General features: G+C 37.6%; 1 long non-coding RNA gene across 1 annotated transcript; it reads right to left on the reverse strand.

Annotated features, from left to right (window-relative positions):
* Positions 1-21994: 21994 nt before the first annotated feature.
* On the reverse strand, positions 21995-94956 carry LOC111094926. Its single transcript, XR_005385963.1, has 3 exons — positions 94867-94956; positions 23027-23120; positions 21995-22735 (listed from the first exon to the last, which is right to left on the reverse strand). It is a non-coding gene; the product is annotated as an uncharacterized LOC111094926 (long non-coding RNA).
* Between the last annotated feature and the right edge of the window lie 49223 nt (positions 94957-144179).

Consider the following 144179-nt stretch of genomic DNA (forward strand, 5'->3'; position numbering starts at 1 on the left):
CCCAGATGGAAATTTGTGGAATTTCTGTTTTTTTATGCCAAAACAGATATTTCAGACAAGAGGGAGAAAGTGGCAGCTTTTGTATCATTTGGCTACTTGAGTAATCCATGGAACAAAAAGTTTTGAGAAGAGCTAATAGAATTAATTATCTGTTTGACATGCTGAAGAGCAACATGAATCTGAGAAACTCAGTGGGTGCAATGCTGGGAAACAGTACTTCTCTTTCATTTCTCTACCCGCCTCCAAACAGTACCAAACCCGTGTCTCCTTAGTTTTCTTGCTTTACCTTAACCTGTTGTCCCCTCCCCATTTATGTGAGCCACATCCCACTTTCTCAAGGACTTACTTCACCAATACTCAGAGAAGCAAAATAAAACTCATAGTTATAGATTAATTAGGCTTCTGATCTATAAAGCACAGTGTTGAGACTTTCACTTTTGTCTTTTCACTGAGTGCACCACAACCCTGTAAGTTACAACCCTGTGAGTATCTTCTACTTGATAGAGAAAAATGGAAGCTAAGAGAGGGTATATTCTTTTCTAAGACTCACAAAACTAGTAGACTCTAGAACCTGAACTTAAACTCATTTCTTCTACTATTGTGCCTTCTGCCTTTATTGAGGTGAAATAAAATTATTGCTTCACCTAATGAGGTCCTAACATGGCCAGGACACAAAATGGCTTAATCTACTTACCAATACAAGTCTGTTTAGTTCTGCAAACATATTTTTTAAATATTTAATTTATTTTTTCATGAGAGATACAGAGAGAGAGAGAGGCAGAGACACAGGCCAAGGGAGAAGTAGGCTCCCTGCAAGGAGCCTGATGTGGAACTCGATCCCAAGTCCCAGGATCATGCTCTAGGCCAAAGGCAGACGCTCAACCATTGAGCCACCCAGGTGTCCCTCTGCAAATATTTATGATGCACCTACTGAGTAGCAGCCCTTTCTGAACTATTGCATAAGTGTAGCCATTTAAGAGCGTGGATTCTGGAGCCAACCATCCTGGATTTGAATCCTGGCTCCATTAATTACTTGCTCTGTGACCACAATGATGACAACCTCAGGGCATGAAGATAAATTAGACTGGGCCTTGTTCTTCAGGTCTCTCAGATGAGAATTAGAGCTTTAGCCTAGTATGTAGTAAGTCTTCAATAAGGGTTAGTTAGTATTATTTTGATTTTACTCATTCAACAAGTATTTATTGATTCTTACTGTGGCAAGTTCTGTTTATGTGGCTACTGGAGACTGTGGTTTCTCATGAATCTCAAAGGAAGAAGGAAGAAGTCAGAGAACTCGAAAAGTCTTTATTTCCAAGTTTTTATTTAAATTCTGGTTAGTTAATATACAATGTAATATTAGTTTCACATATATAATTTAGAGGTTCATCACTTACATACCACATCCAGTGCTCAACACAAGTGACCTCCTTGATCCTCATCACCCATTTAACCCATGCTTCCACCGACATCCCCTCCAGTAATTCTCAGTGTGTTCCAAATGGTTAAGAGTCTATTTTCTGGTTTGCTTCTCTCTTTTCGCCCTCCTATGATCATCATTTTTGTTTCTTAAATTCCACATATGAGTTAAATAATATGGTATTTATCTTTCTCTGGCTGACTTATTTAGCTTAGCATAATACACTCTAGCTCCATCCACATCCTTACAAATGGTAAGATTTCATATTTAAGGCTAAGTAATATTCTATTGTATATATACTATATATTATTAATCCATTCAACAGTTGATGGACATTTGGGTTCTTTTCATAATTTGGCTATTGTTGGTAACGCTGCTGCAAACATTACAGGGTATGTATCCATTCGAATCAGTAGTTTTCTTTGCTTCCAGCAAATACCTAGTAGTGAAATTTCTGGATCATAGAGTAGTTCTATTTTTAATTATTTGAAGAACCTCCATACTTTTTTCCATGGCAGCTGAACCAATTTACACTCCCACCAACAGTGTAGGAGGATTGTCCTTTCTCTGCACTCTGACCAACGCCTATTGTTTCCTGTATTGTTAATTTTAGCCATTTGAACAAGAATGCGGTGATATCTCTCTGCAGGTTTGGTTTGTATTTCCCTGATGACGAGTGATGTTGAACATCTTTTCATGTATCTGTTAGCAATCTATATATCTTCTTTGGAAAAATATTTATTCATATCTTCTGCTCCTTTTTAAACTGGATTATATGGATTTTTTGGGTGTTGAATTTGTTAAATTCTTTATAGATTTTGGATACTAACCCTTTATCAGGGATTGTATCTTTGAGAATGTCTTCTCCCATTCTGTAGGTTGCCTTTTAGTTTTGTTCATTCTTTCCTTCACTGTGCAGAAGCTTTGATGAAGTTCCAATAGTTCATTTTTGCTTTTGTTTTCCTTGTCTCTAAAGACATGTCTAGTAAAAACTTGCTATGGCCAATGTCAAAGAGGTTGCTGCCTGTGTTCTCTAGGATTTTGATGATTTCCTGTCTCACATTTAGGTCTTTCATCCATTTTGAATTTATTTTTGTGTATGGCATACAAAAGTGTTTCTTATATCAGTTTTATTCTTCTTCATGTTGCTGTCCAGTGTTCCTAACACCATTTGTTGAAGAGACTGTTTTTTTTCCCCCCACTGGATTTTCTTTCCTGTTTTGGGGAAGATTAGTTGAACATATACTTATGGGTATACTTCTGGGTTTTCTATTCTGCTTCATTGATCTCTATGTATGTTTTTGGGCCAGTACCATACTCTAGTGATCACTATAGTTTTATTATATAATTTGACATTTACAGTTGTGATGTCTCCATCTTTGTTTTTCTTTTTTAAGGTTGCATTGGCTATTCAGGGTCTTTTGTAATTCCATACAAATTTAAAGATGATTTGTTCTAGCTCTGTGAAAAATGCTGCTGTCCTTTTGATAGGGATATGTGTAGATTGCTTTGGGTCGTATACACATTTTAGCAATATTCTTCCAATCCATGAACATGGAACGCCTTTTGATTTCTTTGTGTCCTTGTCAATTTCTTTCATCAGTATTTTATAGTTTTCAGAGTAAAGATCTCTGAAACCTGCCTACCTACCTCTTTAGTTAGGTGTATTCCTAGGTTATCTCATTGATTTTGGTGCAATTGTACATAGGAATGATTCCCTGATTTCTCTTTCTTCTGCTTCATTATAAATGTGTAGAAATGCAACAGATTTCTGTACATTTATTTTGTATAATGTAACATTACTGAATTCCTGTGTCAGTTCTAGCAGTTTTATGGTGAACTTTTTTGGGTTTTCTACATAGAAAAGAGTGAAATTGACTTCTTCCTTGTCTGTTTAGATGCATTTTATTATTTTGCTGTTCTCTGCTTGCTGTGGATAGGACTTCCAGTGCTATGTTAAATAGCAGTGGTGACAATGGACATCTGTGCCTTGCTCCTGACTATAAAAGAAAAGTACTCAGCATTTCCTCATGGAAAATACAGCTATAGGTTTTTGCTATAAGTCCTTTATTATATTTGCTCTGAAGCTACTTTTTTGAGGGTTTTTATCATGAATGGATGTTGTGGTTTGTGAAATGCTTTTTCGGCATCTATTGAGAGGATCATATGGTTCTTTATCTTCATTCAACTTTTTTTTTAATTATGGTTATCATATATTGTAAAACTGGTTTCAGGTGTAGAATTTAGTGACTCACCACTTACATACAACACATGGTGCTCATCATAACAAATGCCCTCTTTAATACCCATCACTTGTTTAGCTCAACCCCACCTCCCTCCCTCCATCGATCCTGTTTGTTCTCTACAGTTGAGTCTCTTATGGTTTCCTTCCATCTCTCTTTATCCCCCTGCCCTAGGCTTATCTGTTTTGTTTCTTAAATTCCACATATGTGTGAAATCATATGATATTTGTCTTGCTCTGACTGACTTATGTCACTTAGCATACTACATTCCACCTCCATCCATGGAGGATCATATTATTCTTCTCCTTTCTTTTATGAATATGGTTCTTCCCCTTTCTTTCATAATGATTGATTTGTGAATATTGATCACATTTCAGTCCATGAATAAATCCCACTTGAGCGTGGTGAATGATGCTTTTAATGTACTGTTGGATTTGATTTGGTAGTATTCTGTTGAGAATTTTTACATCCATGTCATCAGGGATATTGGCTTTACTCTTCTATAATGGTTCTTCTGATTTTGGGAACAGGGTAATGCTGGAATCATAGAACGAGTTTGGAGATTTCTTTCCATTTCTATTTTTTTAATAGTTTGAGAAAAATAGATATTAGCTCTTCTTCAAATATTTGTAGAACCCCCTTTGAAGCCATGTGGTCCTGGACTATTGTTTATTGGGAGATTTTTTATTACTAATTCAATTTCCTTGCTAGATATCAGTCTGTTCATGTTTCCTATTTCTTCCTACATCAGTTCCGTAGTTTATATGTTTCTAGGATCTTATCCATTTATCCTAGATTGTCCAATTTGTTGGACCATATGATTTTTGATAATATTCTCTTATATTTCTGTGGTAGTGTTTTTTTGTTTTTTTTTTATGGAAGTTCCATTTGACAACATATAGTATAACACCCAGTGCTTATCCCAATCAAGTGCCCTACTCAGTGCCCGTTACCCAGTTACCCCATACCCCCATGCACCTCCCCTTCCACTACACTTTGTTTGTTTCCAAGAATTAGGAGTCTCTCATGGTTTGTCATCTTCTCTAATTTTTCCCACTCATTTTCCCTCCTTTCCCCTATAAGTTTTTTTACTATTTCTTATATTCACTGTATAAGTGAAACTAGATAATGATTGTACTTTTCTGATTGACTTACTTCACTCAGCATAATACCCTCCAGTCCCATACCAGTCGAAGGAAATGGGGGGTATTCATCCTTTCCAATGGCTGAGTAATATTCCATTGTATATATACACCACATCTTTTTTTATGAATTCATCTGTTGAAGGACATCGAGGCTCCTTCCACAGTTTGGCTACTGTGGACATTGCTGCCATGAATATTGGGGTGCAGGTGTCCCAGCTTTTCATTGCACTGTATCTTTGGGGTAAACACCCAGTAGTGCAATTACTGGGTCATAGGGTAGCTCTATTTTTAATTCTTTGAGGAGCCTCCACACAGTTTTCCAGAGTGGATGTACCAGTTCACATTCCCACCCACAGTGCAAGAGGGTTCCCCTTTCTCCACATTCTCTCCAACATTTGTGGTTTCCTGCCTTGTTAATTTTCCCCATTCTCACTGGTGTGAGGTGGCATCTCATTGTGGTTTTGATTTGTATTTCCCTGATGGCAAGTGATGCAGAGCATTTTCTCATGTGCTTGTTGGCCATGTGTATGTCTTCTTGGGTGAAATTTCTGCTCATGACTTCTGCCCATTTCATGATTGGATTGTTTGTGTCTTTGCTGTTGAGTTTAATAAGTTCTTTATAGATCTTGAATACTAGCCCTTTATCTCATAGGTTATTTGCAAATATCTTCTCCCATTCTGTAGGTTATCTTTTAGTTTTGTGGACTCTTTGTTTTGCTGTGCAGAAGCTTTTTATCTTGATGAAGTCCCAATAATCCATTTTTGCTTTTGTTTCCCTTGCCTTCATAGGTGTATCTTGCAAGAAGTTGCCGTGGCCAAGTTCAAAAAGGGTGTTGCCTGTGTTCTCCTCTAGATCTGGGGTCTTTTCTGATTCCACAGAAATCTTTTTTTTTTTATCATTAAACTTTTGTTTTAATGGGTCTCAAAATTCTGTGACAGATTTTTGGTCAAGTTGTTTCCATTAAAAAGTACTGATTTTAAAAACTAATAACTTAAAACTGCCACACACGCACAAAAAAAAAAAAAAAGCAAATGGTCCACAAAACATTCTCCTTTCCTTCTGAAGGTTTTACGATACATTGTTATCATTAACCAGTCTTTTACTATTAAACTTAAATGGCCAATTGACACAAACAGTTCTGAGACCGTTCTTCCGCCACTGATTAAGACTGGGGTGGCAGGTATTGGGGATAATATTCATTTACCCTTCTGAGGTTTCTGGGCAGACTTGGTGACTTTGCCAGCTCCAGCTGCCTTCTTGTCCACTGCTTTGATGACACCCACAGCAACTGTCTGATTCCACAGAAATCTTAAGATGATTTGTTCCAACTGTGTGAAGAAAGTCCATGGTATTTTGATAGGGATTGCATTGAACATATAAATATCCCTGGGTAGCATAGACCTTTTCACAATATTAATTCTTCCAATCCATGAGCATGGAATTATTTTCTGTTTCTTTGTGTCTGTGTCAATTACTTTCAAAAGTGTTCTGTAGCTTTTAGGGTATAGATCCTTTACCTCCTTGATTAGGTTTATTCCTAATTACCTTATGCTTTTGTGTGCAATTGTAAATGGGATTGACTCCTTAATTTCTCTCTCTTCAGTCTCATTGTTAGTGTATAGAAATGCCACTGATTTCTGGGCATTGATTTTGTATCCTGCCACATTGCCAAATTGGTGTATGAGTTCTAGCAATCTTGGGGTGGAGTCTTTTGGGTTTTCTATGTACAGTATCATGTCATCTGTGAAGAGGAAGAATTGGACTTCTTCTTTGCCAATTTGAATGCCTTTTATTTCTTTTTGTTGCCGATTGCTGAGACTAGGACTTCTAGTATTATGTTGAATAACAGTGGTGATAGTGGACATCCCTATCATGTTCCTGAGGTTAGGGGAAAGGCTCTCTGTTTTTCCCCATTGAGAATGATATTTGCTGTGGGCTTTTCATAGATGGCTTTTAAGATACTGAGGAATGTTCCCTCTATCCCTACACTCTGAAGAGTTTTGATCATGAATGGGTGCTGCATTTTGTCAAATGCTTTCTCTGCATCTATGGAGAGGATCATATGGTTCTTGATTTTTCTCTTCTTGATGTGATCTATCATGTTGATTGTTTTACAAGTGTTGAACCAGCCTTGCATCCCAGGGATAAATCCTACTGGTCATGGTGAATAATCTTCTTAATGTATGTTGGATCCTATTGGCTAGTATCTTGTTGAGAATATTTGCATCCATGTTCATCAGGGATATTGGTCTATAATTATCCTTTTTGTTGGGATCTTTGTCTGGTTTTGGAGTCAAGATGATGCCTCATAAAATGAGTTTGGAGGTATTCCATCCCTTTCTATCCTGCAGAACATCTTTAGTAGAATAGGTATTAATTCTTCTTTAAACGTTTGATAGAATTCACCTGAGAAGCTGTCTTACCCTGGATTTGTTGTCTTGAGAGATTTTTGAGGACTATTTCAGTTTTCTTGCTGGTTATTTACCTCTTCAGGTTTTCTATTTCTTTCTGTAACAGTTTTGATAATTTATGGTTTTCCAGAAATTCATCCATTTCTTCTAGATTGCCTAATTTATTGGTGTATAGCTGCTCATAATAAGTTTCTTTTCCTTGGTATTGGTTGTGATCTCTCCTCTTTCAGTCATGATTTTATTAATTGGAGTCTTTTTTCTTTTTAATATGGCTGGCTAGTGGTTTACCTATCTTATTCATTCTTTAAAAGAACCAACTTCTGATTTGGATGTGTTCTATGGTTCTTTTGGTCTCTATTTCATTGAGTTCTGCTCGAATCTTTATTATCTCCCTTCTGCCTGGTGTAGGTTTTACTTGCTGTTCTTCCTCCAATTTCTTTAGATGCGTGGTTATCACAATTGTGTATTTGTGTTTTTTACAATTTTTAAATATATTTTAATGAAGTTTGATTTGCCTATATAGTGTATAACACCCAGTGCTTTTCCCATCCAGCGCCCCCCTCAGTGCCCATCATCCAGTCACACCATCCCTCCACCCACCTCCACTTCTCCTACCCCTTGTTCATTTACCAGATTTAGGAGTCTCTCATGTTTGTTACCCTCTCTAATTTTTCCTACTCATTTTCCCCCACTTCCCCTATAAGTTCTTTCACTACTTCTTATATTCTTCATATGAGGGAGGCTCTTACAATACAATTGCAATGTATTTCCCTCTTAAGACTGCTTTTACTGTATCCCAAAGATTTTGAATTGTATCTTCACTTTCATTAATTTCCATGATACTTTTTAATTCTTCTCCAATTTCCTGGTTGACCCATTCATCTTTTATTAGGATGCTCTATAACCTCCATGTGTTTGAATTTCTTCCAAATTTCTTCTTGTGATTGAGTTCTAGTTTCAAATTATTGTGGTCTGAAAATATGCATGGGACAATCCAAATATTTTAGTATCAGTTGAAACCTGATTTGTGACCCACTATCTGGTCTATTTTGGAGAAAGTTCCATGTGTACATGAGAAGAATGTGTATCCAGCTGCATTCTGATGGAAAGTTCTGCATATATCCGTGGAATCCATCTGGTCCAGTGTATCATTTAAGGGCCTTGGTTTTTTTTAGATGATGTTGAGCTTGGAAGATCTGTTATATGCAGAAAGTGCCACGTTGAAGTCTCCTACTATTAGTGTATTATTATCTAAGTATGTCTTTACTTTGGTTATTAATTGATTGATATATTTGACAGCTCCCACATTAGGGGCATAAATATTCATGACTGTTAGGTCTTATTGTTAGATAGACGCTTTAATTATGATATAGTGTCCTTCTTCATCTCTTATTACAGTCTTTGGGATAAACTTCAATTTATCTGATATGAGGATTGCCACACCTGCTTTCTTTTGATGACCATTTTTATGTTAAATGGTTCTCCAAACTTTCATTTTCAGGCTGGAGGAGTCCTTAGATCTAAAATGAGTCTCTTGTAGACAGCATATAGATGGGTCTTGCTCTTTTATCCAGTCTGAATCCCAACATCTTTTGATGGGATCATTTAGCCCATTCATGTTCAGAATTACTATTGAAAGATATGAATTTAGTGTCATCATGATACCTATTCACTCCCTGTTTTGGTGGATTATTTCGTGTTGCCTTGTCTTTCTTTTACAGAGTCCTCTGTAATATTCCTTGCAGAGCTGTTTGGGTGGTCACCTATTCTTTCGGTTTCTGGCTTCTTGGTAACTCTTTATCTCTCCTATTCTGAATGACAGCCTTGCTGGATAAAGTATTCTTGGCTGCATGTTCTTCCCATTTAGGACCATGAATATATAATGACAGTCCTTTCTGGCCTGCCAGGTCTCTGTTGAGAAGGCTGCTGTTAATCTGATATTTCTTCCCGTATAAGTTAAGAATCTCTTGTTTCTCACTGTTTTAGGGATTTTCCTTTATCTTTGTAGTTTGCAAGTGTCACTATTAAATGTCAAGGTGTTGAACAGTTTTTATTGATTTTTGGGTAGGACATCTCTATCCATTATCTTAATGCCTGTTTTTTCCCCATATTAGGGAAGTTCTAAGCTATGATTTGTTCAAATATACTTTCAAGCCTTCTGTCTCTTTCAACCTCTTCTGGAACCCCAATTATATGTAGATTCTTTCTTCTCAGGGTATCATTTATTTCCCTAAGCCTTTCCTCAAGGTCCCTTAAATGTTTTATCTTCTTCTCAGCTTCCTTCCTTACCATGACCTTGTCTTGTATGTCACTTGCTCCTTTTTCCACCTCATTAACCCTAGCAGTTAGGATCTCCAGTTTGATTACATCTCATTTAATTTATTTTTAATTTTAGCCTGATTACATTTCAATTCTGCGCTAACAAGGCCTCTAGAGTCCTTTATGTCTTTTTCCAGAGGCCCCAGTTGCTTTATTATTGTGCTTCTGAATTGACTTTCTGACATTGAATTGTAATCCATATTTTGTAACTCTGTGGCAGAGAGTACTGTTTCTGCTTCTTTCTTTTGTGGTGAATTCTTCCTTCCATCCATTTTGTTCAGTGTAAAGTGGCTACATGAGCGAGTTGAGTCAAAAATATCAACCAGGACCCAAGCAAAATCCATCCTAGATGATTCTGATGAGGTCAGAGACTAGAAAATGAAAAAGATCAGAACAAATAAATTTAAAAAAAGAACCACTAAGGTAAAAAACAAATTTTAAAGCAAAGTGTTAAAATATAAATGGACAAAAACCCCGAAGAAGAAGAAAAAAAAGAAAAAAGAAAGAGGAAAGAGAGAGAAAAAAAAGAGGGGCCTAGGAGATGGTGTTGGTGAAGAAGTTGTAGTGGAGAGAGAATGTTGTTTACCTGAGCAGTCCTAGTGGATGATCCTCTTGTTTCTGAGTCTAATTTGTCCTGTATGTTAGGAGATGCTCAATCCCAAATTTATATAAACTAGCAATACTTATAGAAAGCCTCAACATTGGGCAGCCCCAATGGCTGAATGGTTTAGCGCTGCCTTCAGCCAAGGGTGTGATCCTGGAGATCCAGGATCGAGTCCCACATCAGGTTCCCTGCATGGAGCCTTCTTCTCCCTCTGCCTGTGTTTCTGCCTCTCTCTCTCTCTCTCTCTCTCTCTCTCTCTCTCTCTCTGTCTCTCCGTATGTCTGTCATGAATAAATAAATAAAATCTTTTAAAAAAAAGAAAGCCTCAACATTGACCACCAAAACATATACAAGATAAAAGAGTCAGGCAGAGTGGGAAGGAAAAGAATATAGTCTCACAGAATGAACCAGCATGGTATTCCACTTGTTTCTGGGTGTATGCTGGTCATGTTTTAGAAGGTATTACCTTCTGCCATTGAAGAACAAAACAAGGTAGAGGAAACCAAGAACACAAAACAAAAACCCATATCTCGTATATCTCACAAATTTAAATTGAATACGTTGTCAGAAATCCAGAAGTGAAAAATATATTTAAGACATGTAATTGTAAAAATATGAAAGTCAAAAAGGAAAAAACTTAAAAATGAAGAGCTGGTAAAATACTGTAATTAAGGCAGGAAAAGAAAATATATTGGAAAATTTTAGTCTGATATAAAAATGAGATGTAATGGATAAAGGAAAAAAAATTTAAGAGGGACCCACTAGTTCTATATACTATTTTCCCTCGATTTTCCCTTGGTCCTGGAGCTTTCCAGATCTACTTGGTCAAGTACTTGCTCTTCCTTTGTTCTTCCAGCTGGTCTACTGGCAGAGGGGTCTGCTGTGCTGATTCTCAGGTGTATCTGTGCCAGAGTGGAGATGCCTTGCCCCCTGCAGGGTCCCTGGCTCAGCTTGAGCTATTTATCCTGTGAGGTCTTTGTTTCCTGGTGGCCCCTCCCTTCCAAGGCACAAAGTTAAACAGGGAGGAAAAACATCAATGGCAGCAGCCAGATTTTCAGCTCTGGAGTCAGCTCTCCACTAGTAACTAATGCAGTCTCCCAGGCCACACTGGCTTAGATGGTCTTGGGGCCGGCACATGTGCACTAATCTGCACAGCTTGTGGGGCTTCCAGTAACAGTTGAGTTCTTGTTGTCTTGTGCTGTCCTCACAGGAGAGTCTGTCCCAGGGGGAACGCAAGATTGCTGGCTTTGTGTGCTTGGGCACCCTGCCATCCAAGGCTCTGTGCTGCTGGAACCATTCTCCCGGGGGCTGAGGCTCCCATAGGTAATGGACACAGCCACCTCTGTCCTGAGCTGGCCCACCTAACCTACTGGCTTCTCCCAGATGTCATGAGGGCTGCACATTCCAACCCTTTAACAAGATCTGTCCACGGTTTGTGGTGTGCTTTACCCTGGGTGCACCTCCTCTAATAGTGACTGGGAATCTGGAGGCTTCACTGCCCCTCCTGAGATGTTGTCAGATTTCCCTGCTAAGCACTTTTCCATCTGGGAAAAATCTGGTGCAGATTTTTAAAGTTCCTGCTTCTCCAGGGCTGGGCTTTCCTCTCCTGAAGGCTCTCACTGCTCCGCTTTAGCCAGGCTCCATGCGGTGACCCTCCCCACTTTATTCTTTTTATGTATTTTTTTCCCACCCTCCTACCTTGCTAGAAGCAAAAACTCTTCTCTCTGTAGCATTCCAGCTGTTGTCTCTTTAAATCTCATGTTGAATTTGTAGGTGTTTAGGATGTTTTGAAAGTTATCTAGGTAAGTTGGTGGGACCAGGTGAGTTGAGGACCCCTACTCTTCTGCCATCTTGCCCCTTCTCCTGTTATCTCTTTTGGTTGGAACATTTAGCCCATTTAAATTCAGAGTGATTACTGGAACATGAATTTAGTGCCTTTGTGTTATTTGTAAGGTTAGTGTTTCTGGTAATGTTCTCTGTTCTCTTCTCCTCTTTGTTGCTTTTCCTCTTGTTTTTTCCTCCCTACTCAAAGAATGTCATTCAATATTTCTTGCAGGGATGGTTTATTGGTAAAAAACTCCTTTAGTTTTTGTCTGTCTAGGAAGCTCTTTATCTCTCTTTCCATTCTGAATGACAGCCTTGCTGGATAAAGTATTCTTGGCTGCATATTTTTCCCATTGAGCATGATGACTATACCTTGCCACTCTCTTCTGGCCTGCCAGGTTTCTGGGGATGGATCTACTACTGGGAACCTAATATGTCTTCCCTTGTATGTTAAGGAGAATTTTTCCCTTGCTGCTTTCAGAAATCTTTCCTTGTCTGTGTATTTTGTGAATTTATTTATACATGCCTTGGTGATGGATGGTTTTTATTTAATTTAATGAGAGTTCTCTATGTTTCTTGAATTTTTATGTCTGTGTCCTTCTCAGATTAGGAAAGTTCTCAGCTATCATTTGTTCAAATAAACCATCTGGCCCTTTTTCTCTCACTTAATCTTCTGGGGCTCTTATGATATGAATGGTATTATGCTTTAAGGAGTCACTGAGTTCAATATATCTACACTCATAATCCAATACCTTTCTTTCCCTATTTTTTCCACATTTATTATTTGCTATTATTTTATCTTCTATATTACTAATTTGTTCCTCTGTTTCATCCATCTTCATTGCCATTGCATCCATTTATTTTTTCATTTCAGTTATAGCAATTTTTATTGCAGCCTGACTAGTTTTTAGCTCTTTTATCTCTACTGTCTTCTATGCTTTATTCAAGCCCAGTTAGTTTCCTTATTATTATTGTTTTAAATTCTGGTTCAGATATATTACTTGTATTTATATTGATTAAATCCCTGGCCATGACTTCTTCCTGTTCTTTTTTTGGAGTAAATTCCTCCATCTTGTCATTTTGTCTGGGTTACTGTATTTTTTATATCATTATTAGGAAAACCTGTTGTATTTTTGTTTCTGAGAGTAATGACTTTATTAAGGAGAGGTCCAAAGAAAGAAAAGAAAAAAGAAGCTTATTTTTCAGGTGTGTTTTGGTTTGCTTGTTAAAAAAAGATAGATCCAGGGATGCCTGGTTGTCTCAGCAGTTGAGCACCTGCCTTCGGCTCAGGATGTGATCCAGGATTCCCAGGATGGAGTCCTACACTGGGATCCCAGCATGGAACCTGTTTCTCCTCCCTCTGCCTGTGTCTCTGCCTCTCTGTGTCTTTCACGAATAAATAAATAAATAATCTTTTAAAAATCCAAAAAAAGGAAGTTATATCCCATTTCTCATAGAGCTGAAGCTTTGAAGCACTCTATGATCAGTAGACTTGGTGTTTGCATGGGGTTTGTGCTGGTCTCCTGGGGGTTGGACATGCTGCTCTGATTCTGATTCTGAATTCACATTAGTGGAGATGCACCTGCAGTGTGCAGGGGGACGGGCTTGGTAAACAGCTTGTATCTCCACTGTATGGCGCTATTTTGCTCACTGGAGTCAGTCAGTATCCTGCTCTCTGGTACCTGGAGATTGGAGTTCATGACTGTCCGTCTTCAGGAAGCCCTCATAGAAGAGCAAATAATCACCTCTCTTGTGTCTTTGGCTTCCACCAGATCCCTGCCTTCAAGTTGCCTGCATCCGAGCTGTCTGCCTGCCAAGCAACACAGTACTCCTGTGTTTCATCTCAGAGACACAACAGCATTTCAAAACTTCGTATGTTAGAGATCCACGTGGCTGGACCCATGCTGATCCTCTGAGGGACTATTTCACTGCACTGTGGCCAGTGCCAGTTTGTCCCAGAAATCAGTTGTGTGACTTTGCAGTGGTTTGGAGCTTATGGCAAACTCAGCAAAAAGCTGGGAGCAAGGCTTGCTGTCCTCAGCCAGTGTCTTTATTTTCGTGCTAGGGAACATGGCAGCACATTGGCACCACTAGTTCTTTTGTCCTGGGAGAGGCCATGCCACCACTCCCAAATGAACTACAAACAGGGGAACTGTTTCTCCCTGTGAAACCTAGGGGATCTGCAAACCATAGATGAGTGTAAATTTAGATAGGTTGAGAAGGGAAGTCTCCCAGAGAAAGTGAGATTTGAGTACACAACAGAAGTAGGTGAGAGTAGTCCAATTGAATATATGAAGAGGGAATGGCAAATGTGAAGATCATAGTGTATCTGAGTAGTTCAAAAAACAACAAAGAAGTCAGAGCAGCTGGAGTGAGCAAAGTGAATGGTAGTGGGAGATAAGACCAGAAAGGTAGTAGAGGAGATCATAAGTGGCCTTGTAGATCATTGCAATTAATTCTCAATGTTGTTATTGCTGCTGCTCTTTAAACCACCTCTGGCTTCCACCACCCAATTCTGGTGCCTTTTTAAGCTGCCTTAGTTCTCTTTTTAAGGGTCCTGATTCAGTCATTTCCCTCCTGGGCCAATTAGGGCTACGTTTGCTGCTCTGTTCTCCTAAACTGTTCTTGAACTTTCTCTCCATTCTGATTCTCCCAGGAAATGCTACAAAGCAAGACCCCTTGCATCACAGAAGCTCCAACATCTAGCCCAGTGTTAAAATGTATGACTGAGATGAGGTGTTTAGCTAAAGTTTGTTGAAGGAAGTGATTTTGCTACCTCAAAGCTGTAAGGTTACAGTGCCCTAAAAATGATATGTGATGCTTTACAGTGCAGGTCATTGTGCTTCCCTGACAAGAAGAGTCACAAATTCAGAAATTATTCCAATAGAAAGAAAAGAAATTATTCCAACAGGAAGAACATTCAGCCCAATTATCTTTTAAGCTACTATCTACTATATTTCTGTTAGGTGCCAAGCATGATGCTAAGTAATCTGAGTTAGCCTTTACTACAACTACTTGTACAGATAAGAAAACTGAGACCCAAACAGTGGGAAAGGATTTGTGAAACATCACACAGTGAATCAGTGGCAAGGTACTGGGTATTGATGCTTTGGTCCCAGAGCAGTGGGAATGGACTTCACTCTCTTGCCAGCTCAGTATCAACTCCCATGCCCAATAGCACACTTCACTTAAGATGGTCTCAGATGTAAAGTATGGAGCCTGGAACCATTATCTAAAATCAACTAAAGCTTACTGATTCAAAAAACAGAAGACAGTCTGATTTAGAGACAGATATTCTTGGAACTAAATCCTAGCTCTTTCACTTATAGTCATGTGAACTTGAGGAATCTCTCCTACTCTCCATTTTTCTCTCTGTGAAACAGGATTATAATATCTATCTTGGGTAGAAGCAGTAGGTTGTGAGAATTAAATGAGATAAAGTATATGATTTAACAACATGTCTGGCACATCGTTTAAATATTCAACGAATGACAGTTTTCTTAACTATCAGCCTTTGATTGTCCCAACTTCACTCCTGTTGAGGCTGATGGCCCTTGATAATTTCATGTTTCATTCTCTACTCATGTTTAGTCTTTCCAGCTTGCCCATAAGTAGCAAACATGTCTTGATGACACCAGCCCAACTCCAGGTTATCATCAAGTCTTCATGGTGTCAAGTCTTCATGTTATTCTCCCATTCCAGGAACCTTTGATAGTTAGGTACACATATATGTACACACATACACAGAGATCTGGACATGAATAAGTCTGAGACAAATGAGTGGCTTGCAAGGGATAGGTTTAGAAAGATTTTAGACACCCCCCCAAAGGCTTATAATTATATGCATTATCTTTTCAAAGCCACCCCAAATACACATACCATATATAAAATCAATACACTTGCCCAAAAAAATGCCTCCCCTAATTCCTCTTTATATGAAGATACTGGGACCATCACCATTCAGGGAAGAATGGGCAAGGCTTAAAGCTTACTATCTCTTTTCCCCCTCTTTCAACTACAACTGGCACCCTGACACTATCCACTGACTAACATTGTCCCTGACTGGCAGTTTCTAAGTAAACTCAGAGATTTAGTTTCAGAGGAGCTCATACAGGAAGCTATTGGCCTGTTCTGCAATAACCAGGGCAAAAGGAGCAGCTCTGGATGTGAGCAGAGTATATAAGGAAGATTTAGGCCATGGTCTCACCAGGACCAATGTTTCTAGGGATTAAGTCAGGAAAAAAGGAGTTACCATGGATCCTATATATGTATATCCCATGTTTGGGTGTCAGTTATGAAAGGGATGGGGCACTGATGGGCATGAAATTTTGGGAAAGCAATTCATCTGGACTTGAGAGCTGAAGATTGGATTTGTAATGGTGGTACAAAGCTTTCAAGCTTTCAAGTATAGACAGACTGATCCTAGGAGAAAAGCATATTTCTGAGCTTCCTCTCAGAAGGAAGCTCATATTTTTGACACTTGGTGTACCTTCTTGCCTTAGACTACACTCCCATTCTTGGAATTTATCACATAGCTAATTGGTCAGACATTAACTGGAAAGTTATATCAAATTCTGGGCCTCACATTTTCATGGGGAAACAACAAATCAGAAACTTGTTCAGAGAAGAGTGAACAGACTAAAGAGGTAGATCCCAAGACTCTTGAGTGACAATTGAAGAAAATAGGGATGTTTTGCTGAAACAAGAAAATAATCATGAGGATATGGTGTCTGGAAGGTTTCTGAAGGGCTTCTCATGAAGTAAAGAGAATATCTAGAGTCTGGGGAGTCCAGGGGATAGAACAAAGACCTACGGATGGAATCCACAGGGAGAAAAAATTCAATTCAATGCAAATAATAATCTCTCATGATACTCCATGGAAAAAATAAATCATGTTCATGGGTAAAGATTTCTCCTTCACTGTAAGGTTTGTTTTTTTTTGTTTTTTTTTTTTGTAAGTTTTTGAGTAAGGGATAGTAGCATGCATTTTCAGGCATCCAGCAACCCAGAGATTCTGTTAGATTTCTGTAAGCACAAGGCTATTAAGAGATGGATCCAGGGCTCAGAATCCATGAATCTTGATGTCTATTTTTGTACTTTTGATCTCAGATCCTGCCTCTTGACCATGGTGGGAATACAGCCCTGCCTCAAGCTTTGGGAAATGTAGTAATAGTGACTAAGGATGGTTTTGTTTTCATTTACCCAAATCTCATTCTCCTAACTGAGAAACATCTGCTACTGCCATCTCCATGTTGTCACTGCTGCAGGGCTCCTAGAAATATTCAAAGGAAGGGGTCCTGGGAGGATGAATTTTCAGGATTTCTTTTGGGCCCTGTGTCTGCCTTCTCTTCAGCCTGCCTGATTTCCTTTCAACAGTAGCCACTACAGAATGTGTGTGTGTGTGTTTGGGGTTGCTTTGGTGGTGAAAGGCAGTAATTTCCCTGGTGTGAGCAGGCCTGGAGGCAAGCTGAGAACTGACATTGTTTCTCAGAGAAGACTTCCCTCATGTGCACCCACTGCTTAAGGAGCTTCAGTTTCCACTCATTTTATTCAACATTTAATTTTCTTGATCTTGACAGGAAAGAAAAATAGGAGGAGAAGGATAAAAAGAAAAGAAAAGAACAACATAGAAAGGGCTCAATGGGAGGGGTGGTGGGGCACTAAAACCACTGCTATGTAACCAGCCAACAGTGATACTGCATGTTTATGGGCTTTGGTTGCCATGGAGATGGTTATGTAACTCCAACTGGTGGTGAAATTTCATACTGCTTGTGGTGGCGAGCGATATTTCAGTCACTTAGGACTACTTTTAAAGCGAACAAATAAAGTAGCTGAGGGGCCCTTTGTCTTGCAAGCTACAGCCTGCACCAAGTTTCAGTCTCACACACCAGTCATTTTCCAGTTTTTTGTGTGTAGCAAAATGTTCCCAATTATTATCTGAGTAGAGCTGGGCACTTAGTCCTCTCCTTGGCCCAAAATGGCTAGGCATGAGGCTCAAAGCAAAAAATTAAAAAAAAAAGAAAAATAAAAGGCCCTCTTTTGGTGTGGAAAGTCTGTGTGGAAAATTTCAGCTTAGGAAGCTTGTTTAATTTTGTTTTGTTTTGTTTGAAAAGTTGAGTTTAAAAGAAGGCATGAGTTTACTAGTACGGAGTCCAAAAGCTAAGTATGTTCTCTCTCAATTTCTCTCTCAAATTCTCTCTCTCTCTCTCTCTCTCTCTCTCTCTCACACACATACACACACACACACATACACATACACACACACATATACAGACACTGTACACATGCACACATATATGCATATACTTAAACTCACATGCATGGTCATATATAATCTTATCCTTCCTTCCAAACATTTACATTCATGTTCATTCTCATCTAGATTCACACTCACATATGCTCTACTGAAAATGTACACGTTAGATTGCATATACAGTTTATTTACACAAAAATACATATTTGCTTAAACATACACATCCACTCATATATATATGACTTTGGCTTGTTCATGCATAATTCACTGATATTTTGTGTATTTCATCCCCACATACACATGAAATTTTACATAATTACATAGTAGGCTGAACCATATGTAATTGTTAATGTTAAAGCATAATGAAAATATAAAAGAAGGAATTTCATATTGCCTTACCTATACATTTACATATACATATATATATGCTATCATTCACATTCATTCTCTGATAAACTCAAAGAATTTCATAAGCTCAAAAATGTTCATATTTCCTCACTCACAATGTCTTTCATGTGTTTCCAATCAGACATATTAGCTATCACACAAATACCCATACACATTGATTTTTCAACTATTCTCTCACACATATCCCCTCACACATTTCTTATCCCTTCCTCTACTTTCTCACACCCAATCACACACATTCAGTTACACACGCTGACATGATGATAGTCTCTCACTCATGCACACTGTATCACTTACTCATCCATACGTACTCACTGTGGAGGTGGACCTAGACCCAGCATTTTACAACATGTGAACTGTTGGTTTTCTAAACATGATCTCCCTGGGTCCTCAGAAACCACCCTCAGAAAGGAAGTACAAAAGGGACTGTTATCCCTATTAGATTAACTAAAGAACATAGACAAAAGTGGCCCAAGTTCACACAACAAGTAATAAGAAGAGACTTGCACCCAGATTTTTTTTAAGATTTTATTTATTTTTATTTATTTTGTATTTTTTTATAATAATAAATTTATTTTTTATTGGTGTTCAAAGAGAGAGCAAGTGAGAGAGAGAATGAGCAGGGGTGGGAGCTGTAGGGGCAGAGGGAAAAGGACAATCAGACTCCCAGCTGAGCAGGGAGCCCAATGTGGGGCTCCATATCAGAACCCCAGGATCATTACTTGAAGGCAGACACTTAACCAACTGAGCCACCCAGGCACCCTGAACTCAAATGTTTTGATGTCAAATCTGGTGCTATTCCCCTGTGGCATCTATCTGCCATGGCTGGGGTGGATACATTTTGAATGAAAGCTCTCTGCATGAGGTATTAAAACCATAAAATTTCTGCCTCTGTAGATTCATCTAGAATGTAGAAGCTAAGCTTTAGATATTTCTTGCCCCTTTCCTATCTCAACTAGCAATGGGTTAATGGTCATTCCATTTAGCCAGATCAGCATTTTTCTCTCATTTGGTACTGCTTCTGCCTCCTTAGTCCTCAAATCATTTCTTACTCTGCCTTGATGGTCCAGCCAGTAAGCAATGTCAGTCTCCAATTTATGAAACTCCTCTTTCATTATTTATAGTGACAATAGCTTGTCTGTGTTGTGCACAAAGGAGCAAAAGACCCAATACCTGCCCTAAAGCTGAAGCAATTCAGCCATGCTTCTTATACTCCAGCTAAATTGATGGGGAAAGGGGACTTCAGAATCAATTGAGTTTTCAGAACAAAGATTCCTAAAAGGATTCTGAATCAGCGAAGTTCTAGAGTCAAAGATGCCAGGGAATTTCTAATATTAGAAGCTTCTAAGACTAGAAGGTTCTAGATTGGATGCTGGAGCTAGAAGTCTTTGGAGTCCAAGAATTTGGATCTGAGAAGATGTCAGAATAGATAATAGATCCAGAATAGATTTTATGGCAGAGAAAGTGGTTTGGAGAGCTGGACTCATCAGCCAAATTGTGCGAGCTAACTTCCTTTTTCCTCTCCAGATCCACTCTACTCTTCAACATGCTTCCTGTCCCAGGAGGCTGACTTATACCTTAAAAAGCTCCAGTGCTGGGACGCCTGGGTGGCTCACGGATTGAGCATCTGCCTTTGGTTCAGGGCATGATCCTGGGGTCCTGGGATCGAGTCCCACATCAGGCTCCCTGATGGGACCCTGCTTCTCCTTCTGCCTATGTCTCTGCCTCTCTCTGCCTCTCTCTGCATCTCTCATGAATAACTAAATAAATTCTAAAAAAAAAAAAATTAAAAAAAGCTCCAGTGTCCTCTGGCTTCCAGTTAGGTTTGGTCATGGGGAAATCCTGGCAGAAGATTGGAAGGAGGGATAAGAGTAGAGTCAGGGTCTTTGTTCTCCCAGCTCCCTCACTGCAGTGTCCCTTTAAGTTACCTGCCCTTCTTAACTTAAGGTCTGAGCTCCTCTTCTGACAGTCCTTTCCTTAAGAAATTTGCCCTCCTAATTTCAGTAGCTCCCTCCATTAACCCCTTCAAGCTTAAGAGGGATGACAAGCCCCATTGTGAGCACAGTACTAGGCCCTCTGGTTTCCCTATATCCCACTCACACCTTTGTACCCTCTATTAAACCCTCCCTCTAGTCTCCTAATTTTTATGTGCTTACTATTTCCTTTTTGGACCAAAGTGCAAGGGAGATCTGTAGAAAACAGTTCTGTTACAGTCTTTCTGTGCTTCAGACCCAAGTTAGAAGAGAAACCTAGTTTGATTTTCCTAGGATGGCCAGGGTACCCTGAAAAACCTTGCCCTTGTTACCCTGGGGACCCCCTCACAGTGCACCCTTGGGCAGTACTCAAGATGCTTGTCTAAGTGCCTTTCTAAGCAATGAGCTCATTTCAAGGGTGCAGAGCCCCAGACATTGTACAAGTCCTTTCTATTATTTTAACATGTTTCTTACTTCATGTCTTCTATGAACAGAGCCTAAGGCATGAATCCCAAACTGGAAGGAGATACATTTTTTTCTCTACTGGCCCTGGGAAGGGCCCAGAAAAAAGCATTGATGACACTTTACAGAGCTGCTTGAGGGAAGCAAGATGCTAAGGGATTCAAACATGGGACATGGAGTAGAAACAAAGGAGACTTTTGTACTCCAACAGCCAACATTTCCATCAGAGCTGCTTGAACCTACCCATGTAGGTTGGTTTTGCCTTTGGTCTCAGAAAGGCAAAAAAAAAAGCCCAGAGAAGGCACGAGATTTATTTGACAAATTTGACACTGCAAGTCAAGACTGGAATCAGATGCAGACTCAGGAACCCTCAGGTTCCTATCACTGGCAATATCATTTCCAAGTTGAATTTATACCTTCTAACTCCTCTTTCTCTCATTCTTATCCTTAGAGGCAGGGGTTGTGGTCAGGAAAGCCATTTTTTTAGCCTCATTCACTACCTAAAAACACATACATGTTCCTGGATTTTTTTTTTCTGTGAAATATTGGGAAGAGTTGTCTTAGCTATACCTGGGCCTTTTTCTTCTTCACTATTCCCAGGTACCCCATTTTCCTTACTACCATAAACTGTAAGAACCTCCATTTAGATGGGGACCTCAAGACTAGAGCAGAAGTTTTCATGTTGTATTCCCCCAAGGTTCTTCAGGAGCTACCATGTGGGTATGAAGGTTAGTATAAGCAGGTAGGATTCCAAGACAGAATTCTCCTCTTTTAGCCACTGTTGTCCCTGCCACCCATGCCATCCCTGTCCACAAGAGCAACTCTCCTGCTTTCCTGTTTTACATATCAGGCTTTGGTTCAATATTGCATTTGAAAAAAGAAAGTAATTTCTGCTTAAAATAATTAGAAAATTACTGATTTATTTAAACTCCTTTATCACATAGATGGAAAAAAATAAATAAATATCACATAGATGGTAAATAGTCTCACAGAGAAAAAAATAATTTGTTCATGATCAGACAGTAAATCTGTCAGTAGCACACTCAACTCAATTATCATTTAGCATCAATCTCACAGCCTTCTCTGCCAGCAGCCCCAAGGTGAATAGGGGCAGGAGGAAACACAATAGTCCTAGAGGATATAGCTATAAAAGGGGAGTTACTAAAAAATACTAATTAAAAAATTAAAAATTAAAAGGGAACTACTATCTGGGTGCTCTTGGTACCTGTAGAGAGGAGATCTCTCCCCCTGCACACAGGTGGTTTTTTGGTATACCTAGGACTAGATTGTGCAAAACTACTATCTCTGGCTGAGCAACCTATCCCTCTGCATCCAAGTTCCTTAGTCCACTAAAAATGTTTCCACCCAATCAAATAGTGAAACATAAACTTCAATCATCCTAGCTGATTACAGAGTCACAGGTAGAGAAGGAGTGATGATTGTCTTCCAGGCCAGAGGAGTTTGGCTGCTACAGTAGCAAAGTGGTGACAGTAGCTGTGTTTGGGACAAAGTACATTTGAGAAATTCTTACATATCATGCTCTTTTGCCAAAGAATTACAGTGTTGGTCTCTTCATAGGCCTAAGTCATTGAACACAAATGTGAAGGGGAAAAGTTGCAGCAGTGGGTAGTTGCAGCCTTTAGGATGGCTCTGACTTCTGCTTCTCTGGACAGGCCTTAAAGAGAAAAAAAAATGAGAGTTTTGAGTTGGTGTTTTCTCCAGTCAAGCCAAGTCTAATTTTACTAGACATCTGATATAGCAGTTAGAAGCAAAGACTCTTTAAATTAGACTTTTTTGGTTCAAACTCTGGCTCTATCTCTAGCTGGGAAAATTATTGAACCTTCTTACACCTCAGTTGTTCTGGGTAGTTGTCTGGATTAAATGAGATGGTGCATGTAAAACACTTGGCTCAATGTCTGTGGCTATAGTAAGCTAACTTTGTGTAAGAATTAGCTATCATAATTACCATTTTCCAGCTCTTGAAACCAACCTAGAGTCTTGCAGGCCAGGATCCAGACAGGTTATGACTCTTCAGAAAGTAGATGCCACAGAAATCATTTCTGGTAGGAAGTAAAAGACAAAAATAAGGAAATTACTTATCCTATCCCTGTCCCATGGTAGATATCTTATTCTTACATCAAAGTTATATCATTGAACTCTCAAAATAGCTTTGCAAGCTATTTATTATATCTCCCTTTTTTTCATATGTGTAAACTGTGGCTGAAAGAAGTTTAATGATTTGCAAATGTTTTCACGGAATCAGGAGTCAAACTCATCTGTGCACTGAGTACATGCATGTTATTTCCCCTTATAGCCAGGCAGAGCTGATGGGGAACTCAGCAGAATTGTCATTGAAAATTTGAAGGCAATGAATTAGAAGTAGTGCCATTTTGACTGTGCCTTAAACAAACTGGAAAAACCTTAAAACAGAAGGTAGACGTTAGGAATCCCTTGCATCCTGATTTAGCATCTCAACTGTTCTGGCCTGCTCCCAATGGAATCTGATGACCATGTTCATTTTCTTTTTCTTTGTCTTTTGCATGTTCAGGATGGAATACTCTGGGTAAGTCTTTTATTTATGACCTCTCTGAAGAGTGCTTGTATGCAGTGGGCTCAGGACAGTCTCAAGTGCCAGAGGCAATTCTTCCGAAGCTTCACTGGGCAATTGAACAACACACAAAAAAAAAAAAACCCAAAACAGTGACCAAGGTAGAGTCATAAAAATGTTGGTGAATATGATCTGAAACCATCAGAACTAGGGTAGTGGCAGAATAAAATTCACAGCTCCTCTATCCCTTGCCCATTCTAACCTGAAGCACTACTTCTAGGGCATAGGAAAACCCAGGGCTAGCTATAAAGCTTTGCCTGTAACTTAAATATGTATTCTGCTTCTAAGAGTGAAGACAGGCTCAAGACAAGTAGAAACACTACTCCTTGTGTGACAGTGTCATCTTATGGTCTAGGAGGTGAAATTGTGAACTTAACTGGTACAAGCAATTGTGCAATTGGAAAGCAGTAGTATGGGCTGGGAAAGGGCAGATAGAGACATCGATAATGAAGAAGTTGTCATACAAGCAGGAAAACTTTGGCCAACTCACCAAGGAGTTAAATTAAACTTACAATATGCACCAACACATACACTTAAAACACCGCAAATTGCTACACATTGAGACAGTAAGAAAGAATAACAATTAGGCAAGCAAGGAAAGAATTTCAGCTGGCTGATAAAACGATTGGAACAAACTTCCTTTATCAAACATGACAATAGAAGACTGGGGAAATGTCTAGGTGTGAGTAGAGGGTATTTATGATCTTTAGAAGGGCAAAAGGTCAAGATAAGTAAAGGATTGCACTGGGCTCAAGCTTTATCTCCTTCACCAACTCCTAAGTCCCAAGGGCCTTAGAATGCCTAGCTTGCTGATGGCTTTCAGCAAAAGATATTTATTATTATGCTCATAGGATGAGACAGGCAGGAGTCATGAATATTGGCAGGAAAACAAGGCTAAAGGATTTGTTTGACTAACTCATATAACTTGAAAGGTTTATTGCTGAACTGATTATGTAATGTAGCATTGAAAGAGCAGTATCATTTAAGTAAAGATTTGAAGCCCTTAGGCAGGTTTGGAAAGAAAATTGGGGAAGGACTGAACACATTAATAGGCCATTTAAGAATTGTCTGCTTTTTATATCTAGTTTCAGACTATAAAGCTGGAAGGCAGTGGGACAATGTGAAGGGCACTAATTAGGAGTCACAAGACCTGGGGTCAGGCAATAACTCACACCAGGCAATTCCTTTTCTTTCTCTGTATACATATGTTCTATAACACTAAATGGAGAAGGAGGACCTGAAGTTAGACATGCGAATCACTAAGGACCCTTTCAGATCTGATACCTTAGGCTTCAGAATAACCCTACTTACCACACCCAGGTATTTGACTCCCCCTACAACCTCGAGAGTTTGCCAAAGGACCTAACTGGATTGATCATACAGGTGGGCATTCCTCCTTCAGTCTCTTCTCTCTTGGCCATATCCAGTTTCTTTTGGCCCAGCCCAGGAGTTTTCCACTCTGTCAGTCTGTTGCACTCACACAGGAAACTTTAAAAATGCCGAGGCTCAGGCCCCACCTCAAGAGATTTTAAATTAAAAGCTTCCCTGCTGATTTCCATATACAGCTAGGGTAAAGAATCCCTGGCTTAGACAAACTTTCTGGTGGATTTCATGTAAATAGTCCTAACTTCTTCAATCTTGATTTCTTCTCTTGTTATTATTTTCACATTTGTTCAGTGGCCCTTTGATCACTCACAAACCGAACATTTCTAATGCATTTCTTTATTCGTGGGCTTATTTAACACTGCTTTTTTTTTCTTGAAAATATGTCTCTTAATCACTCCAACCAGGTTCAGATTCATCTTTAGGGCTCTTATTCCTAGGCACTTAGATAATTGACGTTAAATTTGTTTGTATTTATTGATTCATAGCTTACAGAGAATAGATAATAAAATATTTAATTAATGCATGTCATATAAATTCAGATTTTATGCTATTTGGTTTAACTTATGTTCATCTTCAATTATCTACATTCATTCAATTATTAATTAATTCTTCCATATTTACACAGCTTTACAGAAATATAATTTATATAGCTTACTATTTACCCATTTAAAGTGTATAATTCAATTGTATTGGGTATATTCACAGAAATGTGTAACCATCACAACAGTTAATTTTAGAACATTTGCATCATCTCAAAAAAAAAAATCCTGGTATCCTTTGCCTGTTGCTCACTTAGCCCCTATGCCCCCAACCCAAACCCTAACCCTATTCTCTATAGATTAGAGAATCTATAGATTGCCCTATTCTGGAGTTTCATAAGAATGAAATCATACAGTATAAAACCTGTGACTTATTTCTTCTACTTAGCATGTTTTCAGGATATATTCAATCTATAGAGTGTATTATCACTCCTTTCTTTTTATTGTTGATTAATATTCTATTACATAGATACACCACATTTCTTTATCCATTCACCTGTTGATGCACATTTGGGTTGTTTCCTGTACGCTGTTTTGAATAGTGCTACTATTCACAAGTTTCTGTCTGGAACATATATTTCCATTTTTCTTGACTGTATCACTCTAAAAGTGAAATTACTGAGTCATAATGATGTGAAATGTTGGGGCTTGGGGCTGAACAGTCAAAAAATAATTCTTGAAATCTCTTCAGTGCCAAAAAAGATGGTTTTATTAAAGCACAGGGACAGGACCCAAGGACAGAAAGAATAGCAATGGGTTTGTGAGGAGTGACTGGTTATATACTTTCAAGTTGAGAGACTGTTAGGGATAGTGTAAGTCTCTAAGGAATTTGAAGCAAGGTTTCCAGGACCTTGAGGGGCTAGCTGCTGTTAGGTGAAAGTCATTTATGACTGTTTAGTAAAACTTTAGTCATGAGACCCTTCAGATGTATATCAATGTGATATATGTTTGCAGGATGATTGCTAACATATATCTTGGGGGTAGAGATAAAAGAAATTTCCAAAGAAGGACACCTGGGTAGCTCAGCAGTTGAGTGCCTTAAGCTTGGGATGTGACCTCAGTCCAGGGATAGAGTCCCACATAGGGTTCCCTGCGAGGAGCCTGCTTCTTTCTTCCCTGCCTACTTCTTGTTGTGCCCAAGATTGCAAATCCGAGAAACCACCAAGGAGCCGACACAGATGCAAACACAGGAGGGTTTATTTACAAGCTCTAGCTTGGGTCCAAGTATACCCGACACAGCGGAACAGGGACTTGGACCCCAAGGTGGGTTTCAGCTTAGTTTTAAGGGCTGGTCTAGGGGACCTCCAGGAGGGAGGGAGGAATTTCTCAAGTTCTGTTTATATTCTGATATGGGGCTTTCAAGGGCATTGAGCTCTGTTCTTATTCTAATAGGGGGCTTTCTAGGATGTTAAGCTGTAAGCTGTTTTCTTCCTGTAACTGAAGTAAGATAAAGTTCAGCTCTTATTCACAGGGACCTGGGATGGCTGTACTTGTGCTAACGCTGAACTTAAAGTAGAATGGCCTTAATTTTCTCGGCCTCCACACTTCTCTGCCTCTCTCTCTCTCTCTCTCTCTCTCTGTCTACCATGAATAAATAAATAAAGTCTAAAAAAAAGAAATTTCCTAAGAGATTTTTACATGTTAAAGAAGACTTACAGGACCCTGGAGGTCAGGCTAATGTCAAGGTTGCCTTTTGCCTTAAGCAAAGTATTAACATTGAGGCAATTGAGTTACTGGAAGAAGGTCATTGCCTGTCTCAAGTACTTGTCAATGGATATCAGTTATAAGGAAGTTTAATTTTTTTCTATATTTCTTTTACTTTTGCTCTCCACATCAACATGGTATCAGTATGTTTAATCATTTGAGGAACCTCCAGACAGTTTTCCAAAACAAAAATGTAGGAGATTTCTAATTTCTCCATATCCTTGAAAATACTTCTTTTTTTTTTTTTTTTTTTTTTTTTTAAATTTTTTTTTTTAATTTTTATTTATTTATGATAGTCACAGAGAGAGAGAGAGAGGCAGAGACACAGGCAGAGGGAGAAGCAGACTCCATGCACCGGGAGCCTGACGTGGGATTCGATCCCGGGTCTCCAGGATCGCGCCCTGGGCCAAAGGCAGGCGCTAAACCACTGCGCCACCCAGGGATCCCCCTTGAAAATACTTCTTATTCTCTGGGTTTTGATTACTCTATCCATCATAGTGGGTGTGAAGTGGTATCATATTATGGTTTTGATTTTATTTCCAGATAACTAATGATGTTGTTTTCATGTGTTTATTGTTAATTTATATATATTTTTTGAAGAAATGTCTACTGAAGTCTTTTGTTTATTTTTAAATTGGATGATTTATCTTTTTATGTAGTGTAAGCCCCTATTAGCTTTTTAAATTTTAATGTAAATGCTTAACATTAAGCTTTTGATTGTCAAGGTATCCAATTCAAAGACGTGAATTTTAAATAAACATTGCCAGGTACACAATTAGATAAAGAACTAGGCAACCCAACCATGAAGTTCCCTTGTTTTGTTTTGTTTTGTTTTGTTTTTCAGAAATTTCTGATTGACCTTGATAACTGATTATTTAACTCACTACCTGTTTTTCTCTTCCCCTTCTTTAGTTCCCACTGTTTTTTAAAGATTTTATTTATTTATTCATGAGACACACACACACACACTGAGGCAGAGACAGGCAGAAGGAGAAGCAGGTTCCCTGCAGGGACCCCAATGTGAGACTCTCTCCCAGGACTCTGGGATCATTACCTGAGATGAAGGCAGATGCTCAAACACTGAATCACCCAGTGCCTCCCCATTGTTATGTTTTAAATTCACCAGTAGTGACTCCTTGAAACCCTAGGCATCTCATTTTAAACCCTAATAAAGGCAGAACCCAAGGTCCACTCTCTCCCTCTCTCTCTCTCTCTATGACCTTGCTGCATGGCCCCAGATTTGTGGACCCTGTGTAACTTCCAGGACTTGTGAGTAATAAATTTTGTTTTGTTTGGGATCCCTGGGTGGCGCAGCGGTTTGGCGCCTGCCTTTGGCCCGGGGCGCGATCCTGGAGACCCGGGATCGAATCCCACGTCGGGCTCCCGGTGCATGGAGCCTGCTTCTCCCTCTGCCTGTGTCTCTGCCTCTCTCTCTCTCTGTGACTATCATGAATAAATAAATAAAATCTTTAAAAAAAAAAAAAAAAAAAAAAAAAATTTTGTTTTGTTTTATTTCTTCCAAAGTTCCCTGATAGTTGTTACTGAGATGTGTCTTGCAATCATAAAAAGAACCACAAGCATTAGTCCAGCTACAACAATAGCTCTGGTCAAAAAAAATGTCTATAGGGTCTAGCCACAAATACTACCAGTCCAGGTGAGTGCCTCCAGGCATTCCTAGACAATAGCATAATTACTAATAGGCTAAAACAAACAAAAATACTTATATATTCAAGATACAAGTCCCTTACCAGAAAAAGGTTGGAATTCTCAACAAGATACTAGCCAATAGGATCCAACAAAACATTCAGAAGATTATTCAATAAGGTCAAGTGGGATTTATCCCCGGGATGCAAGGGTGGTTCAATACTCATAAAACAATCAACGTGACTGATCACATCAACAAGAGAAAAAACAAGAACCATATGATCCTCTCAATAGATGCAGGGAAAGCATTTGACAAAATACAGCATCCATTCCTGATCAAAACTCTTCAGAGTGTAGGGATAGAGGGAACATTCCTCAGCATCTTAAAAACCATCTATGAAAAGTTTACAGCAAATATCATTCTCAATGGGGAAACACTGAGAGCTTTAATCCTAAGATCAGGAACAAAACAGGGGTGTCTACTCTCACCACTGCTATTCAACATAGTACTAGAAGTCCTAGGCTCAGCAATCAGACAAAAAATAAATAAATAAATAAAAGGCATTCAAATAGGCAAAGAAGTCAAACTCTCCCTCTTCACAGATGACATGATACTGTACATAGAAAACCCAAAAGACTCCACCCCAAGATTGCTAGAACTCCTACAGCATTTTGGCAATGTGGCAGGATACAAAATCAATGCCCAGAAATCAGTGGCATTTCTCTTCACTAACAATGAGACTGAAGAAAGAGAAATGAGGGAATCAATCTTATTTACAATTGCACCCAAAAGCATAAGATCATAGGAATAAACCTAACCAAAGAGGTAAAGGATCTATACCCTAAAAACTACAGGACACTTCTGAAAGAAATTGAGGAAGACAGAAAGAGATGGAAAATTATTCCATGCTCATGGATTGGCAGAATTAATATTGTGAAAATGTCAATGTTACCCAGGGCAATTTACATGTTCAGTGCAGTCCCTATCCAAATACCATGGACTTTCTTCAAAGAGTTGGAACAAAGAATCTTAAGATTTGTGTGGATTCAGAAAAGACCCCAAATAGCCAGAGGAATATTGAAAAAGAAAACCAGCGCCGGGGGCATCACAATGCCAGATTTCAGGTTGTACTACAAAGCTGTGACCATCAAGACAGTGAGGAACTGGCACAAAAATAGACACATTGATCATTGGAACAATATAGAGAACCCAGAAATTTGCTCTCAACTCTATGGTCAACTAATATTTGACAAAGCAGGGAAGACTATCCACTGGAAAAAGGACTGTCTCTTCAATAAATGGTGCTGGGAAAATTGGACAGCCACATGCAGAAGAATGAAACTAGACCATTATCTTACACCAGACACAAAGATAAACTCAAACTGGATGAAAGATGTAAATGTGTGACAAGAATCCATCAAAATCCTAGAGGAAAATACAGGCAATAGCCTTTTTGAACTTGGCCACAGTAACTTCTTGCAAGATATATTTATGAAGGCAAAGGAAACAAAGGAAAAATGAACTATTGGGACTTAAGATAAAAAGCTTCTGCACAGCAAAAGATACAGTCAAAAAAACTAAAAGACATCCTACAGAGTGGGAAAAGATAATTGCAAGTCACATATCAGATAAACGGCTAGTATCCAAGATCTACAAAGAACTTATTAAACTCAACACCAAAGAAACAAACAATCCAATCACAAAATGGGCAAAAGACATGAACAGAAATTTCACCCAAGAAGACATAGACATGGCCAACAAGCACATGAGAAAATGCTCCGCATCACTTGCCATCATGGAAATACAAATCAAAACCACAATGAGATATCATCTCACATCAGTGAGAATGATGACATTTAACAAGTCAGGAAACAACAAATGTTGGAGAGGATGTGGAGAAAGGGGAACCCTCTTACACTGCTGATGGGAATGTGAATTGTTACAGCCACTCTGGAAAACTGTGTGGAGGTTCTCCAAAGAGTTAAAAATAGAGCTACCCTATGACCCAGCAATTGCACTGCTGGGTATTTACCCCAAAGATACAGATGTGGTGAAATGGCAGGACACCTGCCCCCCAATGTTTATAGCAGCAATGTCCACAATAGCCAACCTGTGGAAGGAACCTCCATATCCATCGAATGATGAATGGATAAAGAAGATGTAGTATGTATATACAATGGAATATTACTCAGCCATTAGAAACAAAGAATACCCACCATTTGCTTCAATGTGGATAGAACTGGGGAGTACTATGCTGAGTGAAGTAAGTCAATGGGAGAAGGACAAACATTATATAATTTAATTCATTTGGGGAATATAAATAATAGTGAAAGGGATTATAGGGGAAAGGAGAGTAAATAAATGGGAAATATCAGAGAGGGTGACAGAACATGACAGACTCCTAACTCTGGGAAAGGAGCAAGAGGTAGTGAAAGGGGAGGTGAGCTGGGGGTTGGGGTGACTAGGTGACGGGCACTGAGGAGGGCACTTGACGGGATGAGCCCTGTGTGTTATACTATATTTATACAAATCAAACTGCAATAAAAAAACTGTCAGAAAAAAATAAAATAAATTTTATTGAGGTTCATTTATAGCTTAGCATATGTTCTTTTTTGTAGAATGATACATTTTGTACTTAAGAAAATTTTATTTTATTGTTGAGTTTTTGAATGGAGTATTCTAGTGATGTGCTAGGTCTAGTTTCTTTATAGTGCTTTTCAGGTATTTTATTTTCTTGTTGACTTTCTGTCTAGTTGCTTTATGAAAAGTGGGATATCAAATTGTTTATTATTGTTAGATTTTCTGTTCTTCCTTCATTTCTATCAATTTTAAATACATTTTGCATTCTCTTTTTAAGTGCCTGTATTTATAATTTTTATATCTTCTTGATTGATGTTCTTATCATTATAAAACTTCTTTATTTCTAGTAATATTTTCTTTTTTTAAAGAATTTATTTATTCATGAGAAACTTGGAGGGAGAGGCAGAGACACATAGGAAGAGGGAGAAGCAGTCTCCATGCAGAAAGCCTGATGTGGGACTTGATCCCAGGGCATTGGGTTCACACCCTGAGCCAAAGGCAGATGCTCAATCGCTGAACCTCCCAGGAGTCCCTTTAGTAACATTTGCCTGTTTAAATTTTTTTTGAAAAGATTTTATTTACTTATGAGAGAGAGAGAGAGAGAGAGAGAGGTTGAGACACAGGCAGAGGGAGAAGCAGGCTATACGTAGGGAGCCCGAAGTGGGACTTGATCCTGGATCTCCAGGATCATGCCCTGGGCTGAAGGCAGCTCTAAACCGCTGAGCCACCTGGGCTTCTCTCTCTTTTAAGCTCAATTCTTCTGTTTTTAGTATAGACTCTCCATCTTTCCTGTGGTTTCTATTTCCATGACATATACTTTTCCTTTTATTTTCAAGTTGTGTCTTTTAATCTAAAGTGTGTCTCATGTATATAATTTAGTGGAACTCTTTTATTCCTGTCTAGAAATGTTTTGTCTTTCATTTTAATTGTTAATACATTCATATTTATTGATAATACATTTGGAATTATGTGTGGCATTTTGTTTTGTTTCCTATATGGCTCATGTCTTTGTTACTTTATTTTTTATAATTTTTTAAAATTTTTATTTATTTATGATAGTCACAGAGAGAGAGAGAGAGAGGCAGAGACACAGGCAGAGGGAGAAGCAGGCTCCATACACCGGGAGCCCGATGTGGGATTCGATCCCGGGTCTCCAGGATCGTGCCCTGGGCCAAAGACAGACGCTAAACCGCTGCGCCACCCAGGGATCCCATCTTTGTTACTTTAGTCTTGCTTGCTCCATTGTTTTTCCAATTAAAAATTAAAATGAAAAGCTATCATTTTAATTTCATTAGTATTATTTAATTATATTTTCAAGGTTATTTTAGTGATTGCCATAGGATTTATCTTTACACCTTAATTTATCAGAATCAGCTTCAGGTTTATACTTGTGTAATTCTAGTGATATGTAGAAATGTAATTCCTGTGTAGCTATAGCCCTTTCTACCCCATTTTATGATATTATTGTAATACATCTTATATCCATTAATGATACAAACCCAACAGTATGTTGTAATATTATCTTATCATCTATTGTTATTTTCTTAGACTGTTATAGCTTTTCTCCCATCTACTTCCTTTGTGCTATTATTGGCAAATATGTTAATATATTTTGTTACATTTTTAGTATAAGTCCAAGAATGCAATTTATACATATTTTACGCAATTAATTTTTAAATCAGTTTAAAAAAAGGACAAAATAATATACATTTATAATTTATCTTATAATTATGTAATTACCTTTATTAATGCTCTCTGTTTAGGTGGACTCAAATTACCATCTATGGTCACTTGCTTTCACCCTTAGGAACTTCCTTTAGTATTTCATGTAAGGCAAGTCCAAGCAATAAATTATCTCAGCTTTTTTTATCTGCGAGAGTATTTTTTCTTTATTTCTGAACAATAGTTTAGCTGAATAAAGTATTTTTGGTTTATTTCTTTGAGCACTTCTCAAAGAATATGTTATCCCACTGCCTTTGGCCTTCACTGTTTCTGATGAAAAGTCAACTGTTAATCTTACTGGAGTTCCTTTAAGTGATGTGCCATTATTCTCTTGCTGATTTCAAGATTTTCTTTTTATATTTGGCTTTCAGCATTTTACTATGTTATATCTGTTTGCGAGTCTCTTTGTATTTATACTACTTGGAGTTTACTATGTTTTCTGAATATATAGGTTTGCTTTTCAATAAATTTGGGGAGATTATTGCTATTATTTTTTTAGATAGTTTTTCTTCTTTTTATCTTTTATCTCTTTCCAGTACTCCCATTACACATATTTTGATGCCCCTAATGGTGTCCTACATTTTTTTGAAGTTTTGTTCTGATTTCTTCATTTATTTTCATTTGTTCTTTGGCTAACTTTTGATCTTTTGATCTAGCTTCATGTGTGCCAATTATTTTTCTGACAGTTCAATGCTACTATAGAAGGATAATTTGTTTTTTTTCTTTTTAATTTCAGTTATTTTACTTTTCACTCCAGAATTTTAACTGGGTTCCTATTAAAAATTTCTGTCTGCTTATTGATATTTTCTATTTGATGTAACATTACCATTATACCTTCCTTAACTTCTTTAATCATGTTTTCTTTAGTTCTGTAAACATGTGTAAAGACTATTTCAAAATATTCTCTTATTAAATCCAACTTTGGATTATTCTCTCAGGTGATTTCTTTTGCCTTATTTTTTACTGATGTGTAGATTATATAGACATAGGCATTGTCTTCAATCCTAATAATTTTTATTTAATAACCAGACATTTTAGATAATATATTCTAGCAACTTTGGGTTCTTCTCATCCTTCTGGGATTTGTTATTATTATTTGCTTGCTTTAATTAAGTAACTAGCTAGGTTATTTTGGTGAGGTATGTTCCTTACTATAGTGTTAAGTCTACGATGTTCCTCAAGACAGCTTTGGGCATGCTCATACTCATCTTGGGAGGACAGTGGTACCAGTAGGATTTTCTTCCACTCTTACTTTGACCACCTTCAGTTGTTATGCTCCACCAATTGTCGGCTGATTCCTCTACAGTTTCCAACAATGTCTTGAACGATAAATGCCTCTACAAACTAATTTCTTCAAATTATAACTCCTTTGATAAAATAGGTATTCTGAGATCAGTATTTGATATTTGTTCTGATCCCAGGAGGATGTCTTCCACCAATTTACCAACTATAAGGCAACTGGCCTATGTTACTGTTTGTAACTTCATTAAGCTCATGAATCCACCTAAGTGCCTTTCACTATAGCCTCCACAGTTCTTGAGTATGCTCTAGATTTAAAGTTTTCCATGTTCTATTGCAAATGAAGTTTATACTTTTGGGGAGAGATTAGGAACTACATGCTTTATAGTCTGTTTCTCCCTCCAGGGATAATATCTGAGCCAGGACTCTGGAGCTAAGGATGGATATGATAAGCTTATCTATAAGTGACACCCTTGCTCTAGAAGCTGATCATTTAGTGGAGGTTGAGATGCATAATGGTCAGCAGCCTGGAGTGATCTGGGCTTGTCTGCCTTTGAGGGAAGCATTACCTCATGAGCTGGAAGGATGGCTGTCAATACTCTAATATTTTCAGTGTGTCACACCTAGTGGAGAGCCAGCATTCCAAAAGTGGAAGCCAGGTGGACAATGTTAGCCTCCACCTCTCAAAAACACTTGTGTAGGCCTTAGCCACTCAAACAGGCAGCTGGATACAGGATACAAATACTGAAGTCATATTTTCCTGGGGACAAAGTCCTTTGGTTCAGAGCTGGGAAGACAGGGATCATTGTTTTGGCTGCAGCAGTCTGGGGTGAATTCATTACCTCACTGAACTGGGAGAAATGAGGAAGTAAGAAGTCATGGTTCAAACAAAATAGACTATCACTTTTCTTTCCATATTTTCATAGATTATCTTAAATAGATGTTCCTCATTTGATGTTTGACTTTGAGATTATTTCCAGAGGACTCAATTTTTTCTTTACTGTTTTCACCAGTTTCACTAGAGAGCAAGGAAATAGAGTTACTCATGCAGTTATGCCAGAAAAATACTTTCCATTCTTTTATTCTTACATCAGAGAATTATTGATGACTGATGTGTGCCAGATCCTGTGATGGTTGATGAGTAATATTATGGTTTGAATGTTTGTACCCCCATTTTATATGTGACTTGTTTGGACATAGAAACATTGGAAGATAATTAATGTCAGGTGATATAAGGGGACCCTCATGAAGAGATTCACTGATTAATTAATCGAAAATGTTGCTATCTTCATGGACTTTTGTTTGAAGGAGACAAACACTAATCAAATAACAACACAAAAAATATGTAAAATAGAAATGTGATTGACAAGAATGACAGTACAGTGACATGCAGCATATAAAACTTTATTTGACAAAACTTAAAAAAGGTCAGGAAGAAAATATTGAGTCCCAAAAGAAGAATAGGAAATTAATTGTTGAAGAAGTATCCCAGGATTAAGCAACAGCATTTCTTTCTCTATGACTACTTAATGGGGAAAACATTACAAAGTTTTTAACAGGGAGGTTAAAACAATACAAATGACCACATTTGTATTGTAAAAACATTCCTCTAGCAGAAACATGGAAAACGCTTTGCTGTGTGCCAAAAGCAAAAGCAAGAAGACAAGTAAAGAGATGACAATAGCCTAAATTAGAGTGCTGGTGGAGATGGGAAGTTGAGGATATAGTGGTAAGAGATAAGAGAAGTGGAGAAATTAGCTATATACATAGGAAGCAATTGTGAGAGGACCACTTCACGGATTGAAAGAAGTGAGGGCAGCCCCGGTGGCTCAGCGGTTTAGGGCCACCTTCAGCCCAGGGTGTGATCCTGGAGACCCAGGATTGAGTCTCATGTCAGGCTCCCTGTGTGGAGCCTGCTTCTCCCTCTGCCTCTCTCTCTCTCTCTCTCTCTGTGTGTGTGTGTGTGTGTGTGTCTCACGAATAAATAAATAAAATCTTAAAAAAAAGAGGGAATCCCTGTGTGGCTCAGCAGTTTGGTGCCTGCCTTTGCCCCCTGGCATGATCCTGGAGACCCGGGATCAAATCCCGCGTCAGGTTCCCTGCATGGAGCCTGCTTCTCCCTCTGCCTGTGTCTCTGCCTCTCTCTCTCTCTCTCTCTCTCTCTCTGTGTCTCTCATGAATAAATAAATAAAATATTTAAAAAAATAAAAAATAAAAAAAATAAAGAAAGGAGAAGTGAGATGGAATAAGGGAGATAATGATGAAATGCCCAAGGTTTAAACATGATTCAGAGAGATGGCGAACACTGACAGAGAATCATATTTGAAGGAATATGCCATAAGATTTGTTTTTGAGAGGGATCCCTGGGTGGCTCAGTGGTTTAGCACCTGCCTTCAGCCCAGGGCATGATCCTGGAGTCCTGGGATGGAGTCCCACTTCAGGCCACCTGCATGGACCCTGCTTCTCTCACTGCCTGTGTCTCTTCCTCTCTCTCTCTTTCTCTCTCTCTCATGAATAAATAAAAAAATCTTTAAAAAAAGATTTGTTTTTGATCCTTTTAGTATCATTCGAAAGCATTTATTCCTTCAGATTGGGTTGCAGGAAGACTGTAAGCAGAACTTTTAAATAATATGGTTAATTATAATTTATTCATTTCTGTTCATTCAAAGCTTATTCATAGACTATATATTTGGTAGCCCTGTACTCAGTAAAGTTTTCCATGTATACCAATAAACCCCATGTTACAGGAAAGAAGAACATTATTTTCAAAATCAATTATATAAAAAAAAAAAAAAAATCAATTATATCCTATCTAGACAATACTAATTGTCCCAGAGAATCTAAGATATGTGTTTCCACAGTTATGGAAAACTGAAGCTCTGTCCCAGAAGGAAAAGACCTAAATTATGGTGCCAAATTTTAAAACCTTGAGCTATTTTCTTCTTTGCAAGGACTTTCTGAAAAAAAATCTTTTAATGGTCCATTGACCGTGGGTTGTTTAGAGCTCTATCAAGAAGTCCATGAGCACTAGGATGCCTTGTGGCTCAGTGGTTTGGCACCTGCCTTCAGCCTAGGGCATGATCCTGGAGTCAATGGATCGAGTCCTGAGTCAGGCTCCCTGCATGGAGACTGTTTCTCCCACCGACTTTGTCTCTGCCTCTCTCTTTCTCTGTCTCTCATGAATAAATAAATAGAATCTTAAAAAAAAGAAGTCCATGAGCACTATGATGGCTTCAGAGGAAAAAAAATAAATGAAATAATTTGTTCATATCACTTTTGAATATTTAAATTTTATTTTTATTAAGTTTTACATTTTAATTCTAGTATTGTTAATATAAAGTGTTATATTAGTTTCAGGTGTATAATACAGTAATTCAGCAATTGTATACATTACTCACTGGTCTTCATGATAAATATATTATTTAATCTCCATCACATATTTCAACTAACTGCCCTCCTACTTCCCCTCTGGTAACCTTCAGTTTGTTCTCTGTAAATAAGAGTCTATTCCTTGGTTTGTCTTTCTCTTTTATTTTCTTTGTTTTATTCCTTAAATTCCACATATGAATGAAATCATATGGTATTTGTCTTTCTCTGACTGACTTATTTCACTTAGTTTTATACTATCTCACTCCAACCATGTTATTGCAAATAGCAATATTCCATTCTTTTTAAGTCTAAATAATATTCCATTGAATATATATACCACATCTTCTTTATACATTTATCTATCAATGGACACATAACCTACTTCCATGATTTGGCTATGGCAAACCATGCTGCCATAAACATATGGGTATATGTAACCTTTGTGCTTCTTTAAGATTTTATTTATTTATTAATGAGAGACACAGAAAGAGAGAAACAGAGACACAGGCAGAGGGAGAAGCAGGCTCCATGCAGGGAGCCCCATGTGGGACTCGATCCTGGGTCGCCAAGATCACGCCCTGGACTGAAGGTGGCGCTAAACCGCTGAGCCACCCGGGCTGCCCACATCCCTTTGAATTAGTGTTTTTTGTTTTTTGTTTTGTTTTGTTTTTTTGTAAATACCTAGTATTGTGATTACTGAATCAGAATAGTTCTATTTTTAACTTTTTGAGGAATTTCCATACTGATTTCCAGAGTGGCTGCACCAGTTTGCATTTCCACCAACAGTGCACATAGATCCTGTGTCTCCATATTCTTGCCAACACTTGTAGTTTCCTGTGTTGCTAATTTTAGTCATTCTGACAGATGTGAGGTAATATATCATTGTAGTTTGGATTTGCATTTCTCTGATGATGAATTATGTTGAGAATATTTTCATGTTTCTGTTGAACATCTGAGACTCTTCTTTGGAGAAATGTTGTTTATGTCTTCTGCCCATTTTTAAATTGAACTATTTGTTTTTTGGATGTTTAGTTTTATCTTTTCTTTACATTTTTGTATAATAAACATTTATTGGATATGTCATTTGCAAATATCTTCTCCCATTCAGTATGTTGCTTTTCAGTTTTGGTGATTGCTTCCTTCACCGTGCAGAAGTTTTTATTTTGATGTAATGAAAATAGCTTGTTTTTGATTTTGTTTCCCTTGCCACAGGATACATATACAGAAAGATGTTGCTATCACTGACATCAGAGAAATTACTGCCTGTGCTCTTTTCTCAGATCTTTATGGTTTTGAGTCTCATATATAGGACTTTAATCCATTTTGAATTTATTTTTGTGTATGGTGTAAAAAAAGTGGTCCAGTTTCATTCTTTTGAATGTTGTACAGTTTTCCCAATACCATTCCCAATATTTGTTATCTGACTCCTCTGGCTAGGACTTTCCACTATTGTGTTGAATAAAGTGATAAGAATGGACCTCCTAGTAAAAAAAAAAAAAAAAAAAAAAAGAATGGACCTCCTTTTCTTGTTCCTGACCTTAGGGGAAAAACTCTCAGTTTTTTACCATTGAGTATGATGTTAACTGTGGTGTTTATATATGGCTTTTATTATGCTGAGGTATATTACCTCTAAAACTCCTTTGTTGAGGTTTTTTATCGAGACTATTTGTTGTAAGTTTTCAAATGCTTTTTTCTGCATTTATTGAAATAATCATATTTGTTTATCCTATCTTTTATTGAGGTGATGTATCAAATTGATCTGCAAGTGTTGAACCACCCTTGCAATCCAATAAATAAATCACATTTCATCATGTTGAAAACTTTTTAAATGTATTATTGGATTTGGTTTGCTAATATTTGATGGAAAATTTTTGCATCTGTTATCAGAGATATGGATTTGTATTGTAATTGTTCTTTAATAATTTTTTTGTAGTATCCTTACCTGGTGTTGATATTGGTATAATGTTGGTCTCATAAAATGAATTTGGAAGCTATACTTTCTCTGCCATTTTTGGAACTATTTGAAAATAGGCATTAATTCTTCATTAAATGATCGGTAGAATTCACCTGTGAAGCCATCTGGTCCTGGACCTTGTTTTGTTTGTTTGTTTTTGATCACTGACTCAAATTCCTTACTTGTAAATTGTCTCTTCGACTTTTCTTTATTTTTCTTTAAATATTTTATTTATTTATTCATGAGAAACACAGAGAGAGAAAGAGGTAGGGACATAGGCAGAGAAAGAATCAGGCTCCACGCAGGGAGCTGATGTGGGACTCAATCCTGGGACTCCAGGATCATGACCTGGGCCGAAGGCAGGGACTAAACCACTGAGCCACCTAGGGATCCCTGAATTTTTTTTATTTCTTTCTGACTTTTGGGAGGTTATCTTTCTAGGAATGTTTCAATTTTTCTCGGTCATCCAATTTGTTGGAATATAATTTTCATAATATTCTCTTACAATTATTTCTATTTCTATGGTGTTATCTCCTCTCACTGTGATTTTATTTATTTGATTTTTTAAAATCCTTTTCTCTTGCTAAATAAGGCTAGAAGTTGACCAATTTTATTGATTATTTTCAGTGAACCAGTCACTGGTTTCATTGATCAGTTCTGTGGTTTTTTAGTTTCTATATCACATATTTTGGCTCTAATCTTCATTATTTCCTTTTTCTACTGATTTTGGGTTTTGTTTGCTGTTCTTTTCTAGCTCTTTTAGGTTATTCAAAAGTTTTCTTGGTTCTTGAGGTAGGCCTTTATTCTATAAACTTTTAAAACTGCTGTTGCTGGATCCAAAAGATTTTGTACAATTGTGTTTTTATTTTCATTTGTTTCCGTGTAATTTTTTATTTCTTCTTTGATTTCATGGTTGAGCCATTTATTGTTTAGTATGGTGTTATTTAACTTCCATGAATTTGTGCTCTTTCAGAGTTTTCTTGTGTATGTTTGATTTCCAGTTTCATAGCATTGTGTTAAGAAAATGTGCATAGTATGGCTTTGCTCATTTTGAATTTCTGAGATTTTTTGTGGCTTAATATGTGATTGATTCTAGAGAATTTTTCCATGTGCACCTGTAATGAATGATATTCTGCTGTATTAGTGTGGGATGTTCTGAATATATCTGTTAAATTCATCTGGTCTATCCTGAACACCTATGAATTCAACATGAGATGTAAAGACAGCTGGAGTACTACAGAGAGAAGTTTTCTCTCCTAACAAGACAGGACGGTGGGATAAAAATAAAAATTAAATAAATAAATAAATAAATAAATAAATAAATAAATAAATGGTGGAGGGGAACCATGACAAGCCTGGGAAAGCAGAGCAATGAAAGTCTTCTGCAAGAGGACTTGATTAAGTCCCAAGATATATATATATATATATATATATATATATATATATATATATATATATATATATAATGATTTTGGGTTTTGTTTGCTGTTATATATATATATCTTGCAAGAAGTTACTGTGGCCATGTTCAAAAAGGGTGTTCTCCTCTAGGATGAAGCCCAACACTGGACAAGTTGGAACTTTAAAAATCTGCGCCTGAGTTTTCCCTGACTGAAAAGTGCTTAGCAGGGAAACACGGCAGAATTGCAGGACGCAGGATGGGCAGTGAAACCTCAAGATTCCCAGAGACAATAAGAGTAGGGCTGCCCAGGAGAAAGCTCACCACAAACCGCAGTCTGATCTCTGTAAAGGGCTGGAGCCCCACAGCCCTCTGGGGCATTTGGAAGAAGCCAGCCAGTTGTGTGGGCTGGCTCCAGAGCTCCTTTTACCCTAGAGCCTCGTGATGGATGGAGATAGCTGTCCTCCATTCCCTTCTGGAGAGGTGGTCCCAAGGAGAGCTGGCCCAGCAGCAAAGGATCCTCTATCCAAAGGCACAAAAGTGGGCAAAGCCAACTATCCTCCATTCCCCCTGGGACAGCTGGAAGCTTGGAGGCCGCAGGAAATCGAGAACTCTCCTACCACTGGTTGCCCTGCAAGCTGTGCAGATAGTGCACCTGCACCTGCCCCCAGGAGCATTAAGGCCATTGTTGACTGGGAAATTGCCGTTCGGTACTCGCAGGGAGCTCTTGGCTCTGGAACTGGAAATCTGACTGCTGCCATTTTTTTTTCTTTTTCCATTTCTTTTTGCCTTTTACCTGAGAGAGGCACAGTCTCTAGGGAACAAAGGCCTCACAGGATAAACAGTTCATACTGAGCCCAGCACCTGGCAAAGGGTGGAGCATCTCCCCCCAGGCACAGACACCTGAGAATCAGCACAGCAGAGCCCTCCCATAGAAGAACTGCTGGAAGAACAAGGGAAAAGCAAGTTAACTGAACAACCAGGACTGTAAAGGTCCAGGACTGAGAGAAAATAGTATACAAAATTAGGGTTTTTTTTTTTTTCATTATGATTCATTTTTATTTCAGGTTAAAAATTTCCAGTATTTTTTCCCTTTTTCCACCTTAACTACAATATTTTACCAACTTTCGTTTTTAAGCTTTTTCCTTTTTGACTTTCATATTTCTACAATTACATGTCTTAGATAGATTTTTCACTTTTGGATTCCTTTCAACATATTCAATTTAATTATGGTAGATATATGAGATATGGATTTTTGTTTTTTGTTGTTTTGTTTGTTTCTTTTTTTCTCTCATTTTGTTTTATAATGGTGGAAGTTACTACCTACTAACACATGAACCAAAATACACTCAGAACCAGGTGGAACACTGTGTTGATTCATTCTGTGATACTATATTCTCTCTTCCTTCCCATTATTTCCCCCCCCCCATTAGATCGTGTTTATGTTTTTGTGGTTGATGTTGGATCTTTATATAAGATTTGCTGGTTCATACAAATTTGGAGTTGAACATCTTCTAACATACAGAACAAAATACTCTCCAAAGCCAGAGGATCACCCTCTAGTTCCCCTTGGGAGACTATATCCTCTCTCCACACCTTTTTTACTTCCGCTTTGTTTTTTTGTTTTTATTTTTTACGATTTTGTTTTAAAATTAGTTTTTCACTTTAGTGTCCATTTGCTTTATTTTATTCTGTCCTTTTTCTTTTATTTTCTGGTCTCTGACCATTTTGGAATAAACTAGTGTGTATTTTACCTGGGGTCTGATTGATATTTTTTACTCAGCTTGCTCATAAAGCCACTCTGCACTGGAAAAAATAACTAGAAGGAATAATTCACCACACAGGAAAGAACCAGAAGCAATACCAATTGCCACAGAGTTACTGAACATGAATTTAACTACCATGCCAGAAATTCAATTTAGAAGTACAATTATAAAGTTACTGATGGCTCTGGAGAAAAGCATAAAGGACTCTAGGACTCTGTTACTGAAGAATTGAGATCTAATCAGAGTGAAATTAAAAATAGATTAAATGAGATGCATTCCAAACTGGTTGCCTTAACTGCTAGAGTTAATGAGATGAAAGAGTGAGTGACATAGCATACAAGGTGACGGAAAGGAAGGAAACTGAGGAAAAAATAGAAAAACAATTAAGAACCGACAAGGAAAGGCTTAGGGAAATAAGTGATAGCTTAAGAAGGAAGAATATGAGTCTAATCAGGATTCTAGAAGAGGCTGAGAGAGATGAACACAAGGTATATTTGAACAAATCATAGCCCAGAACTTTCCTAATCAGATCCAAGAGATAGAGAGGACCTCCCCAAATCAATAAAAACCATTCAACACCTCGACATTTAATAGTGATACTTGCAAATTTCAAAGATAAAAAGAAAATTCTTAAAGCAGCTCAAGACAAGAGATTCTTAGCTTAAGTGGGGAGAAATATCAGATTAACAGCAGACATGGTACTGTATACAGAAAACCCAAAAGACTCTACCCCAAGATGGTTAGAACTTATAAAGCAATTCTGCAATTTGGCAGGATTCAAAATCAATTCACCGAAATCAGAGCATTTCTGTACACTAACAATGAAACTGAAAAAAGAGAAATTAAGGAGTCCATCCCATTTACAATTGCACCCCAAACCATAAGATGAATAGGAATAAACCTAACCAAAGAGGTAAAATACCTGCAAACTACAGAATAGGGATATCCCTGGGTGGCTCAGTGGTTTAGCACCTGCCTTCTGCCCAGAGCATGATCCTGGAGTCCTGGGATCGAGTCCCATATCAGGCTCCCTGCATGGAGCCTGCTTCTCCCTCTGCCTGTATCTCTGCCTCTCTCTCTCCCCCGCCCCTCTGTGTGTGTGTCTCATGAATAAATAAATAAAATAAATTAAAAAGTAAGTAAAAAAATAAAAAAAGCTACAGAACACTTAAGAAATTGAGGAAGACAAAGCGATGGAAAAACATTCTATGCTCAAATATTGGAAGAATAAATATTTGAAAAAGTCTATGCTACCCAGGGCAATGTACATGTTCAATGAAACCCCTATCAAAATACCATGGACTTTCTTCAAATAGTTGGAACAAATCATCTTAAGATTTGTGTGGAATCAGAAAAAAGCCAGAGGAATATTGAAAAAGAAAACCAATGCCGGGGGCATCACAATGCTGGATTTCAAGCTGTATTACTAAAACTGTGATCATCAAGACAATATGGTCCTGGCACAAAAACAGACACATAGATCAATGGAACAGAATAGAGAACCCAGAAATGGGCACTCAACCATATGGTCAACTAATATTTGACAAAGCGGGAAAGAATATCCCCTGGAAAAAGGACAGTCTCTTCAATAAATGGTGTTGGGAAAATTGGACATCCACATGCAGAAGAATGAAACTAGACCATTCTCTTACACCATACACAATGATAAACTCAAAATGGATGAAAGATCTCAATATGAGACAAGATTCCATCAGAATCCTAGAGGAGAACACAGGCAACACCCTTTTTGAACGTGGCCACAGCAACTTCTTGCAAGATACATCCACGAAGGGAAAAGAAACAAAAGCAAAAATGAATTACTGGGACTTCCTCAAGATAAAAAACTTCTGCACAGCAAAAGAAACAATCAACAAAACTAAAAGACAACACACAGAATGGGAGGAGATATTTGCGAATTACCTAGCAGATAAAGGGCTAGTATCCAAGATCTCTAAAGAACTTATTAGGGATCCCTGGGTGGCGCAGCGGTTTGGCGCCTGCCTTTGGCCCAGGGCGCGATCCTGGAAACCCGGGATCGAATCCCACGTCGGGCTCCCGGTGCATGGAGCCTGCTTCTCCCTCTGCCTGTGTCTCTGCCTCTCTCTCTCTCTCTGTGACTATCACAAATAAATAAAAATTAAAAAAATTTTAAGAAAAAAAAAGAACTTATTAAACTCAACAGCAAAGAAACAAACAATCCAATCATGAAATGGGCAAAAGACATGAACAGAAATCTCACAGAGGAAGACATAGACATGGCTAATACGCACATGAGAAAATGCTCCACATCACTTGCCATCAGGGGAATACAAATCAAAACCACAATGAGATACCACCTCACACCAGTGAGAATGGGGAAAATTAACAAGGCAGGAAACCACAAATGTTGGAGAGGATGCGGAGAAAAGGGAACCCTCTTACACTGTTGGTGGGAATGTGAAATGGTGCAGCCACTCTGGAAAACTGTGTGGAGGTTCCTCAAAGAGTTAAAAATAGACTTGCCCTACGACCCAGCAATTGCACTGTTGGGGATTTACCCCAAAGATTCAGATGCAATGAAACGCCGGGACACCTGCACCATGATGTTTCTAGCAGCAATGTCCACAATAGCCAAACTGTGGAAGGAGCCTCGGTGTCCATCAAAAGATGAATGGATAAAGAAGATGTGGTTTATGTATACAATGGAATATTACTCAGCCATTAGAAATGACAAATACCCACCATTTGCTTCAACGTGGATGGAACTGGAGGGTATTATGCTGAGTGACGTAAGTCAATCAGAGAAGGACAAACATTATATGTTCTCATTCATTTGGGGAATATAAATAATAGTGAAAGGGAATATAAGGGAAGGGAGAAGAAATGTGTGGGAAATATCAGAAAGGGAGACAGAACATGAGAGACTCCTAACTCTGGGAAACGAACTAGGGGTGGTGGAAGGGGAAGAGGGTGGGGGGTGGGGGTGAATGGGTGACGGGCACTGAGGGGGGCACTTGATGGGATGAGCCCTGGGTGTTATTCTGTATGTTGGTAAATTGAACACCAATAAAAAATAAATTTATTTAAAAAAAGACAGGAAATACAAATGTTGACAAGGATGTGGAGAAAGGGGAACCATCTTGTACTGTTGGTGGGAAAGCAAACTGGTACAGCCACTCTGGAAAACTGTATTAATCCAATTTTAGTTTATTTTTATATAAGGTGCAAGAAAGGTGTCCAGTTTCATTTTTTTTTTGCATGTTGCTGTCCTGTTTTCCCAACACTATTTGTTTTTTCCCCATTGCATATTCTTTCTTGCTTTGTTGAAGACTAATTGGCCTTAGAGTTGTGGGTTTATTTCTGGGTTTTCTATTATATTATACTGATCTGTGTTTCTAATTTTATGCCTGTGCCATAATGTTTTTTTTTATGTGCCATAATGTTTTCATCACTACAACTTTGGAATACTACTTGCAGTCTGGAATTGTGATGCCTCCAGCTTTGCTTTTATTTTTTAATTTTTCTATGGCTGTCTGGATTCTTTTCTAATTCCATACAAATTTTAGGATTTTTTTCTAGCTCTGTAAAGAAAGGTGTCAGTGTCTTGACTCAAGATTTCATGAAATTTGTAGAATGCTTTGAGTTAAATTATTTTAACAATAATTTTTCTTCTGATTCAAGAGCATTTAATGTCTTTCAATTGGTCTATATCATCTTCAATTACTTTCATCAATGCTTTATATTTTTCAGAGTATAGGTCTTTCACCTCTTTGGTTAGATTTATTCCCAGGTATTTAATTGTCTTTGCTGCAATTGTGAGTGGGAGTGATTAATTAATTTCTATTTTTGCTGCTTCATTACTGGAATATGGAAATGCAACAGATTTGGTAAATTGATTTTTAATCCTGTGACTTTACTGATTTCATGTGTCAGTTCTAACAGTTTATTGCTAGAGTGCTTCAGATTTTATATATAAAGTATCATGCCCTTTGCAAATGGTGAAACTTTTACTTCTTCCTTGGTGATTTTCATGCCTTTGATTTCTTTTGTTGTCTGATTGCTATGACTAGGACGTCTTGTACTGCATTAAATAGCAGTGGTGAGAGTGACCAGTTTTTCTCAATTGAGGATGATATTAGCTGTGGGTTTTTTATATATGGTCTTACTATGTTGATGTCTGTTCCCTCTAAAGCTACATTGTTGAGGGGTTTTAACATTAATGGATATTGTACTTTGTAGTTTGCCTTCTCTGCATCTATTGAAATGATCATATGGTACTTATCCTTTCTTTTCTTAATATGTGGTATCAAGTTTATTGATTTGTGAATATTGAACCACTCCTGAAATCCAGGAATAATTTACAGTTGATTGTGTTGAATCATTTTTTTTAAGTTAATGACATAAAGCTCTATCTAGCCAGTACAATGAAAAACAAAAAGAAGGAATCAATCAACAAATTGGATAACCTGGAAGAAATGGATAAATTCCTAGAAACATGTAAAATATTCAAAGTGAAACGGGATGAAATAGAAAACTTTAGCAGACCAATAACTAGCAAGGAAATTGAATCAGTAATCCACAATCTCCCAACAAACAAATGTTCAAGATTAAAAGTCTTCACAGGTGAATTCTACTGAGTATTTAAAGAAGAATTAATACTTATTCATCTCAAACTACTCCATAAAATAAAAAAGAAAGAAAAATCTCCAAATTCATTATGAGACTACCTAGAGTGATACCAAAACCAGATAAAGACTTCACTAAGACTTTAGTCTTAGACTTTGCTTCTCTAGCCTTTGAAGATGTCATTAAAAAGAGTATGATGTGCTGAACACTGGGTGTTATATGTAAGTGATGAATCACTAAATTCCACACTTGAAATTAATTTTACACATATTTTAACTAACTAGAATTTAAATGAAAAACTGAAATAGAAAAAAAACCCAAACTATAAAAAAAGTACAAATTAGGCCAGTATCCTTGATGAACATGGATGTAAGAATTCTCAATTAAATTGTATGTCATTAATTTCAGAGGTAGAGTTAAGTGATTCATCAGTTACATATAACACCAAGTGCTCATTACATTATGTGCCCTCCTTAATGCCCATCATGCAGTTACCCCATTCCACATTCCCTCCCCTCCAGCAACCCTCAGTTTGTTTCCTATAGTTAAAAATCTCTCATGGTTTTTCTTCCTCTCTGAATTCTTCCCATTCAGTTTTCCCTCCCTTTCTCTATGATCCTCTGCACTGTTTCTTATATTCCACATATAAGTGAAACCATATGATAATTGCCTTTCTCTGATTGGCTTATTTCATTCAGCCTAATACTCTCCAGTTCCATCTACAGTGATGTAAATGTAAGTATTCATCCTTTCTTATGGCTGAGTAATATTCCATTGCATATATACACACACCACATCTTCTTTATCCATTAATTTGTTGATGGATTTCTTGGCTCTGTTGACAGTTTGGCTATTGTGGACATTATTGTTATAAACATTGGGGATCAGGTGCCCATTTGGATCACTACATTTGTATCTTTGGGGTAAATATCTAGTAGTGCAATTGCTGGATCATAGGGTAGCTCTACTTTTAAGTTCTTGAGGAACCTCCACACTTTTTTCCAGAGTGGCTGGCTATACCAGCTTACATTCCTACCAACAGTGTACAAGGGTTCCCCTTTCTCCACATCCTCTCCAACATTTGTTGTTTCCTGTCTTGTTAATTTTAGCCATTCTGACTGGCATGAGGTGGTATCTCATTGTGGTTTTGATTTGTATTTCCCTGATGCCAAGTGATGTGGAACATTTTTTCATTGTGTCTGTTGGCCATTTGGATGTCTTCTTTGAAGAAATGTCTGTTCATGTCTTGTGCCTATTTCTTGACTGGATTATTGATTTTGGGGTATTAAGTTTGATAATTTCTTTGTATGTCTTGGACACTAGCCCTCTATCTGATATATCATTTGCAAATATCTTCTTCCATCCTGTTGGTTTTCTTTTGGTTTTGTCGACTATTTCCTTTGTTGTGCAAAAGCTTTTTATCTTGATGAAGTCCCAAGATTTCATTTTTGCTTTTGCTTCTCTTGTCTTTGAAGATGTGTCTAGCAAGAAGTTACTGCAGTTGAGGTCAAAGACCTTGCTGACTATATACCCCTTTAGGATATTGATGGATTCTTGTCTCATATTCATCCATGTTGAGTTTATTTTTTTATGGAGTAAGAAAGTGATGCAGTTTCATTCTTCTGCATGTAGCTGTCCAATTTTCCCAACACCATTTGTTGAAGAGACTGTCTTTTTCCTTACAATCAATTTTTCTGTATTCAAAATATAATTTGCTGCTATTTTGTTTAGGATCACATTGAATCTGTAGTTAAACCTGGAAAAAATGATATATTGAAAATATTGAGTATTCCTGGCCATGAACAAGGAATATTGCTTCATTTTTTTAGTTCTTCTTTAATTTTGCTCATAGGTTTTGTCATTTTTTTCTCATACATACCTTGTACATGTTTTGTTGAATTTACACCTTTTTCATTTTGGGGGGTGCTAATGCACATGATATTGTTCTTTAATTTCAAATTCCACTTGTTGATGGCTGATATAAAGTAAAGCGAATGACTTCTGTATATTAATTTTGTATCCTAAAATCTTGCTATAACCAAAGAGATTTTTTGTTGTTTCAGATTTTCTACATAAGTGATCATTCAATCTACAAAATAAATAGTTTTTCTTTCTTCCTAATCTGTATGCTTATTTCCTTTTCTTATTATGTTACCTAGTCCTTTCAGTATGATGTTTAAAAGGAGTGTTGACAGGGGTAGCCTTGCCTTATTCTTGATCTTAATGGGAATGTCTAGTATCTTACATTAACTATGATGTTAGCTATAAGTTTTCTCTAGATATTCTTTATCAAGTTGAGAATATTTGCTTCCTCCAGGTATACTAATAGTGGGTTTTTAATCATGCTATTATTGACTGAATCTATTGATGTGATCATGTGATTTTTATTTTTTAGCCTTTTGTAAGTTACATTAATTGATTTTCAAAACTGGAACTATCCTTGCATACCAGATATTCTACATGGTCATGGGATATAATTATTTTTACATAATTTTGCATATAATTTGTTAATTTTTTGAGAATTTTTACATTTATGTTTATGAGAGTTATTGGTCTATAATTTTTTCTTGTATGTCTTACATTACCTTACTGGCTTTTGTATTAGGGTAATGCTGGCTTTATCAAATGAATTAGGAAGTGCTCTCTGTTTCTATCCTGAGAGAGATTATAGAGTGTTGGTGCCATTTCTTCCTTAACGAATTTACCAGGGAATACATCTAGGTTTGTTGCTTTCTGTTTGGAAATATATTAATTATTGATTCAATTTCTTTAAGAGATAAAAGCCTATTTAGATTTTTGGTTTCTTCTTTTGTGGGTTTTGAGAAATTATGTCTTTCAATGAATTGGCCCATTACTTCTAAGGTATCAGATTTGTGGGCATATATTTGTTCATGATATTCCTTTATTATCTATTAAGTGTTGATAACATATGTATTGATGTTTCTTCTTTCATTCTGATATTAGTAATATGTGTCCTGTGTCTTTTTAAAAAAATTAGCCTGGATAGCAGCTTTTCAATTCTATATAAATTTTCAAAGAACAAGCTTCTGATTTAGTTGATTTTCTCTATTGATTTTTTTGTTCAACTTCATTGATTTATGCAAATTTTTATTATTTATTTTCTTTTTACTTTACATTTAATTTCCTCTTCTTTTTATAATTTACTTAATTAATATAGCTACCTTTGTATCTTCTAGATTAGTTTTAACAGGTATTTTTTCTTCATTTATTTACTTTTTATCTATTTGTGCCTTTATATTTCATATGGCTTTCTTATACACAAAATGTAGTTGAGCCATTTTTACAGACTCTGAAAATCTCTCTTTTCTTTGCATTGCAATTATTTTTGTTATAGACCACATGAATACATTTTCAGCTTATAGATTTAAACAAAATGTTGTACATTTTGTCCCCAATGAGTGCTCCTTCATTTATACATTTCATTTTTTGTTGATTTCATTATTTCTTAATTTGATATTTACCTCTGAAATTTTACTTCAAGCTGGATGAAATAGTGGTATTTTATAGAAATAGGAAAGGTTATATTGTTTATTTACTTTATGGCTTTAGGGTACAGAATCAACATTTTTTAAGTTTTTATTTTAATTTAAGATAGCTAATACATAGAGTCATATTAGTTTCATGTATACAATACAATGATTGAACAATTCCATATATCACCTGGTGCTCATCATGATAAGTCACTTCTTAATCCCCATCACTTATTAAACCTATTGCCTACACACCTCTTTTCTGGTAACTATCAGTTTGTTCTCCATGATTCAGTCTTTTTCTTGTAATCTATCTCTCTCTCTTCTCTTTCATATTACTTGTCTTGTTTCTTAATTTCTACATGTGAGTAAAATCAGGTGGTATTTGTCTTTCTCTAACTGACATGTTTCACTTAACATTATACTCTCTAGCATCATCTATTTCACTGTAATGGCAAGATTCCGTTTCTTGTGGCTGTATTATATTCCATTGTATATATAGACCATATCTTCTTCTTTCTTTCTTTCTTTATTTATTTATCTATTTATTTATTTATTTATTTATGGCTTGATCCCAGGACCCTGGGATCATGACCTGAGCTAAGGGCATATGTGTATCTGACTGAGCCACCCAGGTGTCCCTAAAAGATATCTTCTTTACCCATTTATCAGTTGATGAATATCTGAGCTGCCTCCATATCTTGGCTATTATAAATAATGCTGCTATAAATATTGGGGTGCATGTATCCTTTTTAATTAGTCTCTTTGTATTCTTTGGGTAAATACACAGTTGTGCAATTGCTGGATCATAAGGTAGTTCTATTTTTAACTTTTTAAAAAACTTCCATCCTCTTTCCCACAGTGGCTGCACCACTTTGCTTTCCCAACAGTGCATGAGTATTTCTTTTTTTCCACATCCTGGTCAACAACTCTTATTTCTTGTGTTGTTGATTTTAGTCATTCTAACAGGTGAGAGGTGATATCTCATTGTAGCTTTGATTTGCATTTCCCTGATGGAAAGTGAAGATAAACATATTTTTGTGTATCTCTTGACGCTTTGTATGTCTTTGGAGAAATGCGTGCTCAAGCCCTCTGCTCATTATTTAGTGGATTATCTATTTTTCAAGTGTTAAGTTTCATAAGTTCTTTATATATTTTGAGTACTCTTTATCTGGCATGCCATTTGCAAAAATATTTTCCCATTCAATAGATTGCTTTTTAGTTTTTCTTATTGTTTCTTTCAATATACAGAAGCTTTTTATTTTGAAGAATTCCCAATAGTTTGTTTTTGCTTTTATTTCCCTTGACACAAGATACATACCTAGAAGGATGTTGCTAATGGCCAACATCAGGGAAATTACTGCCTGTGTTCTCTTCTAGGACTTCCAAGATTTCAGATCTCACATTTAGGTCTTAAATCCATTTTTTAAATATTTTATTTATTTATTCATGAGAAACACAGAGAGAGGGAGAAACATTGGCAGAGGGAGAAGCAGGATCCTCTCAGGGAGCCCTATGTGGGACTTGATCCCTGGACCTCAAGATCATGCCCTGAGCTGAAAGTAGACACTAAACCACTGAACCACACAGGGGTCCCTTTAATCCATTTCGAATTCATTTTTCTGCATGGTGTAACAAAGCGGTTCAGTTTGTTTCTTTTGCATGTTGTCCAGTTTGTCCTTTTGTGGTAGATTGTCTTTTTCCATTGGATATTCTTTCCTGCTTTGTTGAAAATTAATTGACTGTAGAGTTGTGGGTTTATTTTTGGATTTTCTATTATTTTCTATTGACCTATATGTCTATTTGTGAACCAGTACAATACAGTTTTGATTGCTACAGCCTTGTAATAACTTGAAGTCCAGAACCATGATTGATCATCCAACAAAGCTTCCAACTCTGCTTTTCTTTTTCAAGGTTGTTTTATTCAGGGTCTTTTATGGTTCCATACAAATTTTAGGATAGTTTGTTGTAGTTCTGTGAAAAATGCTGTTAGTATTTTGATTAGTATTGCATTAAACATAGTGTATACATTTTAACAATATACCTTCTTTCAATTCATAAACATGGAATATCTTTCCATTTGTTTGTGTTCTGTTCAGGTTCTTTCATCAGTGTTTTATAGTTTTCAGAGTACAGGTCTTTGATTTCTTTGGTTAGGTTTATTCCTAGGTATCTCATTACTTTTTGTGAATTTGTAAATGGGATAGTTTTCCTAATCTATATTTAAGCTGCTTCATTATTAGTGTATAGAAATGCGACAGATTTCTTTGCATTTGGGTAGTTTATATATTTCTAGGAATTTATCCATTTTTTTGTTGGCATATAATTTTTCATAGTATTCTCACAATTGTTTCCATTTAAGTGGTGGTGTTCGGATTTTTCCTCTCTCATTTGTGATTTTATTTATGGTCCTTCCTGTTGTCTTTTTGATAAGTCTGGCTAGATGTTTATCAATTGTATCGATTTTTTCAAAGAACCAGCTCCTGGTTTTGTTGATCTGTTGTTTGTTTCTTTGTTTTGGGGGTTTGTTTATTTGCTTTAGTTTCTATATCATTTATTTCTGCTCTAGTCTGTATTATTCCTTACTTCTACTGGTTTTAGATTATGTTTATTATTCTTATTCTGACTTCTTTGGGTGTAAGGTGAAGTTGTTTATTTGAGATTTTTCTTGCTTCTTGAGGTAAAACTGTAGACTGTATTGCTATATATTTCCCTCTTAGAACAGCTCTTGCTGCATCCCAAAGGTTTCAGATCACTGTATTTTCATTTTATTTATTTTCATGTACTTTTCCATTTATTTTTGTTTTATTTCCTGGTTTACTCATTCATTGTTTAGTAACATGTTATTTAACTTCTATGTATTATAGTCTTTACAGAATTTTTCATGTGGTTCACTTCTAGTTTCATGGTCTTATGTTCAGAAAAGTTGCATAGTATGTCTCAATCTTCTTGAATTTGTTGAATTTTGTTTTGTGAGCTTATACGTGACCTCTTTTGGAGAATAATCCATGTGTACTTGAAAAGAATGTATATTCTGCTCTTTTAGGAAGGAATATTCTGAATATATCTGTTAAATCCATATGTTCCATTGTGTCATTCAAAGCTATTTTTTCTTTTTCATTTTCTATTTAGATGGTATACTCATTGATATAAGTGGAGTATTAAAGTCCTCTACTATTATTATCATTTTCAATTAGTTCCTTTATGTTTGTTATTGTTTTGTAAACTTGAGTGCTCATCTGTTGATTACATATTTATCATTGTTATATCTTCTTGTTGAATTTTTTCTTTCATTATGGTACAGTGTCCTTTTTCTTTTGTCTTCATTTTAAAGTCTAGTTTGTCTGATGCAAGTATTGCTACTCTGGTTTTTTTTTAACAAATATGCATATCTAAATGCTTCTCCATCCCCTCACTTTCAATGTCCAGGTTTCTTTCAGTCTGAAATGAGTCTCTTGTAGGCAGCATATAGATGGATCTCTTTTTTTAATCCATTCTGTAACTTATTTTAAAATTTCTTGCAAAGCAGGTCTACTTGCAGAAAGTTCCCTCAATTTTTGTTTTTCTGATTTTTTTTAAATTTTTATTTATTTATGATAGTCACACACAGAGAGAGGGAGAGAGGTAGAGACATAGGCAGAGGGAGAAGCAGGCTCCCCCTGAAGGGAGCCTGCTGTGGGACTCGATCCCAGGACCTCAGGATCACAAACTGAGCCAAAGGCAGATGGTCAACCACTGAGCCACCCAGACATTCTTTTGATTTTTTTTATTGATAACTGGGCATAATGTGCCATGTATATAGACATTTCAGTAATGTGATGGTAATCTGTGAGAGGAGAGGAAGCATTCTATGATTCAATCTCAGTATTTTAGTAAGCATGTGGCTCTGGATTATGAACTCCATGAATTTTTCTGTTTCTTTTCTACCTCTCTTAGGTGGGGCAGGATGGCTAGAGTGGGATAGCATTTTTCCCCCTTCTTGAGTGTGAAAGAGTTGAGCTGGGTGAAGTTGGCTATTTCCCTCACCCTGGTCATTTAGGTTCTGATATTACTCCCAACATGGTTAGGCTTGGGTTAACCAGGGTTTTTCCTGAGGCTTATTAAGAGCAAAGTGCTGTGTTATATTTCAAAATTATCTCTTTTCCCCTTCCTTTGCTGGACTCACAAGAAAATTATTTTTCTAGCTTTATTGAGGTTTAACTGACATATAGCATTGTGTATATTTAAGGTGTACAATGTAATGATTTGATACATGTATAGATTGTGAAATGTTTACCACAATAAGTTTTGTTAACACATTTTTACTTCACATAATTACAATTTGTTGTTGCTATGATAAGATTAAAGATCTATTTTCATAGTAACTTTCAAGTATAAAATATTGTTAACTGTAGTCACCATACTATATACATTATATCTCTGGAGCTTATTTATTTTAAAATAAAAGTTGTATGCTTTGACATACTAACATCTTCCCATTTTTCCTCATACCTCAGCTTCTGGCAACCACAGTTTTACTCCCTATTTCTGAGTTAGATGTTTTTAGATTCCACATATAAGTGAAAGCATACATTATTTGTCCTCCTCTTTGTGACTTATTTCACTTAGCATTATATATATTCACATTTTAATTAACATATAGCACACATTATGTGTGATAATAGACTCTATATTCACATTTTATTTATCCATTCATCCACCATCAATGGACATTTGCTTGTTTCCATCTTGGCTATGGTGAATAATGCTGCAATGAACACAGGAGTGCAGATAGGTCTTAGAACTGGTGATTTCATGTTTGGATTTATATCCAGAATTGAGATTGTTGTGTTATATGAGATCACTAATTTACATTTTTTGAGAAGCTACCATACTGTTTTCCATAGTTCCTGTACCAATTTACATTTCGACCAAAGTCCACAAGGATTTTTTTTTTGCTCCATGTTTTCACCAGCACTTGTAATCTCTTGTCTTTTTTTATAATAGCCATTCAAACAGGTATAAGATAATATATTATTGTGATTTTGACTTCCATTCCCCTGATTAGTGATATTGAGCATATCTTCATATACTTGCTGGCCATTTGTATGTCTTCTTTGGATAAACATTTATTTGAGTCTTCTGCTCATTTTTTAATCAGGTTGCTTGTGTTTCTGTTATTGAGTTGTATGTGTTATATATTTTGGATATTAATCCCTTATCAGATATATGATTTAAATTTTTCTGTCTCATTCTACAGGATGACTTTTCATTTTGTTGATTGTTTCTTTTTTTAAAGATAGATAGATTTATTTATTTATTTATTTATTTATTTATTTATTTATTATAGACAGAGAGAGAGAGAGAGAGAGAGAGAGGCAGAGACACAGGATGAGGGAGAAGCAGGCTCCATGCTGGGAGCCCAATCCCGGGACTCCAGGATCAACCCTGGGCCAAAGGCAGGCGCTAAACCATTGAGCCACCCAGGGATCCCCTGTTGATTGTTTCTTTTGTTATGTGGAAGCTTTTTAGTTTGATGCAGTCCCACTTGCTTATTTTTACTTTTGTTGCTTAAGCCTTTGGTACAACTAAAAAAATATTGCCAAGACCAATGTCAAGGAGCTTTTCCCTATGTTTTCTTCTAGAAGTTTTAAGTTTTATGTTTAAATCCTTAATCCATTTTAATATCATTTCTGAGAGTAGTGTAAGTTATGAATTAGATTTTTTTAATGTTCCCATTGTTTTCCAAGCACCATGTATTGAAGAGATTATCCTTTCTCCTTTAAATGTTCTTGGCTCTCTTCTCAAATGTCATTTGACCATGTGGGTGGGGGTTTATTTCTGGGATTTCAATTCTTGTTCTATTCAGGGATTTTTCTGCAAATTTAGTGAGAACACAGTTGAGCTTTTGGAAGTAAATTTCACAAAATTGTGTTCCCCCTCCTATGACTGGCCCTTTCTGGAGTTTTTAACTCTAAGAGTTACTCACACTAAGCCTCAAGCAATTCATCAATCCCAGTTCAAGTTTTCTTATATTGGCAATGTTTGCTATGAGTTTTGCTTGTAAGACATTGCTTTCATAAACCATTACTCAGTATTTCCTTGTTTGTCTCTCCAACCTTGGTGGTAGTAGTTTGCCCTTTGTCCTCCTGTCCCTTACTAATCACAAAAAAGTTTTTGATTTTTCAGTCTGTTTAGCTTTTTACTTGTTAGGATGGAGTGGCTAATTTCAAGTTCCTTACATGCATAAATGAGCCAATACTTATTGTAATATGTATAAAATAAATAGTCTGACTATGTGTAAGGTAGTGCTTTGGGAACTGGAGAGAAAACTCTAAATAAGACAAGTGCTTTCCTTCTCTGCTGGTCTTCTATACTAGTGTAGGAAACAGATATTATAACAAATAAGCAAGAAATCCCAAAAACTATGTTTCCTTGCTTTTTGGCAAGGAATAAAATACTTGGCAGAGCAGAGACTTGAAGAGAGGATTGTAATACTCTTGTTCCAGAACTCACCCCTAACAGAGTTCTGCCAATGCTTGAGGGACCTAAGACTTCCTTTGATCCCCAAAGGAGTGTATAAAATTTCAGCTGGGGGATCCCTGGGTGGCACAGTGGTTTGGTGCCTGCCTGTGGCCCAGGGCGCTATCCTGGAGACCTGGGATCGAATCCCACGTCGGGCTCCCGGTGCATGGAGCCTGCTTCTCCCTCTGCCTATGTCTCTGCCTCTCTCTCTCTCTCTCTCTGTGTGTGTGTGTGTGACTATCATAAATAAATAAAAATTAAAAAAAATAATTTCAGCTGGGTTGCAAATGGATGGTTGAAAGGCAGAATCCTGAAACAATCACAGAAACTCTCTTGGAGCCTAGGGGCTAGAGAAATCCATACTTAAAAAAAAAGAGCATAGAGGTTTCTCATAAAAGACTTCAGGTCTTCCAAGATGGAAGCTCCATAGAAAAAAAATGTTACTATTGTTATCACTAATAAGAATTAAAATAAATTAATAAGGGATAGACACCTTAGGTCAACTCTGGTAATTGTGAAATATCTCCACCTATTTTTCCAAATGTTTTGGGTTTAATGTTAGCCATGCTTTATTTTGCCCTGAGTCTTTTTCACTGTAGTTGAGTTGGTGGGAGGGGGCACAAATATGTATTTTAAGGAAAATGCAGATAAATTGAACAAAATCCACGTGGTGTTCAATTTATCTGCATTTAAATAATTTAAGATGTTCTTTTAGAATGCGCTGGATCCTGTCAGCCTAAATAAATAAATTTTCTTAAAGAAATTTTCTGAGTTTCTTTTCCCTTGGCTTATAAATAGGAAATTCTCTTCAATTGGAAGCCAGTAATGGGGTTGGGTATGGTGGAGTGGGAAAAGTTACCATATTCTGAAGTTTTATCCTGAAGCAAAAGAGGATCTCTTTTTACTATTACCTTTCAAAGAGTCTAGTTGTTTTTGCTGTGGCCTTATTTTATTTTATTTTATTTTTCAATACACCTGAATCTAGAATATGTTCAATATGAGCCCTTCAAGGCAAGGATATGATACCTAGATGGCAGGGGGATAGAAATCATATCATAACTAATGTAAAAAATAACTCTACTCCCTCCAGACGGTTGCAAGAGTAAGATAAGAAGTTTCTGCTCCTTCAGGATCAAGAAAATCAGTTCCCACATTAGCTTACAGTCCCCTGTCACATCTTAGATCTTTTATATTTATCTGTAGCTATTATATGTGACATAATAGAGCAATGATACTGTGCTTTGGAGCCTGGCAGGTCCTGAGTTCAAATCCCAGCCTCATCTTCTGTGCCACATGGCTTTTGTTCATAGACAAGATAGTGAATGCCCCAGACTCATTTCCTTACCTGCCACCTGAATTCCTGTCAGGAAGTATTGGAGACATGATTTCAAAGGATTCAACTTTTTTGGTCTTCTTCAGCAGTTTCACTTCCCTTTAAAGCTCAAATGGCCTTTATATCAATTACCAGGAAGTCACATCTCTTACCATATTTTCCTCCCCAGTTTATCTCTGATATTTGCTTAGGAATGAACACATGTTGTAATGGTATGTCCTTGTTATTTTGCTTCTGTTTATCTAAAACATTCTGAGATGTAATCTAAACTGGATGTTCTAACAGCAAGGTTAATGAGGCTGTAGAGAGAATAAGTGATGTAGAAGACAAGCTGATGAGAAGGAAGGAAGTTGAAGAAGATAGAAAAACAACTAATAGACTATGAGTAGGGGCTTCAAGAGATATGTGATGCCATAAAAAAAGAAAAAAAATCTGAATTATTGGAACTGAGGATGCAGAGAGAGAGAGGGGACCAGAGGGTATATTTGAACAAATCATAGCTGAGAGCTTCCCAAATCTGTGGAAGGAAACAGGCATTCATATTCAAGAGGTAGAGAGGAACCCTTCAAAAATAAAAAAGTAGATCAACACCCCAACATATAATAGTGAAGCTTGCAACTTCATAGATAAAAAAAAAAATCCCAAAAGCAGCTAGAGAAAAGAGATTCCAAATATACAAAGGGAGAAATATTATACTGACAACAGACCTATCCACAGAGACCTGACAGGCCAGAAAAGGTTGGCCTAGTATATTCAGAGTACTAAATGAGAAAAAACATGCAACCAAGCATACTTTATCCAGCACAGCTGTCACTCAAAATGGAAGGAAAGATAAAGTGCTTTCAAGACCAACAGAAACTGAAAGAATATGTGACCACCAAGACAGCACTATAAGAAATATTAAGGAGGGTCCTGTAAATGAAGAGGGAACCAAAGAGTAACATAAACCACAAAGATACAGAAATAATCCACAGAAACAGGGACTGTATAGGTTATACAATGGCACTAAATTCATATCTTTCAGTAGTTCTTCTGAAAGTGAATGGGCTAAATGCTCCAATCAAAGGCACAAGGTAAAAGAAAAGACACAAGGTATCAGATTGGATAAAAAAAAGAAACAACAACAACAACAACAACAACAACAAAAAAAAAGAAACAAAGCCCATCCATATGCTGTCAAAAAGAGTCTCATTTTAGACCTAAAGACACCTTCAGACTGAAAATGAGGGGGCGGAGTACTATATTCCACGCAAATTGATCTCAAAAGTAAGCTGGGGTAGCAATCCTCATGTCATATAAATTAGATTTTAAATCAAAGACTATAATAAGAGATGAAGAAGGACACTATATCATATATTATGGGTCTATCCAACAAGAAGATCCAGCAATTATATTTATGCATTAAGGAGGGTCCTGTAAGTGAAGAGGGAACCAAAGAGTAACATAAACCACATGTTCAACTATGTTCAAAAAAGGTAATCTCCAATTATATCAACCAATTAATAACCAAAATAAAGAAAGATATTATAATACATTAATACTAAGGGAACTCAACACTCCATTAACAGATTACCTAAGCAGATTAACAAAGAAACAAGGGCTTAGAACAGCACACTGGAGCTACACTTTACAGATATATACAGAAAATTCCATCCTAATGCAACTGAATACACATTCTTCTCAAGTGCACATGGAACTTTTTTCCAGAATAGACCACATCCTGGGTCACAAATCAGGTCTCAAATGATACAAAAAGATTGAGATTATACCATGCATAGTTTCATAGCACAATGCTTTGAAACTTGAACTCAATCAAAGAGGAAACTTGGAAGGAACTCAAACACTTGGAGGTTAAAAAGCATCCTACTAAAGAATAAATGTGTCAACCAGGAAATTGGAGAAGAATTAAAAAGATTCATGCAAAGGGGTGCCTGACAAACAGGAAGTGAAACTCTCACTCTTTACAGATGACATGATACAGTATATGGAGAATCCAAAAAATTTTACCCTCAAATTGCTAGAATTCATACAGCAATTCAGGAATGTCGCAGGATACAAAATCAATGCACAGAAATAACTTGCATTACTTTACATTAACAATGAGACTAAAGAAAGAGAAATTAGGGAATCAATCCCATTTACAATTGCACCCATAACTAGGAATAAACTTAACCAAAGAGGTAAATGATCTGTACTCTAAAAACTACAGAACACTTATGAGAGAAATTGGGGAAGACACAAGGAAATGGAAAAACATTTCATGCTCATAGATTGGAAGAAAAAACATTGTTAAAATATCTATGCTCCCTAGAGCAATCTACTCATTCAATGCAAATTTTATCAATATACAGTGGACATTTTTCACAGAGTTGGAATGCCAAGATTTGTATGAAACCGGAAAAGATGCCAAAGAGCCAAAGGAATGTTGAAAAAAAAGCTGGGGACATCACAATGCCTGAATTCAAGCTGTATTACAAAGCTGTTATCATAAAGACAGTATTATATTGGTACAAAAGCAGACATACAGATCAATAGAACAGAATAAAGAACCCAAAAATGGACCCTCAAGTCTATGTTCAACTAATCAAAGCTAGAAATAATATTCAATGGAAAAAGGGTAATCTCTTCAATAAATGGTATTGGGAAAATTGGACAGCCAAATGTGGAATAATGAAATTGGACACAAAAGGATAAACTAAAAGTGCTTGAAGGATCTAAATGTGAGACAGGAATCCATCAAAATCCTAGAGAAGAACACAGGCAGTAACCTCTTTGACCTTAGCCACAACAACTTCCTGCAAGACACATCTATAGAGGCAAGGGAAACAAAAACAAAAATGAACTATTGGGACTTCATCAAAATAAAAAGCTTCTGCACAGCAAAGGAAACAGTCAACAAAACAGGCAAACTGTGGAATGGGAGAAGATACTTGCAAATGACATATCAAATAAAGGTTAGTATGCAAGCTCTATAAAGAACTTATCAAACTCAACACCCAAAAAACAAAAAATCCAATCAAGAAATTGGCAGAAGACATGAATAGATATTTCTCTAAAGAAGAACTACAAATGGCCAACAGGCACATGAGAAAATGTTCCACATCTCTTGGTACCAGGGAAATACAAATCAAAACCAAAATCATATACCACTTTACACCAGTTGGAATGGCTAAAATTAACAAGGCAGGAAAGAACAAATGTTGGCGAGGATATGGAGAAATTTCATTGATATTTATAATGTCCTTTAATTACCTTGAGTATTTTTTTTCTTTTTCTAAACCCTTTAGGTATAAAGTTAAATAATTTATTTGAGATTTTTCTTGTTTCTTGAAGTAAATCTGTATTATTATAAATGTCCCTCTTAGAACTGCTTTCACTGCATCAGAGACTGTTTTTATATAACTGTCTGCAGACCATTGTGTATTTTCATTTGTCTCAGGATATTTTTGGATTTCCTGTTTGATTTTTTTGTTGACCATTGGCTGTTTAGTAGCAATTTATTTAGCTTCTACGTGTTTCTTCCAGTTTCTTTTTTTCTTGTGATTCATTGCTGGTTTCATACCATGCAGTCTGAAAAGATATATGATACTTTATTAATATTTTTAAATTTATTGAGACATTTGGTCCACATTTTATGGTATAAAATATGATCTATTCTGGAGAGTGTTTCACGTGCAGTGGCAAAGAATGTGTATTCTGTTGTTTTTGAATGGAATGTTGTGAATATATCTGTTAAGTCCTCTGGTCTTCATTCAAAGACACTGTTTTCTTATTGATTTACTACCTGTATAATTTACCAATTGATTTAAATAGAGTGTTAAACTTTCCTACCATTATTTTATTATTGTAAAGTTCTCCCTTTAAATCTTTTAAAGTTTTCTCTATGTATTTAGTTCTTCATATGTTGGGTACATAAATATTTATAATTGTTTTTACCCCTTATTCAATTGATCCCTTCATTATTATGTAATGCTCTATTTCTCTCTTGCTACCATTTTGTTTATTTTTTCTTAGTATTGCTATCTTGGACATTTTTTAATCTGTTTAATTTGCATGGAGTATCTTTTTTCCATCCTTTCACTTTCAACTGCACATGTCTTTAGGTTAAAAGTGAGTCTCTTGTAGGAAGTATATACATGGATCTTTTTTAATGCATTCTGCCATCCTATGGTTTTTTATTGGAGCATTTAGACCATTACATTCAATAAAATTATTGATAGGTATGTACTTATTGCCATTTTATTAATTGTTTTCTAGTTGTTTCTGTAGTTTTTTTATGTTATTTTCTTATCCTGTTATTTTCTTGTGATTAATAACTTTCTATAGTGTTATGCTTTGCTTTCTTTCTCATTTTTTGTTTATCTGCCATAGATTTTGAATTTGTGGTTACCATGAGCATATATATGACATATATAACATACTGAGCATATAGCAACAAATATTAAGTTAATGGTCACTTAAGTTCAAACACATAGTAAAATAATTTTTTTCCTCCTCCATATTATATATATATATTGCCATATTTTACATTTTTATTCATTATTTTCTTCCTCCTAATTACAGCCTTTTCTATTTCAGTAAAATATGTCTCTTACACATTTCTTATAAGTATGTTTTAGTGTTGATGAGTTAACAAAGTTAAACTTTGTTCATCTGGGAGACTCTATGTCTCCTACAATTCTGAATGATAACCCTGCCTCTGGCTAGAGTGTTTTAGTTTTAGTATCATTTTTTTCCTTTCTGCTCTTTGAATATGTTATATCACTTCTCTCTGGCCTGCCGAGTTTCTGCTCAAAAGTCAGCTGACAGCCATTTGACATTTCCTTTGTGTGTTCATTTTTTGTTTCTTGATATTTTAATTTTTTGTTTATTTTTAACTTTTTTTGAGAAAGAGAGTGGAGGAGGAGAGGGAGAGGGAAAGAGAGAATCTTAAGCAGGCTCCCTCTCAGCACAGAGTCCAACTGAGGTTCCTTCTCATGACCTAAGCAGAATCAAGAGTTGGATGCTTAACTGATTGAAACACTATTTTTAGTTTCTATTTTTAACCATTGATATTTTAATTACTATATGTTATCATATGGACATCCTTGGGTTCATCTTTTTTAGAGTATTCTGTTCTTCCCGAACCTAGATGTCTGTTCCCTTTCTCAGATTATGGAAGTAAGCTGTTTGTATCCTTTCCTTCTCTCTTCCTCTTCTAGGACCCCTGTATATAAATGTTTATTTGTTTGATGTTGTCCAAAAGATTCCTTAATTTATCATTTTTAATTTTTCCCTTTTGTTATTTAGCTTGGGTGTTTTCCATTAGTTTCTCTTTCAGATTACTGATCTGTTCTTCTGCATCCTCTAATATGCTACTGATTCACTCTAGTGTATTTTTCGTTTCAGTTATTGCATTCTTCAACTCTGATTGGTACTTTTAAAAATATTTTCCATCTTTTTGTTGATGTTCTCTCTAAGTGCTTCCACTCTCTTCTTCAGTCTGGTGAGCATCTTTATGATTAATGCTTTAAACATTTCATCCTAGGCATATTTATTATCTTTATTTCACTTAGTTCTTTTTCTGAGGTCTTGTCTGTTTCTTTCATTTGGAGCATATTTCTTTCATTTCCAACTTTGCTTGACTTTCTGTGTTTGTTTCTGATTTCAGTGGAACTACTGCCCCTATACTTGAAGAAATGGTCTTGTGCACAGTGATCCCATGTGTATACTGACTGACTAGTGATTTTGGCTAGCTGGCTATTTCTGTGGCTAGTGTAAACTGGGTTTCAGCACTCTGTGCTGAGTCTTTCCTGGTAAGATAGCTGGAGCTGAAGTGAGAATGGGCCAGGGAAGTCTGAGGGATCTCTATGTAGAGGTGCCTTTTGAGAATATCCAAAGGTGACAAGAGTATAAGCCAGGGTTCCCTCAGTCTCTCCATGTGCAGGACATTCTGGGAGGACAGATGAAACTGAAATAAGTCTAGGCTGGGGTGTCTTGATGTTCTCAGTTCAGAGCATGACCAGGCAGGGTGGCTAAAGCTGAGGCTGGCACAGACTGGGGTGTTCTGGCATGTTCTTTGCAGTGAATGCCATGGCAGGGCAGCTGGAATCGAAGTAGGCATGAGCCAGGTAATCCCAGAGTATTCTGTTTTGGGGATATCTTAGCTAGCCATCTGGAACTTAGGTTGTGTGGGCCTGGAGTCTTCTAAATTTCTTTACACATGTGTCACCTTAGCACAATGGTTGGAGCTTTAGTGAGCATAAACCAGGGGTCTCCCAGTGTGTACCATGATAAGGCCACAATGGTAGGATGCCTGGGGCTTATTTAGGCTAGGGGCCCAAGGCTCACTGAGGTGATAGGTCTGCTAGGGAAAAAAGATTCTGCTTGCATCCATGTTATCAAGGTGGAGAAGGAACATAAACCATGGTGCTGTCTGTCTTCTATGACCCAGAGCTAGTTTTAATAGCTCCCTTGCCATTTGGCTAGACATAAGGCTAGTTCCTATATATATTTTTAAATATTTTATTTATTTATTCATGAGAGGTGAAGAGAGAGACAGAGACACAGGCAGAGAGAGAAGCAGGCTCCATGCAGGGAGCCCCAAAAGGGACTCGATACCGGGTCTCCAGGATCGCTCACGGGGCTAAAGACAGGCGCCAAACCACTTAGGCACCCAGGTATCCTGAACAAGTTGTTTTGTAAACAAATTAAAATATTTACCTTTTCTCCCTACCTGTGACCATCCAGAGTTCTGAAACTCCCAGCGAGTAACCTTTCTTTAATGGAAATTGGAGATCATATGCGGAAATTGCATGGGAATCTGTTCTCATTGTATTCAGACACCAATGGAAAGATTGGTGGAATTACCAAGGCCTTGAAAAGAATAGCATCTATTTTTCTTTTTCTTCCTCACATGCTCCCCTCGGCCACTTACTGCATTACATTTTTCAATGTAATCTCTACTTTATTTATTTTTGAATATTTTTTATTGGAGTTCAATTTGCTAACATATAACACCCAGTGCTCATCCATCAAGTGCCCTGCTCAGTGCCCATCACCCAATCAACCCATCCCACCACCCACCTCCTCCTTCCACTACCCGTTGTTCCTTTCACAGAGTTAATAGTCTCTCATGTTCTGGCACCCTCTCTGATATTTCCCACTCATTTTCCCTCTTTTCCCCTATAATCGCTTTCACTATTTCTTACATTCCCCATATGACTGGAACCATATAATGTGTGTCCTCCTCTGACCGACTTACTTCACTCAGCATAATACCCTTCAGTTCTATTCACAGTGAAGCAAATGGTGGGTATGTGTCCTTTCTAATGGCTAATATAGATAGATAGATAGATAGATAGATAGATAGATAGATAGATAGATAGATGATAGATAGATAGACACACAAATTATGCATATGTGTGTGTGTCTTCTTTGGTGAAATTTCTGTTCATGTATTTCTCCCATTTCATGATCACATTGTTTGTTTCTTTGCTGTTGAGTTTAATATGTTCTTTACATATCTTGGATACTAGGCCTTTATCTGATAGGTCATTTGCAAAAAAACTTTTCCATTCTGTCTTTTAGTTTTGTTGACTGTTCCTTTGCTATGAAGAAGCTTTGTATCTTAATTAAGTCCCAATAGTTCATTTTGTATTCAGTTTCTCTTGCCTTCATAGATGTATCTTGCAAGAAGTTGCTGTGGCCAAGTTCAAAAAGAGTGTTCAAAAAGAATGTATTCTCCTCTAGGATTTTGATAGATTCTTGTCTCACATTTAGATCTTTCATCCATTTTGAGTTTATCTTTGTGTATAGTGTAAGAGAATGGTCTAGTTTCATTCTTCCGCATGTGGCTGTCCAATTTTCTCAGCACCATTTGTTGAAAAGACTCACCTTTTCCCAGTGGATAGTCTTTCCTGTTTTGTTGAATATTAGTTGACCACAGAGTTAGGGTCCATTTCTGGGTTCTCTATTATGATCCATTGATCTATGTGTCTGTCTTTGTGCCAGTACCACACTGACTTGATGATCACAGCTTTGTAGTACAACTTGAAATATGGCATTGTGATGCCCCCATCTCTGGTTTTCTTTTTCAATACTCCCCTGGCTATTAGGGGTCTTTTCTGATGCCACACAAATCTTAAGATTCTTTGTTCCAACTCTATGAAGAAAGTCCATGTTATTTTGATAGGAATTGCATTGAATGTGTAAATTGTCCTGGGTAGCATAGACATTTTCACAATATTAATACTTCCAATCCATGAACATGAAAAATTTTCTCATTTCTTTGTGTCTTCCTAAATTTTTTTCAGAAGTGTTCTGTAGGTTTTGGGGTATAGATCTTTTACCTCTTTGGTTAGGTTTATTCCTAGGTATCTTATGCTTTTGGATGCCATTGTAAATAGGATTGACTCCTTCACTTCTCTTTCTTCAGTCTCATTGTTAGTGTAGAGAAATGCCACTGATTTCTGGGTATTGATTTTGTATCTTTCCACATTGCCAAATTGCTGTATCAGTTCCAGCAATCTTGAGGTGGAGTCTTTTGGGTTTTCCATGTACACTATCATGTCATCTGCAAAAAGGGAGAGTTTGACTTCTTCTTTGCCAATTTGAATAATTTTATTTCTTTTTGTTGTCTGATTGCTGGGCTAGGACTTCTAGTACTACGTTGAATAGCAGTGGTGAAAGTAGACATCCCTATTCTGTTCCTGATCTTATGCGAAAGGCTCTCAGTGTTTCCCCATTGAGTATGATATTTGTTGTGGGCTTTTCGTAGATGTCTTTTAAGATGCTGAGGAATGTTCCCTCTATCCCTACACTCTGAAGAGTTTTGATCAGGAATGGATGCTGTATTTTGTCAAATGCTTTCTCTACATCTATTGAGAGTATCATATGGTTCTTGTTTTTTCTCTTGTTGATATGATCTATCATGTTGATTATTTTATGAGTGTTGAGCCAACCTTGTATCCCAAGGATAAATCCCACCTGGTCATAGTGAATAATCTTAATGTACTGTTGGATCCTATTGGCTAGTATCTTGTTGAGAATTTTTGCATCTGTTTTCACCTGTGATATTGGTCTATAATTCTCCTTTTTGGTGGGGTCTTTGTCTGGTTTTGGAATTAAGGTGATGCTGGCCTCATAAAACAAGTGTGGAGGTATTCTGTCCCTTTCTGTTCTTCAGAACAGCTTTAGTAGAATAGGTATTTTTTCTCCTTAAACTTTTGACAGAATTCCTCTGGGAAGCCATCTGGCCCTGGACTTTTGTGTCTTGGGAGGTTTTTGATGACTGCTTCAATATTCTCCCAGTTATTGGCCTGTTAAGGTTTCCTATTTCTTCCTGTTCCAGGTTTGGTAATTTGTGGTTTTCCAGAAATTCGTCCATTTCTTCTAGAATGCATAACTTATTGGCGTATAGCTGCTCATAATACATTTTTAAAATCATTTGTAGGGCAGCCCGGGTGGCTCAGTAGTTTAACACTTGCCTTCAGTCCAGGGCCTGATCCTGGAGACCTGGGATCAAGTCCCACATCAGGCTCCCTGCATGGAGCCTGCTTCTCCCTCTGCCTGTGTCTCTTACTCTTTCTCTCTGTGTCTCTCATTAATAAATAAATAAAATATTTTAAAAAATAAAATCATTTGTATTTCCTTGGTATTGTTTGTGATCTCTCCTTTTTCATTCATGATTTTATTAATTTGATTCATTTCTCTTTTTAATAAGGCTGGCTAATGGTTTATCTATCAATTAATTTTTTCACTGAACCAACTCCTAGTTTTTTTTTATCTGTTCTGTGGTTCTTCTGGTCTCTGTTTTTGAGTTCTGCTCGAATCTTTATTAACTCTCTTCTCCTGCTTGGTGTAGGTTTTATTTGCTGTTTTCTCTGAAGTCCTTTTAGGTGTGATGCTAGCTTGTGTATTTGATTTTTTTCCAATTTTTTGAAGGATGCTTGCCTTGAAATATATTTGCCCCTTAGGACTGCTTTTGCTGTATCCCAAAGATTTTGAATGGTTGTATCTTCATTCTCATTAGTTTCCATGAGTCTTTTTAGTTCTTCCCTAATTTCCTGGTTGACCCTTTCATCATTTCACAGGATGCTCTTTAACCTCCATGTGCTTGAATTTCTTCCAAATTTCTCCTTCTGATTGAGTTCAAGTTTCAAAGCACTATGGTCTGAAAATATGCAGGGGACAATCCCAGTCTTTTGGTATCAGTTGAGACCTGACTTGTGACCCAGTATGTGGTCTATCCTGGAGAAAGTTCCATGTGCACTTGAGAAGAATGTGTATTCAGTTGCGTTTGGATGCAAAGTTCTGTAAATATCTGTGAAATCCATCTGGTCCAGTGTATTATTTAACACTATTGTTTCTTTGGAGATGTTGTGCTTAGAAGATCTGTCAATTACAGAAAGCACTGTGTTCAAGTCTCCCAGTATATGTGTATTATTATTATCTAAATATGTCTTAACTTTGGTTATTAATTGATTGATATACTTGGCAGCTCCCACATTAGGGGCATAAATATTCATGATTGTTTTGTCCTCTTGTTGGATAGATCCTTTAAATATGATATAATGTCCCCCTTCATCTCTTATGACAGTCTTTGGGATAAACTTTAATTTATCTGATATGAGGATAGCTACCCCTGCTTTCTTTTGAGGACTATTTTAATGATAAATGGTTCTCCAACCTTTTATTTTCAGGTTGAATGTGTCCTTAGGTCTCAAATGAGTCTCTTTTAGACAGCAAATAGATGGGTCTTGCTGTTTTATCCAGTTGGAAACCCTTTGTCTTTTGATAGGAGCATTTAGCCCATTCACGTTCAGAGTAAATATTGAAAGATATGAAGTCAGTGTCATCGTAATACATATTCAGTACCTGTTTTTGTGGATTGTTTCTATGGGCTTCCTCTTCTTTTACAGAGTCCCCCTTAATATTTCTTACAGAGGTAGTTTGTGGTCACATTGTCTTTCAGTTTCTGCTCATCTTCGAAGTTCTTTATCTCTCCTTCTATTCTGAATGAGAGCCTTGCTGGATAAAGTATTCTTGGCTGCATGTTCTTCTCAATTAGGACCCTGAATATATCCTGCCAGCCCTTTCTGGCCTGCCAGGTCTCTGTGGAGAGGTCTGTGGATAATCTAATATTTCTCTCCATATAATTTAGGAATCTCTTGTCTCTCGATGCTTTAAGCATTTTCTTTTTTCTCTTCAGAATTTGCAAGTTTCACAATAAAATATCGAGGTGTTGAATGTTTTTTCTTGATTTAGGGCGGGGACCTATCTATCTCCTGGATCTGAATGCCTGTTTCCCTCCCCAAATCAGGAAGTTTTCAGCTTTGATTTGTGGAAATATGCTTCCTGGTCCTCTGTCCCTCTCAGTGTTTTCTGGAACCCCAATTATATGTAGATTTTTCTTTCTCAGCCTATCGTTTATTTACCTTAATCTTTCTCATGGTCTCTTAATTGTTTTACTCTTTTTTTTTTCTCAGCATCCTTCTTTGCCATCAACTTGTCTTCTATGTCACTCATTCTTTCATCCTTCTCATTTACCCACGTCATTAGGACCTCCAGTTTGGATTGCATCTCTTTTAACTGATTTTTAATTTCGGCCTGATTAGATCTAAATTCTGCAGTCATGAAGTCTCTAGAATCCCTTATGTTTTTTTTTTTCAGAGTTACTAGTAGCTTTATTTTTGTGCTTCTGAGTTGGCTTTCTGACATTTAATTGTAATGCATATTCTGTAACTCTGTTGCAGAGAGTACTGTTTCTGATTCTTTCTTTTCTGGTGAGTTTTTCCTTCTCGTCATTTTGTTTAGGGCAAAGTGGCTGTATGAGTGGGCTGAGTTAAGAATATCAACTACAACCTAAGTAAATTTAACCCAAATGATTCTGACGAGTTCAAAGACCAGAGGTTGAAAACAAAGTCAGAATGAAATAAAACAAAACAAAGTGGAAAACAAACAAAAAAATAGTAAAAAATAAAAAGCCATGAATCCCAAAGAAGAAAAGAAATGAGAAAAAAAGGAAGAAAAAATCAAAAATGAAGAGGAAAAAATAAAAAGGAGAAGAGGGAAAAGGCAGGCACTGGGAGATGGTGGTGGTGATGAAGTTGTAGTGGATGGAGAATGTAGTATACCTGAGGGGCCCCAGAGGGTGATCCTCTTGATTCTGAGTATATTAAGTTCTGTATGTTAGATGATGCTCAGTCCCAAATTTATATAAATCAGAAATACTTGTAAAAAGCCCCACCATTGACCACCAAATCATAAGTGAGATAAAAGAGGGGGGCAGAATGGGAATGAATAGAGAATATAATCTCACAGAATGAACCAGCGCAGTATACCACATGGCTCTCAGTGCATGCTGGTCATGTTTTAGAAGGTTTTTACTTCCACCATTGTAGAACAAAATGAGGCAGAGAAAACAAAAAACACAATACCAAAAAAATATTTTGTATATCTCCGAAAATTGAGTATGTTGAAGGGAATCCAGAAGTGGAAAATATATTTAAGACCTGTAATTGTAGAAATATGAAAGTCAAAAAGGAAGAAACTTAAAAATGAAGAGGTGGTAAAATATTGTAGTTAAGGTGGGAAAAGAGAAAAAATATTGCAAATTTTTATTCTGATATAAAAACAAGTTGTACTGGAAAAAAGGAGGGGGTAAAGGAGGGGTATCTTCTAGTTGTATGTACTGTAAATCCCTTAGACTTCTCCTGGAGCTTTCCAGCGCTGCTCGGTAAAGAACTTGGTCTTCCCCTGTTCTTCCAGCTGGTCTTCTTTGGGAGGAGTATTCTGTGCTGATTCTCAGGTGTGTGTACCTGGGGGAGATGCCCCACCCCCTGTCATGTGCTGGGCTCAGTGGGAGCCATTTACTCCATGAGGCCTCTGTTCCCTGGTGACCCTGACTCTCCCAGGCACAAGGTGAAACAAGGAGGAAAAACAACACAGGTGGCAGCCAGATTTCTAGCCCTGGAGTCAGTTCCCTACTAGTAACTAACACGGTCTCCCAGTCCACACTGGCCTAGATCATCTCAGGTTGGCACAGGTGAGCTGATCTGCACAGCTTGGGGGTACCTAGCAGAAGGAGATTCCTTGTTGTCCTGTGCCCTCCCCACCTCCACCTGTCCCAGGGAGGATTACAGGATCATGGGCTATGTCTGCTCAGTGTCCTGGCATCTAGGTCCATTGCACTACTGGAAATTGTGCTCCCAGGTCTGTGGCTCCCGAAGGCAGCAGGGTGCAGAACCTTCCATCTGGAGTCACCTGCCTGCCTGACTGGCTTCTCCCAGATGCTCTGCAGGGTGCTTGCTCCAGCCCTTTATAGAGATGGTCCCACAGTTTGTGTGCACTTTCCCCCAGGTGCACTTCCTCTAGGTGCACTTCCCCAGGTGCACTTCCCCCAGGTGCACTCCAGGAAACTGGAGGCTTCACTGGCCCTCCTGCGATTCTGCCGGATTCATCTGCTAAGTGCTTTTCTGTCTGGGAAGAATCCAGTGTGGATTTTTTAAAGTTCCTGCTTCTCGAAAGCTGGGTTTTCCTGTCCTGGAGACTTTAGCAGCTGGCCTTAGCCTGGCTTCTCGTGATGCCCCTCCCCAACTTGATTCTTTTTTATTTTATTTTATTTTCTGCCTTCCTACCTTGTTAGAAGCAAAAACCCTTCTCTCTGTAGTGTTCTGGCTGTTCTCTCTTTAAGTTTCAGGTTGAATTCATAGATGTTCAGGATTGTTTGAAGGTTATCTAGGTAAGTTGGTGGGGCCAGGTAAGTTGATGACCCCTACTCCTCTGCCATCTTGTCCCACCTCCACTGTAATCGCTACTTTTCTAGTTCCTCTATATTTTAACTAATTTTTTTTCTGTACCCCAGGACAGATGAATCTGTTCAAAACCAGTACTGCCCCTTATTGCTAAAGTTCACAGTGTTGGTGGTGGGCATTCCATTCATTATCTACATCTCCTTGTGGTCTCGTTTGTTGCACAGAAGTTGCTTAGTCAGCCCTCAGTTCTTCTTCAGGAGGATTTGCTCTATAAATAGATGTGGATTCAATGTGTCCATGGAGGATGTGAGCTTAGAGTTCTTACATTGCTATCTTGGAATACAAATCTCTTCTTTTTTTTCTATATTTCCATAAGCCATTTAATATTCTTTTCTAGAATTTTTATTTTCATCAAATTTCCCAGTTACAAGTTTCCAGGATCTGATGTTTACTGTTTTATTTTTTTAAAGAAATCAGTACATTTGCTAATCAGTAGTCTTCAAAGATTAACAGAAATGTTCTTGGACTGGGCTACTTTGAAAAATAGTGGCCAAATTCCAATTCTGGGCCCTTTGAAGCCTTAAGGCATCTAACTTGAGACAAGGTGCACTCTAAGTATGCCTTTTCCCTACTTAAACTCTTTCCAGAATTAATAAGCTATTGATGGAAGTAGACTTCAAGAGAAAACTGAGCCTAGAGAGACCATGGCTTTGGTAATGGTTTTGTAACATTTGTCAATGAGTTCAGAAAATACTATATTCTGAAAATATTTTACATGTATTATTACAATTTAGTGCTTGAATAGTCATTTATTCATTCAACAAAACAAATTTAATAACTATTACAAATACGGAAATGCATCAGATATGGGACCTGCTCTTAAGAAGCTCACAGTCCAGAGAGATGATAATAACTGAAAAGGACCTTTGATACTAAGTGGCAGGACTGAGAACAACTTTATTTGCTAAAAATACTCATATTTTCATAGCCATATTGTCCTGTAATTTACCTTATGTGGCATCTAGAAAATAACTATATCATCAATGGAGACAGCATGATAGAAAGATATTAGCCTTATCAGGAAATATAGACCCCATTCTTAGCTCTGTCACTGCCTGTCCAGTGTGACCTCAGGCCAGTACCATTGTCTTTCTCAGCCTCTATCTCCCCATTTGTAATATGATCAGGTGGGAGAATATTAAATAATCATAATTAGTTCTTTCCCAAATTATACATGCCAACCCAGAATGTATCATAAAGCTTCAAGTAGATTCTCTTAGTACTGCTTGTACTGAGCATATTTAACAAAACTGAAGTATATAGTAATCACTTCTTCTCTTGATCAAGCAAGAAATAGAGCCTTATCTATTAGATTTTCATAAATTCTGGATCAGCTAAAGTGAGGCAATCCGTGAGAGCACAGAGCATGTTAATGAAAGACAGTCTTAGGCTGGAGATACAAACAGTTCTTTGTAAAAACAGAATTGCAGAATAACTGGAATAAAGAAAAATTCTATACATCTAGGTTTCCTCAAGCTAAAAGAAATCTGTCTTTCAACAGTACGAATAAGGTCAACAAAAGAAAAGGGTGGGTAAAACAGGAAAAGAACTCACATACTATGTTCCAGACTCCCTGGTAAGCTTTGACAGGAGGAAATTTTTTTTTTTTAATTTTTTTTTTAATTTTTATTTATTTATGATAGTCACAGAGAGAGAGAGAGAGGCAGAGACATAGGCAGAGGGAGAAGCAGGCTCCATGCACCGGGAGCCTGATGTGGGATTCGATCCTGGGTCTCCAGGATCGCGCCCTGGGCCAAAGGCAGGCGCCAAACCGCTGCGCCACCCAGGGATCCCTGACAGGAGGAAATTAAGGCAACTACGCCTCCAAAGAGTTAATTAATTATTCATCAAGAATATACTTTTCCGGATCCCTGGGTGGCGCAGCAGTTTAGTGCCTGCCTTTGGCCCGGGGTGAGATCCTGGAGGCCCGGGATCGAGTCCCACGTCGGGCTCCCGGTGCATGGAGCCTGCTTCTCCCTCTGCCTGTGTCTCTGCCTCTCCCTCTCTCTCTCTCTCTGTGTGACTATCATAAATAAATAAAAATTTAAAAAAAAGAATATACTTTTCCCCCAAATCCACCTATGTATTCAATGTAATCCCTATCAAAATTCCAATGGAGTTTTTCACAGACATAGAAAAGAATCCTAAAATTTGTACGGAACCACAAAAGGCTAAAGAGCCAAAGCAATCCTGAGAAAGAAGAACACAGCCAGAGGCAAAACACTTCCTGGTTTATGCTACAGAGATATAGTAATTAAAACAGTATGGTACCATAGTAAAAATAGACACATAGACCAACTTAATAGAATAGAGATCCCAGAAATAAATCCCCACATATACGGTCAATATTTGGAAATGAGGCTAATAAATTGAAAGAAGAAAAGATAGTCTTTTCAACAAATGGCATTGGGAAAACTGGATAACTACATGCAGAAAGACATCCCATGGATGGCAAAAGAGTAGGGGTCCTTGATTCATCTGGTCCACCAAACATACCTAGATAATTTTCAAAACATCCTGAACACCTACGAATTCAACCTGAGATGTAAAGAGAGAATAGCTGGAATGCTACAGAGAGAAAAGTATTCACTTCTCACAAGGCAGGAAGGCAGAGAAGAGGAACTCTGGGAAAAGGAGCCATGGAAAGCCACTGCAGGAAAGCCAGGCAGCAGAGAATTGGAAACTTTATCAATCTGGCCTGAAAGAGTCTTCCCTGGCTGAAAAATGCTCAGTTGGGAAAGAGGGTAGAGTCACAGGAGGAGCAGTGAATTCTCAATATTCCTGGAGACACAGTAAGAATAGGGATGCCAGGGAAAAAGCTCACCACAAACTGTGGTCTGATCATGGTAAGGGGCTGGAATGCCACAACCTGCCTTGGGCACCTGGGAGAAATGTACCAGGTAGGCAGGCTAGCACCTGAACTTTCTTTACTCCCCAGCCCAGCAATGATCAGAATTTGGGTTATCCTCTATTCCCTTTGGGAGAGGTGGACCCTGAAAATGCAAATCCAGCAGCTCAGGGCTCTCAGTCCCAGGGTTCCACAATGGACAAAGCAAGTTATCCTCTGTTGCCTCCAGAACAGGCGGAACCAGGGAGGGCTCAAGACAGTGAGAGCTCTCCTGCTGCTAGGTGCCCTTCAATTTGTAGAGAGCAGTGTCTCCACAATTGCCCCCAGGAGGATCTAGGCCAATGTACACTGAGGGACTGTAGTTGGATCAAGTGGGGGAACTCTTGACTAGGGGCTGGATCTCTGGCTGTGGCCATTTTTTTTCTTTTCACCTTTCACCTGGGAGAGGTGCAGCCTCTAGGGAATAAAGGCTCCACAGGACAAACAGCTGCACACTGAGCCTGTCCACCTGGCAAGAGGCAAGACATCTCTGCCCAGGCAAAGACACCTGAGAATCAGCTGGCCCCACCCCCAGAAGAACTGCTGGAAGAACAGGGGAAGAGCAAGTTTTCTGAGCAAGCATCACTGGAAAGTGCCAGGACTGAGAGAAAAAAGTATATAGAACTCAATGCTTTTTTTTTCTGTAGAATTCATTCATCTTTCAGCTTAAAAACTTCCAATATTTTTTTCTCTTTTCCTGCCCTAACTATAATATTTTACCAACTCATTATTTTTAAGCTTTTTCCTTCTTACTTTCATATTTCTCCAATTACGTGTCTTATATATATTCTTCATTTTTGGATTCCTTTCAATGTATTCAATTTATTTTGGTAGATATATAAGTTATGGGTTTTTAATTTTTTGTTTATTTGTTGGGGGGGGTGTTGTCTTCTCTTGTTTTATAATGGTGGAAATTAGTACCTTCTAACTGACCGAAATATACTTGGAACCAAGTGGAGCACCATGCTGTCCATTCTGAGATTAATATTCTCTCTTCCTTCCCATTATGCCCCTCTATTTTATCTTGTTTCTGTTTTTGTGGTCAATGTTGGGTCTCTATATAAGTTTCACTGGTTAGAAGGTGCTAAATTTGGAACTTAGAAACTTCCAACATACAGAACAAAATACACTCAGAACCAAGAGGATCACCCTCTAAGTCAACTCTGTGAGACCATATTTTCTCTCCACCACCACTTCCTCCCCACTTTTTTTCAAAACAAATTTACTGTTTTTATTTTTCACTATCATGGTCTTCTTGTTTTGTTTTGTTCTGTTTTTCTTTTTCTTTTATTTTCTGGTCTCTGACCTCTTCATAATAGTCTAGGGTGAATTTTACTTAGGTCTTGGCTGATATTTTTGACTCAGCTCACTCATACAGCCACCCTGACTGGACAAAATGACTAGAAGGAAGAATTCACCACAAAAGAAAGAACCAGAAGTAAAACTGTCTACCAGAGACCTACTACATATAGATTTAATACCATGTCAGAGATACAATTCAGAAGTACAGAGAAGCATAGTTATAAAATTACTGGTGGCTCTGGAAAAAAGCATAAAGGACGATTCTCGTACTGCAGAATTGAGATCTAATCAGGGTAAAATTGAAAATACTTCAACTGAGATTCAGACTAAACTGATAGCTATAACTGCTAGGGTTAATGAGGTAGAAGACAGTGAGTGATAGAGAAGACAAAGGAAAGGAAGGAAGCTGTGGAATAAAGAGAAAAACAATTAAGAACCCACAAGGAGTGGCTTTGGGAAATAAAGGATAGATTGAGAAGGAATAATATTTGTCTTATTACGATTCCAGAAGAGGTAAAGAGAGAGAGAGACAGAGACAGAGACAGAGAGGCAGAGAATCACAAAGTATATTTGCACATATCATAGCTGAGAACATCTGTAATCTCTGGAAGAAAACAGGCATTCATATCCAAGAGATAGAAAGGACTTCTTAAAATCAACAAACACCAATCAACATTCCAATATATAATAGTGAACGTTGCAAATTTCAAAGATAAAGAGAAAATTCTAAAAGCTGCCAGAGACAAGAGATTCTTAACATATTTGGGGAGAAATGTCAGGTTAAGAGCAAACCTATCCACAGACACCTGGCAGGCAAAAAAGGGCTAGCATAATATATTTATTGTACTAAACAAGAAAAACATGTAAGCATCCTTTATTCAGAAAAGCTATCATTTGGAATAGAAGGAGATATAAAGATCTTCCAGGATACACAGAAACTGAAAGAATATATGACTACCAAACTAGCTCTGCAAGAAATACTAAGGGAGACACTGTAAGCAAAGGAGGGAAAACAAAGAAACAATCTGCAGAAACCGGGACTGTATAGGTAATACTATGACACTAATTTCCTATCTTTCAATAGTTACTCTGAATGTGAACTGGCTACATGATCCAATCAAAAGATGCAGGGTATCAGAGTGGATTAAAAAAAGCAAGACCCGTCTATATGCTGTCTAGAAGAGACCCATTTTAGAACTAAAGACACCTCTAGTCTGAAAATGAAGGGGTGGATAAACCATTTACCATTGAAATAGTCCTCAAAAGAAAGCTGGGGTAAGAATTCTCATACCAGATAAATTAGATGTTACAACAAAGACTGTAATAAGAGATGAAGACGGACATTATATCATACTTAAAGGGTCTAGCCAACAAGAAGACATAACAATTATGAATATTTATGCCTCTAATGTGGGAGCAACCAAGTATATCAATTGATTAATAACCAAAGCAAATAAATACATAGATAATAATACATTAATAGTAGGAGACTTCAACACAGCACTCTCAGCAAAGGACAGATCTCCTAAGTCGAACATCTCCAAAGAAATAAGGGCCTTGAATGACACAATGGATTTGACAGAAATATACAGAACACTCCATCCTAATACAATGGAATACAAAATATTCTCAAGTGCACATGGAACATTCTACAAAATATACAACATCCTGGATCACAAGTCAAGCTTCAACTGATACAAAAAGATTGAGATTATAAAAGAAAAAAAAAGATTGAGATTATATGCTGCAAATTTTCATACCACAATGCTTTGAAACTGGAGCTTAATAGAAGAGGATATTTGGAAGGAACTCAAACACCTGGAGGTTAAACAGTATCCTATTAAAAGATGAATGTGTCAACTAGGAAATCAGATAATTTAAAAGATTCATGGAATCAAATGGAAATGAAAATACAACCATTCAAAGTCTTTGAGATGCACCAAAGCAGTCCTAAGAGGGAAATATATTTCAATACAAGCCTCCCTCAAAAAATTGGGAAAATCTCCAATATACAAGCTAACCTTGCACCTAAAGGAGCTGGAGAAAGAACAGCAAATAAAACCTGATCCAAGCAGAAAAGCGATAATAAAGACTAGAGTAGAACTCAATGAAATAGAGACCAAAAGATCTGTAGAACAGATCAATAAACCAAGGAAATAGTTCTTAGAAAGAATTAATAAGATAGGTAAACCTGTAGCTTCACTTGCTAAAAAGAAAAAAGACTCAAATTAATAAAATGACAAATAAAGAGCAAAAATCACAACCAGTACCAAGAAAACGCAAGTGATTTTCAAAACGTATTATGAGCAAGTTTTTGCCAACAAATTGGGTGATCTGGAAGAAATAGATGCATTCCTGGAAACCTACAAATTACCAAAACAAAAACAGGAAGGAAGAAAACCTGAACAGACCAATAACCAGCGATGAAATTGAAGTAGTTATCAAAAATCTCCCAAGAAACAAAAGTCCGGGGTTAGATGACTTCCCAGGGGAGTTGTGCAAAACATTTAAAGAAGAAATAATACCGGGCAGCCCGATGGCCCAGCGGTTTAGTCCTGCCTGCAGCCCAGGGTGTGATCCTGGAGACCTGTGATCGAGTCCCACATCAGGCTTCCTGCATGGAGCCTGCTTCTCCTGCCTGTGTCTCTCCCTCTCTCTCTCTGTGTGTGTCTGTCATGAATATATGAATAAATTCCTAAAAAGAAAACAGAAGAAATAATACCTATTCTACTAATGCTGTTTCAAAGGATAGAAAGGAATGAAATACTTCCAAACTCGTTTTATGAGGCCAACATTACCTGGATCCCCAAACCAGATAAAGACCGCACCAAAAATGAGAATTATAGAACAATATCCCTGATGAACATGGATGCAAAAATTTTCACCAAGATATTAGTGAATAGGATCCAACAATACATTAAACAGATTATTCACCAAGACCAACTGGGATTTATCCCTTAGATGCAAGGGTGGTTCAACATTCATAAAACAATCAATGTAATAGATCACATCATTAAAAGAAAAGACAAGAAGCATATGATCCTCTCAATAGGTGCAGAGCAAGCATTTGATAAAAACAGCATCTAAGCCTGATTAAAACTCTTTAAAGTGTAAGGATAGAGGGAACATTTCTCAATATCATGAAAGCCATTTATGAAAACCCAACAGCGAATATCATTCTCAATGGGGAAAATCTGAAAGCCTTTCCCCTAAGATCAGGAACATGACAGAAATGCCCACTCTCACCACTGTTATTCAACATTGTACTAGAAGTCATAGCCTCCACAGACAACAAAAAGAAATAAAAGGCATTCATATTGGCAAAGAAGAATTCAAACTCTCCCCTTCACAGATGACTTGATATTGAATACAGAAAACCCCAAAAAACCATCTCAAGAATGTTAGAACTCATACAGCAATTAAGCAATGTGACAGGATACAAAATCAATTCACAGAAATCAGTGGCATTTCTGTACATTAATGATGAGACTGAAGAAAGAGAAATTAAGGAATCAATCCCATTTACAATTGCACCCAAAACCATAAGGTACCTAGGAATAAACCTAACCAAAGAGGTAAAAACATAGGAATAAACCTAACCAAAGAGGTAAAAGATCTATACTCTAAAAACTACAGGACACTTATGAATGAAATTAAGGAAGACACAAAGAGATGGAAAAATAGTCCATGCTCATGCATTAGATGAATAAATATTGTGAAAATTTCTATGTTATCCAGATCAATTTACAGGTTCAATGCAATCCCTATCAAAATACCATGGACTTTCTTCACAGCTTTGGACCAAATAATCTTAAAATTTATATGGAACCAGAAAAGACCCCAAATAGCCAAAGGAATGTTGAAGAAAACCAAAGATGAGGGCATCACAATGCCTGACTTCAAACTATATTATGAAGCAATGATCATCAAGACAGTATGGTATTGGCACAACAACAGACACATAGATGAATGGAACAGAATAGAGAACCCAGAATTGGGACCTCAACTCTATGGTCAAAAAAGGAAGAAAGAATATCTACTGGAAAAAGGACAGTATCTTCAATAAATGGTGCAAGGAAAATTGGACAGCCACATGCAAAAGAATTAAACTGGGTCATTCTCTTACACCATACATAAAGATAAACTCAAAATGGTTGAAAGATCTAAATGTGAGACAAGAACTCATCAAAATCCTAAAGGAGAACACAGGCAACACCCTTTTTGAACTTGGCCACAGCAACTTCTTACAAGATACATCTATGAAGGCACAGGAAATAAAATAAAAAATGAACTATTGGGACTTAATCAGGATAAAGAACTTCTGCACAAAAAAAAGAACTTCTGCACAGAAAAGGAAACAATCAACAATACTAAAAGACAACCTACAGAATGGGAGAAGATATTTGCAAATCCAATCCAGTCATGAAATGGGCAAAAGACATTAACAGACATTTCTCCAAAAAAGACATACACATGGCCAAAAAGCACATGAAAAAATGCTCTGCATCACTTGCCATCAGGGAAATACAAATCAAAACCACAATTAGATACCATCTCATAGCAGTGAGAATGACTAAAATTAAAAAGACAGGAAACAAAAAATGTTGGAGAGGATGTGGAGAAAGGAGAACCCTCTTGCACTGATGGTGGGAATGCCAGTAGTACAGCCACTCTGAAAAACAGTGTGGAGGTTCCTCAAGAAATTAAAAATAGAGGTACCCTATGACCCAGCAATTGCACTACTGGGTATTTACCCTAAAGATAAAGATGCATTGAAACGCCAGGACACCTGCACCCCAATGTTCATAGCAACCATGTCCACAGTAGCCAAACTGTGGAAGGAACCACAATGGCCTTTCACAGATGAACAGATAAAGAAAACATAGAATACACACACACACACACACACACACACACACACAATGGAATATTACTCAACCATCAAAAGGAAGGAATACCTACAATTTGCTTCAACACAGAAGGAACTGGATGACATTATGTTGAGAGTGAAATAAGTCAATCAGAGAAAGCCAATTATCATCTGGTTTCACTCATATGTAGAATATAAGACATACTGAAAGGGACTATAAGGGAAAGGAGGGAAACTGAGTGGGGGGAAATTAGAGAGGAAGACAAACCATGAGAGACTCCTAACTCTGAGAAACAAAAGGTTGAGGAAGGGAGTAGGGTGAGGGGGATGGGGTGACTGGGTGACAGGTACTAAGGAGGACAGTTGATGGGATGGGCACTGGGTGTTTTACTGTATGTTGGCAAATTGAATTTAAGTAACAAAAAATTACATGGAGAAAGATGAAACTGAATGCCTATCTGATACCACCTACAAAAATTAACTCAAAATGTATCAAAAACATACATGTGAAACCTGATTATGTAAAATTCCCAGAAAAAAACATTAAGAAGAAACTTCCTGACAGAGGACTAAGCAAAGATTTTTTGGATGTGATACCAAAGCACAAGCAACAAAAGTAAAAATGAAGAAGTGAAACATCAAACTAAACATCTTCTAAACAATAAAAAGTTAAAAAATTAAAAGGCAGCCTATGGAATAGGAGAATATATCTGCAGTCCATATATTGAATAAGGGGTTAATATTCAAAATATATAAGAACTCATTCAACTCAAAAACAACATGCTTTTAAGAATGAGCAGGTGAAGTAAATAGGCATCTTTTTCCAAAAAAGACATCCAAATGGCCCATATGTATATAAAAATATATTCAAAATCTATAATCAACAGGGAAATTAAAATCAAAACCATAATGAGATACTATTCAACACCTAATAGAATGGATATTGTCAAGAAGACAAGTGTTGTCTAGAGATAGCAAGTATTGGTGAGGATATGGCAAAAGGGAATTCTTGTGAATTGTTTTGGGAATATATATTGATTTAGCCACTATAAAAACAGTATGAAGTTTACTCAAAAATTAAAAATATAACTACCATGATCCAGCAATACCACTTCCAGATATATACCCAAAGGAAATGAAAACTGGATATTGAAAAACATATCTATATTCCATATTCATTGTAGCATTATAATAGACAAGATATGGAAACAACCCTAAAATCCATCAACAGATGAATGGATAAAAATGTGTTTTTTATACACAATGAAATAAATCCTGCCTTTTGCAGCAACATGGATGGACCTTGCAGGCATTATCTTAGTAAGATAATCCAGACATAGAAAGACAGATATTGTATATCATTTAAAAGTAGAATCTAAAAGAGCCAAACTTACAGAAATGGAGAGTAGAATGATTGTTACTAAGCTATAGGGTGTGGATGAGTTGTGGTAAATGTTGTTAAAGGGTATAAGCTTTCAACTAGAAGATGAATAAATTCTGAAAATCTAATGAACAACACAGTGATTCTGGTCAACAATACTATATTATATACTTCAAAATTTCTAAGAGAATAGATCTGAAATTTTTCACCACAAAAGTAGAAATAATTTTGTGACCTAAGAGGGATATTTCCTAAAGCTACAGTGGTAATCATATTGCAATATATAAATAAATCAAAACAACCTATTGTATACCTTGAACTTACACAATGTTATCTGTAAAGTATACCTCAATTTAAAATTATATTTTTACTTCTTATGTGAAAGACACTCTTCTAGGTCCTTAGGATACACCAGAGGGGGAAAAACAGAAATAAATTTAATAAAATTAATAAATATACATTCCCAAATCCTGAATTTGAAAAATACAATGCAACATGATGAGGAGCTTGAATTATAATCAACCATCCCTCCTCAAAATTAATTGCTCATTTAGATAAATGTCTGAGACAGAATTTAATTAAAAATTACCTTCTGTAACATGGAAAGGTTTTCTTCTCTTGTCTATACTGCTACAGTATCCATTTATGTCAAGGGCTGAATTAATCATATTTCTTAGTTTATGGCGCTTATCACCACTGGTAAAAGCAAGATTCCTCTTTAGTTTATATTTACCTATCTATATGTTTATCCGTGTATTTATTTTTCTCTTTTATTTTCATTACCCACTTTTATTTCCCTTCCTTTTTTTATTTTTTAAATATATTTTTTATTGGAGTTTGATTTGCCAACATATAGTATAACACCTAGTACTCATCCCATCAAGTGCGTCCCTCAGTGCCTTCAACCAGTCACCCCATCCCCCCGCCCACCTCCCCTTCCGCTACCCCTTGTTCATTTCCCAGAGTTAGGAGTCTTTCATGTTTTGTCACCCTCTCTAATTTTTCCTACTCACTTTCTCTCCTTTTCCCTATAATCACTTTCCCTATTTTTTTATATTCCCCATATGAGTGAAACCATATAATGATTGCCCTTCTCCGATTGACTTACTTCACTCAGCATAATACTCTCCAGTTCCATCCACGTCAAAGCAAATGGTGGTAATGGCTAGGTAATGTTCCATTGTGAATATATTCACATCTTCTTTTTTTTATTATTATTTTTTATTTACGATAGTCACACAGGGAGAGAGAGAGAGAGGCAGAGACATAGGCAGAGGGAGAAGCAGGCTCCATGCACCGGGAGCCTGACGTGGGATTCGATCCTCGGTCCAAACCACTGCGCCACCCAGGGATCCCTATTCACATCTTCTTCTTCTTCTTTATCCTAACCATACTATTCTACAGGCACTTATTCAATTCACGAACCTTGCATGGTTCTCTGATTGAATGTCACTTCCTCAAAGAAGACTGTCCTGATTTCTACATATAATACCACCTCCTTGTCATTCCCTACCCACTTACCCTGTCCATTATTTCTTTACAGAAAGTACCATTACTTAAACTTTAATTATTTACCTCATTTAATATAATGTAAGCTCCATAGGAGTAGGTACTTTGGATTATACACCACTGTATTCCTAGAGTCTAAAACAGTGCCTGGCATATAGTAGGTGGCCAAGTGATAGTTGAAGAATGAATGTATGAGTAAATGAATAAAGTTAAATTTATTCCCCAGTAATATGAGGCAGTTGAGAAGTCTCCACTTATAATTCATATATCTCCAAAGAGTTTATAATTAATGTATACATTTATAATTAACCCTATGCTTTGTTTTTACTTTTTATTGAGGTGTTCCTTCAAATACTACTTTGTGCCAGACACTGTGCTAAGTATTGCAGAGATCAATGGTAATAAGGCAAGATAATACTTTCTCACAAGGAGAATGCAGTCTAATGATCAAAATGGATACATAAATAGGAGCTTTCAGGGAAGATGGTGATGTATGAGGACCCTAAGCTCACCTCATCCCAGAGATAGAACTAGATAACTCTCATATCGGTGTAAACAACCCATAACATGTGTCAAAGACTGGCAGAAAAATGAACTCCACAGCTAAATGTAGAAACGGTTCTACACACATGAGACTAGGAAGGGTGGAGATGTCATCAGGAGCTAAAGGGAACAGAAGGACTGTATGCATTCAGGAAGGATCCCACAGGCATGAAGAGGGGAAAGAAGCAGTTTCTCACACTGTGAATCCCACATGGGAAATATGAATTCCTATAACATTTGGCTTTGAAAACCACAGTGGCCAAATATTGTGAGTTCTTACAACCAATGGGACTTAAAACCTGGAATTCTTTTTTAAATTTTAATTTCAGTATAGTTAGCATACAGTGTTCTGTTAGCTTCAGGCATACAATATAGTGATTTAACAATTCCTTACATCACTCAGTTCTCATCATAAGTGCCTCCCTAGTCCCATCATCCATTTCACCCATCCTGCCAAACACCTCCTCTCTGGAAACCATCAATTTGTTCTCAATAGTTAAGAGTCTGTTACTTGGTCTTTCTCTCTCTCTCTCTCTCTCTCTCTCTCTCATTTTTCTTTGCTCATTTGTTTTGTTTCTTAAACTCCACATATGAGTGAAATCATATGGTATTGGACTTTTTCTGGCCAAATTATTTTACTTAGCATTATTTTCTATAGCTCCATCCATTTCATTGTAAATTAAAGCTTGGAATTTTAAAAATTGGTGGGCTCAGGTCTGAGAGAGCTGGGAGGGTAAGAAGAAGCTGAGTCCTCATTCCTAAAGTGACAGCACAATGAACACTCCATAGAGATAGAGATAGAAGCAGCAGTGTGAGAAAAACCTGGAGCATACAGGAAGCAGATTTATTTATTAATTGGAGACATCTATCTGAAGGGCAGGAATCCCTGGGGGACTTTTATAGCAACACAAGAGCTGGCAGATGCTATTTCCCTTCTCCACCCACACCCACTATACACAGTTACCTGTGCTACACTAACTACCTAACTTACTTAAACCCCACCTCCTATTCTCCCTGTGCATTGCATATTGGCCCCCCTCCAATACACTCTTGGTCAGAGCCCATCCAGGGCAATGCCACAGACCTGGCAATGTACAAGAATCCCTGATGGAAGCCACATCACTCCAAAGTGATGCCTGCCTCAGGGAAAGGGAAAGATAATGACACAGGCCTGATAGACTCTGACACCAGCAGAGGGCTAGGGGCAGACATCTGGTCTGACTGCAGGTGACACCCACCAACAAAAGCTTTTCAGGGGAAAACACACTGCAGTTTAGTGCTACTACATCTCTGGCAAAGGCTTGGTGGCATTGGAGTTGACTCAACTCAAGTGCAAGGCAGCCACAGACTGGTCCACTAACACCATAAGAACAAATATTGCACACAACAGGTAAAGAGAACCACTGTGGATAACTAACTGAAAGGAAAAGCAGCTCAGTCACAACAGCAGCATGTGCACATCATACATAGGAGACACTCCTAAAGCATCAGGTTCCAGTGAACAGGAGACACTGTACTGCAAGGCATTGCAGGATCTCTTACTCATAAGGCCACTGCCTTATAGAGCAGGAAATATAATGGACTTTCCTAACACACAGAAACAGGCACAGAAAACTGCACAAAATAAGAAGACAGAGACATATATCCCAAATAAAAGAATAAGACTCATATCAAGAGACCTAAATGAAAAGGAGATGAGTCGTATGCCTGATAGAGAATTTAAAGTAATGGCCATAAAGATACTCACTGGATTTCAGAAAGAAGTGGGGGACCTTAGTGAGACCCTCAACAAAGACATAAAAAGAACCAATCAGAGATGAAGAACACAATAAATTAAATTAAGTGTACATGATACAGGATGCCTGGGTGGCTCAGCGGTTTAGCACCTGCCTTTGACCCAGGGCGTGATCCTGGAGTCCCAGAATCAAGTCCCACATTGGGCTCCCTGTGTAAAGCCTGCTTCTCCTTCTGCCTGTGTCTCTGCCTCTCTCTCTCTCTCTCTCATAAATAAATAAATAAAATCTTTAATTTTTTTAAAAAATAAAAGTACATGATATAGAATAAATACTATGCTAAAATAAGCAGAAGAATGAATCAGCTACCTGGAAAAAAGATGATGGAAAGTAATCAAGCTAAAGAAATGAGAGAAAAAATATGCAAAAAGACAATAGACTTAGAGAACCCAGCAACACCATCAACTGTAGTAACATTTGTATTATAGGGATCCCAGAAGGATAAGAGAGACAAAAGAGGGCTTAAAATTTATTTGAAGAAATAATAGCTGAAAACTTAACTTATCTGGGGAAGAAAATAGAAATCCAGATAAAAAAGGCACAGATATCCTGCAACAAACTCAAACCAGTGAAGTCCACAATAAGCTGTATAGTAATTAAAATGGGAAAACATAGTGATAGAGAATTTTAAAAGCAGCAAGAAAAAAAAAGCAGTTACATACAAGGGAAACTGAATAAGAGTACTAGCTGATTTATGAGCAGAAACTTTGTAGGTCAGAAGAAAGTGGCATGATATATTCAATGTGTTGAAAGGAAAAAAATTCTGCAGCTGAAAATATTCAGCAATGCTATTATTCAGAAAAGAAGGAAATATTTAGTTTCCCAGACATGATAGGATGGATAAAAAACCAAGACCCATCTATATTCTGCTTACAAAAGACCCATTTTAGACCTAAAGACATCTGCAGATTAAAAATAAGAGGATGGAGTAACATCAGTCATACAAATGGAAGTCAAAAGAAAGCCAGAGTCACAATACTTATATCAGAAAACTAGACTTGGGGGGGGGGAGGAGCAAGACGGCGGAAGAGTAGGGCCTCCAAATCACCTGTCTCCACCAAATTACCTAGAAAACCTTCAAATTATCCTGAAAATCTATCAATTCGGCCTGAGATTTAAAGAGAGACCAGCTGGAATGCTACAGTGAGAAGAGTTCGCGCATCTATCAAGGTAGGAAGACGGGGAAAAAGAAATAAAGAAACAAAGGCCTCCAAGGGGGAGGGGCCCCGCGAGGAGCCGGGCTGAGGCCGGGGCGAGTGTCCCCAGGACAGGAGAGCCCCGTCCCGGAGAAGCAGGAGCTGCACCAACCTTCCCGGGCGGAAAGGGGCTCGCGGGGAGTTGGAGCAGGACCCAGGAGGGCGGGGATGCCCTCGGGCTCCCTGGGACAGTAACAGAGCAACTGCGCGCCCAGGAGAGTGCGCCGAGCTCCCTAAGGGCTGCAGCACGCACGGCGGGACCCGGAGGAGCTCGGAGGGGCTCGGGCGGCGGCTCCGCGGAGGGGGCTGCGCGGCCCCGGGAGCAGCGCGGAGGGGCTCGGGCAGAGGAAGAGGCTCCGTGCAGAGGGGGCTGCGCGGTTCCAGAAACAGCTCAGAGGGGCTCGGGCGGCGGCTCCGCGGAGGGGGTTGCGCGGCCCGGGAGCGCGAATCCACCAGCGCAGGCTCCGGAGCACAGGGCGCCGGGACACAGCCCAGGATCCGGCCGCCCCCCGGGACAGGCAGAGGCCGGGAGGGCCCAGGACTGCAAGGAAGCTCCTGCCCCGAGCTGAGCAGATCAGCGGCCCCGCCCCAGAGCCTCCAGGCCCTGCAGACGGAGTTCCTGCCGGAGCTGAATCCAGGTTTCCAGAGCTGGCCCCGCCACTGGGGCTATTCCTCCTGAGGCCTCACGGGGTAAACAACCCCCACTGAGCCCTGCACCAGGCAGGGGCACAGCAGCTCCCCCAACTGCTAACACCTGAAAATCAGCACAACAGGCCCCTCCCCCAGAACACCAGCTAGACTGACAACTTCCAGGAAAAGCCAAGGGACTTAAAGTACACAGAATCAGAAGATACACCCCGTGGTTCTTTTTTGTTTTGTTTTGTTTTGTTTTTTTTGTTTTGTTTTGTTTTGTTTAGCTTTTTGATTTGTTTCCTTCCCCCACCTCCTTTTTTTTCTCCTTTCTTTTTCTTTCTCTTTTTCTTCTTCTTTTTTTTTTCTTTTTTTTTCTTCCCTTTTTTTCTCTTTCTCTTTTCTTTCCTTCTTTCTCTCCTCTCTTTTTCTCCTTTTCCCAATACAACTTGCTTTTGGCCACTCTGCACTGAGCAAAATTACTAGAAGGAAAACCTCACCTCAAAAGAAAGAGTCAGAAACAGTCCTCTCTCCCACAGAGTTACAAAATCTGGATTACAATTCAATGTCAGAAAGCCAACTCAGAAGCACTATTATACAGCTACTGGTGGCTCTAGAAAAAAGTATAAAGGACTCAAGAGACTTCATGACTGCAGAATTTAGAGCTAATCAGGCAGAAATTAAAAATCAATTGAATGAGATGCAATCCAAACTAGAAGTCCTAACGATGAGGGTTAACGAGGTGGAAGAACGAATGAGTGACATAGAAGACAAGTTGATAGCAAAGAGGGAAACTGAGGAAAAAAGAGACAAACAATTAAAAGACCATGAAGATAGATTAAGGGAAATAAACGACAGCCTGAGAAAGAAAAACCTACGTTTAATTGGGGTTCCCGAGGGCGCCGAAAGGGACAGAGGGCCAGAATATGTATTTGAACAAATTCTATCTGAAAACTTTCCTAATCTGGGAAGGGGAACAGGCATTCAGATCCAGGAAATAGATCCCCCCCTAAAATCAATAAAAACCGTTCAACACCTCGACATCTAATAGTGAAGCTTGCAAATTCCAAAGATAAAGAGAAGATCCTTAAAGCAGCAAGAGACAAGAAATCCCTGACTTTTATGGGGAGGAGTATTAGGATAACAGCAGACCTCTCCACAGAGACCTGGCAGGCCAGAAAGGCTGGCAGGATATATTCAGGGTCCTAAATGAGAAGAACATGCAACCAAGAATACTTTATCCAGCAAGGCTCTCATTCAAAATGGAAGGAGAGATAAAGAGCTTCCAAGACAGGCAGCAACTAAAAGAATATGTGACCTCCAAACCAGCTCTGCAAGAAATTTTAAGGGGGACTCTTAAAATTCCCCTTTAAGAAGAAGTTCAGTGGAACAGTCCACAAAAACAAGGACTGAATAGATATCATGATGACACTAAACTCATATCTGTCAATAGTAACTCTGAATGTGAACGGGCTTAATGACCCCATTAAAAGGCGCAGGGTTTCAGACTGGATAAAAAAGCAGCACCCATCTATTTGCTGTCTACAAGAGACTCATTTTAGACAGAAGGACACCTACAGCCTGAAAATAAAAGGTTGGAGAACCATTTACCATTCGAATGGTCCTCAAAAGAAAGCAGGGGTAGCCATCCTTATATCAGATAAACTAAAATTTACCCCAAAGACTGTAGTGAGAGATGAAGAGGGACACTATATCATACTTAAAGGATCTATTCAACAAGAGGACTTAACAATCCTCAATATATATGCCCCGAATGTGGGAGCTGCCAAATATATAAATCAATTATTAACCAAAGTGAAGAAATACTTAGATAATAATACACTTATACTTGGTGACTTCAATCTAGCTCTTTCTATACCCGATAGGTCTTCTAAGCACAACATCTCCAAAGAAACGAGAGCTTTAAATGATACACTGGACCAGATGGATTTCACAGATATCTACAGAACTTTACATCCAAACTCAACTGAATACACATTCTTCTCAAGCGCACATGGAACTTTCTCCAGAATAGACCACATATTGGGTCACAAATCGGGTCTGAACCGATACCAAAAGATTGGGATTGTCCCCTGTATATTCTCAGACCATAATGCCTTGAAATTAGAACTAAATCACAACAAGAAGTTTGGAAGGACCTCAAACACGTGGAGGTTAAGGACCATCCTGCTAAAAGATGAAAGGGTCAACCAGGAAATTAAGGAAGAATTAAAAAGATTCATGGAAACTAATGAGAATGAAGATACAACCGTTCAAAATCTTTGGGATGCAGCAAAAGCAGTCCTAAGGGGGAAATACATCGCAATACAAGCATCCATTCAAGAAGTGGAAGGAACTCAAATACAAAAGCTAACCTTACACATAAAGGAGCTAGAGAAAAAACAGCAAATAGATCCTACACCCAAGAGAAGAAGGGAGTTAATAAAGATTCGAGCAGAACTCAATGAAATCGAGACCAGAAGAACTGTGGAACAGATCAACAGAACCAGGAGTTGGTTCTTTGAAAGAATTAATAAGATAGATAAACCATTAGCCAGCCTTATTAAAAAGAAGAGAGAGAAGACTCAAATTAATAAAATCATGAATGAGAAAGGAGAGATCACTACCAACACCAAGGAAATACAAACGATTTTAAAAACATATTATGAACAGCTATATGCCAATAAATTAGGCAATCTAGAAGAAATGGACGCATTCTTGGAAAGCCACAAACTACCAAAACTGGAACAGGAAGAAATAGAAAACCTGAACAGGCCAATAACCAGGGAGGAAATTGAAGCAGTCATCAAAAACCTCCCAAGACACAAAAGTCCAGGGCCAGATGGCTTCACAGGTGAATTCTACCAAACAGTTAAAGAATAATAAATATCTATTCTTTTTGAAATTCTATTTCAAAAAATGGAAAAGGAATGAAAACTTCCAAATTCATTCTATGAGGCCATTACCTCATTACCTGATTCCAAAACCAGATATGGAAACTAGTAAGAAAGAAAACTACAGGCCAGTATTCCTAATGAACACAGATGCAAAAATTCTCAAGAAAATTCTAGCAACACATTAAAAATATAATTTGCTACAAACAAGTGAAATTTATTTGTGGGTTGCAAGAGTAGTTCAATATTCACAAATCAATCAATGTGATACATAACATTAATAAGAGAAAGGATTACCAATAAAATAGAAAATAAGAGAAAGGATTAGAACCATATGATCCACAAAAAAGAACCATATGATCATTTCAGTAGATGCAGAAAAAGCATTTGATCAAGTACAATATCCATTCATGGTAAAAAAAAAAAAAAACCCTCAGCCAAAGTAGAGTTTTTTTAGATTTTTATTTATTCATTCATGACAGATAGAGAGAGAGAGAGACAGAGGCAGAGACACAGGCAGAGGGAGAAGCAGGCTCCATGCAGGGAGCCAGACGTGGGACTCAATCCCAGGTCTCCAGGATCATACCCTGGGTCAAAGGCAGGCGCTAAACTGCTGAGCCACCAGGGCTGCCCAGCAAAGTAGTTTTATAGAGAACATACCTCTACAAAATAAAAGCCATATATGAAAACTCCACAGTTAACATCATCCTTAATGGGAAAAAACTGAGAACTTTTCCACGAAGATCAGAGATAAAACAAGGATATCCATTATTAGGACTTACTCAACATCGTACTGGAAGTCCTGGCTGCAGAAATCAGAGAACAGAAAGAAATAAAAGGCATCCAAATTGTCAGGGGTAAGTAAAACTTTCAGTATTTGCAGATGACATGATACTCCATACAGAAAAAAGGAAAGACTTCACAAAAAACTGCCAGAACTGATAAAGGAATTCAGTAAAGTTGCAGCATACAGATCAATGTATGGAAAAATCTGTTACATTTCTATACACCAACAATGAAGCAGCAGAAAGGGAAATTAAGAAAACAAACTCATTTACAATTGCATTCCAAATAATAAAATACATGGAATAACCTTAACCACAGAGTTCAATGACCTGTACTCTGAAAGCTCCAAAACGCTGATGAAAGAAATTGAAGAGGACACAAATCTAAAAATACTCAATGCTCATGGATTGAAAGAAAAAATTATTAAAATGTCTATGTTACCCCAAGCAATTCACACATTTAATGCAATCCCTATTAAAATGCCAGCAGCATTTTTCACAGAACTAGAATGAACAATCCTAAAATTTGTATGGAACCACAAAAGACCCTGAATGGCCAAAGCAATCTTGAAAAGAAAAGCACAGCTGCTGGCATCACAAGTTGATACTTTAAGTCATATTATGAAGCAGTACTTATTAAAACAGTATGATATTGGAACAAAAACAGAGACATAGGTGAATAGATAGAATTAAAAACCCAGAAATAAATCCACAATTATACAGTCAATTAATCTTTGACAAAGAGGAAGGAATATCCAATGGGAAAAAACATCTCTTCAACAAACAGTGTTGGGAAAACTGGACAGAAACATGAAAAAGAATGAAACTTTCTTATACCATACACAAAAAATAAATTCAAAATGAATTAAAGATCTAAATGTAAGATGTGTAACCATTAAAATCCTAGAGAGGAACATAGGCAGTAACCACTTTGACATCAGCTGTAGCAACTTCTTTCTAGGTATGTCTCCTGAGGCAAGGGAAACAAAAGCAAAAATAAACTATCTAGCTAAAATGTTTCTGCACAGCAAGGGAAACAAGCCACATAGCTAAAACGGGATATACTGAATGGGAGAAGATATTTGCAAATGACATATCTGAGAAAGAGTTATTATCCTAAATATATAAAAGACCTATAAAACTCAACACCAAAAGACACACAAATTATCCAATTAACCAATTGGGCGGAAAACATGAACAGACATTTCTTCAAAGAAGATACACAGATGGTCAACAGACACATTAAAAGATTTTCAACAGATGTGCAACTCATTATCAGGGAAATGCAAATCAAAACTACAGTGACATATCATCTCACGCCTGTTAGAATGACTAATATCAAAACCTCAAGAAACAATAAGTAGGTGAGGATGTGGAGAAAAAGGAACTGTTGCACTGTTAAAGGGAATGCAAACTGGTGCAGTCACTGTGGAAAACAGTATGGGATTTCTTCAAAAATTAAAAAATAGAGCTACCCTATGACTCAGTAATTCCAGTACTGGATATTTACCCAAAGACTATGATTACACTAATTTGAAAGGATATTTACAACTCTTCGTTTATTGCAGGACTATTTACAATAACCAAATGATTGAAGCAGCCCATGTGTCCATGTATAGATAGATGGATAACAAAGAAATGGTATATATATCATATATATTATATTCATATACATATTCATAAACAGTGGAATATTATTCAGCCATATAAAAAATGAGATCTTGCCATTTACAACAATATGAATGAAGCTAGAGAGTATAATGCTAAGTAAAATAGAAATGTGTCATAGTAAAATAAATACTATATGATTTCACTCATACATTGAATTTAAGAAACAAAACAAATGAGCAAAGTAAAAAAAAAAAGAGATAAATCAAGAAGCAAACTATTAATTATAGAGAACTGATGATTACCAGAGGAAGGTAAGTGAGGGAATGGGTGAAATATGTGAAGGGGATTAAGTGTAACTTTATTTTGATCAGCACTAGGTAACATATAGAATTGTTGAATATATACATGAAAAAAATAGAACACTGTATGCTAACTAATTTGGAATAAAAATAAAATGTATACATAAATAGATCATTATAATATGATGTTAAAAATGGGCTTAATAAACATGTGGACAAATTCCATTAGATCTAAAAGAAGGAAGCAATAAAGTTTGGATGGACCAGAGATGCCTTATACACAAAGTGACATTTCATTAATTCTTTCGACAAATTTCTGGGTCCTCTACCATATGTCTAGCTTGCATTAGAGGCCATTGACATAGCAGCAACTGTGACTGAGGCCCAACATGAAAGAAAGCTGAGTACCAGAAAATAAGCATTTGCTTACAAAACAGATGAAAGCAAGATATAATCCAGGACTCACTTGATTGCCAACACAAGCGAGTCTTGCCCATGTAGTTGATAAGTCCAGCAAAAAGGACGTTTGGCAGCCATTTGGAAGGATACGTGCCCTGGAAAGAGAAAACAAACAGGTTTCAAATAAGCTCAAATAGGCTAAGTAATTTAACATTGCTTCAGTCCCTGAAATGGAAAGGTGAGCCTGAAAGTACACTCTGTTCTAATGGTCAGGTCATGTTGGAGCCAGCTTCTCAGATCCCAATGCACAGAAAACTGAATTTGTGAAGTACATTTGGAACACAACTAAAACCAGAGGTTACATCAGCATATTTCAAAATGGTGTGGTAAAGGGCATAAATATAAATTATTCAACTACCCTTGGATGACCTCACTTGCTATCAAAATCTTTTAATATCTGGGAACATTTGCTCTATATCACAACCACTATTATAAGTCACAATACCAAATGTTCCAAAAGTAGGCATTAATTTGTGATGAAGCTTCTTCTCACATGGGCAACTCTACATAGCATGCTATAAAGTGAGGAGCTTCATGGATTTATAATAGCACAAGAAAAGTACTCTATAAAGTACTTTGCTTCAAAGTTTTAAATGATCACAGTTAATATAATTAATAGTATAAATCCAAGAATATTTTATTAGTTCTTTTAAACTTTATTTAATTAGGTTCTTGATGTCTCTGAGTGGCACCAGTTAAGACAGCTAGTAATAAATGTAAAGGTTAGAAAATACATATCTAAACTTTAGTGCAAGTGCTTAAACTATATATATAATAGACTATTATCAGAATCCAACATGTTACATACTTGTTGATATTGTGCATTTATCATGCACAAAGAAATGTGTATACCAAACCAACAGGCATGAACCTTAGTTGTTCACTTGAGTGGACATGTACAGGCTGCATTTAAAGAAAGACTAGGACAGAACTAGCACTTTCATTAACAATTACAAGCTTAGAAGAAGGTTAAATATAAAGTGTAGACCCACCAGGAGCCTTATTTCAATGTCTGCATGAAAAACAAATTAACCATGCAGGCCAGGTTAATGCATAACTGGTTTCTAAAGAGTCTACATTTAGTGCAAAAAACATTTTGACATTTGAGTGTAATTTTTTAGTACAGTTATTTATTTTTTTTATTTAAAATCAATTAGCCAATGTATAGTAATCATTGCTTTCAGATGTAATGTTCAATAACTTACCAGTTGTGTATAACATCCAATGCTCATTACATCACAAGCCCTCCTTAATTAATGCCCATCACCCAGCTACCCCATCCCTCAACCCACCTCCCCTCCAGCAACCCTCAGTTTGTTTCCTATACTTAAGAGTCTCTCATGGTTTGTCTCCCTCTCTGATTTCTTCCCATTTAGTTTTCCCTCCTTTCCACTATGATCCTCTGCACTGTTTCTTATATTCCACATATAAGTGAAACCATATGATAATTGTCTTTCTCTAATTGACTTCTTTCATTCAGCAAAATACTCCCCAGTTACATCCATATTTATGTAAATGATAGGTATTCATCCTTCCTGATGGCTAAGTAATATTCCGTTGTGTGTGTGTGTGTGTGTGTGTGTGTATACCACATCTTCATTATCCATTAATCTGTCAATGAACTTCTTGGCTCTGTCCACAGTTTGGCTATTGTGGACATTACTTCTATAAGCATTGGGGAGCAGGTGCCCCTTTGGATCACTACATTTGTATCTTTTGGGTAAATATTTACTAGTGAAATTGCTGGGTCATAGAGTAGCTCTGTTTTTAACTTCATGAGGAACCTCCATACCATTTTCCAGAATGACTATACCAGCTTGCATTCCCACCAACAGTGCAAAAGGGTTCCCTTTTCTCCACACCCTCACCAACACCTGTCATTTTTTGTGTTGTTGATTTTATCCAGTCTGCCAGGTGATGTAGTTTTGATTTACATTTCCCTGATGATGGATGATGCTGAACATCTTTTCATGTGTCTGTTGGCCATCTGGATGTCTTCTTTAGAAAAAATGTCTACTCATGTCTTCTGCCCATTTTTAATTGGATTATTCATTTTGGGAGTATTGAGTCTAATAAGTTCTTTTAGCCCTTTATTGGATATGTCAACTACAAATATCTTCTCGCCTTGCGTAGGTTGCCTTTTAGTTTTGTTGATTGTTTCCTTTGCTGCGCAGAAGCTTTTTATCTTGATGAAGTCCCAATAGTTTATTTTTGCTTTTGTTTCCCTTGCCTCAGGTGACATATCTAGAAAGAAGTTGCTAGAGCTGATGTCAAAGATGTTACTGCCTCTAGGATTTCTATGGTTTTTCATGTTTTACAGTTAGGTCCTTAATCCATTTTGAATTAATTTTTGTGTATGGTATAAGAAAGTGGTCTAGTTTCACTCTTTTGCACTTTGTTTTCCAGTTTTCCCAACACCCTTTGTTGAAGAGACTATCTTTTACCCATTGGATATTCCTTCCTGCTCTGTCAAAGATTAATTGGGCATATAGCTGTGGGTTCATTTCTCGGTTTTCTATTCTATTGCATTGATGTATGTTTATTTTTTTGTGCCACTACCTTACTGTTTTGATCACTATAGTGATGGATATATTAACCAAAGCCTGCAATTGTGAAATCTACAGCTTTGCTTTTCTTTGTCAAGGATACTTTGGCTATTCAGGGTCTTTTGGGGTTCCATACAAATTTTAGGATTTTTTTCTAGCTCTGAGAAAAATGATACTGTTAGTTTGATAGGGATTGCATTAAATGTATAGATTGCTTTGGGCTGTATAGACATTTTAACAATGTTTGTTCTTCCAATCCATCCTAAATATATATTTCAAAAATGAAACCAAGATAAAACATCTGTGGATTTTCTGAAACATTTCCATTAGATCAGTTAACAGTTGCTTATAAGGATTAAAAGTAATCAGAAAGGATAGAAATTACCTAATTTCCTTTATATCAGTGTTTCTCAAGCTGTGGTTTATAACCCATTATGAAGTTGTGAAATTAATTTAGTTGATGGAGTGGTACTAGCAGTTCCATAAATATATGTATATATATGCATATATAATATATATATTCAATTGATATGTGTAATTCACATACCTGTGTGTATATATTTAATTTATATTTATAATGTGCATTATTAAACTTACATACCTGTATATTCAGTTTACTTCATACATACACAAATATACATGACATCAGAGTGTATCACATTGGTTCTTAATAATGATTATTTTCAGGAAAGTTTAGTTTCTGCCATGCACACACATACAGACACAAATGCACACATATATGATTGTATCAAATAGTGATGCACTTATTCAGAAAAATTTCCAAAATATTGCTTTTAAACAGCCTTTTTTCCATGCTTAAGGCCCTTATTTGTTTCTCAAATATAAATTCTCTGAGTAGCATCCAATACTCATTTTTATTTTGTCCCCTCTCTACCAAAGTTATCTGTCTCTTTGGAGACTGATTGGGTTCCTTAATCTTGGCCTTCTCACCACACCTCAGCACACACAAAAAACAATCACTTCTGTCTGTGAAGCCATCTTTGACCAATTCATTTCTAACTATTGACATTCACTTTTCTCCCCCTTTGTTTTTTTAAAGATTTTATTTATTTATTCATGAGAGACACACAGAGAGAGGCAGAGACACAGACAGAGGGAGAAGCAGGCTCCCTGTGCGGAGCCCAATATGGAACTCTATCCAGGTAATCCAGGATCACACCCCAAGCCGAAGGCAGATGCTCAACCACTGAGCCACTCAGTGGTCCCTCCCCCTTCTCTATCTTATTTGACCAGGATACTTATCTTTTATGCCAGGCAGCTTAATACTTAATAAACAGTGAGGATCTCAAAGCTGGAAGAGATTCTCTCCTAAGGTCAAGGTGCTCCAGAGATACTTGCATCCAAATCACTTGGGAAGTGTATTCCATATGCGGATTCTTAGGTCTTATGGCAATTCCTTGATCAGAATTTCTGGGATGGGGCCCAGGAACCTGTATCATTTTATGTGAGGCTCTTACACCCAATCAAGATAGAAAACTATGGGTCTAATTTGACCTACCACCCAGCCCAGGGACTGCTGTTTTCCTAGGAAAAGCCAAGAGTCATTACAACCATTGGTGCTTCCTCCCCCTTTTCTGGCACTGCCCATCTAACCAGTAAAAGATTCCCATCTTGCAGATTTGTGAAGATTCAGAGCAGAATTTTTCCACACATAGGAACAGAACTGAAAAAGTAATGACGTATTCCCAGGACCACAGGAAGCTAAACATCACACTCCACTAGAATCTTGTGCTTATTCCTCTAGAATGGCCAGAGTAACCTCCATCTACTGCTATGCACCATGCAGTTCAAAATTACCACCTCAGTGATCACCAGAGCATCGGCCCATAATCCCAACTCTGTATTTAGATCTCAGCTAACTACTCTGAGCTTGAGTTTCCCCGTCTAGAAAACAAGGTTGCTAATGGTATTGACTTCACAGGGTTGATATAAAAATTAAATGAGGCAATGAACAGAAAATTGGCTGACATACAAAAGAGACTTGATAAATAGTAGCTGTTCTTATTTTCTCCACAGTGTCTCTGGTTCCAAATGGCTTTCAACTGCTTTTTTTTTTTTTTTTTAATCAAGCAGTTCAAGCAGACAATTTTTTTCAGACATTTTTTTTTAAAGTAGGCTCCATGCCCAATGTGGATCCCAGTGCAAGGCTTGAAGTCATGACTCTGAGATCCAGACCTGAGCTGATATCAAGAGTCAGATACTTAACGAACCGAGCCACCCAGACACCCCATCAGGCAGACTGATTCTAAGATATTTTGACTACTGGATTCTATGAATGTTGAATATATTAAACCTTTATATAGCCAGTCCTCAGACAGCAACAAAGTCTGGTGACTCAGATGAGGCTAGAGATAAAGCTGGGGAAAAAGCAGAGGCTGATCACCAAGGACTCTTGGTCTTCCTTGCATGGGAAGCCATCTGAAGTGATGTAGTCATAGAACAGACTTGAGAGACAATTTGGGGGACTGAAGCCTAGATCAGAAGATCTGGGGGAGACTTTCCAAAGCCCTGTTCAAAGTTATTTCCAGGCACAGGAATGCAGTGTGAACTAGAGGCTGGGCAACAAAACAGGCATGGGCTGGAGGAAGACAGGCAGGTCCTGGAGAGGAGTGAGAGGCCAGTGACCTGACACGAGGTAGAAGAGAAACCCTTGCTAAGAGGCCTAAGGGGGCATAGTGTTCACTTCCTCTCAATGTGTGCAGGATAGAGGGTGATGGCAGGGCTGGACACAGGTACCAGATTAAGGACAAGTATAAGAACTCAGGCATGAGGGCCACAAAATCCAAATGCCCTCAATCACCAGAGCCTAGGCATCTGGCAGACCCCAGAGCAGTGGCTTTCAAACACCATAGAGGAACCTCTGGGGCTTTGGGTAGTGTGTGGTGAGTGGGCAAGACACTCCTCTATTATGCATACATACATACATACATACAAACACACACACACAGAGGCACCAGAATGGCTCAATGTTTGCTTCAAATATTGGAGGTCTTATAAGATTTTGTTTGAAGAAAGAATAAATTACTCTGATTTAAAGTGAAGATGTTAAAAGGACATTCACCATGGTGCAGACTAGGTCCCAAAAGGGGAAGAGATTTGCAAAGGTTTCTATGGGGCAAGAGCCAGAACAGGAGATCACCTTGCCTCACTACCAGGCTGGTGCTTTTACCCCTCCTCAACACCGGCCTCAGTAAGTCTTAATCAATCAACCCTCAACGGGCTATTTCCAAAAGTGGGATTAAAATTACTTAGGAACATTTGTTAGAGATGCACATCCACAGGTCATCCAAGACCTCCTGAATTGTAACCTGAGTCTGAAAGCCCAAGAATCTGGATCTGTATCTATCTTCCCAGGTGATACTGATGCACTACACCCCCAAGTTTGAAAAACATCATTATATTTAATGTGGAAATCTGGTTCCACACTAATAATACTAAGGCAGCTTCTCTTTGTATATATAGCTCTACTGGCAAAAAAAGTTACTACTCCTTGCCCACTCTTTCCAGGGACATTGTTTACTGCCTAAAAGTCTTTTATTATAATATAAAGTATCTTCTTGTTCTGAATTGCCTAACTGGGTCTCTTAGACTCAGTCTGCTTCTTCAGTCCTGTGAAAGCCCTCTCAAGGTCTAAGTCCCTGTCCATCAGAATCTTCTTCAGGCAGAACACTCCCATCTTCTTCAGCTGTCCTTTATGGAACCTAAGTTCCAGGTTTCTCTCCAATCTCCTCACTACCCTCTGGACACATCTCAATGTATCTGCAATCCTATTACTAATAATATTAATATTATCAATATTAAAGAGCCCAAGCTTGGCATGCATAATAAGTGAGGGTCTGTTCAGTAGAGACAGACTCTGAATGCTGTCTGACACTGAGATTCTCATCACAGTCTAGTTTATACATGCTGCCTTGACTCTGTATGGTCAACCATGTACTTACACAGGGATTTGATACTTTTCCACTAAAGGTCACTTTGCTCCAACCTGAACAAATATGCAATTATTTAAAATCCTAACTAACTATCCTATCCAGCTTGATACCATCCATAAATTAGAAAAACCAATCTCTTTATCTAAGTTACTGATAGAAATGTAAAGTATGATAGAGCTAAAGGTAGAACTGTGGCACTTTGATAGACTCCCACATTAATTAGCCTCGATGGAAATCAGTTGTTCAGTGACAAACTCACCCAACAGTCCACCAAGATGTCACAACTTTGAATAACTTAATTTCAATAAGGTATTAGTTAACATCTGCTTGCATGCTGTCTACTAATCCTGTCAAGGGACAAAATAATATTAATACTGTATCATTTTTATAACTATCATAGGAAATTTTATTTGCATCATTATTGACAAAGATTTCTGAAAATGGGAAATCTTGTCTGAATTGCAACCTTTCCATGGTAAAATATTGTACTTTATCCTTCCTAAATATTTATTTTGGGAGGTATGTAGTTCTGCAAGCTCCCATACTTGCATCAATTAATGTACCCATCACCACAATCAGAATAAAGCACAGTTTTAATGACCCCAAATTATGCCCTTACACTGTCCATCACAGTTTCACTCCCCCTATTCCTAACCTCTGGCAACCACTTATCTGTTTTCTGTTCCTATGGTTTTACTTTTACTAAAATGACATGTATATGGAGTAATAAAGTAAGTAGGCTTTTCTTATTCAAGTGTAAATAACATACAGAATGATATTATTTTCAGGTGTATGATATAATGATTCAACAAATACATTACTCAGTGCTCATCATGGTAAGTGTACTCTTAATCCCCTTCCCCTATTTCATCTGTCTGCCCACCTACCTCCAAGCCTTTTGTCTCTGTCTCCTTTTACTTAGCATAATGTATTTGCAAATCCATCCATTTTGCCACATGTATCAGTAGTTGGTTCTTTTACATTCTTGGGTAGCATTCCATGGCAAGGATGTATCACAGTTTGTTCCTTCAACTATTGATGGACATTTGGGTCACTTCAGGGTTTTGGTGATTTTGAATAGAGCTATTATAAATATCCATATACAGATTTTCAGGTTAATATAGCTTTTTAATTCTCTAGATTAAATAGCTAGAAGTGGGTCACATGGTAAGTGTATTTTTAACTTTTTAAGAAACTGCCAAACTGTCTCCCAAAGTGGTTGTATTATTTTAAATTCATACTACATCATTTGGGTTTGATAAATCAGTTTTGCTTTTATTTTATCACCTTTACTGGTTAGAATTCAGGAGCTTCATCTTAATATGTTTCACAGCATCCAGGTTAAGACCATATATAAAGCAAGTGGTTGTTTGGTATCATTTTTAGCTATGTGGGTTTTTTCCACTTTACACACATGCTGTTTTAAAATCCATTCTGCATAATAGATACCTTGTCACTTGTAGAATAAAAGGCAAATGCTTTAGGGTCATATTTAAAGTATTCCATAAGCTGGTCCTTGCATTTCTTTCACAGCCTCATTACCACATATCATAGTCCATCGTGCAGCAACACCAGAAAACTTTAGTCTATTCCCTTTACCTGTAATGTACCCTTATTTTATACTAACCCTACTATAAATAATGACAATTACACTTACTAATTATCTATTATAGGCCAATCTGTGGTATTGTATATCATAGTTAATCCTCATGATATTTTATATCACCTTAAGTTTACAAATTTAGAAATGGGAGTTCAGATAAACAAAGTAATTTGCCAAGGTCAGTCAACTTGTAAGTAATTTCTAGAGCTGGAAATCAAACAAAAAAAAAAGTAAGATAGATCCCCAAATCCTTATACTGGCATTCTAGGATATTCATAATCTTCTTCCAGCCAACGTAGAAAGGTAAAGTGGAGGTTGTGAGCATAGGTTTTGTCTAGTTACGAACTTCCATGTTTAAACCTTGGCTCTGTTGCTTACTGGCTGTGGGCTTTTGAGCAAGTTACTTAATTTCCCTAGGCTTCAGTTTTTGATCTGTCAAATGCAGATGAAGATAATACTAACCTTAACCTCATAGATTTTTTTGTGAGGATTAAATAAATTAATTCATATTAAATTCTCAGTACTGTGCATAGCCTATAGTAAGTGATCCACAAATACTATCAATATTACTTTCTGTCTTCATCTTCTCTCTCTAGCATCACTACACACAGTATTCTGCATTGTCCTGGCTGTGAACTTACCAATGCTGTTCCCTGCACTTCATCTGTATATAAAGAGATCCAATTCATTTTCCTTGGCTCAGTCCAAATGCTACCTCCTCTGTGTATCCTTCTTGGATTCTTATAGTTAGAACACTAACCACCCCACTCAGGACTCTCAGAGTAACTTATTTGTACCTATCTCATTATACTGTTTATCAATTTTTGCCTTTGATTAACATGTGTAAGTGTGTGTCTCTTCCATTCCTCCTTATTTTCAAGGACAGCAAATTATTATTTTAATTATCATTCACAGTGTGTAGCACAATACATGACGCGAGTTCTTTAAGTGAAGTAATTGCTGTTGAAATGTATTCATCTTTTTCTTGTTACTTTTAGTAGTGCCAACTGCAGCTTGGAAAAAGCTGATGAAAGCTTCACTCTGAAGTTAATCTAGTCATGGCTTTCATATCCTCTTTGCAGCTACTTTCTTTTTGTATTAATATTTTCCACGTGGGCATCTTTTTTTATTTTATTTTTAATTTCTTTTTTATTGGAGTTCAATTTGCCAACATATAGCATAACACCCAGTGCTCATCCCATCAAGTCATGTGGGCATCTTTTAAACAAAGCCCTGCAGGTAGAGTTGGCAAGATTAGACCTGCCCCAGGAAAACCATCTTACAATTAGGAGTTTTTGTTTGATTTGGGTTCTACTTTTCTAGGGGGAGATGAGAGTGAGAGTGAAATTAGAGGAGCACATCTAATTTCTTGACACTGATTCTGAAGACACCAGGTACCCCAACCAATTGCACAGAGCTGGAGCTCTCCAGAGTTTTAGAATTTGGAGTAGCTTCCAAGTTGGCCCTATTTGGTTTCATCCAGGCCCAAACAATATACTCCAAAACTTAAGTACAAGTAATGCCCAGCTTTCTGCCTCTTGTGAAGATGCAGACAGGAGTCTCCCAGAATGATCTAGCCTCTGGTATCTGTTTTGGAGTGCGTTGGGAGAATTGGTGGGGAGTATGGATAGACAGAACTAAGAATTAAAAGTAATTTGGACTGGGATGCCTGGGTAGTTCAGCGGTTGAGCATCTTCCTTTGGCTTAGGGCATGATCCCGGGGTCCTGGGATCGAGTCCCTTATTGGGTTCCCCGCAGGAAGCCTCCTCCCTCCGCCTATGCTTCTGCCTCTCTCTCTCTCTCTCTCTCTCTCTCTCTCTCTCTCTCTGTGTGTGTCTATCATGAATAAATAAACAATTTTTTAAAAGAAAGAAATGTAATTTGGACTAACAAGAGAATTAGTAGTCATTTACCCAAAAAAATATTGGGGGTGAGCTCAATAGGAAAGCTATTATTTCTTGAACCAATACATCCATTTGTTCCTCTATCTCTATGGGGTAGAAAAAGCCTTTGAGCTTTAGACTCGTGAGTATATTGACCTTCACACCTTTCCTTTGCTATTACCTCCTAATTTCCTGATCAGTCCTCATCATTTGTTGTATGCATTGGCACCTCACTGTCTTCTTCCCTGCCACCACCTTGGATGACTTCAGAATTCTGAAAGAAGTCCCAGATTACATCTGGGCTCTGCAGTCCTTTGACATACTCATCTGTACTCTTTTTGTCTTCCATCTTTCCTCAGCTACCCTGGCTATTGTCAGCACCCAAAACTGCTCCACCCTTAAAATATTAAATTGAAATAGATGATTACTACTTCACATCCTTCCAGTCTTCCCTTCAGTTACTCCCAGACAACCCCTCTGCATTCTGCCTATCTAAGCAGTTCCCTGTTTTCATACAGTCTTGTTTATGGTGTCTCCAAAAGAAAGGATCCAGATCCTTAGTCCTTTCCATTTTCTGTTTTCACCTTATAGTTTAGCAGGTGTTCATATTACCAATGGTTTTCTTTCTCAGCCTGGGAAAGTACATGTAGGTCAAACCACCAAGATCATGCCCTGTCAGCCCATTGCTCTCTATAGGGTTGTTATCTTAAAGTTAACCAATAATTAGGTTAACTAGAACCCCAGTATCAGCACTAGGGATAGAGTATGTGAGTGTAATAGTAGTCTTGCTAGGTTATTGTGTGTAGTGAGTGGAGTGTGCAATTATAAAGGTTGTGGGAGAATCTGCTTTGGAGGCATTGGGACTCTAAGCATATGATATTTTTAAGTGAGACTGTCTTTTTGGTCAATAGTGTTCTTTTAGGGCACCTGGGTGGCTCAGTGGGTGTCTGCCTTTGGCTCAGGTCATGATCCCAGAGTCCCGGGATCGAGTCCCACTTCGAGCTCTCTGTATCAAGCCTGCTTCACCCTCTGTCTGTGTCTCTGCCTCTCTCTCTGTGTCTCTCATGAATAAATACATTTTTTTAAAAAATAGTGTTTTTTAATGATTTAAAGCCTATAAGCCTTAAATTAAAAGCAGACAAAAACAAATTGATTATAATGCATCAGTATGATTGGGACCCATATACTACATTTAAAATGTAACAGTTACTTTTATTAGTGTAATTGAAAAGGACTGGTGAATTACTAGTGCCTGGTAAACCTAGGTCTTGAATAGTTGGCTGCTCTTGATAAAAGCTGTGACTATATCCAAGAACTTCAGGGCAGCCTGAAATAGCAGGACACGTTGTTATCATTCCTGCTTGAACCTTTTGTTGGAATTATTTTCTACAATCAAAGAGGACAAACCTGCCTTTCTTTTCTATAGTCTGCCCAAGAAGACAAAATAAATAAAAGAATAAAAAAATTATTTTATTCCCCTGGTACTAGACAAGAGGTGACTCTAATCCCTGCCCTTTTTTACTTACTTTTGCTAATCTGTGCTTCCTCTATAAAGGCCCACACATTTAGAAGAGGCAAAACTACTCTTAGTTCCACCTTTAGAACTAAAATATTGGTCATAATCAGATAAGGATGGATATGGGATTGCTGGGTCATAGAGTTCCCCTTTTTCTGCATCCTTGCCAGCATCTCTTTTCAAAGTCTTTAAAACTCTCTTTAAAAACTTGTTAATTTTAGCCATTCTGACTGGTGTGGTAACTCATTGTAGTTTTGGTTTGTATTTCCCTGATGCCAAATGATGTTGAGCATTTTTTCATGTGTCTGTTGGCCATTTATATGTCTTCTTTGGAGCATTTGCACTACTGATTATTTACCCCAAAGAGACAAATGTAGTGGTCCTAAGGGGCACCTGCACCCCAATGTTTATAGCAGCTATGTTCACAATAGCCAAACTATGGAAAGAGCCCAGATGTCTATCAGCAGATGAATAAAGAAGATAAAGAAGATAAAGAAGTTGTCACACACACACACACACACACACACACACAGGAATACTACTCAGCCACCAGAAAAATGAAATCTTGCCATTTGCAATAACATGGATGGAACATAGAGGAACTAGAGGGTATTATGCTAAGCAAAATAAGTCAATCAGAGAAAGACAGTTTTCATATGATCTCATTCGTGTGAAATTTAAGAAACACAGAAGATCATAGAGGAAAAGAGGGAAAAATAAAACAAGATTAAATCAGAGAGGGAGATAAAACATAAAAGATTCTTAATCATAAGAAACAAACTGAGAGTTCCTGGAGGGGAGGAGAGTGGGGATTGGGTAATTGGGTCATGGACATTAAGGAGGGCATGTGATGTAATGAGCACTGGGTATTATATAAGACTGATGAATCACTGACCTCTACTTATTAAATATTTTTAATTAAAAAAGTAAAAATAAAAAGTGAGTTTTGATACAAATATGACAAAATGTTAATATTTTAAAATTCTAGATGTCAATTATAATAGGGATTTTTACATTATATTTTCTGTATCTAAATCTCTTCATAAAATAAAAACATCTAAGCTATATTGCTCAAAAAAAGGACAGATGTGAGAGAGGTAGGGTTGGGAAGACAAATGGATCTGAGTCACACCAGGAGGCTCCGAGACCACCACTGGAATCCATGGGAGGGGTCTGAGAGACCATTCCACTGCCACAGTCAATAGATTTCTCCAAAATATCATAATACAGTCAGGAAAAATAACTCTAGCCTCAGAATACTTGGGTTTCAAATTCTAACTACTTCTTAGTTGTGTAAACTTAAGCAAGACACTTCACTTCTCTGAATCTCAGATTCTCCCTCTATAAATATGTAACATTACCTGTCCCATAAGGTTATAGTGAGTTTTGAATGAAATGGTATGTAAGGAAGCATTTGACTTGTTAATCCATCTATAGGATCTGTTGGGGATTGGACAGGGAATCCGCCAATTAGCAATGTCTCCAGAGGCTGAAGATTAGCAGAGCAACAGGTGGAATTTTTTGTAATGATTTTATTTATTTATTCATAGAGAGAGACACACAGAGAGAGAGAGAGAGAGAGAGAGAGGCAGAGGCACAGGCAGAGGGAGAAGTAGGCTCCATGCAGGGAGCCTGATGTGGGACTCCATCCAGGGTCCCCAGGATCAAACCACAGGCTGCAGGCGGCGCTAAACCACTGCGCCACCGGGGCTGCCCGCGGAATTTTTGAGCTTGGTGTGATAATCTGCCCTTTGGTGTAATCCCCCAGGATCACATGAGGTACATTACTTAGGAAACCCACTTGATCACTGTGAATCCCTTGGCTGAATCTAATAGTTAAGAGCATGGATTTCAGAGTCAGACTGACTGCATTGAAATCCTGTTCTATCATTTATTAACTGTGTGACCTTATGAAAATGACTTAATTTTCAGGCTTCAGTGTCTAAAATTGGGATAATAATGAGGTAAATGTATTTAAAACACTTAGAAAAATGCCAAACAACACTATAAATGCTACAGAAGCGTTTACTTTTATTTCCATCATCCCAGTGTTACTCACAATGCATTGGCCTCATCTGTTATTAGCTTATGACACACTTCCCCATACTTGACCAGGAACTCAACCAGTTCAAATAATATACAGTCATTAGAAAAATTGGAAAGAATAGTGCATGAGTTAAATAAATAATGAACATCTTCCAAAAATTCTGAGGTTTCCTATAAGATCAGTGTTTTAGTATAAGATGATTGGAAAAAAAATATACATAAACTGAAAGCCACACTATCAGAACTATATGTACAAATCTTTGAAAAAATGTAGCCCCTTTGTGCCAAAAACAAATTATTTAGCCTATAGATGTTCCTATGGATTAAAAGAATTCTTACTATAACTATGATGCCACAGGGATCAATGGCCCACAGGATAGAAGGCTGTGATACGATCAAAGGAGTCTTAGGATCTAACAGCCTATGGCTTTATGCAGGATGATCGATCCTGGAAGGTCCTGGTGGTTTCTCTTTTGCTAATAAACCCCCTTAGCTGACCTTGAATTCCAGGTAAAATTGCCCTGTTGTTTAGGAATAAGCCCTCTGCACAAGCCACACAGTTCCAAGGGAGAAAAAGAAGGAGAAATGAAGAGAGGGAGGAAAGAAATGCAGCTACTTTACAGTCCACCAGGACCCATCAAAGCAAGCCTATTATCAGGGAAATGACGAGGAATTTAGTTATGAGGAGAAGATATTTAAGTTTTTAGAACTTTGCAGTTCCTGTTGAGGCTTAAAGAGAACACTTAATATAAGGTCGTGAAATTATGTATTTTTTACTTCAAATTTTCAAATGAAAAAATAAAACAAACATAAAAGTCTCCCACTTCTCCTATAGCCTGGAAATCAAAATATGCTTAGAAGTCATAGACACTTTTTAACAAGGCAAAAGAATCTGTGATTCATTCTTCTAGTGTTTTTAGCCACAAATAGCTCAGAGCAGGAAGTAAAAGAAAAAAAAAGTTTGGATAGTAATGTGTATCAGGTCCAACTGTCAGCCTCAGAAAAACTTAACTCTGAAATCCCCGGACAGGTGGGCAGACTTTTGCCTGGTGCTTCCTAGACTTGTGGATTTCACAGACTAATACATTTTCTTTTAGGGGGATCTTCATAAGGTTGTCTGCTCTTGTTTCATCACATAAGGACATTAAGACAATAAAACTATTTTTACTGATTCCACAATTTCTTAAAAGGAAGGATATTTCAGCACCAAAAAAGTAAGAATGTTTAATCTCATAAAATCCACTTTTTTAACTGGAAAAATTTAGCTTTATGCTATCCTACAACATAGCTCTTATTTTTATCATTTACTATGAGCTGGTGCAAATATAGCCAAATAGCCCTTGGGCCCCACTGTTTAGATATATCAACCTAAATTATGTTCTTAATAATCTTACTAATCAACACTAAAATCATTTAGTCAAACAGATCACTTTTATGCCAAATACCATGCTCTTCTATTCCAGCACCTGAACTTTATCCCTTCCTTTACCTTCAACAGAAACAAAATACTTGGCCAGCACCTTTCTCAGGGTAAATCTTCAGATTCTGTAAGAGCATCAGGTCACCCCCTCTATCAGTTAGGGTCCTGACAGGTAACGGATGGCACATACAATTGGAAATTTAAAGTGAGTTAAATATGAAAAATAGCCTGTTTTCTGAAGATTCAGACAAGGTAAAGATACCTTGAGGCAGTAACAGTAGAATGCCGAACTGCCACCACCACCACCTTGAAAAAGGAAGAACACCAGAAGATGCAGCCATAGAAAAGCCCCCTCCTTCAAGGGAGAAAATGGGGGAGATAAATATTCTAAATTCACTATTCCCTCTCTCTCCAATCTCCTTCCAGGCACCCCTTTGATCAAATCCAACCAAAAACTACTTGGTTCAGCCTACTAATGAACAGATAAAGAAGGAACAAAGATCTGAAAGGACAAATATAAGATATCTAGCCTACCCTAGGTCAATTCCAACAATATCAGAGTTATAGGAGTCCTTTGCCTTACAGTTTTATCTATGGAGAAAGTAAGGCCCAAAGAGGGAAAATGGTCTTCTCAATATTACACATAAATGTGTGGCAGATTCAGAGAATTCTTTCATCTAATTTTATATAGATCCCATTTCAAGTCTTTGGACTCCCTTTAATGATTGATGTATTTTTCAACAGCTGCTATCCTTACAAATAATATACCAAAATACTAAGAGGCAAAAACATATATTAAGTATGTTTTACCTCATGGAGTGGATTTTACCTGAAGGAAAAAAATCCGTAAATCAAGTTGCACTCTAGTACTGAATTCCACCAAAACTTTAAATATTTTTCTTAGTAATTAGTTTTTAGATGTTAATCTTGTAAATAATAGTAATAAATGAGCATATAATGAGAGATATACAAAATATAATTTTCAAAGACTCAATGATAAGCATAACAATACCATAAACTATAGAATTTATTAATAAAAGGTATACACTATAATAAACATAATGTTTAAAACAGTTAAACTTATATTTCCCAAACAGAAAGCTTTCCCAAATCATATAAAGGAAAATGTAAAATCTCCACTTAAGTGTTAGTACCCAAAATGTCACAAAGAGCAAATATCAAAATGAAACTTAAAATATTATACTGGAAAATGAATTCCCTCAGAAAGAGAGCCATGCATTGGAAATAAATACTACGTGTGTTCACTGGCGATTTAAAGTTTATCAGTGACTTCCTCTCAATCCCTAGGTAAATATAGTTTCTTAAATTAAAATTTCAAGCATTTGTTTGCTCCCTTTGAAGTGGGTTTATTCCAGAAAATTCTTTAATTTTTGCTATTTCTCATTTTGGTAAGCAGAGTTAATGATTTTCCACGTGTTTGGATAGTATCTTGTGCAAAACACAGTGATGACACTATCATAGTTCAATGTAGTTCCCATTAAATAGATAATTTTCAGGTTAATTTGTGTTTTCTTAGATCACACAGCTCTGGAATTTTAATTAATAAGCTGCATTTTTCTAGTCCTCCTTCTTGCCTACTATTTAAGGACTTCAAAGCACCCTTTATTATTTTTTTACTTATTTCTTTAATGATTTTGTGCCACATAGTGGTTATACATGAGGACTGTGTAGTTGGGAGGGACTTAGGTTAAATCCAGACTTCACCACCTACTGGCTTTTGACCTTGGAAAAGTTAATTTTAATTTTTATAGGCCTTAGTTTCCTAATAGCTAACAAAAGAATTTACACAGCTGTTCTGAAGATTTAATGAGAGAATGCACATAAAAACTTTCAATATGGTACCTGGCATATAGGAAGTGCATGGTAGATTTTAAAGAATAGTTAAGGAGCAAGATCTTTGAGCCTCTACTAGTTAATGTGGTTTCCATACTCTGTTCTAGGATATATTAAGTGCATAGAAACCTAAGATACATGTTATCAGACAAGAAAAACATATCCCTTCACCCTTTAGTGTTATATTTTGTCACATTTCGTATCCTTGTTTCTTTAAAAGTTTTCACGAAATCATCTATTTCATTTTTTTATTGTTTCCTCTGTCAAGGACTTAAAAATTAGGGCTTGAAGATCTGGAGCAGTGGACAAATACAAATTTCTTCCATGTTGTAGTTAGTATCATTTTTTCTCTTTAATTGAAGCATGCTATTGAGCTAATCTTGTTTTGTTGACCCTCTCTGATTTTAGGGTGAGTTGTTTCTTCTAGAATACTCACTTGTCCTTTATATGTAAAAATACCCCTGGTAGGTTAACCATTCCAATAATGGCTGAATATCAGTGACAAACCCGTTACACTAAAAATGAGATCTGTACTGTTGAAGAAACTGCTAATTATCTCTTAATATCCATTTTCTCCTCTTTTAGTAATAGAATTGTCCCTAACTTCAGCTAAACGGGGGCCTCCTGCTAGAGGTGATATTTTCTAGCTTCCCTTGCAAATATGTATGGCAATAAAACTGAGTTCTATCCAATAGGCTGCAAGTGGACATGATGTATGCAACTTACTGATTATGTTCTGAAAGATGAATCTATTGCCATACAATTTCTCTTACTCATCCATACCCATGGGCTTGAAAGAATAGTTGATAGTGAATTAATAGAAGTCATTCATATAAAAAAAATCCAAGAACTGGTGGAGTAACTAACGGCAAAGTTCCAGTTGTTCTATTTCCAGAAAATGTCTCACAGGACAGGCTCATTTCATCCTCTTGACTTCTGGAGATTTCCCTTAGCTAAACACATGAATCTAAGAGTCTTTACCAGCCTAAACTACTCACCTTTGGACAGTTACAGGGCATAAAAGCTATTGTCCTAATTAATCCCACTGCATTTTTGAGTCTTTTTTTTAATAGCGACTTATCTATCTAACTTTAATTAATTCATGGATATATTTTTAAATTTTACATATTTTTTTCTGAGGAAGAATGATACACAGTGGTTCCATAGTTGAAGGTCCATTGTGTTTTATGTCCTTTTTGATTAGATAAAGCTTACATTGCCTGCCTAAAAACAACTCTTAACAAAGACCAGGGAATTGAGAGGAAGAATGGCAAAAGGGGAACCTTCTGCAAAGATCAAGGTGGTACATGTATAAACCTTCTGTCTGGGGTATTTTCTGGGAATGTGTCAAGTGGAATCTAAACCAATGCTTTCTTCCCTGTAACCTAAACTTTAAAAAGTAACTCAGGATCATGAAAAAGCCTCCATTCTATTTGTCACTGCTAGTATTTCAACATAGTAATTCTATTTAAAAAAATATCTTTGGGAGTCCTGGGAGAGATAAAGTGATATAAAATTTCTACTTTCTCCAAACCCAATTTTCCTTGCACAAAATCAGTAGTTACATGGAAACAATATAGAACAGTGTTTAATAACAGACTCTAAAACCAGACTACCTGGGTTGAAATGTTGACTGTTGTATATACTAGTTATGTGACCTTGGACAATTAACCTCTACTACCTGAGTTTCCAATCTGTAAAATAAACATAATGATGGCATGTAGCTTATAGATTCATTTTTAATACACTTAAAATATTTAGAATGTAATCTTAATATCATTTTATTATACTGATTAAGGTAGCCCTGGGGCCCACAGCTTAAAGCCTATACTCAGAAATATACTTTGCCTCCATATATACCACTATTCCATACCTTACATCTCATAAGAATCAGCACAGGGGAACAGTAATAGAACATATGGCCATTATTTCTAGGTTGAGCTTTACCCTTTATGTGTTCTAATCTTTTCTGGTGGGGTTGTACTACAAAGCCTGAGAAATATTTTGGTTTGGGGAATGGGGCCAGGTATCCTTATTTCTTTGTTTGGATCCATAGGATCAATATAGGATTGAAAGAGCTAATTGAACTGAACAGTAAATTACACCTATGTTACTAATCAGCTTATTTATGACCTTCTTATTTCTAAAATAGATTTTAGTCCCTTTATAAGTAGTATACAGATAAAATATGGCCTTTTATATATTGAAGTATGTTCCCTCTATACTTCATTAGGAATTTTTTATCAGGAGCAGATACTGAATTTATCAAAAGCTTTTTCTGCATCTATTGAGATGATCATATGATTTTATCCTTTGTTTCATTAACATGATGTATCACATTGATTGATTTGCAAATGTTGAACCATCCTTGCATCCCTGGAATAAATCCCACATGATTCTGGTGAATGGTCTTTTTAATACATTGTTGATTGTGGTTTGCTAATATATGTAGTCCTATGTTTAAGGCAGCATTATTTACAGTAGCCAAGATTTGAAAACATCTGAAATACCTATCAATAGAATAATGAATAAAGAAGATGTTGTAAATATGTACAGTGAAATATTACTCAGCCATAAAAGAAAGATGAGATCTTACGATTTGTGACAACATGGACAGATGTTGAGGATATTATGCTAAGTGAAATAAGTCACACAGAGGAAAATAAATACCATATGATTTTACTTATATGTGGAATCTAAAAACAGAACAAAACAAAAGAATAGCAAGGAAACAAAAAAACAAATTCTGACCTATAAATACAAAGAACAAACTGATGGTTTCCAGAAGGGAGGATGGTATGGGTTGGGCAAAATGGGTAAAGGGAAGTAGAAAATATGGGCTTTCAGTTATGGATGAATAATTCACAGGAATAAAAAGTACAGCATAGCAAATATAGTCAATGGTATTGTAATAGTGCTACATGGTGACAGATGTAAGTTACAGTTGTGGTGAGCATAGCATAACATAGAGAGTTGTAGAATCACTATGTTGTACACTTAAAACTAATGTAATGTGTGACAACTATACTCAAATAAAAATAAACAAAGAAATACACAGAGGAAATAAATATTTATTATGAGAGTAAAGGGAAGAGAAAATAGGTTAGTGAAAAGAAAAAAAGAGAGGGAACTAATTATAGTCATAAATCTTGGGATAGCTCTGAGAATCCGAACAGCCAAGGGAAAGAAATAATGAGACAGGATACAGGGCATGTTACTAATGAAAGAAAACTACCATTCCATGAGGAGAGGAATTATTTCCCACCTCCATGCAGATTCATTTTTTTTATGTGACATTTTCAGTAACCATTATGGTGTCACTGAGCAGCAGTTTTACAAGCAATACAGTAATAATCTATACATAAATATTTTAAAAATAAATTTGGCTTTAAAAATAATTAAAGGCATAATGAAATTATGACCCAATAAGAAATATTATGGGGCACAGAATACACTGCTCTGAACAAAAGAAAGAGTTTGGCATAATTAAGTAAATACTGGGCACCCAAGACAAGACTAGAGAGCATTTTTTACATTTCAAAAAAACTTTATAAATTATTATCATCCTTATTAAATAACTTGCTCAAGTACATTGCCTTTCTTTATTTGTTCACTAAAAATGTTTATTGAGAAACTACTATGCGCCAAGCATTATTCTAGTTGTTAGAAATACAGTAGTGGAAAAAAAAATGTCAATCCTTGGGTTCATATAACTCATAGTCTAAAAACAGTGACACTGAATATCAGGAGGTGAAATTAAAAATGCTAAAATCAGAAATGAATAATCCTTTGTGCTATGTAAATGAGTTTTAGATAAAATTTTGTAGATTTCATGATATAAGTAGTGACATTCCCATTTGTGTTTAACAGAAAAAAAGAAAATTTCTTCCTTTTACTTATGTTTTTTTTCTGGAAAAAAATGAGAAGTTCCCTAAAAACATCTGTGCACAAACAATAATTAATCATTCTATATTTTAAGAATGATAGGACTTGGAGCAATATCTAAGAAAACAAGAGCATTTTACTAAGTTTAGTCTATTTCTCATTGACCTTTATGTACTAAAAATTAAAGCTTAATTGTTATAAGAATACCAGTTATTCTTATAATAAAATAATATTTTCTCATCATAACGAGGCTAAAAATGCACACATGTATGCAATATAATATGGATGTCTTCTGCAAGCCACATCTCCACACTGAAATAAAAGTATCAACTGATTTATATCCTTTCATATACTTTTAATAATATAAAACAAAAACATATGTATATTTTTTTCAAAAAATAGACCATTCTATACCTCCATTTTACTATAAGAACAGCTAAATAAAACTTAATTAATTTTAATTCTTCCCTGATCTCTAGACACTTAGGCACTTCTACTTTGTGTGCCGCTACTGCCTGGAAGATACTAACTACTCCATAGCTTAACTAGTTTAGATATTGCAGGATGTCCCCAAATCAAAATAAATAAAGGAAAAAGAAGTTAACAATGATGGTACATTTTAAAAGGAGCAGAACAAATATGGAAAGACTCATAATCTAATGTAATTACCTGATAAATGGCTCTAGAGAAAGACTCACAGCCTACTTAAAGCAATTACTGGTGGAGGGAGAGAAAAAGCTCTATAATAAACCTTAATCTCAATATGGGAAAAAAAAAACAAGAGAAGGGTTTGTGCAGGTACACTCCAAATCTCTTGAGAATAAACACCTCTTTTTTTGTTTGTTTCCCTCTACTTCAGTATCTAAGCAGAGGCCTGTCATTTTCATTTCACCTAACTGGAAGGAAAGGTAGAGATAAAATAGAATGATCATAAACACTAAGCAATATTTGAGGGTTTAGAAGTTCAGAAGAGAAGAGAGAAAATAAATACAACAATATTATTCAAGGGAGTGAACAAGCCAAGAAGAGGGATTCAAAGAAGAATGACAATTAAAGCCTCCTCAAAATTTTTATTTAATAGTGCCTAGGTCATAGTGCATGAGTTTTATCTATCTTCTCCATCCAGTTTTTGGGAAGATAATAAGTAATTAGCATGGTTGTTAGAAAGATGAGGGTGAGATGGAGGAAGGAAACAACACAATTGACTGCTTCTGTTGGAGACAAAGTTACTAATGTTCCACCTTAAATTAGGAACATGTTCTAGAGTGAAGTGGCACCCTCCAAATATAGGAACAGGATATAATTTAGCTAAGGGAGAGTGAATTGTGTACAGGGTATATATCAAAATTAAATAAAGAAAGCCAAGTCCAGGTTCTTGAATCAAAATTGTTCACAACACCTGCAAAATTGTTCCAGTCTATTTAAGCTCTCTAGCCACAGAAAACAATGAAATTAGCAATAACCAGTCCTTAAATGGAAAATTTTGAAGAAAAACAGACTCAGATAAAGTGGAGCAGAAGTCAAGGATTTACCCACATTATGTCTGAGCAGAAATAATATTTGATTAGGCTACCCACTTTGAAACACTTTGAAAATGTGAACAATTTGGGGCAACTGGGTAGCTCAGTCAGTTAAGTATCCAATTCTTGATTTCAGCTCAGGTCATGATTTCAAGGTCATGGGATGGAGCCCCCATGTGGGCTCTGTGTTCAGTAGAGAGTCTGCTTGGGATTTTCTCTCTCCCTCTCCTTTTGCCTCACCCTCTAAATAATAAATAAATAAATCTTTTTTAAAAAGAAAATGTGAACAATTCAAATAAATGTTTTAGATGATGTGCAAAAATATTACAACCATATAAGAAAAGAAATAAAAGGGAAAAAAAAGATGTGACAATAAGATGAATAACCCATTATTGGAGAAAACATGGTACCAAAGCTGAAACAAAAATTTCATCAGTGCTTCAAACTAGAGTGGTAATTAAATTAAATATTAATTTAATGAGGCAAGACTTCAAAGACTACATAAAAAAAGAAAACTTGAATGGGAGGAAAATGGAGACTGAGGAGCTAATTAAGCAAACAAAGGACCAAGGCCACATTACAGAAGAAATAAATGTGATACCAAAAATGCAAAAACAGAATATATATGGCTGAACACATAGAGGGAAGGGGCTTGCAATGATCATAATGAATGCAAAGAAATATACACAATCATTAACAGAATTAGAGAAAAGATAATAGTGCAAGAAGTTCAACAATGGGCCACAAAAGGGGAAAACTGTTGCCCCTCAGGTAGAATACTCAGCAAATGGGATTAAAAAAAATTGAAAACATGAGAGACTCCTAACTCTGGGAAAGGAACGAGGAGTAGTGGAAGGGGAGGAGGTGAGGGGATATGGTGACTGGGTGATGGGCACTTGATGAGATGAGCAGTGGGTGTTATACTATATGTTGGCACTTGATAGGAGGAGCACTGTGTGTTACACTATATGTTGGCAAATTGAACTTCAATATTGAAAACATAATGTAAATTTTCTTGAACTGAAAAAAATTAATCTCTTAGACCAAAAAGCATACTATATTTCAGGAGGAAAAAGAGACCGACTTATAAATACCAATTCACATTCTGATAATACTTTAAAATTTCAGAATAAAAATTTTCTTTGGACATTCATAAAATAAAAACAAGTCACAACAAAACAAATAATTAAGTTTGTGAACTCTTGTTAACATCACAAATAAATAAAATAAGAAACTTGAAGGTGGCAGCAAGGAAAGTAAGAAGTATAAATGCAGTTGTAAATGGCAGAGTTTCATTATTTTTAAGGCTGGATAATATTTGATTGCATATATATAACACATCTTCCTTATACATTCATCTATTGATGGATACTTGGGCTGCTTCAGTTATCTTGGCTATTGTAAAAAGTGCTGCTATAAACACATATCACTTTGAATTAGTGTTCTTGTGTTCTTTGGGTAAATAGTAGAGTGACTGCTAATTCATAAGGTAGTTCTATTTTTAACTTTTTGAGGAATCTCCACACTGCTTTATGCATTGAATGCTCCAGTTTCATTCTGACCAAATTGCACAAGTGTTCATTTACTACACATACTTATCAACACCTGATGGTTCATGTGTTGTTGATTTTAGCCACCCTGACAAGTATGAGGTGATATCTCATTGCAGTTTGATTTGTACTTCCCTGATGATCGGTGATGTTGAATATCTTTTAATACATGTTAGCTATCCGTATGTTTTCCTTAGAAAAAATGACTTTGGATTCACGTCTTCAGATCAATTTTAATTGGATTGCTCATTATTACATGGTAAAGTTTACATATTCTTTATATATTTTGTATACTAAACCCTTATAAGACATGTAATTTGCAAATGTCTTCTCCCATTCTGTAGGTTACATCTCAGTTTTGTTGACTATTTCCTTCATCGTGCAGAAACTTTTTTCTTTTGATATAATCTAAATAGTTTATTTTTGCTTTCATTTCTCTTGCCTCAGGAGATAGATCTAGAAAGAAACTGCTATAGCCTACGTCAAAGAGGTTACTGCCTATATTCTCCTCTAGGATTTTTTATGTTTTCGCATCTCACATTTAGGTCTTTAATTCTTTCTTCTACAGGATCTCCCTTAATCTTTCTTGCAGAGCTGGATTGGTGGTCACACATTCTTTCAGTTTCTGCCTATCTTGGAAGCTCTTTATCTCTCCTTCTATTCTGAACGACAGGCGTGATGGATAAAGTATTCTTGGCTGCATGTTTTTCTCATTTAGTTCCCTGAAAATATCATACCAGCACTTTATAGGCTGCCAGGTCTCTGTAGAGAAGTCTGCTGTTAATCTGATATTTCTCCCCATATAAGTTAAGAATCTCTTGCCTCTTGTAGCTTTGAGGGTTTTCTCTTTATCTTTGGAACTTGCAAGTTTCACTTTTAAATGTCAAAGTGTTGAATGGTTTTTATTGAGCTTTGCGGGGGACTACTTTGTCTCTTGGATCAGAATGCCTGTTTCCTTCCCCAAATTAGCAATACTCTCAGCTATGATTTGTTCAAATATACTTTCTGGCCCTCTCCTTCTCAGTGTCCTTAGAACCCCAATTATATGTAGATTCTTCCTTCTCAGGCTATCATTTATTTCCCTTAGCCTTTCCTCATAATCTCCCTCTTCTTTTTTTGGTATACATATATTTTTCACTGGAGTTATATTTGCCAACATATAACATAAATCCCAGTGCTCATCCTGAAAAGTGCTGCCCCTCAGTGCCCATCACCCAGTCACCCCAACCTTCAGCACACCTCTCTTTCCACCACCCTTTGATCATTTCCCAGAGTTAGGTATCTCTCATGTTCTGTCAGCCTCACAGATATTTCCCACTCTTTTTCTCTCCTTTCCCCTTTATTCCCTTTCACTATCTTTCATATTCCCCAAATGAATGAGACCATATAATGTTTATCCTTCTATGATTGACTTACTTCACTCAGCATAATATCATCCAGTTCCACCCATGTTGAAGCAAATGGTATTTGTCATTTTTAATGGCTGAGTAATATTACAATGTATACATATACCGCAGGTTCTTTATCCATTTATCATTCAATGGACATTGAGGCTCCTTCCACAGTCTGGCTTTTGTGGAAATTACTGCTATAAACATTGAGGTGTAGGTGTTCCAGCATTTCACTGCATCTGTATCTTGGGATAAATCCCCAGTAGTGCAATTGCTGGGTCATAGGGCAGTTCTATTTTTAACTCTTTGAAGAAAATCCACATAATTTTTCAGAGTGGCTGTAAAAGTTCACATTCCCACCAACAGTCCAAGAGGGTTCCCCTTTCTCCACATCCTCTCCAACATTTGTGGTTTCCTGCCTTGTTAATTTTCCCCATTCTCACTGGAGTGAGGTGGTATCTCAATGTGGTTTTGATTTGTATTTCCCTGATGGCAAGGGATGCGGAGCATTTTCTCATGTGCTTGTTGGCTGTGTCTATGTCTTCTTCTGTAAAAATTTCTGTTCATGTCTTTTGCCCATTTCACAATTGGATTTTTTGTTTCTTTGCTGTTGAGTTTAATAAATACTTTATAAATTTGGATACTTGCCCTTTATGTGATATGTCATTTACGAATATCTTCTCCCATTCTGTAGGTTGTCTTTTAGTTTTGTTGACTGTTTCTTTTGCTGTGCAGAAGCTTCTTATCTTGATGAAGTCCCAATAATTCATTTTTACTTTTGTTTTCCTTGCCTTCATAGATATAACTTGCAAGAAGTTACTGTGATTAAGTTCAAAAAGGGCATAGCCTGTGTTTTTCTGTAGTATTTTGATGGATTCTTGTCTCAGGTTTAGATCTTTCATCCATTTTGAGTTTATCTTTGTGTATGGTGAAAGCGAGTGGTCTAGTTTCATCCTTCTCTGCATGGCTGTAAAACTTTCTCTGCACTATGTATTGAAGTGAGTGTCCTTTTTCCAGTGCATAGTCTTTCCTACTTTGTCAAATATTAGTTGACCGTAGAGTTGAGGCCCCTTTTCTGGATTCTCTATTCTGTTCCATTAATCTATGTGTCTGCTTTTTTGCCAGTACCACACTGACTTGATGGTCATAGCTTTGTAGTACAACCTGAAATCTGGAATTGTGATGCCCCCACCTCTGTTTTTTAATACTCCCCTGGTTATTCGGGGTCTTTCCTGATTCCACACAAATCTTAAGATGATTTGTTCCAACTTTCTGAAGAAAGTCCATGGTATTTTGAAAAGGATTGCATTAAATGTGTAAATTGCACTGGGTAGCATTGACATTTACAATATTAATTCTTCCAATCCATGCGCATGGAATATTTTTCCATCCCTTTGTGTTTTCCTCAATTCCTTTCAGAAGTGTTCTGTACTTTTTAGGGTATAGATACATTACCTCTTTGGTTGGGTTTATTCTTAGGTATCTTATGCTTTTGGGTGCAATTGTAAATGTGATTGACTATTTATTTGCTTTTTCTTCAGTCTCATTGTTAGTGTATGGAAATGCCACTGATTTCTGGGCATTGATTTTGTATCCTGCCACAGTGCAGAATTGTGTATGAGTTCTAGCAATCTTGGGGTGGAGTCTTTTGCATTTTCTGTATACAGTATCATGTCATCTTCAAAGAGGGAGAGTTTGACTTTTTCTTTGCCAATTTGAATGCCTTTTATTTTTGTGTTGTCTGATTCCTGAGACTAGGACTTCTAATACTATGTTGAATAGCAGTGGTGAGAGTAGACATCCCTGTCGTGTTCCTGATCTTAGGGGAAAGGATCCCAGTGTTTCCCCATTGAGAATGATATTTGCTGTGGGCTTTTTGTAGATGGCTTGTAAGATGCTGAGGAATGTTCCCTCTATCCCTACACTCTGAAGAGTTTTGATCAGGAATGAGTGCTGTATTTTGTCAAATGCTTTCTCTGCATCTATTGAGATTATCATGTGGTTCTTGTTTTCTTCTCTTGTTGATAGGATCTATCATATTGATTGCTTTACGAGTGTTGAACCAGCCTTGCATCCCGGGGATAAATCCCACTTGGTCATGGTGAATAATCCTCTTAATGTACTATTGGATTCTATTGACAAGTACTTTTTGAAAATTTTTGCATCCCTGTTCATCAGGGATATTGTTCTATAATTCACTGTTTTGGTGCGGTCTTTGGTTTTGGAATTAAATTGATTTTGGCCTCATAAAACGACTTTGGAAGTATTCTATCCCTTTCTATCGTTCAGAACTGCTTTAGTAGAATAGGTATTGTTTCCTCGCTAAACATTTGATAGAATTCCCCTGGAAAGCCATCTGGCCCTGGAATTTTGTGTCTTGGCAGATTTTTGATGACTCCTTGAATTTCCTCCCTCGTTATTGGCCTGTTAAGGTTTTCTATTTCTTCCTTTCCAGATTCGGTAGTTTGTGGTTTTCCAGAAATGCACCCATTTCTTCTAGATTGCCTAATTTATTGGCCTATAGCTGCTCATAATATGTTTTTAAAATTGTTTGTATTCCCTTTGTATTGCTTGTGATCTCTTTCATTCGTGATTTTATTAGAGTCTTTTTTCTTTTAATAAGGCTGGCTAATGGTTTTATCTATCTTAATAATTCTTTAAAGAACCAACTCCTGGTTTTGTGATCTGTTCTACACTTCTTCTGGTCTCTGTTTATTTGAGTACTGCTCAAATCATTATTAACTCTCTTCTTCTGCTTGGTGTAGGTTTTATTTGCTGTTCTTTCTCCAGTTCCGTTAGGTGCAAGGTTAGATTGTGTATTTGATTTTTTTCCATTTTTTGAGCGATGCTTGTATTGCAATGTATTTCTCTCTTAGGACTGCTTTCGCAGTATCCCAAAGATTTCGAACAGTTTTATCCTCATTTTCATTAGTTTCCATGAATCTTTTTAATTCTTCTCTAATTTTCTGGTTGACCCTTTCATCTTTTAGCAGGATGTCATTTAACCTCCACGTGCTTGAATTTCTTCCAAGTTTCTCCTTTTGATTGAGTTCAAGTTTCAAATAATTATGGTCTGAAAAAATGCCCGGGACAATCCCAGTCTTTTGGTATCAGTTGAGACCTGACTTGTGACCCAGTATGTGGTCTATTCTGGAGAAAGTTCCATGTGCCCTTGAGAAGAATGTGTATTCAGTTGCGTTTGGATGCAAAGTTCTGTAAATATCTGTGAAACCCATCTGGTCCAGTGTACCATTGAAAGCTCTTGTTTCTTTGGAGACCTTGTGCTTAGAAATCTGTCATTTGCAGAAAGTGTCATGTTGAAGTCTCCCAGTATAAGTGTATTATTATCTAAGTATATCTTAACTTTGGTTTTTAACTGACTGATATACTAGGCAGTTCCCACATTAGGGGCATAAAAATTCATGATTGTTAAGTCTTCTTGTTGGATAGACCCTTTAAGTATGATATAATGTCCCTTTTCATATCTTACTACAGTCTTTGGGATAAATTTTAATGTATCTGATATCAGAATGGCTACCCCTGCTTTCTTTTGAGGACCAGTTGAATGGTAAATGGTTCTCCAAACTTTTATTTTCAGGCTGTAGGTGTCCTTACGCTTAAAATGAATCTCCTGTAGACAGCAAGTAGATGGTTCTTGCTTTTATATTCAGTCTGAAACCCTGCATCTTTTTATAGGACCATTAAGCCCATTCACCTTTAGAGTTAGTATTGAAAGATATGAGTTTAGTGTCGTTTTCACAATTATCCAGTCCCTGTTTTTGTGAATTATTTATTTGGGCCTCCCCTTTCTTTTACAGCGTCCCTCTTAATATTTCTTGTGGAGCTGGTTTGGTGGTCACATGTTCTTTCAGCTTCTGCCTATCTTGGAAGCTCTTTATCTCTCCTTCTATTCTGAATGAGAGCCTTGCTGGATATAGTATTCTTGGCTGCATGGTCTTCTCATTTATGACCCTGAATATATCTTGCCAGTCCTTTCTTGCCTGTTAGGTCTCTGTGGAGAGGTCTGCTGTTAACCTAATACTTCTTGCAATAATGGTTAGGGATCTCTTTTCTCTTGCTGCTTTAAGGATCTTCTCTTTACCTTTGGAATTTGCATTTTTCACTATTAAATGTCAAGGTGTTGAACAATTTTTATTAGTTTTAGGGGGGTATCTCTTTACCTCCTGGGTCTGATTGCCTGTTCCTCTGCCAAAATTAGGGAAGTTCTCAGCTATGATTTGTTTAAATATGCTTTCTGGTCCTCTGTCCCTCTTGGCACCATCTGGAACCCCAAGTAAACGTAGATTTTTCCTTCTGAGTCTGTCATCTATTTCCCTTCACCTTTTGTCACGGTCTCTTGTTTTTTTTTTCTTCTTTTTTCCTCAGCTTCCTTCCTTACCATCAACTTATCCTCTATGTCACTCACTCTTTCTTCCACCTCATTAACTCTCATTTTTAGGACCTCCAGTTTGGATTGCATCTGATTTAATTGATTTTTAATTTTGGCCTAATTAGATCTCAATTCTTCAGTAATCTAGTCTCTAGAGTACTTTTTAATATTTTTCCAGAGTCATTAGTAGCTTTATAATTCTGCCTCTGAATTGGCTTTCTGACATAAAATTCAAATCCATATTCTGTAACTCTGTGGCAGAGTACTGTTTCTGATTATTATCTTTTATAGTGAATTCTTTCTTCTATTCATTTTTTTTTCAGTGCAGAGTGACCCTATGAGTGGGTGAATCAAAAATATCAACCATGACTTAAGTAAAATCCACCCTAGGTGACTCTCAAAAGGTCAGAGATCAGAACATGAAAAAGAAGACCAGAACAAAATAAAAGGACCACTAAAGTGTAAAACAAATTTTAAAACAAATTAGTAAAAATAAAAGGCCAAAAACCCCTAAGAAGCAGAAAAAAGGAAAAGAGAATAAAAGTAAAGAGGAAAAGAGAAAAAAGAAAAAGGGGGACTTGGGGAAAGGTGGTGGTGAATAAGTGGTAATGGAAAGAGAATGTAGTCTATCTGAGGAGTCCTAGGGGGTGATCATTTTGGTTCTGAGTCTATTTTGTTCTGTATGTTAGAAGATGTTCTATCCCAAATTTATATAAATGAGCAATACTTATAGAAAGCCTGACATTGACCATCAAAACATACACAAGATAAAAAAAAAAGAGGGGCAGAATGGAAATGAAGAGAGAATATAGTTTCACAGAACGAACCAGCAGGGTATTCCACTTGATTCTTGGTGTATGCTGGCCATGTTTCAGAAGGTATTAACTTCCACCATTGTAGAACAAAATGAGGCAGAGAATAGGAGTTGTGAGAGTGGACATCCCTGTCTTGTTCCTGAAATTAGGGGAAAGGCTCCCCGTGCTTCCCCATTGAGAATGATATTTGCTGTGGGCTTTTCGTAGATGGCATTTAAGATGTTGAGGAATGTTCCCTCTATCCCTACACTCTGAAGAGTTTTGATCAGGAATGGATGCTGTATTTTGTCAAATGCTTTCTCTGCATCTAATGAGAGGATCATATGGTTCTTGGTTTTTCTCTTGCTGATATGATGAATCACATTGATTGTTTTATGAGTGTTGAACTAGCCTTGCATCCTGGGGATAAATCCCACTTGGTCATGGCAAATAATCTTCTTAACATATTGTTGGATCCAATTGCCCAGTATCTTATTGAGAATTTTCACATCTGAGTTCATCAGGGAGATTGGTCAATAAATCTCCTTTTTGGTGGGGTCTTTGTCTGGTTTTGGAATGAAGGTGATGCTGGCCTCATCGAACGAGTTTGGAAGTACTCTGTCTCTTTCTATCTTTTTGAACCCCTTTAGGAGAATCGGTATGGTTTCTTCTTTAAACGTTGGATAGAATTCCCCTGGGAAGCCATCTGGCCCTGGACTTTTGTGTCTTGGGAGGTTTTTGATGACTGCTTCAATTTCCTCCCTGGTTATTGGCCTGTTCAGGTTTTCTATTTCTTCCTGTTCCAGTTTTGGTAGTTTGTGGCTTTCCAGGAATGCGTCCATTTCTTCTAGATTGCCTAATTTATTGGCGTATAGCTGTTCATAATATGTTTTTAAAATCGTTTGTATTTCCTTGGTGTTGGCAGTGATCTCTCCTTTCTCATTCATGATTTTATTAATTTGAGTCTTCTCTCTCTTCTTTTTAATAAGGCTAGCTAATGGTTTATCTATCTTATTAATTCTTTCAAAGAACCAACTCCTGGTTTTGTTGATCTCTTCCACAGTTCTTCTGGTCTCAAATTCGTTGAGTTCTACTCAAATTTTTATTAACTCTCTTCTTCTGCTGGGTGTAGGATCTATTTGCTGTTTTTTCTCTAGCTCCTTTAGGTGTAAGGTTAGCTTTTGTATTTGAGTTCTTTCCAGTTTTTGAAAGGACGCTTGTATTGTGATGTATTTCCCCCTCAGGATTCCTTTGCTGCAGCCCAAAGATTTTTAACGGTTGTATCTTCATTCTCATTAGTTTCCATGAATCTTTTTAATTCTTCCTTAATTTCCTGGTTGACCCTTTCATCTTTTAGCACGATGGTCCTTAACCTCCACGTGTTTGAGGTCCTTGCAAACTTCTTGTTGTGATTTAGTTCTAATTTCAAGGCATTATGGTCTGAGAATATGCAGGGGATGATCCCAATCCTTTGGTATAGGTTGAGACCCGATTTGTGACCCAATATGTGGTGTAGTCTGGAGAAAGTTCCATGTGCACTTGAGAAGAATATGTATTCAGTTGCGTTTGGATGTAAAGTTCTGTAGGTATCTGTGAAATTGATCTGGTCCAGTGTATCATTTAAATCCCTCGTTTCTTTGGAGATGTTGTGTTTAGAACACCTATCGAGTGTAGAAAGCGCTAGATTGAAGTCACCAAGTATAAGTGTATTATTATTTAAGTATATCTTAACTTTCGTTATTAATTGATTGATATATTTGGCAGCTCCCACATTTGGAGCATATATATTGAGGATTGTTAAGTCCTCTTGTTGGATAGATCCTTTAAGCATGAGATAGTGTCACTCTTCATCTCTCACTACAGTCTTCCGGGTAAAATTTAATGTATCTGATATAAGGATGGCTACCCCTGTTTTCTTTTGAGGACCATTTTAATGGTAAATGGTTCTCCAAACTTTTATTTTCAGGCGGTAGGTGTCCTTCTGTGTAAAATGAGTCTCTTGTAGACAGCAAATAAATGGGTCCTGCTTTTTTATCCAATCTGAAACCCTGCGCCTTTTGATGGGGTCATTAAGCCCGTTTATGTTCAGAGTTACTATTGAAAGATATGAGTTTAGTGTCGTCATGATATCTATTCAGTCCTTGTTTTTGTGGATTGTTCCACTCAACTTCTTCTTAAAGGGGAATTTTAAGAGTCCCCCTTAAAATTTCTTGCAGAGCTGGTTTGGAGGCCACATATTCTTTCAGTTCTTGCCTGTCTTGAAAGCTCTTTATCTCTCCTTCCATTCTGAATGAGAGCCTTGCTGGATAAAGTATTCTTGGTTGCATGTTCTTCTCAATTAGGACCCTGAATATATCCTGCCAGCCCTTTCTGGCCTGCCAGGTCTCTGTGGAGAGGTCTGCTGTTACCCTAATACTCGTCCCCATAAAAGTCAGGGATTTCTTGTCTCTTGCTGCTTTAAGGATCTTCTCTTTATCTTTGAAATTTGCAAGCTTAACTATTAAATGTCGAGGTGTTGAATGGTTTTTATTGATTTTAGGGGAGGATCTCTCTATCCTCTATCTCCTGGATCTGATTGCCTGTTTCCCTTCCCAGATTAGGAAAGTTTTCAGCTATGATTTGTTCAAATACATATTCTGGCCCTCTGTCCCTTTCAGCGCCCTCGGGAACACCAATTAAACGTAGGTTTTTCTTCCTCGGGCTGTCATTTATTTCCCTTAATCTGTCCTCATGGTCTTTTAATTGTTTGTCTTTTTTCCTCAGTTTCCCTCTTTGCCATCAACTTGTCTTCTATGTCACTCACTTGTTCTTCTACCTTGTTAACCCTCGTCGTTAGGACTTCTAGTTTGGATTGCATCTCATTCAATTGATTTTTCTGCCTGATTAGCTCTAAATTCTGCAGTCATGAAGTCTCTTGAGTCCTTTATGTTTTTTTTCTAGAGCCACCAGTAGCTTTATAATAGTGCTTCTGAATTGGTGTTCTGGCATTGAATTGTAATCCAGATTTTATAACTCTGTGGGAGAGAGGACTATTTCTGATTCATTCTTTTGAGGTGAACTTTTCCTTCTAGTCATTTTGCTCAGTGCAGAGTAGCCAAAAACAAGTTGCATTGGGAAAGGAGAAAAAGAGAGGAGAGAAAGAAGGAAAGAAAAGAGAAAAAGAAAAAAGGAAGAAAAAGAAAAAAGAAGAAAAAGAGAAAGGAAAAGAAAGAAAGGGAAAAAAAGGGTGGGGGAAGCAATCAGAAATCAAAAAGAAAAAAGAAAAAAGAAAAAAAAAACATGGGGGTGTATCTTCTGATTCTGTATACTTTAAGTCCCTTGATTTCCCCTGGAACTTGTCCGTCTAGTTGCTCTTCTGGGGGAGGGGCCTGCTGTGCTGATTTTCAGGTGTTAGCACTTGGGGGAGCTGCTCTGCCCCCTGCCTGGTGCAGGACTCAGTGGGGGTTGTTTACCCCATGAGGCCCCAGGAGGATCAACCCCAGTGGCTGCGGCAGCTCTGGAAACCTGGATTTAGCTCCCACAGTAACTACAGAGCTCTCAGCCAGCAGGGGCCTGGAGGCTCCGGGTCGGGGCTGCTGATCTGCTCAGCTCGGGGCAGGAGCGTCCTTGCTGTCCTGGGCCCTCCTGGCCTCTGCCTGTCCCCGGGGGAGGTTGGATCCTGGGCTGCGTCCCCGGCGCCCTGAGCTCCCAGTCCTGCGCTGTTGGATTCGTGCTCCAGGCCGCGCAGCCCCCTCCGCGCAGAACCGCCCCCCCAGCCCCCCCGAGCTGCTTCCGGGTCAATGTGTGCGTGCGCTGCAGCCTTTTAGGGAGCTCAGTGCACTCTCCCTTGGGCGCAGGTGTCTGTTAGTGTCCCAGGGAGCCTGAGGGCATCCCTGCCCCTCCTGGGGTCCTGCTCTAACTCCCTGCGAGTGCCTTTCTGCCGGGAAGTTTGGCGAGTCTCCTGCTTCTCTGGGACAGGGCTTTCCTGTCCGGGGGACACTCGCCAGGGCCTTAGCCTGGCTCCTCGCAGGGCCCCTCCCCCTTGGCTGCCTTTTGTTTCTTTAATTCTTTTTCCCCCGTCTTCCTACCTTGATAGAACCGTGTACTCTTCTCACTGTAGCATTCCAGCTGTTCTCTCTTTAAATCTCAGGAGGAATTCTTAGATTTTCAGGATGATTTGAAGGTTATCTAGGTAATTTGGTGGGGACAGGTGATTTGGGGACCCTACTCTTTTGCCATCTTGCCCCTCCCTTCCAAAATGAGGCAGAGAAAACAGAAAACAAAGAAATAAAAAACAATAACCTGTATCTCATATATCTCCCAAAATTAAATTTAATATATTGAAGGGAATCCAGAAGTGAAAAATATATCTAACACATGTAATTGTAGAAATATGAAAGTCAAAAATGAAGAATCTTAAAAATTAAGAGCTGGTAAAATATTGTAGTTAAGGTGGAAAAGAGAACAAATATGGGAAATTTTTTTTGTGATATAAAAAGGAGTTGTAATGAAAAATTGAAAAAAAAATTAAAAGGGGGACCCTCTCGTTCTATATACTATATTCCGTCGATTTTCCCTTGGTCCTGGAACTTTCCAGCACTACTTGGTCAAGAAGTTTTTTTCCCATATTCTTCCAGCTGGTCTTCTGGGTGAGGGCCTGATGCTCTGATTCTCAGGTGTCTGTACCTGGGTGGAGTTGACCCACACCTTGCTTGGTGCTGGGCTCAGTGTGAGGTGTTTACCCTGTGAGACTTTTTTTTATTTTTTTATTTATTTATGATAGTCACAGAGAGAGAGAGAGAGAGGCAGAGACACAGGCAGAGGGAGAAGCAGGCTCCATGCACCGAGAGCCCGATGTGGGACTCGATCCCGGGTCTCCAGGATTGCGCCCTGGGCCAAAGGCAGGCACTAAACCGCTGCGCCACCCAGGGATCCCCTACCCTGTGAGACTTTTGTTCCACGGAGGCCCCGTCTCTTCAGGCACAAGGTGAAACAAGGAGGAAAAACAACTATGGCATCAGCCAGTTCTCCAGCTCTGGAGTCAGTTCCCTTAGAATAACTAATGCAGTCTCCCATTCTGCAGTGGCCTAGATGCTCCTGGGCGAGTGTAAGTGCAAGTGCACTGACCTGCACAGCTTTGGGGTGCCCAGTGGCTGTAGAATTCTAGCTGTCTTGTGCCCTCTGACTTTTGCCTGTCCCAGGGGGAACACAGGATCACTGTCTTTGTCTGCTTGGGCACCCTGAGATCCAGGGCCCTGCGTTGTTGGATGGCACTCCCTGGGGCTACCTCTCTCAACGGGAAAGGGACACAGCCGCTTCTGTTCAGAGCCCACCAGCCTAACCAACTGGCTTCTCCCAAATGCCCTGTGGGCTGCAGTGCTCCAGCCCTTTACTGATATCATATTGCTATTTGCAGGGGGGCTTTATCTCATGTGTCCCTCCTCTAAGGGACTCAAGGAATCTTGAGGCTTCACTGCCCCTCTTGCAATTCTGCCCAATTTCCCTGCAAAAATCTTCTCCATCCCAGAAAAAAATGATGCAGATTTTTAAATTTCCCACTTCTCCAGGGTTGGTCTTTCCTGTCCTGGAGGCTTTCAGAGCTCTGCTTTAGCCTTGCTACTCACAATGCCCTTCCTCCACTTTATATTTATGTATTTATTTTTTTGCCTTCCTACCTTGTTGTGAAAACTTTTCTCTCTTCTCTGTAGTGTTCCAGCTGTTTTCTGTTTAAATCTCTGGTCAAATTTGTAGGTGCTCAAGATTTTTTGAAAATTATCTAGGTATATTGGTGGTAACAGGTGAGATGAGGACTCCTACTCTTCATCCATCTTGTCCTGCATCCAAAGTCCTTGTTTCCTTGTTGATCTGTTTAGATGGTATGTCCATTGCTGTCACTGGGGTATTAACAACTTCTACTATTATTTAATTATTATCAAGGTGTTTCTTTAAATTTTTAACTTGGTTTATATAATTTGCTATTCCCAAGTTAGGAGCTTAAATATTTATAATTGTTAGTTCTTGTTCAATAGACCCTTCAAGTTAGCCACTATTTAAAAGAGAAACTGGAGGACAGAGACAAGATGGTGGAAGATTCGGATCCCCAAGTCACCTGTCCCTACCAACTTACGTAGATAACTTTCAAATCATCCTGAAAACTTATGAAATCAGCCTGAGATTTAAACAGCGAACAGCTGTAATGTTACAGTGAGAAGAGTTCAGGCTTCTATCAAGGTAGGAAGACAGAAAAAATAAATAAATAAATAAATAAATAAATAAATAAATAAATAAATAAAAAAGCATCCAGTGGGAGAGGGGCCCCTGTCAGGAGCTGGGCTAAGGCCGGTGGCGAATGCCTCTGGGACAGGAAAATCCAGTCCCAGAGAAGCAGGAACTTTACCAATCTTCCCAGATGGATAGGACCTCCCAGGGGACTCAGGCAGGATCCCAGGAGGGGCAGAGGAGCCCGCAGGTTCCCAGGGTCACTAAAAGAGGAAATGCATGAAGGGGGAGAGCATGCCACACGCCGTAGGCTGAGCTCTCTAGAGGGCTGAAGCCTGCGCCCTGCAGGGCCCGGGAGCAGCCCAGGCAGCTGCTAAGGGTGGCTCCATGTGGAGGGGGCTGTGCGGCCCCAAGAGCACGATTCCAGCGGTGCAGGACCCGGAGTCCAAGGCGCTGGGGACACAGCCCAGGATCTGGTGCTCCCCTTGGGACAGGCCGAGGCCGAGAGGACACGGGACAGCAAGGAAGCTCCCACTGCCAGGAGGCCCCAGGCTGTGCAGATCAGCGCCCCCCCACCCCCAGCATCCAAGCCCCTGTGGGCTGGGAGACTGCGGTAGTTACTGCTGGAGCTGAATCCACAGCTGGAGAGCTGGCCGCCGCCACTGTGTCCCTCCTGGTGTCACCTTGTGCCTGGAACTGAACAGGGCCACCAGGTAGCAGGGGCTTCACACGATAAACAGCTCCCACTGAACCGTGACCTGACAGGCAGCTCCGCCAGATGCACACACCTGAGAATCAGCACAGCAGGACCCTCCCCCAGAAGACCAGCTTGAAGGACAGGGGAAGAGCAAGTTCTTAACCTAGCAGCACAGGAAAGCTCCAGGGGAAGTCGATGGACATACAGTATATAGAATCAGAGGACACCCCTCCTTTTGTTTTGTTTTTTGTTTGTTTGTTTTCCCCGTCACCCCCCCCCGCCCTTTTACTAGTACAACTTGTTTTTAGCCACTCTGCACTGAGCAAAATGACTAGAAGGAAGAACTCAGCACAAAAGAAAGAATCAGAAACAGTACTCTCTGCCACAGAGTTACAGAATTCGGATTACAATTTGATGTCAGAAAACCAATTCAGAAGCACGATTATAAAGCTACTCGTGGCTCTGGAAAAAGTCATAAAGGAATCAAGAGACTTCATCACTGCAGAATTTAGATCTAATCAGGCCAAAATTAAAAATCAATTAAATGAGATACAATCAGATCCAAACTGGAGGTCCTAATGACCAAGGTTAACGAGGTAGAACGAGTGAGTGACTTAGAAGACAAGTTGATAGCAAGGAAGAAAGCTGAGGAAAAAAAGAGAAAAAAATTAAAAGATCATGAGGAAAGGTTAAGGGAAATAAATGACAGCCTCAGAAGGAAAAATCTACATATAATTGGGGTTCCAGAGGGAGCCAAAAGGGACAGAGGACAAGAAAGTGTGTTTGAACAAATCATAGCTGAGAACTTCCCTAACTTGGGGAGGGAAACAGTCATTCAGATCCAGAAAATAAAGAGCTCCCCCCCTCAAAATAAAATTTAAAAAAACGTTCAACACCCCAACATTTAATAGTGAAACTTGCAAATTTCAAATATAAAGAGAAGATCCTTAAAGCACCAAGAGACAAGAGATCCATAACCTTTATGGGGAGAAGTATTAGGTTAAGAGCAGTCCTCTCCATAGAGACCTGGCAGGCCAGAAAGTGCTGTCAGGATATATACAGTTTCCTAAATGAGAAGACCATGCAGCCAAGAATACTTTATCCAGCAAAGCTCTCATTCAGAATAGAAGGAGAGATAAAGAGCTTCCAAGATAGGCAAAAACTGAAAGAATGTGACCACCAAACCAGCTCTGCAAGAAATCTTAAGGGGAACTCTGTAAAAGAAAGAGGAAGTCCAAGGAAACAATCCACAAAAACAGGGATTCAATAGGTTTTATGATGACACTAAATTCATATCTTTCAATAGTAACTATGAAGGCGAATGGGCTTAATGATCCCATCAAAAGGTGCAGGGTTTCAGACTGGATAAAAAAGCAACACCCATCTATTTGCTATCTATAAGAGACTCATTTTTAAAAAATATTTTATTTATTTATTAATGAGAGACACAGAGAGAGAGAGACAGAGACACAGGCAGAGGGAGAAGCAGGCTCCATGCAGGGAGCCCAATGTGGGCCTTGATCCCAGATCTCCAGGATCACACCCTAGGCAAAAAGCGGTGCTAAACCACTCAGGCACCGGGGCTGCCCTGCAAGAGACTCAGTTTAGACATAAGGACAACTACAGCCTGAAAATAAAAGTTTGGAGAACCATTTACCATTAAAATGGTCCTCAAAAGAAAGCAGGGGTAGCCATCCTCATATCAGATAAATTAAAGTTTATCCCAAACATTTTAGTAAGAGAAGAAGAGGGACACTATATCATACTTAAAGGATCTATCCAATAAGAAGACAACACAGTCGTGAATATTTATGACCCTACTGTGGGAGCTGCCAAGTACATCAATCGATTAATAACCAAAGTTAAGAGATACTTAGATACTAATAATAATAATACACATATACTGGAAGACTTGTACACAGTGCTTTCTGCAAATGACAGATATTCTAAGCACAACATCTCAAAGAAACAAGAGCTTTAAATGATACACTGGACCAGATGGATTTCACAGATATTTACAGAACTTTGCATCTAAATGCAACTGAATATACATTCTTTTCAAGGGCACATGGAAATTTCTCCAGAACAGACCACATACTGGGTCGCAAATCAGGTCTCAACTGATACCAAAAGATTGAGATTGTCCTTGCGTATTTTCAGACTATAATGTCTTGAAACTAGAACTAAATCACAAGAATAAGTTTGGAGGAAATTCAAGCACATGGAGGTTAAAGGGCATCCTGTTAAAAGATGAAAGGGTCAACCAGCAAATTAGAGAAGAATTAAAAAGATTCACAGAAACTAATGAGAATGAAGATATAATCATCCAAAATCTTTGGGATACAGCAAAAGCAGTCCTGAGGGGGAAATACATCGTAATACAAGCATCCATTCAAAAACTGGAAAGAACTCAAATACTAAAGCTAACCTTATAGCTAAAGGATATGGAGAAAAAAACAGCAAAAAAAAAAAAAATCCTACACCCAGCAGAAGAAGAGAGTTAATAAAGATTCAAGCATAATTCAATGAAATAGAGACCAGAAGAATTGTGGAATAGTTCAACAAAACCAGGAGTTGGTTCTTTGAAAGAATTAATAAGATAGATAAACCATTAGCCAACCTTATTAAAAAGAAAAGGGAAAATACTCAAATTAATAGAATAACAAGTGAAAAAGGAGAAATCACCCCCAATACCAAGGAAACACCAACAATTTTATTTTTTATTTTTTATTTATTTTTTATTGGAGTTCAATTTGCCAACATATAGCATAAGATCCAGTTATCCTGCCAAGTGCCCCCCTCAGTGCCCATCACCCAGTCACCCCAACACCCTGCCCACCTCCCCTAGCACTACCCCTTGTTTATTTCCCAGAGTTAGGTGTCTCTCATGTAAAACCTATTATGAGTAGCTATATGCCAATAAATTAGCCAATCTAGAAGAAATGGACACATTTCTGGAAAACCACAAACTACCAAAACTGGAACAGGAAGAAATAGAAGACCTGAATAGGTTGATAACCAGAGAGGAAATTGAAGCAGTCATCAAAAACCTCCCAAGACACAAAAATCCAGGGCTAGATGGCTTCCCAGGGGAATTCTATCAAACGTTTAAAGATCCATATCTATTCTACTAAAGCTGTTCAAAAAGGTAGAAAGAGATGGAATATTTCCAAACACGTTCTATGAGGCCAGCATCACCTTAATTCCAAAACCAGACAAAGACCCCACCAAAAAGGAGAATTACAGACCAATATCCCTGATAAACACAGGTGCAAAAATTCTCAACAAGATACTAGCCAATAGGATCCAATAGTACATTAACAAGATTATTTACCATGACCAAGTGGGATTTATCCCCGGGATGCAAAGCTGGTTCAACACTCCTAAAACAATCAATCTGATTGATCATATCAGCAAGAGAATAAGCAAGAACCATATGATCCTCTCAATAGATGCAGAGAAAGCATTTGACAAAAGACAGCATCCATTCCTGATCAATACTCTTCAGAGTGTGAGGATAGAGGGAATATTACTCAGCATCTTAAATGCCTTCTATGAACAGCCAATATCATTCTCAATGGGGAAACATTGGGAGCCTTTCCCCTAACATCAGGAACCCAAGAGGGATGTCCACTCTCACCACTGCTATTCAACATAGTACTAGAAATCCTAGCCTCAGCAATCAGGCAACAAAAAGAAATAAAAGGCATTCAAATTAGCAAAGAAGAAGTCAATCTCTCCCTCTTTGAAGATGACATGATACTCTACATAGAAAAGCTAAGAGACTCCACTCCATGATTGCTCTAACTCATACAGGAATTGGGCAGTGTGGCAGGATACAAAATCAATGCCCAGAAATCAGTAGCATTTCTATACACTAACAATGAGACTGAAGAAGAGCAAATAAGGAGTCAATCCCATTTACAAATGCACCCAAAAGCAGGTATCCTAGGAATAAACTTAACCAATGAGGTAAAAGATCTATACCCTAAAAACTACAAACACTTATGAAAGAAATTGAGGAAGATACAAAGAGATGGAAAAACATCCATGCTCATGGATTGGAAGAATTAATATTGTGAAAATGTCGAAGCTACCCAGGGCAATTTACACATTTAATGCAATCCCTATCAAAATACGATGGACTTTCTTCAGAGAGTTGGAACATATCACCTATGATCTGTGTGGAATCAGAAAAGACCCTGAATAGCCAGGGGAATATTAAAAAAGGAAATTGTATCTGAAGACTATCCACTGGAAAAAAGACAGTCTCTTCAGTAAATGGTGCTGGGAAAATTGGACAGCCACATGCAGAAGTATGAAACTAGACCATTCTCTTAACACCATACACAAAGATAAACTCAAAATGGATGAAAGATCTAAATGTGAGACAAGAATCCATCATAATCCTAGAGGAGACCACAGGTAACACCCTTTTTGAACTTGGCCATAGTAACTTCTTGCAAGATACATCCATAAATGCAAGGGATACAAAAGAAAACTGAAATGTTGGGACTTAATTAAGATAAGCAGCTTCTGCACAGCAAAAGAAACAGTCAACAAAACTAAAAGAAAACCTATGGAACAGGAGAAGATATTTGCAAATGACCTATCAGATAAAGGGCTAGTATCCAAGATCTACAAAGAACTTATTAAACTCAACAGCAAAGAAACAAACAATCCAATCATGAAATGGGCAAAATACTTGAACAGAAATTTCACAGAGAAAGACATAGGCATGGCCACGAGCACATGAAGAAACGCTCTGCACCAGTGGCCATCAGGGAAATACAAATCAATACCACAATGGGATACCACCTCACCCCAGTGAGAATGGTGAAAATTAACAAGGCAAGAAACAACAAATGTTGGAGAGGATGTGGGAAAGGGGAACCCTCTTGCACTGTTGGTCGGAATATGAATTGGTACAGCCACTGGAAAATTGTGTGGAGGTTCCTCAAAGAGTTAAAAATAGAGCTGCCCTACAACCCAGCAATTGCACTGTTGGGGATTTACCCCAAAGATACAGATGCAGTGAAACGCTGGAGTGTCCACAATAGCCAAACTGTGGAAGGAGCCTCGGTGTCCTTTGAAAGATGATTGGATAAAGAAGATGTGGTTTATGTATACAATGGAATATTACTCAGCCATTAGAAATGACAAATACCCACCATTTGCTTCAACGTGGATAGAACTGGAGGGTATTATGCTGAGTGAAATAAATCGATCGGAGAAGGACAAACATTACATGGGCTCATTCATTTGGGGAATATAAATAATAGTGAAAGGGAATAGAAGGGAAGGGAGAAGAAATGGGTAGGAAATATCAGAAAGGGAGACAGAACATGAAGACTCCTAACTCTGGGAAACAAAGTAGGGATGGTGGTAGGGGAGGAGGTGGGGGGTGGGGGTGAATGGGTGACGGGCACTGAGGGGGGCACTTGACAGGATGAGCACTGGGTGTTATTCTGTATGTTGGCAAATTGAACACCAGTAAAAAATAAATTTATTATAAAAAAAAGAAAGATGTTTGGATAAAGAAGATGTGGTCTTTGTATACAATGGAATATTACTCAGCCATTAGAAATGATAAATACCCACCATTTGCTTCGACATGGATGGACCTGGAGGGTATTATGCTGAGGAAATAAGTCAATTGGAGAAAGACAAACATTATATTGTGTCATTTGTTTGGGGAATATAAAAATTAGTGGATAGGAATAAAGGGAAAAGGAGAGAAAATAAATGAAAATATTAGTGATGGTGACAGAACATGTGGGACACCTATCTCTGGAAAACAAACACGGGGTAGTGGAAAGGGAGGTGGGCAGGGGTTGCAGTGACTGGGTGACGGGCACTGAGGGGGTACTTGACAAGATGAGCTGTTGGTGTTATGCTCTATGTTGCCAAATTGAACTTAATAAAGTAAAATAAAATATTAAATTAAATTAAAAATAAATAAAATAAAATAACCGAAACTGGAATATAGTAAGTCACGATATGGGATCCCTGGGTGGCGCAGTGGTTTAGCGCCTGCCTTTGGCCCAGGGCGTGATCCTGGAGACCTGGGATCGAATCCCACGTCGGGCTCCCGGTGCATGGAGCCTGCTTCTCCCTCTGCCTATGTCTCTGCCTCTCTTTCTCTGTCTCTGTGTGTGTGTGTGTGTGTGTGTGACTATCATAAATAAATAAAAATTTAAAAAAAAAGAACTTTACCATATGTCAAGACAACTCTAAAACACTGTCTAGGTTTTGATCGGCATGTACACACCATTGTTCAAATTCCCCTTCCACCTTGAGATGCAGACAGGAAGTTTATGTGTACCCTGCCAGACCTGTCATCTCAACAAACTCTGACCCCAACTGGTATAAGCCATAGCCATTTCCTCAAGGAGGCCGCACAGTGTGAGCCCAGCATGGCATTCACTGTGACACTCTTGGACAATGCCCACTATACTTTTCCCTTTTCACCAAGGTAGCACAGTCATCAGAATATACCAGCAACACACCCATTTTATTTTTAGCCACCCTGGTAGGGTACTCCTTTCACAGGTCACCTCGGGTCCCCTTGACCTACATTCCTGAATTTTCAGCTGTCCTGACAAGGTATTCTCTGTGCTGAGAGCCCCATGTTTTCCTGGACTGTGCTGTCTTCCGATTTAGGATCCTACCAGGGCAGCCTCAGAACAGACTGTCCAAAGATAACCAACTCATGACTGTCATAACTCCAACCAGCCAGCCAAAGTTGTGAGACACAAAGTACACGTAGGAGTTGTTCCTACACAAAGCAATTCTTTCAAGTATAAGAGAAATAGCGGCTTTGTCTAATTCATAGAAACAAACGCTGAATGTCAAACAAAAGGAGACAGAAGATATATGCTCCAAAGGAAAGACAAACAAAAAAATTTTGTTCAAAAAATAACTAAACAAAAAGGAGATAATAAATCTAAAGAGTTCAAAGTAATAGTCATGTGGATGCTCAGCAACCTTGAGAGAAGAGTTCATAAAGTCAGTGAGAACTTGAACATTGTTGGTGGGAATGCAAACTGGTGCAGCTACTGTGGAAAACAGTATGGAGGCTCCTCAAAAAGTTAAAAATAGAACTACCATGTGACCTAGCAGTTGCACTACTAGGTATTTATCCAAAGGATACAAACATAGTGATTTGAAGATGCATGTGCAGCCCAATGTTTATTATCAACAATACCCAAATTATGGAAAGAGCCCAAATATCCATATCCATGAACTGATGAAAGGATAAAACAGATGTTGCATATATATATATATATATATATATATATATATATATATATATGTTCATTCTTCATATATAAATATTACTCAGTCTTCAAAAGAATGAACTCTTGCCATTCATGACAATGGGGATGGAGCTAAACTGTATTATGCTAAACAAGGCAAATCAGAGAAAGAAAAATACCATATGATTCCACTCTTGTGAGGAATTTAAGAAACAAAACAGATGAACATATGGGAAGGGGAAAAGAAAGAGAAGGAGGCAAACCATAAGTAATCCTTAACTATAGAGAACAAACTGAGGTTTGATTGAAGGGAGGTGGACAGGTGATGGGTAAAGTGGGTGATGTATGTTAAGGAGGGTAATTATGATGAGCACTGAGTGTTATATGTAAGTGATGAATTACTAAGTTCTACTCCTGAGACCAGTATTACACTTTATGTTAACAAACTAGAATATAAATAAAAAGTTGAAACTAAAAAAAGGAATAAAAGATATAAGAGGAAGTATCACTCTAAATCTTACAGAAATAAAAAGGATCATGGAGGAATACTATGGAAAACTGTATAGTAATAAATATAACTTAGATGAAAAGTCATAGCAGATAACTTAGATGAAATAAATAATTTCTAGGAAGGCATAATCAGAATCAATCAAGGAAGAACAAAAATCTGAATAGTTCAAATAATAAAGATAGTGAATTAGAAATTTTTAAAATTCTTACCAAAAAAGCCCCAGCCCAAATGGCTTTACTGATTAATTCTATGAAACATTTACATAAAATTAAGACCAACATCTCCAAATCCTTTCAAAAATACAGAAGATGAGAGGTTATTTCTCAACTCATTCCAGAAGGCCAATATTACTCTGATAACAAAACCAAACACATGGGCAGCCTGGGCGGCTCAGCGGTTCAGTGCCGCCTTCACTCCAGGGCCTGATCCTGGAGACCCAGGATCGAGTCCCATGTCAGGCTCCCTGCATGGAGCCTGCTTCTCCCTCTGCCTGTGTCTCTGTCTCTGTCTCTCTCTCACTCTCCCATAAATAAATAAAATCTTAAAAAAAACACATAAAAAGGAAAGAAAACTACAAGTTAATTTCCTTTACAAATATAAAGGCAAACATGCTCAACTAAATATTAGAAAATGAAATTGACAAAGAAGGAAAGAATACCCACTGGAAAAAGGACATTCTCTTCAATAAACGGTGTTGGGAAAATTGGACAGCCACATGCAGAAGAATGAAACTAGACCATTCTCTTACACCATACAAGAAGATAAACTCAAAATGGATGAGAGATCTAAATGTGAGACAAGAATCCATCAAAATCCTAGAGGAGAACAGATCTAAAGATCTGTTCAATCCATCAAAATCCTAGAGGAGAACACAGGCAACACCCTTTTTGAACTTGGCCACAGCAACTTCTTGCAAGATACATCTATGAAGGCAAGGGAAACAAAAGCAAAAATGAATTATTGGGACTTCATCAAGATAAAAGGTTCTGCATAGCAAAAGAAACAGTCAACAAAACTAAAAGACAACCTACAGAATGGGAGAAGATATCTGCAAATGCAATATCAGATAAAGGACAATAAGATTTCTAAAGAACTTCTTAAACAAGAAACAAACAATCCAATCTTAAATGAGCAGAAGACATGAACAGACATTTCTCCAAAGAAGGCATACACATGGTTAACAAGCACATGAAAAAAATGCTCCGCATCACTTGCTATGAGGGAAATACAAATCAAAACCACAATGCGATACCACCAACAGCAGTGAGAATGGTGAAAATTAACAAGACAGGGAACAACAAATGTTGGAGAGGATGTGGAGAAAGGGGAACTCTCTTGCACTGTTGGTGGGAATGCAAACTGGTACAGCCACTCTGGAAAATAGTGTGGAGGTTCCTCAAGAAGTTAAAAATAGAGCTACCGTATGACCCAGCAATTGCATTACTGGGTATTTACCCCCAAAGACACAGATGCAGTCAAATGCTGGGACACTTGCACCCCAATATTCATAGCAGAAATTTCCATAATATCCAAACTGTGGAAGGAGCTATGATGTCCTTCGACAGATAAATGGATATAGAAAATGTAGTATATATTTGCAAATATCTTCTCCCATTCTGTAGGTTGTTTCCAAGATCTATAAAGAACTTATTAAACTCAACACCAAAGAAACAAACAATCCAATCATGAAATGGGCAAAAGACATGAAGAGAAATCTCACAGAGGAAGACATAGACATGGCCAACATGCACCTGAGAAAATGCTCTGCATCACTTGCCATCAGGGAAATACAAATCAAAACCACAATGAGACACCACCTCACACCAGTGAGAATGGGGAAAATTAACAAGGCAGGAAACCACAAATGTTGGAGAGGATGCGGAGAAAAGGGAACCCTCTTACACTGTTGGTGGGAATGTGAACTGGTGCAGCCACTCTGGAAAACTGTGTGGAGGTTCCTCAAACAGTTAAAAATATACCTGCCCTATGACCCAGCAATTGCACTGTTGGGGATTTACCCCAAAGATACAAATGCAATGAAACGCCGGGACACCTGCACCCCGATGTTTATAGCAGCAATGGCCACAATAGCCAAACTGTGGAAGGAGCCTCGGTGTCCAACGAAAGATGAATGGATAAAGAAGATGTGGTTTATGTATACAATGGAATATCACTCAGCTATTAGAAATGACAAATACCCACCATTTGCTTCAACGTGGATGGAACTGGAGGGTATTATGCTGAGTGAAGTAAGTCAGTCGGAGAAAGACAAACATTATATGTTCTCATTCATTTGGGGAATATAAATAATAGTGAAAGGGAATATAAGGGAAGGGAGAAGAAATGTGTGGGAAATATCAGAAAGGGAGACAGAACGTAAAGACTGCTAACTCTGGGAAACGAACTAGGGGTGGTAGAAGGGGAGGAGGGCGGGGGTGGGAGTGAATGGGTGACGGGCACTGGGGGTTATTCTGTATGTTAGTAAATTGAACACCAATAAAAAATAAATAAAAAAAAAAGAAAATGTAGTGTATATATATATATATATATATATATATATATAATGGAATATTACTCAGCCATCAGAAAAATGAATACTCACCATTTGCTTTGATGTGGTTGGAACTGGAGGATATTATGCTGAGTGAAATAGTTAATCAGAGAAGGACAATTATTATGTGGTTTCACTCATGTGTGGAATACAAGAAATAGTGAAAGGGGTTATAAGGGAAAGGAGGGGAACTGAATGGGAAATATTAGAGAGGGAGACAAACCCTTTGAGTCTCCTAACTCTGGAAACAAACAAAGGGCTGCAGGGTGAGGGGAGGTGGGGTAACTAGGTGATGGGTACCAAGGAGGGAACTTGATGGTATGAACACTAGGGGGTTATACTCTATGTTGGCAAATTGAACTTAAATAAAAATATTTAGGGGACAATTGAGGAAATTTCAATATGGACTGTATATTAGATAATTCTATTGATATAAGATAATTTCTTTAAGAATGATGATGAAGTGATAGAGATATTCAGTACCTTTACAATTATCTTTGCATTTGAAAAATTTCAGAATAAAATAGTAGGAGAAAAATCATTTAATATCCTAAGCTAAAAACTTGAAGCTCTTCTGATGCTCTGAGTGCATTCTAATATCCCTATAAATTGTATAGAATAGGGCTTGCAGCTTAAATACAACTCTTGCAGGTAGGTAAATGACCACCTTGCAAGGACAAACATCAGGGTTCTCTCCTGAGGGCTATGTGAGAGAGCAGAAAGATGGTAGATGAGTTTAACATGGGCAATATAAGGCAACACACTAAAAGTTTTGAAATTACATCTATACAATGATGGATTTGAAATAAAGAAAATTTACTCATCCTCAATAACAATTGGAAACAAATTAAGAAACAGCACATGACCTCCCCTACTCATCACCATCTTACTCTTATGTAAAATCAAGAGGCAGCTACATTGAGAATACTATGTGAAGCCTAAGAATTCTAAATCACAGATTCTAACAAAGCATCTAAGTATCTACCAAGCTATTTGCCAGCCCCTGTTCCTTTAATTTTACATATGAAGGAACTGTGGACCATAACTAGGACTTGCTCAAGATTACTGTGCAGCTCATTAGTGGAGCTTAGCCTTAATACTACTCCTAACTCTTAGTTCCATGTGCTTTCAGTATTAAAAGACAAGAGACTGAGAGACAATAAAAAAATCAAAGACCACTATCATGAAAAGCATGAAGAGGAGGAAAAATAGCTTTGTTCACAAAATGCAAAATAAGAGAATTTGGAGCTTTTCCCTAAAGATTGAAAAAAGGTAATTTTAAGGCAAATAAAAAAGTGATATTTTACACAGAAAATAGTAATTTTAAGTAGTTGTTACCCAAAGTGGTAGTATAAAGAAGTTGAAATAAAATCCAAAAAGGTTTAGGTAAAATAATAGAAAATAAATTAATAATATACTGTTATTAAGTTAAGCTGGTTAGGGAATGCCATATGCTGCAAACAGTGAAACACAGATTCCTGAGTTCTGGGTTTGAGTTGTAACTAATCCTTTTATTGAGCCATCTTGGGACCTTGGGAAAAACTCATTCTCTTCTCTGTACCTCATTTTTTATATGTCAAATGGGGGTATTAGATTAGGCCAGAATTTCTCAAAATGTGTTCCTTATAACATTAGTTCCATAAAATCTTCTGCAAAAGAAGCCAAATTATTTTAAATATTAAATATGCACCCTTCTCTTAAAGATTTGTGGAGCTTATTAGAATATTACATGGAAAATCTTGAAAGTCTTAAA

The sequence above is a fragment of the Canis lupus genome, chromosome X (assembly GCF_011100685.1).
Source record: "Canis lupus familiaris isolate Mischka breed German Shepherd chromosome X, alternate assembly UU_Cfam_GSD_1.0, whole genome shotgun sequence".
Classification (NCBI taxonomy): domain Eukaryota; kingdom Metazoa; phylum Chordata; class Mammalia; order Carnivora; family Canidae; genus Canis; species Canis lupus.